We start from the raw sequence: 144,179 nt of genomic DNA, 5'->3' as shown, positions 1-144,179 counted from the left end.
GTTTAGAAACTGGGCATTGTATAATTCTGTATGATGTAATGCAGAGCTTCCCTCCATGAAGTAATGGGTGGATAGCGGTAGAACTTAAGGTCCAGAAACTGGTAGAGGGCTCCAGTACAAAGCCCAACATCATCTGGCATCTGAGTGTATTGTTGAATGTGAATTGAACATAGTAACTGGTCTGGGGCTCCAGTACAAAGGCCCATTTCGTCTGGTATGAGCAAGAGAGTGCCAGTGAATGCAAAAGCACCAGGGCGGAGAACTCCAGATACTGGAGCCGGAGCTGAGGAGCATGTTACCCTGATCTTCCCCATCCCCATCCATAACTCTTTCCTCTCCCTCTTTCCGGTGTTCCCAAACAACCTCTACCTATCCAACCATCGGACCCTAACCCTCTTTCCCCCAAGGGTTAAGGCGGCCTGCGTTACTTGCTCCCAGGTACCAAGACCCGACGGGGAGGGAGGTGTTCTAGCCGCGTTTGTGCTGCCTCTGCGGAGAAGTAAGAAGTCTGACAGAATCGCAAGCCCAAGTATTCATCAGACGCCTGGGCAGCACAACCATGGCAGACGTGGTAGCCTTACTCCAGGAACTCAAGACTGAGTTAATAGCGACTAGGCAGGATTACCAGAATCTGGCGGGACAGGTGCACACCCTTACTATCCAACAACAAGCCCAAGCCACGCCCCTGCCTAGGGCCCCACCGCCGACCCCGGTTCAGGTGCAGGTTGCTACTGAACCCCAACTGCCTCTAGCTGCGCCCGAAAGGTATCATGGGGACCCTCAAACCTTCAACCAATTCATCATGCAATGTCAACTGCATTTCCTGACCAAGCCGGCAGTGTTTTGTACAGCACAGTCCCGCACAGCCTTTGTGATTTCATATTTGAGTGGAGATGCAGCTTCTTGGGCCACACCCTTAGTTCGAAAGGACGACGCTCTGCTTTATAGTTGGGATATCTTCATAGAGGAGTTCGGCAAAATCTTTAACAGACGAGCTGCTACCCTAATTAAGGATAGGGAACTATTGACTCTAAGACAAGGGGGCAGAGATTTGGTTTCATATGTAACAGCATTTAACCGGTTGGCAATGGAAACCGACTGGCCGCAGGAAAAAAGAATGGCTCTGTTCTACCAGGGACTACGGGAGGACTTAAAGGATCTTGTGGCTCAAGTAGATCCTCAGCCAGATGAATGTTCCGCGATGATTGACCTAGCACTCAGGTTGGATCAAAGACAGAGTGAGCGACGGCAGGACAGGCGGAAATGGGACAATAAGCCGATAGTGAGGTTGGACCAGCAAAAACTAACCAGAGCAGTGGAGAAGGGAACTGAGGAACCTATGCAAATTGGCTCGGTGCGGGGACCTCTGAGCAAGGAGGAGAAGGAAAAGCGGCGCAGAGACAAGTTATGTCTGTATTGTGGAAAAGCAGGGCACTTCGTGCGGGAATGTCCCACCAAGCCCATTAAAGGAGGGCCTTCGGGAAACGAGAAAGCTCGCCCATGAGGGTGGTAGGAGCGAGCGAAGCAGAAAACACCCCATTGAATTTGGCTAATGTGCACACGACTCAGGAAGCCCACATCACAGTGATCGGGGATTTGCACTGGCAAGAGGAATGGGTGCCCGTTACTCTAATGGTGGATTCGGGCGCCACAGGTAACTTCGTGGACGTTCAATTAGCTCGGAAAATGGGTCTTCCGTTACGTGCTAAGACTCTACCAGAAGAAGTGAAGTCCGTAGACGGGTCCCCGTTAATCTCAGGGCCAGTGACTCAGCAAACAGAACCGTTGCACCTGAAAATGGGTACCACACACCAGGAAACCATTGTCTTCGATGTCATAGCGGCCCCTCAATTCGGGTTTATCCTGGGACTGACTTGGCTGCGACTTCACAATCCACAGGTAAACTGGAAGGCTGGCTCAGTTTCTTTTAATTCTGTCTTCTGTCAAGAATATTGTTCAGTATCTGTTTCACAGTTCGTCGCAGGAAGTGCACTCCCAGAACTACCTCAGGCATATCAAGATTTTCGGGATGTTTACGCAACGGTGATGAGTGGAAAACGGCATTTCGGACGAGATTTGGCCTGTACGAGTATCAGGTTATGCCGTTCGGCCTATGCAATGCCCCAGCAGCTTTCCAGCAGCTTTCCAGCATTTCCTGGATGAAGTGCTCCGCGGGTACCTGGACGTGTTCGCGGTGGTCTACATTGATGACATCTTGATTTATTCCCAGAACTTGGAGGATCACCAAAAACACGTCCGGGCAGTCCTACAGAGGCTTCGGGAACACCACCTATATGCAAAACTCGAGAAGTGTGAGTTCCATCAATCCACTGTGGAGTTTCTAGGGTTCATTCTGTCACCTCAAGGAGTCACCATGGACAAGAAAAAAGTACAATCTATCCTGGATTGGCCCTCACCGAAATCAGTAAAAGACATTCAAACAGTTCTTGGCTTTGCCAATTTTTATCGTCGCTTCATAGAAGGATTCGCCAAGAAGGTCCAGCCCATGACTAGACTGTTACGGAAGGGGGTAACCTTTTCCTGGGAAGAAGCGGCTCAGGCAGGCTTTCAGGCTCTAAAAAAGGCTTTAGTTACTGCCCCGGTGCTAATACATCCTGATCCAACCAAACCATACATTGTAGAGACGGACGCCTCCAGTTATGCGGTGGGGGCCATTCTTTCGCAACGAACTGAACATGGACAGTTACACCCAGTTGCCTACTACTCTCGAATGTTGTTACCCGCAGAACAAAACTACGCCATAGCTGACAAGGAACTGTTGGCGATTAAAACAGCATTCGACGAATGGCGACATTATCTAATGGGGGCTCGACATACTGTAACCATTTATACCGACCACCGAAACTTGCAGTTCTTGAAATCAGCAAAGGCTCTCAGTCCCAGGCAGCTCAGATGGGCCATGCAGTTCTCCGAATACGATTTTGTAGTCACTTATCGCCCCGGAACTGAGAATCGAAAAGCAGACATTCTATCAAGGTATCCGGAACCAGATCCCGATCAATCCACCACAAGAGTAGAAGAGCCTAAGCCAATGGTTGATCCCAGTCGTGTAATCGGGAGTGTAGCTGCGGATGCGGTTTTCGATACTATTAGAAAGGCGATGTCAGCACAGCAATTAGTCCAATGGGCTAGTCAAAACAAGAACCAAACTATTAAGGAAGGTTTACCTTTTTTTAAATCAGCCTTGTATTTACCCACGACACCCCTGCAACAACAAGCCATTAAATGGTGTCATGACTCAAAATTCGTAGGTCACCCCGGAAAAGCTAAAACAATTGAGTTAATAAAACGCCATTTTTGGTGGCCGTCCATACCTAAGGATGTTCATACATATGTGACCCAGTGCGAAACTTGCCTCAGAAACAAATCAGATCATCAACGACCATCAGGAACTCTACAACCCTTGCCAACGCCTCCTGCTCCTTGGCATTCCGTGTCTATGGATCTAATTGTGGATCTACCATTAAGTCGAGGGTTTAACACAATTTATGTAATAGTGGATTACCTCACCAAGATGGCTCACTTCATACCATGCACTGGTACCCCGTCAGCCAATACTCTGGCAGACTTGTTTTTGCAGCATGTCGTCCGCCAGCATGGCTTACCGCACATTGGCCCTCATTACGACCCTGGCGGAATTCGGAAAACGATGGCGGAAATGCAATACCGCCATCGAATAGCGCTCGGTGCGACTATGACCCGTCACCGCAAAGTACGAAGCCATTAGCGACACCGTAGTGAACGCCAACGCTAACTGCACCAAGCACGCGCGCGCCATGCCAAACCGTAAACACCACCATGGCGCAAGGGTACGCTAATTCCGACCCTAGCGGACATGTACCTAACGCCATCAAGCATGGCGGAATGTACCATTCCGCCATGGTGAGAAGTACGGCATCGCGAATCAACCGTAAACGGCCCCACTGAGTGCCTGTACACCGCTCCCTGCCCACAAAGTACAACTCCCCGTAGGTGCAATGAAGTCACAATGCAACCAGTGAAATGTACAAGTCACCCATGCATGCCAACGAACAAAAGAAACACAAGAGGGGCCAATGGGAGCTGCAGGGCACAGATGGCACGAATACAGAAGCCAATCCAATGGACATGACCACAGTCCCCCCCCCCCCCGAAACGCACGCAAACACAGGCACCTGTGACCAGCAATATTCTGAAAATCACATCATGCCACCAGTCCACCTGGCTGACCGGCATCTGTTACACAAAACCCAATCCCCCGCCCCTGAGCATGACAACATTCAAACAGTCATATTGGCAGCCCCCATCCCTGACCTCACTGGGCTTCGTAGGCAAACGCGCCCAGTACAGTACCACGCAACTAAACTCCGAAGCTGGAACCCAATGCAGATCTCCTCACAATACATCGCTCCCCAAATAGGAATATGCCACATCACTTGCAAAGAAGAACGCTACACGGGCCAAATCAGAATAGAAATTTAATGCACAACAAAATCACCAAGCCCATACAGCCATTAGGCCATGAACTCCAAAACACATTTCACCATTGTGGGCTGCATCCGCAAGAAATGACCAGCCACTACTTGTGTGACGCCCTGTTCCATCATGGTACACAGAGCCACATTCACGTACGAAAAGGCAACATGGAAGCGCACAGAACCGCAGGGCCGTCCCAATGGGGAGGCACTAGTCCAGCTGAAAGGCCGAAATGTTGCTCCGAGCCACCAGTACTGCGTAAGGTCATGTGGCCCATTGGCGATCGTCCCATAAGATCGTAATGCTGCTCCACTGATTAACACGAAGCAGCAGGTGTCGGGAGTAAAAGCCATCTGCAGGAGTGGCATACAGATGGCAGTGGCAAAAGGGGAGGAGATACCTGTCAACCAAAAGAAAAGAAAAAGAATAGAATGGCCATCAGAACTACATTCGAACAACTCACTTCAATGATCACACTAAATCCACAGCCATATGCATGCTAGCCCACTCCAAAGGATCATCACCACCCAAAAACCACTTGCGACTCATAACTATCTATATCGAGGTGTAAACACCATCACAAACGAGTGTACCTGTGCATGCGTCTGTCAAAACAGAATCCATCAGATGGGATTGGTAACGTGCATGGACACAAGTGTCTGAGGGCGCGTCGAGACAGGGAGGGCTCAACAAGGCCAGATGGACGATGGTCCCACTATGGCAGCCCTGCATCACATAGCGCAGGGGAGGCGGATAGATTCCAAGAAGCCCTGTACATGGCAAACTCTGTATCAAATCACCTGCCCATGCATCCATTCATCATTCCCTCATCCCGGGATTAAAACGCCTGAATATTTACTCACATAACATTAGAAATATCCATTGAGTCTGTGCGTTATGCAGCCTGCAAAATCCACAGTGCCCCAGCCCGTAATTCCAGTGTAGTGAAGTAACATGTATTTGGGAACGTCCGGCCTCATCGCCCACGTCGCTATTGCGCATCCCAAACCATTCATATCAATCATTGCATCCTCGCCATGGCCCCTGTCTCAAGGACATTGAACAATAGAACGTTATATTTGCAGTCAGACCTGTGGGCATTTCCTCGCCGCTAGCTGAAAACTGAAAGCGCCGCCCTTCGAATTCCTCATTTGCAACATCACGTCGAAGAGGCATCTGTGACCGTTTGAAATCACAAATTAATCCATCTAGTGCGGCTGTGTGTGAAAATGGCAACTGCCTTCACCCACAAATGGGACGCCCCGCCCGTCGTTGCAACTCGGTACAGTGATGCATGAGGGCCCACCGTTACTCGAGTACTACGTACCACTGACCCTTCACAAGTCTGTTCGCGACTGCACAGATAGTATGTGAAACAATGGGACCACAGCAGAATGAACATATCAACCAATGTTACACGGCCATCGGGTACAAATACATGATTGCAATAGCAAGATGCCATTCCTCGAATTGCAGCGTTGTGTGCGGGACGTGCTCGGCCAAAGGGGAGAGCAGTTTGCACAGGTGGAATGAATCACCACAGGTGGAGGCCATACAGCCTGAAAACACATAAATTGCACACCCAGTCTCCTCCCACAACCACACCCACTCCGAAATGCTACCGGCAGGACTCGCGATGTTGGCCCTGGGGGACCTGATAGCACTGCAAGTACTCCAACTCCAAGAAGAAGACGAACACCAACTACAACCGGCCGCACGGAGGAGACGCAGGAGGAGGAGGAGGGCAAGGCGGGGCCAGCAAGGGCCGCCAGCACAGCCACTACCACCACGCAGGCAGCCCGCAATCCCACGCCTCCGAGCACATCCGTTCAACCTCACTGATGAGCAGATCCACACCCTCTACCGTCTGGACCGGGACACCATAGCCGCCATTGTGGACATGACACAGGCTGACCTTGTCAGCATGATAGATAGCCCAACCGCCATCCCACCCCTACTGAAGGTGGTGTCTGTACTACACTTCCTGGCCACAGGCACCTACCAGCACACAGTCGGACAGTTGCATGGCATTTCTCAGCCACTGTTCTCACGGACACTATTGCAAGTGCTCGATGCCCTCCTGCAGCACGCAGACGACTACATCTCTCTACCACGCTCGGAGCAGGAAATTACCAACACAAAAGTGGGATTCCATGCACTTGCCGGCATACCGGGTTGCATTGGTGCCATCGACTGCACCCATGTGGAATTGGTCGTCCCACATGCCATGGAGGCCCAGTACCGCAACCGAAAACAATTTCATTCCCTGAATGTACAAATGGTGTGTGACTCCAACAGGATCATTACACATTGTTGTGCCCGATTCCGTGGATCAACCCATGATTCTATGGTCTTGAGGAACTCTACAATACCACGCTACATGGAGCGACACGCAGGGAACAGATCCTGGCTACTCGGTGAGTCTCATTACATGCATGATAATGTGGGGTATGTGATTCGGCAATGACCTGGCAGGAAGGGGGGGGGGGTGTGCGTACGTAGCAATGGCATTCCACATCATACGTTTATCGTCCACATACAGGTGATGCTGGATATCCACTGAAGAGATGGCTCCTCACACCAGTCCGGAACCCACGGGACCAGCATGAGGAGGACTACAACCATGCCCACTCACGTACCTGTGTAGTCATTGAACAGGCATTCGGCCTACTGAAGGGTCGTTTCCGCTGCCTCAGCAGGTCTGGCGGGGCACTCCTGTACCGCCATGAGAAGGTTGCAAAGATGGTGATGGCATGTGTCATGCTCCACAACATGTGCGTACGTAGAAATGTGCCCATGCCCCCTGACGCAGAACTGCAAGCACCTGATGATGGTCATGATGAGGGTGGGGATGTGGCAGCACCTCAAGGAGTCTGCGAGGCACCGGAGGGCCGTGACATTCGTCAGCATCTCATAGATGCATGCTTCTAGCACTCACGCCTGGTGGCTGATACATGGACACGGGACTCGTGGCACTGTGTGTGTCTGGGACATGCACAATATGGACTGTACGCCTATGATGGCCTAGTACACAAAGATCAATGTCCACACATCTCATTGGTTGATCGTGCACTGTTTATGGCATATGTGATATCATGTTGAACACCCTATCGACCCGCCACCCAAGTGAGCCCAACACACCCCCTCCACCCTCCTACCTCCCCCCCGAACACCAGTGTCCAAAGATGCTCATTGTCAGTGGGCAGTCGCTATTGCAAGCCCCCTCTGCGGGTGTCAGGGGCACCCCTGCCTGTGGAGCGCAGGTTCCTCCCAGATCTACGTTGGGGGCTGCCCTGGACGGAACTTGCAACGGATGATGTCTCTGCCTGCTCACGTCCTTGCATGTCCCTGAGGGTTTGCGAGAGCTCAGTGAGCACACGGCGCACTGCGGCAAGTTCGGCACATACGTCTTTGGACGTCGCATGCAGTTCCCCCCTCAGGCTCTCGGTGCTTCTCTCCATTTGTGCCCTTAGTGTCTCTGTACCTCTCTCCATTTCTGCCCTAAGTGTCTCAGTTGATGTTTCTATGTCTGCCTTAGTGCCCCCACATTCATCGGCATGGTCCTTGAGGAGCGTGGCCAGTTGCTGCTGTTGCACGATTAACTGGTCGAGGGACTGTTGCCTCTGCTGGGCCATGGCCATTTGCGGGGGTGTCACAGAGGGGCTGTGGACCTCATGTTGCCTTGCCACAGGGCTTGTGGGGGATGGCCAGTCGTCGTCTTGTGGGTGCCCCTGCGTGGCATCCTCATGTTGTACGGGATGGGACAGACAGGGGGATTGGGACAGGTCATGGATGGATCTGACTTAGACATCCCCGTCTTCTGTGTCGGAGCATGCTGCCATCAATGGGGTGTCACCTATGGTGCTGCTGCCACCAGAGGCAGTGCCTTCTGTGGCATCCGTTGGGGGGACCTGTGGTGGTGGTGGTGTTGTGGGCATGCTGGCTGCTGGGGTGCCTGTTGATGTTCCCTCCTCTGTGCTGCCACCTGATTTGTGCTGCTGCCGTGTCTTGATGCGTGCAGCTGAGGTGGAGGGTCTTTGGCCGTTGGTCTTGGCCCTCTTTGCAGGTGTGCTGGTAGGGGTGTCCTGATGCTCGTCGTTTGGATCGGACCCTGTGGTGGAGTAAAGGAGGGCGAGGGTTATTGATGGGTCTGTGGGAATTGGAATGGCATTGTATCACATGCATTGGGGTGGTACCTGAGGGTGATTTGGGTCGGGGCCTTGGAGGTGCTTTCATTTGTGTGTGGAGTGAGGGTGCAGTTGTTTGGCAGCCTGCAGTTAGGGTGTGCCTGCTGCACGTGTAGTGCGTGTTTTAGGGGTTTTTAATTAATTATGTATTTATTGTGGGTTTTAACGTGCGCTATCAGGCCGATGTGTGTGGACGTTCTCCTGGACATGTGTTTCTGTTGCACTATGTGGACACATGGTGCTTCACATGAATGGACTTTGTGGATTTGGCATTGTTTTATCTGGCCCACCTACCTGAATCTTCGGATGTCTGCACTCCTTTCTCCATCCCTCCGACTCCCTCTATGCTCTCCATTCCGATGGTGGAGGCACAGATTTCTTCCCAGGGGGTCAACTTGATGGGTGATTCAGGACCTCCCCCGGTGGCTGTGGCAATGTTGCGGTTGGCAGAGAGTATGCTGCGGACGCGTATCCGCAGGTCGTCTCATCGCTTTCGGCATTGCTGTGGGTTGCGGGGTGCGGTCCCCACCACACTTACCCGCTGTGCCACCAGAGCTCATATGGCCTTCTTGTTTGCAAGTGCCGTCCTGGTCATTTGCGTGGAGAAGACGACGGCTGCATTCTCCTGGAGGGTCTCTGTTAGCACGGTGAGTTCCTCACGGGAGAAGTGGACCTGCCGCTTGCGGTCGCACGCTTTCTTCGCTACTTTTCCCATTTTTCTTGGTTTCGCTAGGGTGGATGACGGGTTGGGGTGTGTCTCAGGGTAGTGTTTTTGGTGGTTGTGTGGTTTTAGTGGTTTTATAGGTGTACGGCAGGATGTTTCCCGTTCCGGGCCCATGTTTTTACTTCCGTTTCCGTATATTTCCGGTCACCGTACTTTCCGGTAGGCGCACACTGCGGTGTCCGCTGTGATGGGTGGCGGTATTGCACCTAGGGCGCCGTACGGCGGCGGTGTGGGCCGTTTTGGGGTCATTTCCGCCATCACGGACTTTGCACTTCCGCCATGCCGTGGTGCTCGTGCCCGATGGGTCGGAATGGGCCGCACTTTGCTCCTTCGTGCAATGGCGGAAACGCTACTTACGCTGTGGCGGTCCGGTCAGTCACTTTCCGCCAGGGTCGTAATGAGGGCCATTGTCATCTCTGATCGTGGACCACAATTTACGTCAAGGTTTTGGCAGGCTTTCTGTAGATCTGTGGGTATGGACATACGACTCTCCACCGCTTATCACCCAGAAACTGACGGACAGACGGAGAGGCTAAATCAAACTCTCGAACAATACCTCCGGTGCCTTACTCTTGGTAAGGAGGATAATTGGGCGGATGTTATTTGGTTAGCTGAAATAGCATATAATAATGCAATACATACTTCAACCAAGACGACTCCTTTCTACAGTAACTATGGGTTTCATCCCCGCTTTCAACCAGCCCTTGTAGGTCACGTACCCGAAGTACCAGCAGCAGCCGCGAAGAAGAAACATCTTGAAGAAATATGGTGCTCAGTGCAGGATAACTTGAGAGCAGCGAAAAAGGCTTATAAATACCAAGCAGATAAAGGGAGACGACCAGGTCCACAATACCAGGTAGGGGATCGGGTGTGGCTATCCACTCGTCATCTCCGGTTACAGGGATCACGAAAGTTCATGCCCCGGTTCATCGGCCCGTTTCCTGTGCAAGCTTTGGTGGGACCAGTAGCTGTACGGTTGATCTTACCGGCACACATGAAAATACATCCAGTATTCCACATAGCTCTACTCAAACCAGCCCCGGCCACTTCCAAAACCAAGAATCCTCCTCCTATTCTAGTCAATGATCAGCCCGAGTTTGAGGTCCGCAAAATCCTTAATTCCCGTTGTACCCGGCGTAAACTCTTTTACTTAGTGGATTGGAAGGGGTATGGCCCGGAGGATAGGTCCTGGGAACCCGCTGAAAACATTCATGCTCCTCGGCTCCTTCGCCTCTTTCATTTGTCCAATCCATCTAAACCTGGGCCTGCCGGAGGGAGGGGGAGTACTGTCAGGATTGAGGCTGGTGGGGGCTCTAGCAGTGTGGCAGGTACCCTAATGGGGCGTAGGATTCATCCTACATTATTCCCCAGGCGTGTCCTTCATCCCTATTTCAGGAAGCAGTTTCTGGGACGAAGGACAGCCCGGGAACTACGTTTCCCAGCAGGCCGAGCGTGGCACAGGCCTGCTGGGATGAAGTCAGCCACGCCCGCACGAATGCGCATGCGCGAGCCACGCCCGAAGTCCCACGCTTGCGATTCCGGCCAGCAGAGAGGAAGGACGTGCAGAACCTGAGTTCCTGACGGCACGCCTACGCGGGGCTCCCCGCCGCCTGTTAGCCACCCCAGGCCCCGCGTGACTAATCAGATAAGTGCCAAGCAAAGCGCGCACGTTCCGGCAGCATTCTAGAGAGACAGTTCATTAGCGGGAGTCACGCTTGAATTTCCGAACTGGAACCGCGCCCGAGGCGGTTAGGGAATGCATGGCGCTCCGTCCAATAACCCAGCATGAGACACCATTAACACGCGATTGTGTTCCTAGATGAAGCATGCTTCCTATATGTGTTTAGACTGAAAAGACACCCGAGCAGAAGTGCAATTCTGAACTATTAATCCCTAACAGCGACTCCGCTCATATGTACGCTTTCGTTCTGACTTATGTCTTGCCTCTTGCAGTGCTTGTGAGGTACAGAACGTCATAGGGGTCTAGCAGCCCGAAAAGACCAGAAGACTACACGGCAGTGCCGAAGCTAAGTGCAATTCCATTGTTACTGTAGGGCATGTTTAGAAACTGGGCATTGTATAATTCTGTATGATGTAATGCAGAGCTTCCCTCCATGAAGTAATGGGTGGATAGCGGTAGAACTTAAGGTCCAGAAACTGGTAGAGGGCTCCAGTACAAAGCCCAACATCATCTGGCATCTGAGTGTATTGTTGAATGTGAATTGAACATAGTAGCTGGTCTGGGGCTCCAGTACAAAGGCCCATTTCGTCTGGTATGAGCAAGAGAGTGCCAGTGAATGCAAAAGCACCAGGGCGGAGAACTCCAGATACTGGAGCCGTAGCTGAGGAGCATGTTACCCTGATCTTCCCCATCCCCATCCATAACTCTTTCCTCTCCTTCTTTCCGGTGTTCCCAAACAACCTCTACCTATCCAACCATCGGACCCTAACCCTCTTTCCCCCAAGGGTCAAGGCGGCCTGCGTTACTTGCTCCCAGGTACCAAGACCCAACGGGGAGGGAGGTGTTCTAGCCGCGTTTGTGCTGCCTCTGTGGAGAAGTAAGAAGTCTGACAGAACTAATTTAAATGATTTTAAGAAACGTGAATTGACTCCCCTGGGATGCTCGCTTTTCGCAAATAGAAGTAAACTTAACGTCGCTTCTATTAGGCCGTCTGCCAAACTATCTCTTCCTTTTCAAACTCTGATTTCCTTTAAAATGGCTCCGATAGGCAATAAGGACGCTGTACCTCCTTCTTATTCTGTAAATCATAGTCCTGACTTGGTTCCCTTCGGTGTACAGAGAAATGGCACTAGGCCAATGGGAGATTTTGAAACTTGTAAAAATATTGTAAATTTGACTGGGGAAAACAGGCCTCTGTATGTAGGAGGGCCTGTTTATTTTGTTTGTGGTAGTTTAGCATTTCCCTGGTTGCCCAAGGATTGGCAGGGAACCTGTTATTTAGAAATATTGTTACCCGGGGTATTTGTAGCAAGTACGTTAGAGATATCTAAGGCTCGCCCGCAGCGAGACGACAACGGAGATACCCCTGGGCAAGTATTGGGGGACATAGCTAAATCGGTTGTGCCCTTTTGGGGACAAATAGCAAATTCTGAGAACATTAGGGGATTAGCAAGGGTACTGGAGAGAACGATCAACCGGACCACGGACATACTCTACAATATGACCTTAGAGCAAAAGGCAATAAGATTGGTAGCACTTCAAAATCGGATGGCATTAGATGTCATTTTGGCAGAACGAGGTGGAGTATGCAAATTAGTAGGGTCCGCTTGTTGTGTTTTCGTACCAGACTCCTCGCCAACAATTTTTAAAGCAATTCAGAACTTACATACTCTCAGTTCTGAAGTCCATATCCCTGTAGGAGACTGGAGCCTTAGTACTTGGTTTTGGGATTCTTTGCGATCTTGGGGTTGGAAGGTGCTTTCCGTTATTATGGTTATTTTAGGGATTCTGTTATTTCTTTGGTGTTGTTTTCAATGCCTCCCAAGTATGTGTGGAATGTTAGGGGGGTGTTGTGCTCAAGCAGTGAGCGCAATAGGGCATAAAATATATACCCCAGGTACAGCATCTGAAGAATTCATGGTACAAGAGGCTTTTATGAACGACCTTATGGCTATAGACATTACAGACAATGATGCGGAATCTATGGATGATAATACATGGAGTTATTTTCAAAAGTATTAGGGATGATGTTTAGCACTTGGCATAGGCCAAAAGGAGGGTCTGTGGAAATCGAAATAATATTGTACCTCCTATCGCATTGTTTGAATGTATGTTGGCCTACGCCAAGTTGTCTAAAAACATCATGTACATAGATTCCGCGGCAAGGTCTTGACCTTAATGTTTTGTGTAAATCGCCATCTTGGATTTAGCCGCCATTTTAGGTTCTCTTGTAGTGTGGAAGTCACCCTGAACAACAAAATGGAGGCCGAATGACATTTCGAGTGAGATTCTGGCCGTTGTGACCTCCGCACACGTGAATAAATAATATGTCCGCAGGCCACTTGTTAGGGTCGCGAACTGAGACCTTGTCCTCTCCCTGACCTATGTGTAAATGAACAACTGCATCAGCGAAACTGATCAAAATGCATACATTATGGGATTGACCTGGCTACGAACCCTAGGTTTGCTTCTAAGAATGGTTAACTTGCGAGGGGGTTGGCCAGAGCTGGATAAAAAGTATAAAAAACCCGAGTATCCCAATATTCGGTCTCTCACACTAACACGGCGAACTACCGTTGATGGTTCGTCCTGTTACTCTGAGGGCCGAATAGCTATCCGTATGTCAATTGACTTTTGGTAATTGTTGTATCTTTGAATAAAGCGCTTTGTATGTCCTTTGTAACCTGTGTTGGTGTGTTTCCTTTTGGGCTTCCCAGCCTCATATCAATTTTTCTGTTTCCACACCATAAAACATCTTACTTCTGTGACTGATGTTGGAGGTTGGGTGTTTTTAATGTCATTAACTTTGGCAGGATCTGGTGACACGCCTTGTGCATTAAAAATGTACCCAAAGAAGCTTAATTCTTCTTTTCCGGATTCACATTTTTCTGCATTTAGGGTTAATCCAGAGTCTTTCAGTCTTTGTAACACTGCTGCCAGGCGCTCAAGATGTTCATTTTCATTGGATGCATATACGATTATATCGTCACTAATGTTCATCGTTCCTTCCAAGCCAGTGAGGACTTTCCTAATATCATGTTGGAATACCTCAGCAGCAAACGATATTCCAAAGTTTAACCTTTTATAACGTCGTAGCCCAAGGTGGGAGGAGAATGTCGTGATATATCTCGACTCCTTGGCCAGTTTGAGCTGGTGATATCCAGATCTAAGATCAAGTTTACTGAATATAGTCGCACCTGTTAGGTCAACAGTAAGTTCATTGATAGTTGGTGTGATATGTCGTTCTCTTCCAATGGCTGCATTGGGAAGCCGCATATCAATACATATTCATACTGCGCTGGGTTGTTTTGGTTTTTTTGCAACCACCATGGGGAACACCCACAGAGTCGGTCCTGACGTTTTCTATATGATACCTGCTGCTTCAAGTTTGTCTAGTTCCTTCCTTACAGCTTCCCTCATGTGAAATGGTACTCGGCGATGGCGTACTGCTTTCGGTTCAATAGTGGGGTCAATGTGGAGTTTAATGGATCTGCCCTTAAGACACCCAATTCCTTGAAATGCGCTGTGATATTGCTTTATCAACTTGTCAATCTTTCCACACTGGATGTTGAAAACAAAATGAATTAATTTCTGTTTTTCAGCGGTTCTACAAATTAGCAATGTTTCACAACCAGCATCAAATGGTATCAAATAACAGAACATGATGGTCTTTTCCGTTGTCTAGACCGTTTTGGCTCTACAGCGGATATGAGGTGTATACAATGCACTCATTTGCTGTTTTTTTTCCACTTGTCGTGATCTCTTCCATCAGGGGATGTATCATCCTCACTGTCTTCACTTTCACCTGAATCTGGTGATCTCTGGGAATGGTCTACAGCTCTTGCCCTTCCTTTCCTTCCTGTTTGACGAGGTGCTTCTCGGGGGCAAATTTCTTCCTGTGCCCATAAGTTTGCCATGGTGTTTGATCTCTTTCACTTTTGTTCGGCTGGTTCATACAGACAGCTGCATAATGGTTAAGACGATTACATTTTCTGCAGGTTGTACCCCACGCAGGACAGGATTCTCCTCTGTGCCACGGGCTCCACACTATTTACATGTAGAATCTCTCCCTTGTGGCCTTGGGTTTCTGGTGGAGTTTCTTCTTCGTTCTCCTTGTTCTCTTGTATTTTTATTTTTTGATATAGCAGCAATCACTTCTGTTGGTTTTGGATTGCCGCCTCAATTACTGCTACTTGGTCTTCCCGTTTGTTCACGCAGGCGTGCCATTTCTAAATTTCGAGACAGGCTTACATTCTTCTCTGACAGGATGGCCCTCATTAGTTTTTCAGAAGAAATTCCATTTATAATTTGAAGACGAATAGCAAATTCTTCATTAGGTAATTCACAACCAACTGCCATCTCACGCAGTTGTGCATGGAATTTGTCTACTGTCTCTTTTTCACGCTGTCTAGCCATGCAGAAGTGAAAACGTTCATAATCTGGATTGAGTTCAGGTTTGAACATGTTAGTTAATGCATTCTTTGCAGCATCATAGTTATCTTCAGCTCCTCGGTCTGGAGTCGCATTGACTAGACGTAGTGCTGCTGATCCTATATTGAGTAGAATGAAAATGTGTTTTTTCTTGGCTGCAGTGATTTCTCTCGCATCCAGGTGCATTTCAAATTGTTGGTACCATATTTTTATTATTTTTTTTAAAATTGTTTTAATCAATAAGATTTTTACAAAAGAAGAATAGAAGACATTTCATTTTCAGTGCGAAGATGCAGTAGCAAGTAGGATCATCAGTGATAATAAGATCGGGAGAAGTATTGAGGCCGGAACTCATCAAAGGTCATTGGGCGGACCGATCAACCTGAGGACGGTCGGCTGAGAAGTTCAGTGTTTACATAGACCAACATTTTGTAGGTGGCCAGCTGCCACGAAGGTCTATCTCCGGCCATCAATCTGGACCAACAAACGTCCTGGTCACTTAAAATGTGCTCCGAAAAGATCTTTGTCAGGTAGACTGTTCGGATCCTGGCTGTGCGAGGACATGCTAAGAGCAAATGCCTAATCGACTCTGTTACTCCCGGCGTTTTGCAGAATCGGCACTCGTTCGATGGAGAAAGCCCTCTGATTGCTAAGATTTCGTTGGTTAACAGGAGATTTATTCGCGCTCTCATTATTAAATCGCGAGCGTGTCTAGAAGGGAACTTTTTGATGTACGGTCGTTGAATCTTCTGATGTTTGGCGGCAGGTGCTGTGTCAGTTTATTCTTTAGAGCTGCCTCGCTGGTTTGGATCCAGTCGATTTCTTTCAGTTTTTTTTGGATTTTTGTTAGGTTTCTGACAAGTGTCTCTTCGTCACACTCTGTAGTAGCCAACAGAGCCTGGTTTGTTTTTGTCCAACGGTTTAGCATGTTGCTTTGGCCGTTTTCACATTCTTTCTTGATTAGATTGTAAATTGATGGATCAGACGAAATTCTGGATTTGCGATAAAGCATGAGCATGCTAGATTTCACTGTTCCCCCGAGTGATAGCAGGCTGAGTTCCTTCCTTATGACGGTCACCGAGGTGGAATTAGGGAGACCCAGTGTCCCTCTACAAAACATCGCTTCCAGTCTCGGCCACACAAAAGTGGGTAAATTCGGAAGGGCGTTGGCGCTGTAGGTCAAGGTAGGAATAACCTTTTTTTTGTAGAAATCTACAACAGTAATTAGAGAGAAGCGTCCAAATTTTCTGTTGATTGCTTTGGCTTGTGCAATCAGCTTTTTCGTTGTTCTTTTGAGGTGGACTTGCATTGCCAGTTCATTTCTTGAGCAGTCAAGTGTCACTCCAAGGTATCTAAATTCAGAGACTTTTTTTTCGACCCGCTGCTTTTCCAAGAACAGAGCGGTTTTTTCCATCTTCTTTGGTTTTGTAGACAGAATCATAAATTTTGTCTTTTTTTGGTTATCTCCAATTTGTTGTCAACCATGTATTCCGAAAGTTTCTTCAGTTGACGCTGGAGGCACACGACAGTGTGGTCCAGAAGGACCAGATCGTCTGCGTATAGGATTCTATTCACGTAGGTGTCGCCCAACTTTGGTGGGAAGCAGCGGACTTCTTCGAACGTTGTTTGCAGGCCCCCCAGGAAGGAGATAAATAGGGCCGGGGCCAAAGGGCACCCCTGTTTCACCCCTCTGGCGGTTGGAATCGCTGGGGACAGGAGGCCATTTTGGTTTAATCTTACTCGCATGGTGGTGCCGGTGTACAGTGCTTTGATCGGCTCCAGGATCGGGGTGGGGCAACCCCAGGTTTCGAGTTTCTGCCAGAGCCGCGGGCGCTCTACTTTATCGAACGCCTGGGTGAGGTCGATGAAGATTAGGTAAAGTCGCGGTCCACCCTCCAACACTCTCCCTTTGAGCGCGCTGAGCATCAGTATGTTGGCTGCTGTGCCCAGTCCTTTTTTGAAGCCTGTTTGAAGATAGTCATGGCAGCCTGCCGTTTTGGCCCAGTTGTTGAATTCTCTCAGAACGAGAGAACCAAACACTTTTCCAATACAATCCAGAAAGGCGATCGGCCTATAGTTTTTTGGATCTTCATTTGTCGCCCTTCTTGTAAAGTGGTACAACTGTGGCCGTTTTCCATGATGGAGGAATAGATTGTAGTTGAGCACATCTTTGAAAGATTTTGCTGAGAAGAGGGCCCATTCTTCCTCGAAGGACTTCAGGTCAACGTTCGAGATGCCATCCGGGCCTGGGGCTCGGGCGTTTTTAAGTCTCTTAATTTGTGTTGTGATGTCCTCGATGTCGTCCACTCTGATCCATGGTAATGATGGCTCTACCAGCTTCTCTATTTGCTCTTCTTCAGACTTCTGAAACAATGCGCTGAAGAATTTGACCCAGGTAGCTTCGCCGATGTTTGAAATAGAAGCGGTTTTTCCATTGGAGTTTGTCGAATTCAGGAGGCTCCAGAACTCTCTGCTGTTGTTGGATACTATTGTTTTCAGAATTGCTTCTGAGTCCTGTTGATATAGGGTCAAGCGATAATTTTTTAGCCAGTTTTTGTACTGTCGGCACCCCTCTACTGCATCAATTATTGCTGCCGCAGTTCCTCTCACTTTAGCTTGTCGTTTTAGCCTTCTCATCTTGCGTTTTGACACCACGATGTTGTCAAATCTGTGGTGCGAGCAGTTGTAATTGGCTCTGTTGGTGCCCTTGACTTTGTATGTGACCAGTAAAGGTAAGTAGTCGATCTGCTCACTTGTCCCCCGTTCTGCCTGTGCCTGGTATTTGTGTCCTAGTTCTTTTATGGCTTTAGCCGATATTTCACTCTTGTTCGTTGGTTGTTCGTGGAGAGCTGTGGCAACGCGTAATCTCTTTCCACCTGCGTTGTTGGCCAAACTGTTACTAGCAAGTTATGGTCACTAGCCGGCGCATTGATCACGTCAAAAGAATTTATCACTGCCAACAACGGCGTGGACACAAATATGTGGTCTATTGTGGCGTTCGCTTCTCGCCTTGCCCAAGTCGGCAGCCGTTTTGGGTCTGGAAAGGCTGCGTCCAGGTTATGGAGTTCACGAGAGTTCATCAAATTCGACCACTGGGCTCCTCTCTTCACTCCCGGGCTGTTCTTGTCCATACGGGAAGTGAGTTTGTCTGAGGACTGGCATGTGGCGTTGATGTCTCCACATATCAATAGGTTAGGGGTTAACTGGGCCGACAGTGCCTCGTTGATCGCTCTTTCCATTTGTTCCAGAAAGGATGTGTCACTGATTCCAGCTGGATTCCAATATGTATTTATAATGATCAGTGGCTCACGTAGTTGGTTGGCTGGGTGGTCTTCGCGTTCAGTCTGAACTGCTTTGGTCATCAGGATGGAAGGACTGCTAAATATCGTGGAGTCGAGTGAAAAACCACAGCCTTGACGACATGCTGTCAATATTCCAGAGGATGGGCGTCCTGTTTGTCCTTTTGTGGCCGGCGAGAGGATGATTTCGTATCCCTCGAGTGTCGGGACCTCTGTGAGCCACGTTTCCTGTAGACATAGAAAATCATAATCTCTTAGTTCAATGTCTCCTGGTCGCATTAGATGCGAGTGTCCCCTGGTGTTCCATGAGCCTAGTCGGATGCAGGATCTCTCAGCTTTCTTGACGATCGTGAAGACTGAACCGGACTCATAGTGCTTGGATTGCTATTTCCTTGGTGCACCAGTCTGTGCTTTGGATAACCACGACTCAGGACCCAGGACTAGGTTGAGTCTCGAGTTGCACCTCTGCGATGGTTGTATTTGGTCTGCCAAGATCGTTTTTGTAATTGTGAGGTCCATTTTCCTATTGTTTTGTTCTTGGCTTAAACTTGGCGGCGCTTTCTCGCCTCCCTGATCTTTGTAGGCCTTCTCCTTAGTGATAGTTTGTGACCCGTGTCTATGATTTAATTTTTCCCCTCTTGTCTCGTGCCGGTGGTTTTTTGTGTACTGACGATGTTATGACGAGGGGCTTCTCATTTCCAGAGCAGCTGAATGATCACGTTTTGGGCTTGGTCGGTTGAACCTTGTTGATTCTATGATGTCATATCCAAGTTTCAGCAATGCTTTTGTCTCGGCTATCAGGAGACGAAACACAGATTTTGAAGCCACGTAGAGGTGTGAAATGGATTTATGCTGGCTCTGGCTGGGGTCCACTATCAGCAGGTCTTTTGTGTTTATGGATCTGAGATTTGGCACAAAGCTCAGTAATTCTAGCACTGCACCTCTATTTAGTACTACCTCGTCATCATTTCCAGGGATCTGCTCCAGCTTTAGTATCCATTTCTTCCTTTCTGTGTTTTTTTCCTCCTTGCGGTATTTTTCCGTCTTAGAGGTGAAGTGCGGCGCTTTCTGTTTCCGAGATTCTGCGCTAGGTCGAAGGCTTATTTTGCTTCTGTAGTGCGGCTCCACAAAGGCAGTAGTATGACTTGAAAACTTGGACAAGTGTCGATTTTCTTTCTCGTGTGAAGGATTTGTGGACTCCTGGTTGCCCTTGCTCGCTAAACACCTTGGGCTCTTTGCTTTCCACTGCACCCCTTTATTCAATTTCTTACAGCAATCCTCAAGTGTTGAGAATTCTGAGCTAAATGGTTCATCCTCCAGGTTGGTCCCCGTACCCGTGTGTGCCTCCCTGTGGACGTCTCTTGTTGCCACAAAAGGAGCACACCCGTTTTGTACTTGGGTTAGCTCTTCGTCCAGATGTTGACTCATGTTCATCATTGAGTCATCTTCAAGGAAGTCTTCTGCAGATTTGGGCGAACTCGCCGCTGTTCCGGATTTGTGACTCCCACTAATAATGAACAGTTGTTGGGCTAGAGGCTTCTGTCTCATTTCTGCCCCCTGCTGTTTTTTTATTTTGCTTAGTGGTAGGCTTTGCTTTCATAGCCGTTGTTGATGAGGGGGATTCTTTCTCAATCAGATAACTGAGCACAGTTGAGCCTTTTGCTTTTCCGATTAACTGTTTAGGTAGTTGAGTTTGCTTCTTGTGAGTTTTAATTGGGGCTTCTTGGGCTTGACTACTCTCTTTGGAGGTTTTCCCACCCTGCCCCTGCGCCGGCTTATCGAGGCCTGTCTGAGGTCTCCTTAAGTGAGGTTCTTTCTCTTGGTCCTGACCGATGTCACTGGTTAGATCTATAGTTATGTCTGTTTGCGTAGCGGTGGATACTGTATACCTCTTTAGACTGTTGTAGTTATGTTCTGCTCCGTTGTCGGGATTGGTGTACTTGTCTCGGTAGGTAGATTGGGAGAACCTTTATCTCTGGCCATGATGTAAGCCTCTAGAAATATCAGTTTGCTGTACATCATAGCTTGTGTTGTGCTGTGGTCTTTTAGGTTGTCACTCATGGCCTCGTATAGCTTCATAAAAGGCGCCAAAGCGATTGTTGTTGATGACATAATTGCCAGAATGTCTGCTTTTTTCGAGGGAGTCTCAGCGCCTATATAATTTGATGAAGTCGACGTTCTTGTTTTTGCAGGGGTTTCTAGCACTGTGTGCTGCTTTTGGGACCCTAGCCAGGTCTCTGAGCAAGGAGAGTCCATTGACCTTCTATGATTTTCGTTCACTGCAGAGGCTCTTGCCGGTCCAGTATACCTGGGGCTGTTACTTATTGAGGGTCCTGTTATTGGATTGTTCCATGTTTCCTTGCTCCCCTGATCAATTGTGTCGCCGCCCGGATGCAATTGGACTCTCTCAGGTTGTGGAGCAGGCAGCCTCGGGCTCCTCGGGATTGAGAGACCCTCGCCCTTACATGGGCTCTTTTCACCATTGGATACTGTGGCTGTCCGTCTAACTTCTACTTGTTGGAGTGTGGGTTCACCTTTGTCTCGTTCTGCTTCCATGCCCGCATCTGTTGACTCTGATACAGGATCAGTTTCATGTGGCCCATAAGTATTTGGTGGGGCTTCCACCACTTCCCCGTCCCTATGTGCGTCTTCCACCACTGGGCTCGGGTACTCTCCATTTCTCGTCTCTTCAAAAGTCTCTTCAGGGTCAAGTACGATCGCCTCTAAAGAGGAGTCCTTTCCTAGGCCTTCCTCTTCGTTAGCTTGTGTCTCCCGGGCCCTTCCTTTCCTATGCTTGTATTCTTGCGTTGGCCCGGGGCCGCCAGGATGCCCCGTCTTTCCTGAAGTCCCTTCTGAGGGAGGACTCATATGTGCGACAAGCTGCGCCTTAGTGGGCAATCTATTCTCCGGCATTTCGCCTGCGGCCAGCAATCCTGCAGTGCTTGGAGGATTTCCGTGTCTGACAGTTCCACAGCGTTTCTACTTCTGTGTGCTGAAGACGGCTTAAAGTAGTATTTTAGACTGTGAGTTACTGGTGGTTTTCTTATAGTTTTAATCTCAGGTGTCATTTGTGGAGGTTGATCCCCCTCCGCGGCCTCTTGGTTTTTATATAGCTTCGCTCGGGGCCGTCTGCGGTTACCCGTTCCTTCCTTCATCCTTGTTTTAGAGGCCCAAGAGCATACATTCTCATTTCTTTTTCTCTTGGCTTTGTATCTAGTTGGTTTGGATCTGTGGGATCTGCTGTCCCAACGCCTCCATCATGGGAGCCAGGCAGAAGGTCAGTGTCAATCCATTGAGCAGGGGCGTGCACCATTGCCTGCACCGACAGTGCTGGTCGCCTGCTCTCTTCACAGGTCGCTCGGGTGCTCCTCAGCTGCCGGCAAGCCGACCGCGTTGAAGTCTCTCCACTCTCCCTCTCCCCCCCCCTCCCCTGTTCGGACTTCAAGCCCGAGCCCGACGCCGTCCTCGGCTGCCGTGCTCGGCCCGCCTGACAGGTCTTCCTCATGATCCCGGACCTCTGCTGGGCTGCAAACGCTTTCCTCTCCCTTGCTCGGCCTCTCCGACGGCCAGGCGTCAGCTTCCCCACTCCCGGCGAGCTCCTCCCCGGGAAACCACCGCACCACCACGGCCTCCGCGAGGTCCAGGATCGGCGACCTAGGACCCTGAGAGGTACTGTGCGGGCGGGTGGTCGGAAGGCGGGTTGGGGGCTGCGAGTTGGGGCTGCTTTGTGGAATGTCGACTGCGACGCCCCAAGCTGGCTCATGGCTGGTGCTAGCGGCTGGGGCAGTTTTGGGAGTTTTTGATTTGGGACACTGAGTGGGACACGGAGTGATTTCCTCCCCACTCGGTAGCCCTGCGCCTCGCTCCTCAGCCCCTCAATGTATACTTAGGGGGGTAGGTGTGACTTTGCTGTCTCTGTTGGGAATTCCTTTGCGCTCACCTTTTTTTGCTGTAGCAGCTTTGAGGGCGAACGGATGTCCAATGAAGGCACTCTCTGTGCCAGCTCGTGGTCTCAGACTTTTCAGCCGGCCGCAGTCCTCGCTGTCTTCCTCCTGGCTATGGCATGGTGAAGACGACGTTTCACTCCTGGCGAGCCTGGCCGCCCTGACTGCAGGACTGCACCTACTCGTCACCTACTCCGCTCCGCTCCGCTGGGAAGTGGGGTTTTGACTGTTCACTTTGTACCACTTTGCTCCACCCACTGTAGAGACTGTAAATAGACTGCTCCAGAGTAGACTGCAGGACTGCACCTACTCCGCTCCGCTCCGCTGGGAAGTGGGGTTTTGACTGTTCACTTTGCACCACTTTGCTCCACCCACTGTAGAGACTGTAGATAGACTGCTCCAGAGTAAACTGCAGGACTGCACCTACTCGTCACCTACTCCGCTCCGCTCCGCTGGGAAGTGGGGTTTTGACTGTTCACTTTGTAACCATATTTCCCACCGAATGGCAACACCTGTGGTGAATGGGTCAAAAGCTGGCAATAGTGTGGTTAATGCCGGGTCTGGGTGTTCTGAGTTGGCACTTCTTGTTGATGGGCTTGGAGCAGTCCTAACTGGACTTGTTTCATTACTGGACATGGTTGGCGCTGTGATATTTTCACAAATTGAGTCTTTATTTTGTTAAAGCCAAATAAATGAATGATAAAAGAAACTAATACTGGCCTCAAACTGCTTTGGTTATGTTTCAGCAAAAAAAAAATGAGGGTTGGTGTTTCTGGTGCTATATGAAGTTTCTTGAACCTTTACAACTGTATCTTTGCCGAATGATATATAAAGTTCTGACTGAACTCTGTGTCTGTCTCTGTGTTTTCCCCTTTGGTTGTGGCTTTATATCATTCAGCTGGTTAAAAATGGAAATCTTTTCCTTCAAATCGTGTGAAAGGAATGTTGGGAATTCAACAATAGCTCTGTAAATGCACACGTTCTTTCTATGATATTTAGTTCATGAAAGTAGAACGTTGAAAACATTCAAACCACAATGCTGCGTGAAATCTGTTTCCTTAGGCTATGTAAACAGAAAGTTGGGGCACACTAATACTTTCTGTAAATGTACGCGTTCCTTCTGTTATGCCCAGTTCATAAAAATGGAACATTGAACTCAGTAAAACAAACACGCTGCGTACGCGCGTTATATTCGTTATGCAGTCAACTGTGTGACAGAACGTTAGGGGCACGACAACGAGGCTCTGCGTTAGTACGCGTTCACGGTTAATCAAAAGCCTCTCACCTCACATCATCTGCTTCACGTTCATGACTTTGGGCTGCGATCCCATCCCTCGTCGCCAATGTGGTGTTTTCATCACACACCAACGCTCTTCTAGTCAGACTGCAATTTAGCCTTAATATTATAACGAAACGTGTCGCTGCGCAGAAACAGAGACACACGACTTTTGTGGTACTTAACCGACCCGGACTGCTGTTATTACGTCAGTTCCGGGGGGTTGTTTATTTTCCTACTTCCGTGTTTACTAGTGTCACGTGACCGGCTATTCCCTGGCACATGACACCACACCCATGAGGAAAACTAAGCAAATTAATCCCCTTGCACACGAGACACTGCCTCCCCTATTGACCAAATTACTGGCATGCCCACACTGCGTAGGGGCTAGATTAGGCATGACTGGCACCTGCACCGCCTCTTAAAATGTAAGAAAGGAAATTGCTGCTGTCATTCTCTTTTAAACGCTGTCAAAAGTAGAATAAAAACTACATAGCACAGTCTTTCAGGATCCCTATTGGGGGAAGTGTCTTGCTGCACTTTAATATCTAACTTTATTTGAAATTGTGGGAAACCGTTTTTTCTATTCACTGCAATCTCAGTGTTTGGACTGGCGCTTGCTCTAATTATGTCACCATAAATCACTATAATGGGCCTCATCTCAGGGGTAAGGCCACCTGCTCTCCAATGCACTTTGTGGTTTGTCACGCCCATCAGATTCCTATATATCAATGCAGAGGAAAGGGAAGTGTTGCGTACTGACCACAAGGCACAGTCTCTGAATTGAAAATGACAGCCACCAGGGCCAAAAACATCATTTATTTTACATTTTAATATTTATTTAATTTAGGTTCTTTCAAGTGATAGATTTGTTTCGATTCATTCATTATTCATTAAACATAAAGGGCGTTAATATGTGGGATGCAAGTCTGCAATAATGCAAATATTCAATAGATTAATGGTGCATGCAACAACAGCGGATATTGAATTCATTCTTTCAATTGATGATACAAATGTCAGTGAGGGAAAAGGAAATTCCCTAGGCGTGAAACTTTACAGGTGCTACAGTGGAACAGGCGTCTTGTCTTTAGATCTCTTTAGACGGGGTGGGTGGAGGCCACAATATTAAAAGAGCATTCTATCAAATAATTGAATTTCTTTGCCTTCAAAATTATAAGTGAAAATCTATATCAGGAACGAAAGTGATGCTGAATTTGTAATACAACAGGCCAAATAAGAAAGTACCTGCTGTTACTTAAAGAAAAGGATGAAGGACAAATCAGGCATTTACACAGCCTTCTACCATATGGAGTTAATTTCACATTATGTGCTTCAAATTACAACAACGATCCTTGTTTATTTTTAGTTTCAGCTATGAAGCCCAAAAGGAACTAGATGATTAAAACAATAGTAGACAAAAACGCCTTTCAAAACTGCTAAAGTGATTTATAGTCTGGAGCACCGTCAAGGTAAGAGAGATATTGCCACGTCACCCTGGCTGAGTCTACTGTGGACTTGGTTTTCCCAGGATATTAGAAGGGATCAAGAAAGGGAGAAAACCCTGTCACCCTTTCCTGTGTTGACTCACTGTAGTAGGTGTAGTCAGTTAAACTGAGTAAAGTTTAAAAAAAGAAAAGTAAAAGCGACTAACTCTGAGGTCAAAGAAACAGACGATATGTGTGTGGTTGAGGGCCCTTTCGTATGCTGTCTCGCAGTTTTTGGTAATGTTGAGTGATACAGTGGGGGAGTCATAGTGAGAAAGTGTGGTCTTTTGTTTGATACAGGGTAAACTCTTTTGTGTCTTTGCAGTGTATTGGAGTGGGTAACCTTTGGATGCCCTTTTCGAATAGACATCAGTCCTATTTAAGAGGAGCATTACTGCATTTAGTCTTTGAAGAAAAATACCAGGCTCAGGAAGGAGGTATTGATGATCAAGCTTAGTTGTTTGATTCTGCATTCATCTGCAATGGTGTAGCTTGCTTTTTCATATAAGTGCAATCTATGTTAATTGTTATCAATGCACATGGTGATTCTTTAAAGAAATTTGTGTTGACTATTTTCCTTTCCCTTTTTCTTCATTTATGGAGTGGTTGCTATGTTGTGGAGACCAATCATTTTTAGAATTTGTGGCTGTCTAGCCCTTGAAGAATGTCCCGGTACCTGTGTTTGGGGACTGAAACATGTTGGGCTGTTTAGATAACCGCACAGTCTGGTCTATTATAGATATGTACTGAGGCCTAAGTTTGGTTCTGAATTTTGATCATTAATGTAATGTATTTTTGTATTTACGAATTTGTGCAATATATGTCTATTTACGTAGTGAGTTTTACAATAAAAGTATTTGTTAAATGATGTATTTTGTTATATACAGGGGTAAATAAGGGATTGGGGAGGAATCATTAGCATTTGGTGCTCATAATTGGGGTTGTTGCCCTCTTTTTGCTTTACATCTATTGTATTGCTACCCAGCTAGTAAAAATGAAGGTTCTTTGGTGTATACCATGTGAAAACCTGGGTTGTTAACCTATTTCTACACGACGTGCAAATTATGCTACATTCCAATTATAATTTGCAATGGCTATAAAGCTCTGCCCTGCTTGTGTCTATACTACAAATGGACTGAGTAACAGTGCATATTAATTACTATTAATGCTACATGGTGTATAATCAACCCTACAATATAAAATCTTAAGTGACTATTTCATGTAATGTTTCAATGTAATGATCTTTGTAATGCTTGAAATTGGGGTCATCGTATGCCCTACAGACATGGCTCTGGTGTCATTCCGTTCCAAATTTAGCCCACTTTAATGGTATGCTGTCCAAATCTGCAATTCCTAAGGCCTTTGAAGCTCATTCACTAATGAAGTTGTGTATAAGTGACGATTTCATGTAACGTTTGTTTTTTTGTAATGCTTTAAATTGGGGTCATTATTTATCCTACAGACATGGGTCTGGAATCATTCCGTTCCACTGATTGCCCACTTTGATGGTATACTGTCCACACTGCAATTCCTAAGGCGTTTGAGTAAATTCACTGGAATTCATTAATTGATGAAGTTGTATAAAAGTGACGATATAATGTAATGTTTCACATGAGTTCAGTGGCATTCCATGCATCCAGCTTTGATGGTATACTGTCCAAATCTACAATTCCTAAGGCATTTCAAGTTTATTAACTGACATTAACTGATGAAGTTGTGTGATGAACTTGTATAAGTTATAAGTGACGGTACCATAACACTTTGAATTGGGGTCATTGTATGCCCTAAAGATATGGGTCTGCTGTCATCCCGTCCGACTTTTCTCCAACCTTGCTGGTATACTGTCCAACTCCGAGTTCAATGTGCAGCAGTGGCCATGGGGGGAGGGCAATGCGAGAGCCTGGGTGGATGGACGCCAAAGGCGCCAGGGCAGCGCAGCCACCTCTAGTCCATGTATAATGTGCATATTGTAATCTCCACATAGTCTATCAGTAAGGACTGTAGGGATTTTTCGAATAATAATTTGCTTTCAGGTCTAAAACCCCTATTGTTAATTTGCATTCAATCTATACTTCATTTACATTCAAGGATCTTACAGCTGGAAATGTAGGTCTTAGACACCCCCCCTACCCCCCAGAAGGTGGTGTGTTACTTTCTGAATCACAGCTCAAATAATTCTATAGGTTATTTATTTTATTTACTTATTTACTTATTTACATAGCATCAGTACCCAAAATTACACTGTGAGATGAACAAAAAGGAGGAGACAGATACAATACCTATTAAGTAATCCTAAACAGAAGATTTAGCAGAAATTGAATGTTTTTAGCAATTTTCTGAAAGGCTTGAAGTTAGATTCCTGTCTAATATTCAGCGTGAGGGAGTTTGGTATCATCAGCGTAGTTAGTAAAAAAGACTCACAACCCCTCGATAAGAGCACAGAGCAGTCAGAGATATAGGTTGAAGAGAGAAGGGGATATGCATGCTCCTTGTGACACCCCACGTAACGGTTATGCTCACCTGGTATCCACAGGAGCGCCACACAATACTGGATGGAGGTCTAAGTGCTATCCCGGACCTCTCTCTGCTTGGTTATTTGCCAGACGTTGGGTAGCGCCTACAACAGGAGAATGGAGGGTTAAGATACTGGTTCTGTGATGGGTGGACTCCCACCTCCCTCTGGCCCAAATCCCCTCCCTTGGGGTTATTGCTCACCTTAGGTTTTTGTGCGTGGAACCCTCCGTCCTACGTCTCTGTGCAGGGGCGCGTGGTCGGTGCGGGCGTTCCGTGGACCTTGTTGCTTCACTGGTCCGTGTGCCCTTATGTCGGGTCCAGACCGGCTGTGGATCCGACACTGCTTGCTGTCTTCCAGGTGAGTTATAATGTCTTTTCCGTCTTTATTCTGTCTCTTTCTTTCCCTACCTTTTCTCTGTCTTCTGGGTGTCTTGCTCCACTACGCTGTTCCCTAACAATGTCTCTTTTGTTTTCACAGGGATGGTTGCGATCTCGGAGTTTCCGCACCGATGGTGAAGACCAGGGTGAGTTATTGATGCGCGGAGCGCTGCGCTGTTTATTGGTGTTAATTGCTAACCTGTGTTCTCTTCTCTTATTTGTACAGGTTGCAGTGATGTTCCAGAGTGATGAGCGATCGAAGCGCTGCTTGCCCAGGTAAGTGCTTTGTTAATGCTGACCTTGTTCCTTCTCCCTTGCAGGTTGCGGTGAAACCTGGAGATGGACGAGGTAAGAGAAGCACAGGGTGCTGCCAGGACTCGCTGCTTGCCAAGGTAAGAATTGTTATTAATGCTGTCCTTGTTTCTTTACCTTTGCAGGTTGCAGCGAACTCCGTAATTGGGCGAGGTAAGCGAAGCGCAGGGTGGATTCAAGGCCGGTTACTTCACAGGTAAGTGTTCTTGCTTGCTAATGCTGTTCTTGTTCTTCCAGGTTATTAATGGAATCCGGATCTAAGGTTTCAGGATCGGGCCACCGGAGAAGCAGATGAGCAGGAGCTGGACACGGTAAGCCTTACGCTGCAGGAGTGCAGAATAACGCAAAGCCTGTTCTGCTGTTTGGGTGTGGTTTAAATAGCCCAGGTAAAGTAGTTCCAGGCCCAGCCACACCCAAAACACTAGGCCGCATGGCTTGGTTCTAAAGAACTGAGCTGTGTAATAGGCCTCCATGTTGGATTAAGATCCAACATTGGTATTACTTTATTCCTGATGATGAGCCTGGCGCCAAAGGTGCCAGGACTGACTCCATGTATGTTTCTGATGGAGTTTTAAGGCCCTTGGGGCCAGTGTGAAGGGCTTTAGGCCCATTGCTGCCAGGGGGATGTTATACCTGAGGGGGTCAGGGACATGGATCGTGACAGCACTCCCCACTAAGGCCCCTCTCAAGGTATTTCCTCCATCCGGCCCTGGTTTGGGTTGATGGTTTCGATGAAATCGTATTACCAGGCGTGGCGCATGGACGTGCTCGCTAGGCTCCCATGTCATGTCCTGAGGGCCTTATCCCTTCGAGTCCACTAAGTAATATAACTTGGACCTGGTGAATTTAGAATCTAGGATGTCCTTGACTTCAAATTTGGGTTCTCCGTTAACCAGTACCGGATTTGGTGGTGTTTTGACCCGAGTTCCAGGCTGAACAGGTTTTAAGAGTGACACGTGAAATACGGGATGGATCTGCATATTTGGTGGTAAAGCTAGTTTTACTGCCACAGGATTTATAATAGCCTTGATGGTATAGGGCCCTATATATCTGGGACAAAATGTTCGAGTTCCTCTTATGGGCATGTGCCGAGGCGCCAACCAGACTTCATCTCTGACTTGGTAGTCTGGGGCTTTTCTTCAGAGTTGATCAGAGAATCTTTTCTGTCTTTCTTTGGCTTGGATCAAGTGCTCTGCTGCCTTTTTGAAGGCTTGAGTGATGGTTGTATGTAAAGTCTTCACCGCGGGCATTTCCAAGGCCATGGGGGTATCTAGTCCGGAGGTACGTGGGTGCCTTCCATAGCACATCCAGCTTTCTTCCACTTGATGTAACATGCACCGTAGGTATTGCTCTAGTGTCTGATTCGTCCCCTCTGTTTGGCCATCAGTTTGGGGATGGTGACTAGTGGACAGACGAATATTGATTTGGGCAATTGCACAACTCTTCCTCCAGAAGTTAGACACAAACTGACTCCCTCGGTCAGAAATCAGGACGGAGGGGAAACCATGTAATCGTACGATTTGCTCTAAAAACACCTTTGCCAGACTGGATGAGTTTGGTAGACCATTAAGCGGAATGAAATGGGCCATTTTAGAGAATAGGTCAACAACCACTAGGGTAGTGTTGAACCCTTGACAGGGAGGCAGATCTGTGATGAAATCGAGGGAGAATGTGTGCCAAGGTGCAGGTGAAATTTCCAGGGGTTGAAGAAGGCCCGCAGGTCTTTGTTTCTGGGATTTATTCTATGCACAAATGCCACATGACAGAATAAACTGTGTAATGTCCTTTCACCAGGTCGGCCACCAATAATTTCTTTTCACCTTGGCTAGGGTCTTGGAAATTCCTGGATGTCCTATCGGGGGGTTGTGATAATCAGAAATGACTTGTTCTTGTGGTGCCTTATTCGGTAGATATAAATGCCCTCTGAAATATGGGAGTTGGTTCTTTGTTGTGTAATGTTCACCTTGAGTGGTCCAGTCTTGTAGAGCCTCGGTGTTCATTAGGAGCTGAATTTCCTTTTGGCGTTTGTCCAGAGATAAAGTTGTTGTAAGTCCTAGTAGTTTGTCACCTGGAATAATGGACATCGGATCTGGGGTTGAATATGCGTTCTCATCAATACCCATGCGGAATAGGGCGTCGGCTTTTCCGTTCTGGAATCCAGGTCAGTACGTGATTATGTAATCATATTCTGCAAAGAATAAAGCCCATCTAAGCTGACGGGATGATTGAGCCTTTGCTGTCTTGAAGTATTGTAGGTTGCGATGGTCGGTGATTACTGTGATGGTATGTCTGGCGCCTAGGAGGTAATGCCGCCAAGCCTTAAAGGCTGCCTTGATCGCTAGGAGTTCCTTGTCTGTTATTTCATAGTTAAGTTCAGGTGTAGTAAATTTTCGCGACCAAAAGGCCACGGGATGCAACTGGCCTGTTTCGGGATCCCTTTGGGAAAGAACAGCCCCATTGCCATGCTGGAGGCATCTGTTTCCACTACATATGGGAAATCTGGGCGAGGATGTTGTAGCACCGGGGCTGAGGTAAATCTTTTATTAAGTTCCTGGAAGGCATTCACCACCTCTTCTGTCCATTGGAACAGTTTGTTGTTTTTTCGTAATAAAGAAGTGATTGGGTGCACAATCTGGGAGGAACCCGGGATGAATCTGCAATAAAAGTTTGCAAAGCCGAGCATACTTTGGACACCTTTGACTGAAGACGGTGATGGCCAGCTAAGGATGGCGTCTACTTTGCGCATATCCATCCGGACGCCTCTGTGAGTGAGGACAAAACCAAGGAACTCGACTTCGGTGACATGGAAGGAGCATTTTTCAAATTTGGCGTATAGCTGGTGCTGTCAGAGTTTTGCAAGGACAGAGCGAATGTGCCCAACATGGTCCTTTTTAGAAGAGGAGTACACCAAGACGTCGTCGATGTAAACTAGGGCACATACGTCGATCAATTCCCGTAGTACATAGTTCATGAAGTACTGGAATGCAGCGGGAGCGTTGCAAAGCCCAAAGGACATCACCTGATATTCATAGAGCCCATACTTAGTACGAAAGGCGGTCTTCCATTTGTCTCCTTTCTTTACACGCACAAGATGGTATGCCCCCCTGAGGTCCAATTTGGTGTAAATTTGGGCATCCTTGACTTGGTCCAGCAGTTCTGGGATAAGGGGGGAGAGGATAACGGTTTTTAACTGTTACCTGGTTTAGTGCACGGTAGTCGATGCATGTTCTCAAGTCCCCCTCCTTCTTGGGTATGAAGAATAGGGGCGAGGCTGCCGGGGATTTGGACGGGCGGATGAAACCGTTTGCCGGGTATTGGTCCAGATATGATTTCAAGTGGAGATTTTCAGGTTCGGTGAGTGCATAAATTCGACTACACAGGATTTGTGCACCAGGTACGAGGTCGATCTGACAGTCATATGGCCTGTGAAGGGGTAAGGTATTAGCCTGTTCTTTTGGAAAACGTCTTGGAAATTGTGGTATTCGCTTGGTAGTGTACTTGTTACACCTAGTACCAACGCCTCTTTATCTTGGACAGGTGTCTCTGGGTCAGACAATGGAATTTCCACTTGGTAGCATGCATGTGCACACTCATTGGAGAAGGCTAATTTCTTGGCTCGCCAGTCGATGTTAGGATTGTGAGCCACCAACCACGGCATCCCAAGAATCCCCCGGAACTGATAAGGTCGAAGGCAATGGCGTCCCCATGTCCGTCTTGGCACAGAAGGGTCAATTCTGCTGTGCGTTGAGTTACAGGCCAGAAGCTATCTCCGTGCGTCGACAGTGGTGACCTTCTCAGTTGTCGTTTTCTGACAGAGGGGAAGCCCCATCCTTGTTGCCTGGCCTTGGTCTATCTAGTTACCAATGGCTCCGCTGTCTATGTATGCCTCTACAGCATGCATCTGAGACGGTTGTTGGTGACTGATCAAAATCACAGACAGGGCAAGGCGTGAGGTCTATGGCTCTTTTCCTTCGCTCGACAAACGGACCTCTACGCTTGCCGTGCCTGGAAGTTTTCTGACTCTTGTTCTCCTCCTCCTTTCTCTGTAGCTCCAACTGTTCTCCTAGAGGGTTTTACGGGACATTCTCAGAGGAAGTGACCTGATTTCCCGCAGTACAGGCATAATTGCTGTTGTCTCGTTTTGTCTCTTTCGGCTTTGGTTAATGGGCTCCGTACCCCCCCCCAATTTGTATGTGTTCCGAAGTCTTTTCTGATGAACGTGGACTGTTCTCCTTTGAGCGTACATACACAGTCCGATTCTCCTTTCTGGCTCGATCTGTCCTTTGATCTTGCAGCCTGTGGTCTAGCTGCACCACTAGGTTGATGAACTCTGCCCAGTCTTTTGGCGAGTTTACCACCTGAGCTAGGACGTCTTTCAATTCCCCACGTAACCCTCGATGGAATAACGTTGTTCGTTTCTCCTCAGGCCATCCAGTTTCAATGACAAGTCTGTTAAAAGTGGCGATATATGTTAACAAATCTTGGCTACCTTGGCAGAGGGAAAGAAGTTCGTTATCCAGAGCTTGGCCCTGGGTATGTCGGGCGAACAGCTTCTCCATCTCCTGTTGACACCCCCTGAAATCCTGCAAGAGTGGGTCATCCTGGCTTACTAACGGTATGGACCAATCCATGGCTCTGCCACTCAGATATGACAGAATGAAGGCAACCCGCGACTGATCGTTAGGAAAGGCTCCGGGTCTACAAAGAAAATGGAGGCGGCACTGGTTCATGAATACTGCATATTTTCTAGGGTGGCCGTAAAACGTTCCGGTGGGGCCAAAGGAACTGCCCCAGGGAGGACCACCTGCACTGGATTGACGGATGTGGCTGGAACTGATAGAAAACTTCCTGGCAACGGAGCCTGCCTAGCCTGTGTTTGGAGCAATTGTCTGGCTAATTCATCAGTGCGGTCCTTGGTGACAATCAACTCCCTCCTAATGGCGTTAGTTTCTTGCCGGGTGGAGTGCACCTCAGCCCATAGTTCTCCCAGTAACTGGGTTAGTTGGTCAGTCTCTGATGTTTCCATGACGCCCAGGTGGATGTTTTAATTGAGGATTTGCGTTTTGTTACGCTCACCTGGTATCCACGGGGGCGCCACACGATACTGGATGGAGATCTAAGCACTATCCCGCACCCCTCTCTGCTTGGTTATGTGCCAGACGTTGGGTAGTGCCTATAACAGGAGAACGGAGGGTTAAAATACTGGTTCTGTGATGGGTGGACACCCACCTCCCTCTGGTCCAAATTCCCTCCCTTGGGGTTATTCCTCACCTTAGGTTTTTGTGCGTTGAACCCTCCGCCCTCCGTCTCTGCACAGAGGCGCGTGGTTGGTGTGGGCGTTCCGTGGACCTAGTTGCTTCACTGGTCCGTGTGCCCTTATGTCGGGTCCAGACCGGCTGTGGCGCTGACTCTGCTTGCTGTCTTCCAGGTGAGGTATAATGTTTTTTACGTCTTTATTCTGTTTCTTTCTTTCCCAACGTTTTCTCTGTCTTCTCGGCGTCTTGCTCCACTACGCTGTTCAAAAACAATGTCTCTTTGGTTTTCACAGGGATGGTTGCGATCTCGGAGTTGCCGCGCCAATGGAGAAGACCACAGTGATTTATTGATGTGCGGAGCGCTGCATTGTTTATTGGTGTTAATTGCTAACCTTCGTTCTCTTCTCTTCTTTGTACAGGTTGCAGTGATGTTCCGGAGTGATGAGCGATCGAAGCGCTGTTTGCCCAGGTAAGTGCTTTGTTAATGCTGACCCTGTTCCTTCTCCCTTGCAGGTTGCAGTGAAACCCAGAGATCGGCGAGGTAAGAGAAGCACAGGGTGCTGCCAGGACTCGATGCTTGCCCAGGTAAGAATTGTTATTAATGCTGTCCTTGTTTCTTTACCTTTGCAGGTTGCAGAACACTCCGGAGATGCGCGAGGTAAGCGAAGCGCAGGATGGATTCAAGGCCGGTTACTTCACAGGTAAGTGTTCTTGCTTACTAATGCTGTTCTTGTTCTTCCATATTATTAATGGAATCAGATCTAGGGCTTCAGGATCGGGCCGCCGGAGAAGCAGATGAGCAGGAGCTGGACATGGTGAGCGTTACGCTGCAGGAATGCAGAATAATGCGAAGCGTGTTCTGCTGTTTGGGTGTGGTTTAAATAGCCCAGGTAAAGTAGTTCCAGGCCAAGGAGTTCCAGGCCAAGTAATTCCAAGCCCAGCCACACCCAAAACACTAGACTGCATGGCTTGGTTCTAAAGAACTGAGCTGTGTAATAGGTCTCCATGTTGGATTAAGGTCTTATACTGGTATTACTTTATTCCTGATAATGAGCCTGGCGCCAAAGGTGCCAGGACTGACTCCATGTTTGTTTCTGATGGTGTTTTAAGGCCCTTGGGGCCAGTGTGAAGGGCTTAAGCCCCACTGCCGCCAGGCTGTTGTTACACCTGAGGGGGTCAGGGGCATGGATCGTGACAGTAACATTTGAGCTGGTTTTGAGGAGGCATGACCCCAGCAGACTGTTGATTTCTTATCTGATAGAAAGGATTGGATCCATTTGGTTGATTTCAGAGAGCAGTTTCCTAGGTCAGCAAGAGTGTGAAGCAAGAAATTTGAACATGGCTGTCAGATCCAACAGGACTAACAGTCCTGTTTTCCCTCTATCCAGGAGTTCAAGCATGTTTGTCTGGAGGTCTAACAAGGCAATCTCTGGGCTGTGATCGAAGCTAAAATCTGATTGCCTTAAATGCAGTTTGGTAGTTGCCTCAAGGTACACCGGAAGTTGTGATGTTGCTACATTATCTAAGACCTTTAGAAGAAAGTTGGGATTTGTAATAGGTTGCAGGTTTTTTGCATCCTTTGGGTCCAATCCTACTTTCTTCAGCTGCGGCGTGATTGTGACCACCTTGATAATGTCTGGGACATGGTCATATGAGAAGGATGAGTTTACAAATCTAGTCAAAAACAGGACAAAAATAGCTTTATTATCCAAGATGATTTTACCTAAAATAATATTTTCAGGGCACGATATGGGGTGCATTTTGGCCAGAATCTCTTCCATGTCCATGTTGGTAATTGGATTTGAATTTGGCTTGACCACTATTGATCGCTCCTTTGATGTTAGTCTCTGAGACGAGGGATGTAGGAGCATCCGATGCACATGCAATATTTGTTTCCAGTTCTTCCTTGATTTTATTGTGGCCAGGGTGAGTTTATCCGCAAAGGCTTGTACATTAGTACAGTCCTGACATGTTGGAGAGATCGACAAGGAAAGTACTTTGGGTTTCTCTAAGTGTTTTAGAATTTCAAACAGTTTCTGGGAGTTATTAGCCGTATTTATTTGCTCATTGAAAAATGATTTCTTTATGTTAAGCATGGCAAGTATGTATGTGCGTTCCACTGTCTTCTAGGTGGCTCTATCGGGGGAAGTCAGATTTTCTTGGCAGCAGTGCTCTGTGTGTTTTTTATCAAATTTGTGAGGTCTACAGTGAACCACAATTTGTGGTCAGCATTTTACCTGACCAATTCTCTTTTCAGAGGGGCTCTGTTATTTAACATGGCTGCCACTGCACTATTATATGTTTCAACCAGCCTCGACAGTGAGTCTAAGCAGGTCGTGGAACACATAATGTTGTTAAAACAGCTCTGAAGATCAGAGGCTTTCACTTTTTTAAGGTTACAATTGGTGACATTTTTAGGGATGTTAATCTGTCTTCTTGGAATGCCCTGAAGCAGGATGCTAAAGTTGATTTTATTAGACCAGATGCATGGAGTAGTATTCTCAATAGTGAGATTAAGATTCCTAAATGTCGGGGCGTGGCCAGCTGCGGTGCAATGCGAACATAAGTCCCTGAAGCTCCCGGGACCGCTGCACAAATCCAGTTCAAACAGCCTGCTATCTGTGGAGTTACTGCCGCAAAATAATTTTGCTGAGAGCCACACACCTAGTGACCAAACGAACTGAAAACGAAGCCCATAGCTTTCCACGAAACTGAGTTAAACTGCCGAGAAAGTTTCATAGCGGTGTCGGCGAGCGAAAAGCAATCACGTCAATCCTTTGACCAACTCAAGAAACACCTCCAAACCAAGAACGTGAAATATGGCCTTCTCTTCCCAGCGCAGCTTAAAATATGCCACCAAGGCACTACGGTGCATTTTACAGATCCAAAGGACGCATGGAGATGGGCAGAACAGCACATTGAAGGTGACTGGGGGGTAGCGAGATTGAGAAACAACCGGAGGCCCAGACCGCCGCCCGAGCTGGTATTGCCCACCCCGCTACCAATAGAACGAGATCCGGACCCACTGCCGCCGCCGATTGAAGACTGCTGAAGACACAAAACAGGAAAAAGGTACCATCCTAATTTGACAGGAACACATTTATAACAATCTGTTGGCTCAACAAAAGACACATCACGCAGCTCTGAACCCCATGTATAGATATAAGTTTGAGCGGTCCAGGGGATAGGGAAAGTTCCCCCTGGGCCCCCCCTCCAGACACTTAGACGTTCCAGTCTATTGTGAGTTTTAGAGTGAGCAGGTTGTCAATTTGACAGCTGCTAAATGTTATTCGGGTGACAGTGTAGGGTGGGGGGTATGTTGGGTTTTTCTTTTTAGTTTTGTTATTTATGGGTCTACCGAGCAAGGTACAACTCCTCAAAGGGGAGAAAACACACGAAGACAACACAAACATGGCCCCACTGGGGATAACGTATCCCGTAAGTGAACCCCCTGCTCCCTCATGTTTGCACAGTCGACAGCAGTAGCCAGATGGCATGAGTCACTCATGGTGCATGTTATGATGTGTGACACTCCCACCCCAAGTTGTCATGGCCTCACATAGCAACACCACTAGAAAGCTCTGGTTCATGACATGGAATGTCAATGGGCTAGGTAATGGTATAAATAGACGTTTGGTCACGCAATTCCTAAACAGCCACAAGCCAGATGTAGTATTCCTAACCGAAACGCACTTATCGGGCACAGAATGCAATCTGTTTAAGCGCACAAATTATCGAACTGCAATACATGCTGCCTTTCTAGGGGTTCAAGAGGCGTGCTTATACTAATACACAAAACACTCCCGCTCCATTTATCCAGCGTCACGCAGGACACAGGTGGCAGATATGTATACATCACGGGGACGCTATGGGAACAATCCATTGCAATGCTGGCAATCTACGCAGCACCGACCCTGCTAACCCCATTGCTCACTGATATCTCACCCCTGATCACCGGGGACACATCTGACATCATGATTATGGGAAGTGACTTTAACGAGGTCATGGACATAGAAATGGACCACACACACATGCAAGGCAGAAACCCCAGCATACGCACCAAGCTAGCTACCTTTGTCAATGCCTACGGGATGTTTGGAGAGAGCTGTACCCCGATAGCAGGGAATATTCCTTCCACTCCAGAGCACATGACTCGCTTTCGAGATTAGATTACTTTTTTCTCCCTCTGGTGGACATACACAAGGCTAACAGGGCATGCCTACTCCCTAGGGGAATCTCGGATCACTCCCCCCTCTCGTTCGATCTCCTTACCTCCAGACCGACCCCCGCCCCACGGTGGCGCCTCAATAACTACTACCTGGGCTTCCCAGATCTAGTAGAACGGATCCAAACAGCCACAAAATCCTATTTTGAAACAAACACAGAAACGGTAGATGACCCAGGAGTGCTATGGGAAGAATACCAGTCAGTGTTGAGAGGAGAAATCATCTCCTGGACCACTGCCCATAAAAAGGCATACCTTGATACGCTACACAAGGCCGAGAGACAGGTTAAAATGCGTAAGAGGACCATCTTTCGCAGGATCGGCCCGAAACACAACGGGCACTCTTGCTAGCTCAGAAGCGCCTCCAAAATATAGCCCTAGTTAACGCCAGACAAGTGCACAGAGCAATGCACGCTAGGGTTTATGAAACCGGAGACAAGGCCAGCAAGATGCTCGCCTGGTTGGAGCGGAGGGACGAGGGGCACAGTCAAGTTAGACGGCTCAGCCCGGAAGACTCTGACCCTCTGCCAACATATCAGGAAATAGCGGGTGGCTTTGCCACCTTCTACGCTGACCTATACAAAACACCTGCCGAGAATACGATTCTAGCGGAAGTCACTCTCCCCACCCTGAACAACGAAGAATGGGAACTCCTCGAAAAAAGAGATCTCGGAAGAAGAAATCGTGGCGGCCATGTCGGGGCTTCAATCAGGGAAGACACCAGGCCCAAACGGCTTCCCTGTGGAGCTGTGGAAGAAGATAGGCCCAGTGGAGCTAGCCCCACATATGTTACGCATGTACCAAAGTGCCCGAGACCAGGGCTCTCTAGCTCCCGACCTCAGAGAAGCCACCATAATAGTGATTCCCAAATCAGGCAAACCCCCCGACAAATGTACCTCCTACAGACCCATCTCTCTTATAAACAGCGAAACCAAGATCCTTGCGAAGGTGCTAGCTGACCAACTACAGCAGGTCATCCCATCTCTAATTTATCCAGATCTATGCGGCTTCATGCCACAAAGATCAACCCGCATGAATATCCATAGACTACACTCGGCCCTGGAGAGAAGAGGCACCCTCCAGTGCCCCCTCGCCCTATTAGCCATTGACTTTGACAAAGCATTCGACTCAGTCTATTGGGAGACAATTTGGGAAATAGTGCACCGCATGGGCTTTGGGCCTCACTTCATGAACTGGGACAAACTCCTTTACAGACTTCCAAGGGCCACGGTGAGGGTGAACGGCTGGAATTCAGACCACTTTGTACTAGGAAGAGGAACCAGACAGGGCTGCCCCTTGTCGGCAATGATCTTCGCCCTAGCGATTGAACCCCTCGCAATACTGCTGTGTACCACGGAGACGTGGAGTGGCTTTCACTGGGCAGACGACTGGGAGGATAGAGTCTCATTGTATGCAGGCGATCTGCTGATATATTTAAAAGACCCGATTAACTCCTGTGCCGTAGTGACAACCTTGTTAGAAAGATACGGTTCCTTTAGCGGCCTACATGTTAACTGGACTGGAATAACTCCACACTATTCCCATTAGGTAAGGTGAATGAAACAATACCAACAAACTGCCCCTACCATATTGAACTGACACAATTCAGATACCAAGGTATACAAATTACAAAAGACCTTAGGGATATATACACCCACAAACACGTACCCGATCATAAGATGATTCGCTGAAGATGTCCACCACTGGGTCCCCCTACCATTAACCCTACTTGGCAGAGCAGCCCTTTTCAAAATGATGGCCCTCCCGCGCTTATTGTATATATTGCAAAATGCTCCACTACATGTACCATGGCGCGAATTCCACAAAATTGACTGTATCCTTCGAAAACTGCTATGGGGTGGAGGACACCCACGCATAGCACTTACCAAGCTGCAAAGATTGATATGGGAAGGGGGTGTAGGCCTCCCCAGACTACAAACATACTACTGGGCCAGCCAAATGGCGATTGTGAATACAACACTACCACATATCAGAGTGATAAACACAAGCGACTCCACCAAACCTCCCCTGGAACACTTCTATCGAGAGCTGGGCCGAGCAACGCCTCCAAGCATGCTAGCACACATACCAAGAGTTTGGGCAGAAACACACAAATATATGGGCTGGGGGAACAAACTAACACCCATACAACCGCTGTGGAATAACAGGAACCTCCCAGAAGTAAGCAAACTCCCCAGATGGCCCAATTGGACACTGCATGGCATAGCAAAAATTGGAGATGTGATACGAGAGGGAGAAGTGATTCCATTCGACACCTGGGTGTCCCGCTTCTCTCTCCCCCCACAGAACAATACCACTATACACAGTTAAACCACATGCTGCTAACCCACCTACCTGCCATGTGCGATATGCCTGAATACACACCGATGGAACGTAATGTAGTTTCCGAACGAATTAAACATAAGGTCACCTCTGTCATGTATAACGCCATCACCTCTTTCGCCACAACTGAACTGGCAAGTCTAAAGGCCAAATGGGAGCGGGAGGTGGGGGTAATCCAGGCGGAGGAGTGGATAACCGCTCTAATGCACTCCCGGGAGATAGCGATCTCATCTAGATTTAGACTCATACAGCTTAAAATCCTCCACCGAATCTACTACCCAAGAGTGACACTCTTCCGCTGGGGCAGGATATCGGACTCAAATTGTCTGAGCTGCAAACATGAAGAAGGTACCTTCTTCCATATTGTATGGGAGTGCGAGCATATTCAACGCTACTGGCAAGCAAAAAGTTCTATGCAAAACAGTCCCCAGGGAACCAGAGCTTTTGCTGCTGGGGATAGAGGACAATATTGTAACTGACAAGATACGAAAAACTATTCATGTCAACTGCCACAGCAGTAACGAAGAGGAAAAAACACAATTATGGGGCTCGGAGGTGGCACCAACCCTCGAACAATGGGCCACGGATGTAGACATTTGTATTGCAATGGAGTACAGAGTTTACGCTGCGAGAGGCTGCCCTGAAAAAGCAAAGAAAATCTGGCAGAAATGGGAGGACTATCAATAACGTGTCCCTCTCCTACCAGACGACCCGAGTCTGTGAATACATGTCAACTGTGCATAGACTATTGTGCCGATACACATAGATGTTTGCTCTTGTTTTATAATGACCCTTTCTTTTTCTTTTCCCTTTCGTTGTGGTTAGTTGTGAATGTTGTGCTTGGAGAGCTTTTTATATGACTCTCCCAGTTGTTGTAATGTTTATTTAACCTTGTATGAAAATTCAATAAAATGTTTGATAAAAAAAAAAAAGGATTCCTAAATGTGATCCAATCTAGTATGTTACCTTTATCTGTGGAGGAGTCATTGTTATGAACCACTGTCTTGCAGGTGGCTCTATCCGGGGCAGTCGGATTTTCTTGCCAGCAGTGGTGAAACTGATATCCGATATCTTCTAGGAACTTTTCCAGGCCACGGCTTCCTTGTGTTTGATGTTATTATGCCACCGGTTTAAGTCTCCTAAGAATAGGGTGGCATAGTTAGGACTATTCGTAGCTTAGAAGATGTGTCCAATATCTTAATTAAAGTTAGCCATGTCCATGGGGGATGATATATTAGGATGAGGTTCAGGCAGCTGCAGTGTGTGATAGTGAGTTTTAGGAGCAGGATCTCAGATTTCTAAGATTGGCTCCACTGGTTGGGGACTTGAAAGAACTGACATTTTTTGTTAAATATAATGGTGACTCCCCTTTCCCCTCGTGACCCAGGTCACAATTTTTGCAGGAGATAACGTAACTTTCAGGGGTGGCCATGTCCATCATGGAGCCACTGGCCTCTATGATCCATGTTTCTGTCAGGCAGAAAATATCCAAGTCGGTGTGTAATATGTAATCATGAATATCACTTGCATGATTACTAAGCAATCTAGTATTGAGGAGTGCAATTTTAATGTTAGAAGACTCCTACATGTCTGCAGGCTGCGTGTCAGAACCTTGGGTGGACTCGCAGATGGACATTCCATCTGTTTCATTGAATGAGTTAGGGTAGGGTGTGCTGGTGGTGTAGTTGTCATGTGAGGGCAAGTAATAGAGTGCTTTTGCCTCTATTATATTGTCAGGTGCACCATTTATAGCATCTGAGTCCCTGTGCGTATCAGGTTCTAGTGGGGTGCTTTCTAGGGGAGTTGTTTGGACAGTTTCTCCTGATATGATTACTGGGGTTTTCTCTGCCCAGAACCAAGTTGCATTTCTAGGATAGGAACACCCATGTCCTTGCTAATTCAATTGAGATGCAAACTATTTCTGCTTCATTTTCATTAGTTCATACGTCAGACATCATTGAAATCAAAACATGGGTCGCATATCCAGACTGTAACTGGTTAGAAATCAATGAATTATGTTCATTAGCATTAAATAGACTACCCCAATTCTAAAATGAACTGTGATTTCCTGTATGTCAATTTCCCGCAGTTTGCACTTGCTGTTTCTGATAGCCTGCCAAGTTCTGATTATAATGTCTCTTTTCAATGCAGTTGTACCTACGTCTGATTGGTCTGAATGGTTCTCTTTTATGTGCCAGGCAGGCGGGTTTGACTGTCTCGATAACAGCAAGCAGTTACATTTTCAAGGCCTCTCCTTGAAGACTTTGTTCATAGTCCAAAGGAGCCGGCTACACATGTGAAATAGTCACACTTGCCTGCCGACCTCTGGATTTTCTTTTAGAGCCCTTGAATACTTCTCTCATCCCGAGAGCTTTACAGTAGGTGGAAGGCGCCCTTTCCACATCACTTCTCTCCGCTCAAGACTCGTTCAATTGATGACCTTTTTGTTATTTCTTAGCTCAGTATGTCTGTCCTGGCTTCCTCTCTCTTTTTTCTTTTTTTCTCTTCTTAATCAGTGAACAGCACTGATTATATTGAATTAGCATTTTACTATTTATATCCACCAATCACTTCTCTGCTTTTAGATATCGTCACCTCGTCTGTTTACTTGCTCCATTCAAGAGAATGAGCCTTAGCAACCCAAGATATGAACTTCCTTTCTTTCATTAATGTTTCATCTTTTGCCCATCCTCGCTCTGCACAAAGAAATTCTTATACTTTGCAACATCATTAACCTCCACTCGAAGACTGCCCGTTGTAAAACACTTTTTCTTATTTGCCTGAAACCTAACCCTTACCATAGCTAAGATCGCCATGCGCTGGTTCCAGTATCTAAACACCTTGCTTTTTACTGCATTTCTAAAAATAAGCATCTTTTGAAGCAATTACCCCGAACCCCCTTCAAGCATAGCTCATTACGTATTAGTGAGTTAGTAATTAAGTTAGCTGCGCAGATGCATTACTGAAACCATACATTTAACATATTATCCTCACAGGACTTCAGAGTTATGCAAAATAATGTAAATAACTAGTTCTGATGTCATTGCATTATTCACATGAGGTCTTTGCCATGTAAGTGATTTCAATCCAGCACTCCAACTAAATCAATGCCTAGTATGGGATGTCCAATGGAAACCCTTATTTATATATTTTTATGTCAAAAGATCTTTTAATTCTGGATGATGTACCCTTATATAACGCCCCTCTCTTTGAATCCCCCCGGTCTCACTAAACCAAGTAGAAGGTTTGTTTTGCAAATTAAAAGATTTATTTGAAGAATTGAACAATATATAGATTACACTTTTATGAATGTGAATAATATCTGAATATCACACTTATGAATATGAACAATGATCAGAAATGGGTAATATTACAATACCAACAATCTCTTTAATCAATTAGGAGTAGGAATAGAAAGAATAATGTAGCAGAGAATACTTTGTATGGGTTCAAGAAATTGCAATGATAGGAAGGAATGCAACACAGAAATAAAAATTGATATGAATTAAACCAAAGACAATGTAATCACTCTTTCCCCGTGATTACTCATCCCCCGAATATGCAATATGAAGAGATGGAATAAGGGCACACAGGTATCAGGAATAACAATCAACAATTTCAGTTTCAATCCCAATTCCCCCAGCAAGCTTAGAGAGAACAGGTATGAATTTCAAACAGGATAATTGCTTTTCAATGTAATATGAAGTGATGGGAAAAATGCTAAAAATGATTTTAATTCGCTAAATTGAATTCAGAACTAGTGAGAGTGGCTTTGGATTGGTTCAGGTCAACACAAGCAATGATGGTAGAATGATTAGCAGATGGCAAACGAAATTCAGAAGTTGAAATCAAGAAATAGCTATTTTATATGGAGTGAAATTGAGTCAAATGCAAATTCGCAGTAACTTTTCCGCACGCGAGAAATGCAATTATGGAAAAACTATAAAGAATTGGAATGTCAACAGTTCAAGAGTTAGAGAGGTTTTAGTGAAGGTAGATTTTTCGCAAAAAGGTCAAGATTTCAAATTGAAAGATGCGCTGTTGAAGATTTAGAACAAAGATTTCTTAACACTAGGGAGTCTATGGAGCCACAAACTACACGGACAGCACAGCCACCTATCCAGAGGCGCCTCCGGATGGTTTCTATCTGCCTGAGACGATTGCGTTTCTCCAGAAATTATTTATTAGCGCCAAGATGCCTATCACTACAATTATCACAGGATTATGTGGAGGAGAGAAAGATTTAGGATAGACAAAAGAGATTCAATAATGCAGTTATGGATATATTGGAACGAGTTGGATGGGATTACTTAATACTAAGAGATGATTATGGACAGTTCTATGCTAAATACTTACAACTATGGCTTTGGAATGGAATGGGCCCGTCAAAGATCTGGTCAAGGGTTTGGCTGGGATTCGCTCGCCACCGGACAGGTCTCAGGCGCTAGGTTCTGCTCTCAGCAAGGCACTCTGGTCTGCACAGCCTCTTGGACTGGATCTGATGGGTCGGTTCTGGGTACAGCTCTGCTCTATGGGTCCGGCTCTTGGTTCTAGCACGGGGTTCTTAGCTAGCAGCAGCAAAACAGCTCAGCCAGGCTGTTGGATTTTGTGGTGCCCCTTGGAAGTTTAGGGGTTAATATCAGGTTGCTAGATTTTAAAGGCCTGCTGAAAAGCGTTCAGCTTTTTGGGTTGGGCCTTTCTGCTTCAGAATTCTGGAGTCTGGTTCTTCCTGCAGGGTGCTTCGCCAGTAGATCAGTGATGAGTGAATATGTGTGTCTGTGGGTTCTCAACAGTCCCTATTTATCCCTTTTCCAAAGTGGGTGGGGACGCTGATTGTCTATGCCCAAACCTCTAAGGATCTGGTAGGTCAGAGAATTCCCTGTCCCCTGATTTGAGAAAGGAACAGTGTGTCATGATGTGTCAGAGTGATGCTGTCACAGGTTTCCCCCTTCTCACCTGTCTGTATTGTTTGTTTGTGATCTTCGAAGATGTCTTCTTCCGCACTGTTCGAGTTTTGTACAACCCTGTGCGTGGATCCTCGGGTTCCAGCGTGCGGTTCGTGACCCGACTCCAGGAAGCGTTCAGATGTCCGGGAAAGAGTCCAGGAAATGGCGAGGAGCGCACTCAGATATACAAATGCGCTGGCAATCCAGGAAATGCAAGGTGAGGAAAAAGGGGAAGGATGAAAGAAGAGGAGATTCAGGGGACCGGGAACCAGGAATCAGAAGGAATCGCTGTACGAACTCTGACCGCACACGGACTACTGCAAGCGGTAGTGTTGAGACGCGCAGGGCCGCGGGGTCGTGTCTGATTTGTAGAACGTAGAGTGTACGACGCGAGACTGGCAAACAGCATTCCGCATTCAGCGGCCATGTTGAGAGTACTGCTGAGTTCAGTCCCCTATGGGTCAGGGACCACGAAGTCCAGAAGGGACGCGTACGGTGGTTCATGACAGCATGCCTCCTCCGAAACCCAGTTCCTCCGGGTTTGCCTGGGTGTATAAGGTGGTACCTTCGGAGCAGTCTGGGGCATTTATGTTTGAGACTGATTCCCAGGTGCGTTCACTGGGAGGGTAGCCTTTCCACTTGACCAGATACTGTAGCTGTCCACGTCTGTACCTGGAGTCACATATTCTGGAAACCTCATTTTCTAACTGATCATTGACAATCACAGGGGTAGATCTTGGAGCAGTTCGGGAGGACTGGACGTATGGTTTCAACAGAGAAGTGTGAAAAACTGGGTGGATCCTCTTCCAAGATTCTGGTAGTCTGAGTCGGAAGGCCACGGGGTTAATGATTTCCTTTATGGAGAAAGGACCATAGTACCGGGGAGCCAATTTATTTGGTCGTAAGTGTCGAGGCAGATGTTTCGAGGATAGCCAGACCTCATCACCTATTGGGTATGAAGGCCCTGGTCTTCTTTTGGAGTCAGCATAGTGCTTGGTGTTTGTTCGGGCCTTTTCGAGATGTTCTCTTGCTTCTTTGTGTACGTTGATGAGGGTTTCAATCCAGGAGTCAACTGTAGGAACAGGGGTAGGATGTGGGAGAATGGATGGTAGAACCAAAGGGTGGAATCCTTGGCTACAGAAAAAGGGGCTGGTTTTGACAGCCGAGTAATCCGAATTGTTGTAGGCAAATTCAGCCACAGGTATTAAGAGTGACCAATCGTCCTGGACCTTGGTAGCCAAACAGCGAAGATATTGTTCCAGAGTTTGGTTCACGCGTTCAGAAGCTCCATTGGTTTGTGGATGATAACCTTAGGATAGGGCACGTTGGATTCCTAGTATGCAATATAATTGTTTCCAGAACTGAGATATGTACTGGGGTCCTCTGTCAGATATGATCTTGGAAGGTAGTCCGTGAAGTCTGAATATGTGTTCCAGGAAGATTCCGGCAAGTTCAGAGGAGGACAGTAGTTTATATAAGGGTGTAAAATGAGCCATGTGAGTGAATAAATCAATGGTAACCATGATAGTTGTGTATCCCCTGGAAGGTGGTAGTTTCACAATATAATCCGTAGCGATGAATTCCCAAGGTCTAGCTGGCAGCACTGGTTGGAGCAGGAAACCTGCCGGTTTCTTGTTGTCATGCTTGCTTTAAGTGCAGACTGCACAGGTTTGGATGTAATGCTGGACATCATCCTTCATCTTTGGCCACCAAAACTGTCTTTGTATTAGACGGAGGGTGTTGGTGATGCCACGGTGTCCTGATTGAAGGGTATCATGACATAGGCTTGTGATCTTTTGTCGTAGTCTCTGAATGGGGATAACCAGGCAATTGTCCTTGAATAAATATCCGCCCTTCGTCTTGAGGTTCCGTCGATTCGTTCCGTTAAACTCCTTCCAGATTTCAGAGGACTGAGTTTGAATCCGAATGTCTTCTAGGAGACTGATTGCTTGGACAACAAATACTGTGCGCAGAAACATCTTTGGGAAGGATCGGTCTTCAAGAATTTCGTAGTCAGGACATCGGGATAAGGCGTCAGCTATTATATTGTGTGTTCCAGGGACATGATGGATTTGAAACTGGTACTGGGCAAAGAAGAAGGCCCAACGGGCTTGACGACTGTTCCTACATTCCAGGGATTGCAGGACTTGAAGATTCCGATGGTCCGTGCGGACCTGAACAGGATGTTTCGCTCCCAGGAGTAGATGACGCCAGTCTGTGAAGGCTTGACGGATGGCTAGTAGTTCCTTTTCCAAGACAGAATAGTGGGTTTCGCTAGGGGTCAAAGGGCGAGAAAGGTAGGCGATGGGGTGTTCTAGCTTGTCGTCAAATTCCTGTTTCAGGACTGCCCCGATGGCGTAGTTAGAGGCATCAGTTTCCACTAGGAAGGGTCGATCAATGTCAGGTTGGGCCAAGATGGGGGCTTGTGTAAACTTCGACTTTAACCGTTGAAACGCCTTGCCTTGGACTGCTGTCCAGTGAAAGGGTGTATCCTCCTTCAACAATGTAATGATCGGATGTACAATCTCTGAAAAAGAAGGTATGAATTTCCGGTAGTAGTTAGCAAGCCCCAGGAAGGATTGAATTTCTTTCACAGTAGTTGGAACAGACCAGGATAGAATAGAGTCAACTTTCGAGCGGTCCATTCCAATTCCCTCTGGGCTGAGGACGAACCCGAGATAGTGAATAGTAGACACACGGAAAAGGCATTTCTCGGGTTTAGCCAGGAGCTTATGTTGACGAAGAGGAACAGCATATCGGAGAACACCCGGTCCATGAAATGTTGGAAGACCACTGGGGCATTGGCAAGTCCGAAGGCATAAACAAGTATTCAAAATGACCAAAGGGTGTTCTAAATGCTGTTTTCCATTCGTCACCTTCCTTTATACGGATCAGATGGTAGACACCTCTGAGATCTAATTTCGTGAACACTACAGCTCCTCTTACCGCTTCCAGGATATCCGAGATTAGGGGCAATGGGTAGCGGTCCTTGAGGGTGCATTGATTAAGACCACGATAATCTAGGCAAGGCCTAAGCTCCTTGGTATCTTTCTTGGGGACAAAAAACAACAAAGCTCCCGCCGGGGATTTGGATAGTCGTATAGTACCATTTTCCAAGTTGGTATCCAGGCTCTTTTCTCAGGTTCTGATAGAGTGAACATCCTTCCAAAAGGAATCACTGCTGAGGGTTCAGTATGAATAGCGCAGTCTTCTGGTCTGTGAGGGGGAAGGGCTTGAACTATGGCGGTCGAAAACACAGTGTAATCCTGATAGGCCCTGGGAACCTGGATGATATTCAAGACAGTGAATGGACCTTGCTGGTTAGTCTGCATATCGTCAGAGTATCTTGACGAGGAATCTAGGGATAAACAGTGGGACATACAATGTTCTGAACCAAGAAACAAGGATCCTGCTGCCCAGTTGATGTAGGGGTTGTGCTTCTGTAACCAAGGCATACCCAGTACCATTGGGTAATGGGCAGATCTTATGATGTCGAATTTGATCCTCTCTTGATGGTGGTTTATAGAGAGCAGGATCTCTTTGGTTTGAAGGGTAATGGGTACTGAAGAGAGAGGTCTTCCATCGATAGCCTCTACAGGTTGCATGATGTCTCGTGTTTCATATGGAATGTTATGGGTAGTGACCCAATCATGATCTATGAATATCCCCATGGCCCCACAATCCACTAATGCCAGAATGGGATAAGATTCTTTCTTGGAAGGCGATAGATAGGCCTGTAGAATCACAAGATTGTTTTTGTTCAGGAGAGTTCAAGGATGGAATAGATGTGGAGCAAACATCTCTCTCCCGAAGCTGTGCTCCATCTAGGATCGGGATCTGACGTTTCCCGAACGCCGTGGAGGGGCAATAGGGCACTCTCTCACTAGATGTTTATCAGAGGCACAATACATGCACAGACCAGTGTGAATCTGTCGCATCCTTTCTTGCGGAGTTATGGGTCCATGGAAGGCTCCTAGTTGTATGGGTTCTGGGTCCATGGTCGGGGAAGAAGCAGGCTCAGGTTTAGAGGAAGGTTCTGTAGATGCCTTTTGGTAGGGTATTTTAGTCTTCTTCTTTTCCGCCTTTCTTTCCTGGATACGGAAGTCAATTTGTAAGGAAAGATCCATGAGAGCCTGGAAGGAACTTGGGCGAGCTACCCTGTCTAGCTCGTCTTTTATCTCTTCATTCAAACCTCTTCGAAAGAGGGTGAAAAAGGCCTCAGAGGAGCAGTCTGCTTACATGGCAAGTTGCTTAAAGCGTGTCACATAGGTAAGCATATCCTGAGATCCTTGTTGGAAGTCCAATAAGCGTTCTTGGGCACTGTAAACCTGTTCTGGACGATCGAACATGGTCTTTAACGCCTGCACAAAACCATCATAGTCACCCAGGAGGGCATCACCCAAATTAACTAAGGGAGTTGCCCAAGTTAATGCGTTCCCGGAGAGATGAGAAATCATAAAGCCCACCTTTGCCCTGGGGGTGGAGAAGTAGTAGGGCTTAAAGGTGAAGTGCACTAAACATGAATCGAGGAAGTCACGAAGGGTCTTTGAAGAGCCATTATATTTATCCACCACTCTGTCCAACAACACACTTTCCTTGATTGCGGAGTCACGTGACAGGACCAGTTGTTTCAATGCCGCATTTTCGGCTTTAAGATTTTGAACTTCTGTTGTTAACTCCTTCATGCCGCGCATGAGGTGTTGAACTGCAGCCTCCATTTCCGTAACTGTATCAGTTTGTTGGTGTCTCAATCTGTCACAGGTTTTCCCCCTTCTCACCTGTCTGTATTGTTTGTTTGTGATCTTCGAAGATGTCTTCTTCCGCACTGTTCGGGTTTTGTACAACCCTGTGCATGGATCCTTGGGTTCCAGCGTGCGGTCCGTGTCCCGACTCCAGGAAGCATTCAGATGTCCGGGAAAGAGTCCAGGAAACGGCGAGGAGTGCACTCGGAGATACGAATGCGCTGGCAATCCAGGAAATGCAAGGTAAAGAAAAAGGGGAAGGATGAAAGAAGAGGAGATTCAGGGGACCAGGAACCAGGAATCAGAAGGAATCGCTGTACGAACTCTGGCCGCACACATCGGACTAGTGCAAGTGGTAGCGTTGAGACGTGCAGGGCCGCGGGGGCGTGTCTGATTTGTAGAACGTAGAGCGTACGACGCGGAGACTGGCAAACAGCGTTCCGCGTTCAGCGGCCATGTTGGGAGTACTGCTGAGTTCAGTCCCCTATGGGTCAGGGACCACGAAGTCCAGAAGGCACACGTACAGTGGTTCATGACAGATGCTGCCATTTACAATCTAGGGAAGAACCTCTCCTTTGCTTTTACCCAGAAAATCTATTTTTCCCAAAAACATATTTTCAATATGCACAACTTGTTAATACATAATTACATGACAGATTGACTAAGTTACGTTTCTGTCCAAATCTATTATTCCATTTTTTATACACACATGCACATACCGTCTGGCCATATTCCTGTAATTTTTCATGTTCCTAGCATAATCACAACAGCTAAAATATTAAAAATGTCGTGGTTCAGTCTCTGAATGTCACACAGATTCCAGATTAGTTTTAAACTGTGAGTGTATTTGTCATTTTAATAATCGCTAAGTTTCATATTTTTGTCAGTTCGGCCCAATATTTTATAAGTCTTTCCCCAAAACATACAGTTACTTTAGTTTCCAATCCACATTTCCAGTCTGGCCTGCCTCCAAGCTTGGCTGAGTCAGAGAGTCACCCGAGCTGCTTCCTGCCAGGGCAATTGATGTCAGTCACACCCGAATTAGCAACTTCATTCAGCTCAAGGGAGTCCTTTGTCTACACTCAGAGCAACCTGCCAGAGTGCCTCTCCCAGTTCCTTTCACACCAGCCTGCCAGTTTCTAAGCAGAGAGCAGGGGGAAGATTCCTTTGTGTGGGAGAAGGTGTGGAATGTCTTTGAAGCTCAGTGTGGCTAACTTTAACATTTAAACACAATGGCCCTCATTACGACCCTGGCGGAAAGTAACTGACCTGACCGCCATAGCGTAAATAGCGTTTCCGCCATTGCACGACGGAGTAAAGTGCGGCTAATTCTGACCCATCGTGCACGAGCACTACGCCATGGCGGAAGTGCAAAGTCCGCGATGGCGGAAATGTCCCCAAAACGCCCCTCACCGCCGTCGTACGGCGCCCTAGGTGCAATTCCGCCACCCATCATAGCAGTCACCGTAATGAGCGGTAATCGCAAAATACGGTGACCGTAAATATACGGAAACGGAAGCAAAAACATGGGGCCGGAACGGGAAACAGCACGCCGTACACCTATAAAAGCAGAATCCCAACACAACCATTAAAAATCCTACCCTGAGACACATCCCAACCCGTTAGCCACCCTAGTGAAAACAATCAAAATGGGAAAAGTCGCGAAAAAAGCATGCGACCGCAAGCGGCAGGTCCACTTCTCCCATGAGGAACTCACCGTGCTCACAGAGACCCTCCAGGAGAATGCTGCCGTCGTCTTCTCGACGCAAATGACCAGGACGGCACTTGCGAACAAGAAGGCCACATGGGCCCTGGTGGCACAGCGGGTAAGTGCGGTGGGGACCGCACCCCGCAACCCACAGCAATGCAGAAAGCGATGGGACGACTTGCGGATACGCGTACGGAGCATACTATCAGCCAACCGTAACATTGCCACAGCTACCGGGGGAGGATCGGAATCACCCATCAAGTTGACCCCCTGGGAAGAAATCTGTGCCTCCACCATTGGAATGGAGAGTATAGAGGGAGTCGGAGGGATGGAGAAAGGAGTGCAGACATCCGAAGAATCAGGTAGGTGGGCCAAATAAAACAATGCTAAATCCACAATGTCCAATCATGTGAAGTACCATGTGTCCACATAGTGCAACAGAAACACATGTCCAGGAGAACGTCCACATACATTGGCCTGATAGCGCACTTTAAAAGTCACATTAAATACATAAATAATTAAAAATCCTAAAAACACCCTCTACACGTGCAGCATGCACACCCTAACTGCAGGCTGCAAAACAACTGCATCCTCAATCCACACAAAAATGAAACCACCTCCAAGGCCCTGACCCAAATCACCCTCAGGTACCACCCCAATGCATGTGATACATTGCCATTCCAATTTCCACAGACCCATAAATAACGCTCGCCCTCCTTTACTCCAACACAGGGTCCGATTCAAACGACGAGCTTCAGAACACCCCTACCAGCACACCTGCAAAGAGGGCCAAGACCAACAGCCAAAGACCCTCCACCTCAGCTGCACGGATCAAGACACGGCAGCAGCACAAATCAAGTGGCAGCACACAGGAGGGGACTTCAACAGGCACCCCAGCAGCCAGCATGCCCACAACAGCAGCACCACAGGTCCCCCCAATGGATGCCACAGAAGGCACTGCTTCTGGTGGCAGCAGCACCATAGGTGACACTGCATTAATGGCAGCATGCTCCGACACAGAAAACGGTGCTGTCGATGTAGGATCCATCCATGACCTGTCTCAATCCCCCTGTTTGTTTCATCCCGTACACCATGAGGATACCACGCAGGGGCACCCACAAGACGACGACTGGCCATCCCCCACAAGCCCTGTGGCAAGGCAACATGAGGTGATCAGCCCCTCTGTGACACCACTGCAAATGGGCATGGCCCAGCAGAGGCAACAGTCCCTCGACCAGGTGATCGTGCAACAGCAGCAACTGGCCACGCTCCTCAAGGAGCATGCTGATGAATGTGGGGGTACTAAGGCAGCCATAGAAACATCTACTGAGACACTTAGGGCAGAAATGGAGAGAAGTACAGAGACACTAAGGGCACAAATGGAGAGAAGTACAGAGACACTAAGGGCACAAATGGAGAGAAGCACCGAGAGCCTGAGGGTACAAATGGAGAGAAGCACCGAGAGCCTGAGGGGGGAACTGCATGCGACGTCCAAAGACGTATGTGCTGAACTTGCCGCTGTGCGCCGTGTGCTCACTGAGCTATCACAAACCCTTAGGGACATGCATGGACGTGAGCAGGCAGAGACATCATCCGTTGCAAGTTCCGTCCAGGGCAGCCCCCAACGTAGATCTGGGAGGAACCTGCGCTCCACAGGCAGGGGTGCCCCTGATACCCGGAGAGGGGGCTTGCAATAGCGTCTGCCCACTGACATTGAGCATCTTTGGACACTGGTGTTCGGGGGGGAGGTAGGAGGGTGGAGGGGGTGTGTTGGGCTTTCTTGGGTGGCGGGTCGATGGGGTGTGTAACATAATTTCACATATGCTATAAACATTTCACAATCATCCAATGAGATGTGTGGACATCGATCTTTGTGTACGAGGCCTTTATAGGCGTACAGTCCATATTGTGCATGTTCCAGACACACACAGTGCCACAAGTCCCGTGTCCATGTATCAGCCACCAGGCGTGAGTGCTAGAAGCATGAATCTATGATATTCTGACGAATTTCATGGGCCTCCTGTGCCTCGCGGACTCCTTGAGGTGCTGCCACATCCCCACCCTCATCATGACCATCTTCAAGTGCTTGCAGTTCTGCGTCAGGGGGCATGGGCACATTTCTACGTACGCACATGTTGTGTAGCATGACACATGCCATGACCATCTTTGCAACCTTCTCATGGCGGTACAGGAGTGCCCCGCCAGACCTGCTGAGGCAGCGGAAACGAGCCTTCAGTAGGCCGAATGCCTGTTCGATGACTACACGGGTACGTGAGTGGGCATGGTTGTAGTCCTCCTCATGCTGGTTCTGTGGGTTCCGGAGTGGTGTAAGGAGCCATCTCTTCAGTGGATACCCGGCATCACCTGTATGTGGACAATAAAGGATGTTTGTGGAATGACATTGCTACGTACGCATCCCCCCCCCCCTTCCTGCCAGGTCGTTGCCGCATCACATACCCCACATTATCATTCATGAAATGAGACTCACCGAGTAGCCAGGATCTGTTCCCTGCGTGTCGCTCCATGTAGCGTGGTATTGTAGAGTTCCTCAAGACCATAGAATCATGGGTTGATCCAGGAAATCGGGCACAACAATGTGTAATGATCCTGTTGGAGTCACACACCATTTGTACATTAAGAGAATGATATTGTTTTCGGTTGCGGTACTGGACCTCCATGGCATGTGGGACAACCAATTCCACATGGGTGCAGTCGATGGCACCAATGCAACCCGGTATGCCGGCAAGTGCATGGAATCCCACTTTTGTGTTTGTAATCTCATGCTCCGAGCGTGGTAAAGAGATGTAGTCATCTGCGTGCTTCAGGAGGGCATCGAGCACTTGCAATAGTGTCCGTGACAACAGTGGCTGTGAAATGCCATGCAACTGTCCGACTGTGTGCTGGTAGGTGCCTGTGGCCAGGAAGTGGAGTACAGACACCACCTTCAGTAGGGGTGGGATGGCGGTTGGGCTATCAATCATGCTGACAAGGTCAGCGTGTGTCATGTCCACAATGGCGGTTATGGTGTCCCGGTCCAAACGGTAGAGGGTGTGGATCTGCTCATCAGTGAGGTTGAACGGATGAGCTCGGAGGCGTGGGATTGCGGGCTGCCTGCGTGGTGTTAGTGGCTGTGCTGGTGGGCCTTGCTGGCCCTGCCTTGCCCTCCTCCTCCTCCTGCGTCTCCTCTGTGCGGCCGGTTGTTGTAGTAGTTGGTGTTCGTCTTCTTCTTGAAGTTGGAGTACTTGCAGTGCTATCAGGTCCCCCAGGGCCAACATCGCTAGTCCTGCCGGTAGCATTTTGGAGTGGGTGTGGTTGTGGGAGGGGGTTGGGTGTGCAATTTATGTGTTTTCAGGCTGTATTGCCTCCACCTGTGGTGATTCATTCCACCTGTGCAAGCACGTCCCGCACACAACGCTGCAATTTGACGCATGGCATCTTGCTATTACAATCATGTATTTAATCCCGATGGCAGTGAAATATTGCTTCATATGTTCATTCTGCTATGGTCCCATTGTTTCACATACTATCTTTGCAGTCGCGAACAAACTTGTGAAGGGTCAGTGGAATGTAGTACTCGATTAACGGTGGACCCTCATGCAGCATTGTACCGAGGTTCACCGACGGGCGGGGCGTCCCATTTGTGAGTGAAGCCAGTTGCCATTTTCACACACTGCCGCACTACATGGATGAATTTGTGATTTCAAGCGGTCACAGATGCCTTTTCGACGTGATGTTGCAAATGAGGAATTCGAAGGACAGCGCTTTCGGTTTTCAGCTAGCGGCGAGGAGACGCCCACAGGTCTGACTGCAAATATAACGTTCTATTGTTTAATGTCCTTCGGACAGGGGCCATGGCGAGAATGCAATGATTGATATGAATAGTATGGGATGCGCAATAGCGTAGTGGACGATAAGGCAGGACGTTCCCAAATACATGTTACTTCACAACACTGGAATTCCGGGCTGGAGCACAGTGGATTTTGCATACTGCATTACGCACAGACTCAATGGAAATTTCACATGTTATGTGAGTAAATAATCAGGCGTTTTCATACCGGGATGAGGGAATGATGTATGGATGCATGGACAGATGATTTAATTGAGAGTTTGCCATGTACATGGCTTTTTGGAATCTATCCACTTCCCCTGCGCTATGTGATGCAGAGCTGCCATAGTGGGACCATCGTCTATCTGCCCTTGTTGAACCCTCCCTGTCTCGACGCGCCTTCAAACACTTGTGTCTATGCACGTTACTAATCCCATCTAATGGATTCGGTTTTAACAGACGCATGCACACGAAGACTCGTTTGTAATAGTGTTTTCACCTCGATTTATTTAGTTATGATTCGCAAGTGATTTTTGGGTGGGAATAATCCTTTTGAGTGGCCTAGCATGCATATGGCTGTAGATTTAGTGTGATCATTGAAGTGAGTAATTCAAATGAGGTTCTGATGCCCATACTATTCTTTTTCATTTCATTTGGGTGACAGGTATCTCCTCCCCTTTTGCCGCTGCCATCTGTATGCCACTCCTGCAGATGGCTTTTACTCCCGACACCTGCTGCTTCGAGTTAATCAGTGGAGCACCATTACGATCTTATGGGACGATCGCCAATGGGCCACATGCCCTTACGCAGTACTAGTGGCTAGGAGCAACATATCGACCTTTCAGCTGGACTAGTGCCTACCTAATGGGACGGCCCTGCGGTTCTAGGCGCTTCCATGTTGCCTTTTTGAACGTGAATGTAGCCCCTGTGTACCATGAAGGAACAGGGCGTCACACATGAAGAAGCTGGTCATTTATTGCGGATGCAGCCCGCAATAATGAAATATATTTTGGAGTTCATGACCTAATAGCTGTATGGGCTTGGTGATTTTGTTGTGCATTCAATTTTTATTCTGATATTGACCGTGTAGCGTTATTCTTTGCAGGTAATGTAGCATATTCCTATTTGTGGAGCGATGTATTGTGAGAAGATCTGCATTGGGTTCCGGCTTCTGAGTATAGTTGCGTGGTACTGTACTGGCCGCGTTTGCCTAAGAAGCCCAGTGAGGTCAGGGATGGGGCTGCCATTATGACTGTTTTGATGTTGTCATGCTCAGGGGCGGGGGATTAGCTTTTGTGTAACAGATGCCGGTCAGCCAGGTGGATTGGTGGAATGATGTGATTATCAGAATATGGCTGGTCACAGGTGCCTGTGTTTGCGTGCGTTTCTTGGAGGGTGACTGAGGTCATGTCCATTGGAATAGCTTCTGTATTCGTGCCATCTGTGCCCTGCAGCTCCCATTGGCCCCTCTTGAGATGAGCCTGGCTGCTCAGTCACTCTGCCAACTTGTGTGGTACATGCTTATGCTGATGGTTGGTTTGTTTACTGGCAAGAGTACAGGGCTGGTGCAGTCTCCCTCAGGATACTGCTTTGAATGTTGCCTTACACTGGTGTCAAGCGATGGGGGCCTGTTGTTGTTTTGTCTCATATTTCAGTTCATATTGCTGTACTTGAACCTTCACATGCCTGTGCTGCATCAGTACGGCAATGGTGACATGCCAAATATGGATGGCCACTCACAAGGCACTTGGAGCCCCTACATTCATTTGTTCGTTGGCATGCATGGGTGACTTGTACATTTCACTGGTTGCATTGTGTGACTTCATTGCACCTACGAGGAGTTGTGCAATGTGGGCAGGGAGTGTTGTACAGGCACTCAGTAGGGCCATTTACGGTTGGTTCGCGATGCCGTAATTCTCACCATGGCGGAATGGTACTTTCCGCCATGCTTGATGGCGTTAGGTAAATGTCCGCTAGGGTCAGAATTCGCGTACCGTTGCGCCATGGTGCTAATTACGGTTTTGCATGGCGCGCGTGCGCGTACTTGGTGCAGTTAGCGTTGGCATTCACTACGGTGTCGCTAATGGCATCGTACTTTACGGTGACGGGTCATAATCGCACCGAGCGCTATTCGATGGCGGTATTGCATTTCCGCCATCGTTTTTCGATTTCCGCCAGGGTCGTAATGAGGGCCAATGTCTGAAATTGTCTTGTCTTAAAATATAACTTCCATTTTTAACAAATACATCAACCAATTTCTTAATTCAAGCCTTTTTAAAATATAGTTTTGAATTGTCTCCACCTCTTAGGCTTCTGATAGCAAGTCTTTCTTTGGCATACTTTGAGTTCAATGTCCAACTTTACACATGGCAGGTTTTAGAAATCGCCAGCTTCTGACAGAGGTGAGTAACGGTATTGCTCCCATTTTTGACATATTTCTCCAAGCAAACAATCTTCAATGTGGATTTTCTTCTGATAAGTGCACTTCTGTGGACATTGTATTTATGTGGATTCTTGAAGTATAATGATGTTTAACACCCAACCAGGAGGTTGGATCTTTTGGGTGGTTTGTGAGCCAGGATTATGCAAATTTGACAACCAGGAAAAATCGATTTTCACACAGCTCTGTTTCTTTTGCAATCAGCCTTGCTTTGTAGGCAGCCAAATGGTCTCCTGTGTTAACACTGAGATAGGCAAAAGCGGATGGCGGCCTATTTTTCAGATTTTTACTGCGCACTTTTCGGTGATTTTTAGCGAGCAGCATGCTTTCCGGCAGCCATTCTGACGTTCCTGATGCAAGCAATGCACAGGAATGTTGCAGGGCCTGGACTAGTGGGTTGAAACATCCCACAGCCAGCATCTGCTGACGAGGACAGTCACGGAGGGCAGGAGCCCCCCGGCTGCACCAACCCGGACAACAGCGCCAGGGATCTAGACGCTGCATGCCCGATGAGAATAATATCCTGTCTGCAGCATCTAAGCTACACTACGCGCCAACACTTGCAGACCATACGCCTTTCTGCCCCAGTATCGCACCTCTGTGTGCTCCATCTACTTTGATTAGCCTAGCCATTTCACACGAGGAACTCTCATAAGATGGCGTCACACTCGTTCTGCATCTGTTGATGCTCGTTGCTGAGTAACCCGCGATCAGCAGGTTGGCTGACTGTGGGCTCAGCTCGTATTTCCCTGTGCACCCGGCACCGGAAGGCAACAGCCAGATCCACATCAAAGGATCTTATCTAAGGATCGCAACCTGGCTGCGACCCTGTCTTTGCCTGTCTAGGCCAGTCTAGCTGTTCCTTGCTCTTCAGCTAACTGCAAGTACCTGCTCATTCTGAAGTGTTCCTATACCTCCCTGCTTCCACACTTGAGTTTAACTTCCTACCATCAATGCTAAACACGCACCCCAGCCCTAATCCTTCTGCCTACCGTAATGCGCACTGCACATTGAATTGCATCGACAAGAGCACACCTCGACTTACCTTTACACAAGGCACTTCACGTCCCGCAAAACTAAATCCCTCCGATTTCCACCGTACAATACAGCACATACACCCAACGGCAGCATGACTGCTATGCGCAACACTGCTCCCTGCATTCTACGCCCGTCTACCAGCCACTGCCATACTAGCCCACGGCACCCATAACCGTGTTCTATGTATCTCACATGAGCCTACAGCTTCTGCGTGAATGTGTACCATTAGCAAGCTATCCCATTTCCATGATCATCGCCTTTAACTAACCTATCATACTGTTTCTCTACTGCCCTCTGTAATACAGCACAGCTATATTACACCGCCTGTTAAATGTTGAAAAAAGCAGGGGCAAGGCGCGCACTCCAATTCCTGGCCTACCTGATAAACGGCATGCTGAGGCATAGTATGACATTATTTCCTATTTTTGCTGTACTCTGAACTTGCCTAAAATTGTTTCTACTGAACTTGGGACTAGCCTAAAATAGTTTCCACTGAACTTGGGACTAGCCTAAAATTGTTTCCACTGAACTTGGGACTAGCCTAAAATTGTTTGCGCTGTACTCTGAACTAGCCTAAAATTGTTTCCACTGAACTTGGGACTAGCCTAAAATTGTTTCCACTGAACTTGGGACTAGCCTAAAATTGTTTCCACTGAACTTGTGACTAGCCTAAAATTGTTTGCGCTGTACTCTGAACTAGCCTAAAATTGTTTCCACTGAACTTGTGACTAGCCTAAAATTGTTTGCGCTGTACTCTGAACTAGCCAAAAATGTGTATTTGCTTTGCATAAAAACTAAAGGCACCCATACTGCCCTAATGTATCACCCCATGAACCACAAACCAGTTGGCCTACATCCCCACCATCACTCACTCGGCACAGTCACCATACACCTATACACTCTATCACTCACGTGCCACATATGGGCCATCACCAGCATGCTCCCACTTCCTTACACACACCTCCCCCCTACATTCTCTACCACGAAACAACACTTCCACCTCAACGACATTCTGACTATGCTTCTTCCCAGCTATAATAGAGGGACTAACCCCCTCCTATCTCAGGCGCTCCAGGCTGAGAGCACGCACTTGTCCAAGTGTTCGCCCATGCCTTCCGACTCCCACCTTCAACAGGAACCACCGGCTCAGCTCACGTACACACACATACACATCCTCCTCCTTAAACCTCCGAACACCAACCTACCACCAACCCGTACTCACCTACCCTACCTACACCTGCCCTACCACTCACCGCCCCCACAGCCCCAAACCCACCATCTTGCTAAACCTAAACCTACAACTACCCCTCCTACCCACCCCACCACCCATCATCCATCCAACATGCCACCCACTAGGCACCCTCCTGCCCTCAAATGTGCTCTCATAAATGCACGCTCGCTCCCTGCCCACGCTCTTGAGATTAACAACCTCATCACCTCCCTTGACTTGGACCCACTAGCCATCACAGAAACATGGCTCCACGAAGCTTCAGGACCTGTCATCTCCCTAGCCCTCCCCAGAGGCTACACCATCATGAGACAGGATCGCAAGTCTACTAAAGGAGGAGGCGTACCCCTTATCTCCAAGGAGTCACTGCCCATTAGACTCTGTAGCCAACAATGCGAAAATAACACTGACCACCTCTATGCCAAACTCACATTAACCCCCACATACACCATAAACGTCCTGATCACCTACAGACCACCTGGAACAGCCCCAGACTTTCAAAAACACCTCCTCCATATCCTAGGTAACAATTTAAAAATATCAACTAAAACCATTCTACTCTGAGACCTTAACTTAGGTCTGCATGACCCTAAGGACAAAGCAGCCGCATCACTTGCCATAGAGCTAGCAGACTTAGGGCTCAACCACAAGGTTACAGAGCCAACACACAGCAAAGGACGGTCCATAGACTGGATTGCAGATCACAACTGCCAATCCGCTATCACTAACATACAATTCTCTATCCCCTCCAGACCCCCCCAAAGTGCTCTCACACGCCCCTGCAGCTAAAGTTAGAAGCTCAAATAAACTTACCAAAGAAAATCTCCTCCCTCTCCTAACCATTCCTGAACTTAAACCCCCCCATTTGCTAACAACCCCTCTCTAATGGCCATCATCTACTCAAACATCCTCACTAAGGCCATCAACACCATCGCACCCATAGAGGATAAGAAGGAAAAAAAATCTATGAACACCAACTCTTGGTTCACGGAAGAGCTATCCACTCTTCGTGCTAACAAACGCCTAGCCCTAGCAAAATGGCAAACCTCCCCTAACCACACCACCCTGTCAGAATATAAAGTCTGTGCTGTAACATACAAAAAAGCTATATTCAGAGCCAAATCTGAAGCCCTCAACCTTAAAATCTCCACATCCAACTCCAAATCCAAGGAAATGTTCTCAATCTTCAAAGATCTCATCTCTCATACTACCTGTCCAGCCATAATCAAGAAAGACGAGGCATGGTGCTCTAGCATTCAATCAGCCCGTCTTAATAAAATCAAACGCCTCCAAGAAAAAATTCAAACTCAGCGCAAATCACTACCAAATCAGGATAACACACCAACCACCAAAGCCTCCACTAAGAATCCTGATACCCTTCCATTCTCCTTCAGAAAAGTCTCAGAATCAGAAGTAGCAGATCTCCTCCAACACATCAAACCCTCCACTTGTAAAGGAGATATCTGCCCCCCAGCCATCATTAAACAATGCACCGGGCCCCTGACCCCGATCATCACAGCATTCATTAATGCATCTTTCTCCACTGGCATGGTCTCACAAAGCCTGAAAGAAGCATGGGTCCGTCCCCTCATAAAGAAGCCCTCCCTAGATCCTGCCTGCTCCAACAACTATAGACCAATCACCACTGTCCCCTTCCTCCTCAAAATCCTTGACAAAGCTGCACACTCCCACATCCAACAATACCTTGAGTCCAACACCATTCTAGGCAAACGACAATCAGACTTCTGCAAAGGCCATGGCACAGAAACTGCACTCTTAGACTTAAAAAACCAAATCACCAAAATAATGGACACGGGCAAACCAGCCCTTTTGCTTGTCCTAGATCTCTCCACTCCGTTTGATTTTGTTGATCACAACATCCTGACATCCCACCTCTCCAACGCAGCACACTTCTCTAAAGAAGCCACCTCTTGGATAACATCCTTTTTACAGGATAGAGCCATGAAAGTCTATTCTGATCAAGCAAATGCACCACCCACTACCATCCACTGTGGAGTGCCCCAGGGGTCTTGTACTGCACCTACCCTCTACAATCTTTTCACAAAGCCTCTCTTCGACAAACTTGACTCGCTGGGCATAGCTTACACGAACTATGCCGACGACACACAAGTACTTCTACATCTCACTGGCTCCTACGACCAGGACGCAGCTGCCCTCCTGCAAATGTACAGAACTATCCAAACATGGATGGCAATCAATGGTCTTTGCCTAAATGGGGACTAAAACGGAGATAATTCTCCTAGACCCGAAAGAAGTATTACACAAACTTGACAAACTATGAAAACTTCACCATTGATAACTCCATCATACCTGTAGCCTCGGCCATAAAAACCCTAGGAGTATATCTGGACGCGTCCCTCTCAATGGATCGTCAAGTTAACGCTATTGCCTCTACCCACACTACCAAACTTATAAATGCCATAAACCATTCCTTAACTCCCAAAACTGCCTCTCCATTGCCTGGGTGTTACGCTCACCTGGTCTCTGCGGAGGCATTGGGGTACGGTTGCAGCCCTCCCGCGGGTGAGGTCGCTTGGGTCCGTTTGCCCTCTGCGCTTATGTGGTGACTGATGGTATTAGGTGATGCTGCTCGGGACTGCTCCTGCATGGAGAATGGGGGCCGTGAGTATGCCAGCTTGTGCGCCTGATCCCCTTGGAGACCCCTTCTCCCAAACCGTGGTAGCCGTGGGATGCACTGTCCCTGGAAAGCTCACCTGTTGATTAGTTTTGTCGAGCACTCCATCCTGCTGCTTCTGGCAGGGGCACTTGTATGATATGGATCGAGTTCCTTCACTGGTCCCTTGCACGTTTGTTTGTTTATTTATTTGTTGTGCGCACCAAACCCTGAGGTAGCAGGGCGCCTGAGAGCAAGTAGGTTTACAGCTTAGTTACGGAGGTTACATTTACAGAAGTTACACATTCATAGAACATGGCACCACAAGGTGAGACAATACCAAGTATAGTCATATGGCCAAACAGACATGAAAAAACTAGATTTACAAGTAGCAGGTCTAGCAGGTCAGACATTATCTTTAGCCTAGGCGAGGCACGAGTGGTGGGTAGAAGGGGCAGAGCAGGTTACATAGTATTCTCAGTTAGCCATTTTATAGTGTTCAGTCTGAATTTGTTGAACGCCTGGTCAGATCTAAGTGCATAGGGTAGGGAGTTCCATAATTGAGCTGCCTTAACTGGGAAGCTGGCTCCTCCAATGGTGGTAAGTTTGAATTTGGGCACTATAAGGCCATTGGGACTAGCTGTTCTGGTAGGTCTAGTAGAGTTTTTTCTGTAGAATCGTTCTGTGAGGTAGCGGGGGGCTTTATTATTTAAGCATTTGTGGATGAGGGATACAGCTTTGAAGTTGATTTTTTCTTGGGTAGATAGGCATTTATATTTTCATCTTATTTCGGAGATGTGAGCTCTTCTAGGAATGCTTAGAGCTTCTCTAAATGCATTATTTTGGAGGACTTGTATTGTGTTGATTATTTGTTTGGTAGACCCTATGTAGAGGGAATTACAATAATCTAACTTTGATAAAATGAGGGCTCTGGCTAGGATAAGACAACTGTCAGCTGATAAGAATGGTTTCCCGGCTCGTATCAATTTACATGTATAAACCGTGGATGAGGCCAATGAATTCACTGGTTTGGTAAGGGAGAGGGTCGAATCAAGGTAAAAACCTAATGTTTTTACTTCTTTGGCGACCTTAATGGTGTTCCCATCGATGATAAATTCTGAGTAGTTATGGTTAAGTTTAGAGATGCGAGCAGCCATGCCCATGATGATGAGCTCTGTTTTATCATCGTTTAAACATAGGCCGTGGTTGGCCATCCATGCCTGCACAATGCTATAGATTCTGTTCACCAAAGCCAGATCTTCACCGTAATCCCCAGTAAGTGGTAGGAGAATCTGGGTGTCGTCTGCGTAATTAATGTAGGTGACGCCCAGATTGTCAAGATCGTCAAAGAGTGGCTTTGTGAAGAAGTTGTAAAGTGTTGGCGAGACACAGGATCTCTGGGGCACTCTGCAGGTGATGGGTATTGGGTCAGCAGCCGCTGAGGAGAACACCCTCATAGTCCTATCACTGAGGAATGACTGTATCCAGGCTATGGCCTCTCCTGAGAAGTGGGCCGCAGAGTCTAAGTGGTTGCACAGGACTCTATGGTCCACCAGGTCAAAGGCAGCTGAGAGGTCTAGCAGGAGGAGGAGGGCTAGTTTGCCCTCCTCTCTGAGTGAATCGATTCGGGCCTTTAAGTCGATCAGGGCAGTCTCAGTGCCGTGTTGAGGTCGGAAACCAGATTGGCGGACGCCAAGGAGCTGGTTCACCTCAAGGAAGCACTGAATTTGGGTATAGGCTACCTTATCTAGTATTTTTAGTAAGAAAGGCACCGTGGTAATAGGCCTATAGTTTGTGGGAATGTTGGGGTCCAGTGTTTGTTTTTTCAGAAGAGGGTGTACCCAAGATTCCTTTAGGTTACATGGAATGGTGCCCGTAGTAAAGGAGGCATTGATAAGTTTTGTGATGAAGGGAGCTACATCTCTAGCAGCGTCCTTGATCAGTTGTACTGGGCATTGATCGTCTTTGCAGTTGGAGGGTTTCAGGCTCAGAATAGTTTTCTCTACCTCGATCACTGAGACCTTGGAGAAATTGAATTGGGAAATTTCTTTAGGTATAGTTATGCTAGTTTTGTTCAAGGAAGTCGGGTTGTGGGCTAGTAGTGAGGCTTTCTTTAGAGCAATTTTGGTTTGGAGTTTGGACACTTTGTTGGTTAATGCCAACTGTATGTTTGTGCACCAGAGTTTGTCTTTGATGGAGTCATCTTGTGCTACAATGGGGGTTTCCAGTTCTTTTAGGATGGAGAATAGCTCCTTCATGCTGGAATTGGCTTGGGTGATCCTGTTATTATAGGTTTCTTGTTTGGCCAGTATGATGTCCTTTTTGTATTGCGTTGAAGTGTTTATTAGGTTAGTTTTATTTTCTGCAGTGGGATGTAGGTTCCATGCTGTTTTGCATTTTCTTTTCTGAAGTTTTTTAGGTGGGGTGTAAACCAAGAGTTCGGGTGCTTTTTAGGTTTACTATTCCTAAGTTTGAGCGGGGCAATGCTATCGAGAGCTAGGGTCATAGCATTATTGAATTCCTCCACTAGAAGGCCTGGATCAGCATGGTCAGGTAGATGGTTAAGTTTGGGAATGATATGTGGCAGAATTTTATCCGCCGTGATATTTTTCTTGTTTCTGGTTAATGTGGCTGTGGCGAGGGCAGTTGGACCTATAGGTCTGTTGGTATTCATTGTAAAGGAAATTCGGTGGTGGTCTGTCCAGATTTGGGGGGCAATAGTAGTGATGGATAGGTTGCAATTGTGGCATGCAATCCAGTCCAGAGTTCTCTCTTTGGTGTGGGTGGATGCATTCACCTTCTGCGAGAAGCCTAGTTCTGTTAGGGTGTTGGCTACGGCAGTGGCCTGAAGATCATTGATATCATTGTACCCTAGGTTAAAATCTCCTAACACAAGAGTTTGTGAGGAATTTTTTAATTTCTCGGAGATAATAGTGGTAATATCGTCATTATAGGTGCTGATAGGGCCGGGTGGTCTGTAGAGGAGGTGAATATTTAATGTTTGAGAGTTGGCAGTAGGTAGTTTGATCGAGACGGACTCACAGGAATTAAGGTTAGGTGTTGAGATAATTCTCATGGAGAGATTAGTTTTGGCGATAATCGCTATTCCTCCGCCTTGAGCGTTTGGTCTGTCAGCTCTAAGGATGGTGTAGTTGTCGGGGACTGCTAAGGTTAGTGCGGGGCAAGCGGCTTCGTGGAGCCATGATTCACTAATGGCGCGGATGTCGAGATCATTTTTTAGGATTGCGTCTGCTATGTCTATAGCATGAGCGACTAATGATCTGGCATTGATTAAGGCAGCTTTTAGGTCAGGATCCGGCTGTACCGTGGGAGGCGGGTTGGTGGTGGGCTTATTTCTTTTAGTGGTTTCTAGAGGTGGGAGTAGTTTAGATTGAAGGTGACCCAGATTAATGTTGTATTTATTGATAGGTTCAAATATTTTGGGTAGGCGAGCTCTAAGTCTGTAGTTTCTCTGAGCTATATTACAATGTGAATTGGAGATAGGTTGTGTATGGGCAACTAAGCCCTCTAGTGGAAGGGTTGTTGGCATGGTGATGTATACAATGGTGCTGAGTATAGCTATCAGAATGGTGAGTAATGCTCGAGGGGCTAGGTTTGGTTGGTAAGAATACATAATGTAGTTCAGGTCAATCTGGGGCTTGTTTCCCACCACGAGCAGATATTAGCCAGCATTCAGCTAGGTATTAGGCAAAGTGGGCTAGGTTAGGGAGAGTAGACTGAGTGCCGCAGTCGAGTACTGGATACTGGGCGGAGTGGACTAATATGCACAATGATCAAGTATTGGGCTAGTGGCAGAGGACAGTGACCATAAAGTAGTATAGACCAGAGTAGGTTGGATGCTGCACTAGATTACTATTATTTACGGTATGACGCCTAGATTTGTGATTAACACTAGGGTTTGAGACACAACTGTTGAGATGCACTGGTGTCAGAGACGCAGCGGTTGAAATGCATGGGTAATATCGCACCTAGATTCAGAGTTAGCATTAGGGTTAGAGACACATCAGTTCCAATGCAGGTAATATCACACCTAGATTCAGAGTTGGCACTAGGGTCAAAGACACATCAGTTCCAATGCATAGGTAATATCACACCTAGATTCAAAGGTAGCACTAGGTCAAATATGCAACATTGACAAGCATAGGTAATATCACACCTAGATTCAGAGTTAGCACTAGGGTCAGAGACACATCAGTTCCAATGCATAGGGAATATCACACTAGATTCAAAGGTAGCACTAGTTCAAATATGCAACATTGACAAGCATAGGTAATATCACACCTAGATTCAGAGTTAGCACTAGGGTCAGAGACACATCAAAGGTAGCACTAGGTCAAATATGCAACATTGACAAGCATAGGTAATATCACACCAAGATTCAGACTTAGCACTAGGGTCTGAGACACATCAGTTCCAATGCATAGGTAATATCACACCTAGATTCAAAGGTAGCACTAGGTCAAAGATGCAACATTGAAAAGCATAGGTAATATCACACCTAGCTTCAGAGTTAGCACTAGGGTCAAAGACACATCAGTTCCAATGCATAGATAATATTGCACCTAGATACAGAGTTAGCACTAAATCAGAGACACAGAGGCCCAATGGACTGCAGTGACTAATATACACAAGGCACAGTAGGCATAGATTAGCATAGGCAGTAACTAAAATGTACACAGGCATAGTAGAAAATGTTCAGCATAAGCTTGCAGGTTACCCAAGACATTAGCTAGGCACGGTGCGGCTCCCAAGTAAACTTAGTCATAGGTCACTTGTGAGAAGGCTAATTTCTGCACAAGGTGTGGAGGGTTTTAGTGAGGCAGGGCAGTCATTATAGCAAGGTTAACCTCGTGCAATAGGGCTGCAAGGTAGAGGGAAGTGGTTAAACAGCACAACTACTGAAGTACAACAGGGGTTGCATAGGGGCCTTTGTTAGAGAATGCCAAATAAGTTTCAAGTGTGCAGTTTTCTGGATTCCAGCTAGAGGTGCAGGAAAGAAGCCCTACGGCTTACTGTGGTTGTGTGGGTCCGTCCTTGCAGATGGCAGGGTTCCTTGCAGGATATCTTCGGGAGGGAGGGACAAGGGATTAGGCCGCGCCGCGCCTCCCATGCGCCGAACAGGGCGCAAAACAGGGCCTTTGTATGGCCTTCGGATGCGCCGGCGTATCCGCCTGCCGGCGGATGTACGATTTAGAAATTGCAGCGGTTAGCGAGGCTCAGCCTCGTTGTGGCGCCGTAATGCACCCGGCATGCCCAGGTCAGGCACAGTGAAAAGACAAGGTCAGGCAAGCCCTGCACCTTGTGCATTCGTAGCTCGTAGGCAGCGGTGATGGCTGAGATGTGGCTTCTGCGGAGGGGGAGAGGGCTCCTGCTGTGGTAGTCCAGTCCTGCTGCGACTAACCCACTATACTTCAGGTAAGTGTTCTTGTTTGCCTTTGTTTTTCCTCGTCTGTTTTTGTTGTATTGTAAAGTTCGTTGTCTTGTATTGCTGTCCGTTCCACTTTTGATGTTTGCTTTTTTGCTTTGTTCCCTTGCAGGTGATGTTGCCGGCGCGGCAGAAGCTGCGGAGCTCGAGGCGGCAGCCGGAGGGAATGAGGAACAAAGCTGCAGTGGTATAGTAACTGGTCAATTATTAACTAGGGGATGCGCAGAGTTCAAAAGCGGCGCGGCCCTAGGACGGATGTTCTAACCTTGTCTTTCTTCTTCTTCACAGGGTCCGAGTTCGTGGATGCGGAGTGCGGTGCTGCGGCATCGGGATCAAGATCACTGGATGTCAGGAGATGAGTCTGCAGATGAAGCACCGGTTTCCTGGAGGTGAGTATGCAGGAGAACGTCTGGTTTCAAAAGTAAGTAAACTGGTCCAAGCGGCAGTGAGCATCACGTTGCACACAAGTGCACAGTAACGCGATGCACCGGCCTTAAGGATGGAGCAGCTTATATAGCTGAGCTTCTGAAGCCACGCCCACCAGGTTCAGACTGTCTGCCACACCCAATGAGTCAGCACATGAAGACCAGGCCTAGGGAGCCACACCCGATGAGTCAGCACATGAGGATGTTCCCTGGGATAAAGGCTTTCAGCTCCTGGAACGTTCTTGTAAAATAAAAGCACTCCTGCACTGAAATAAAGTAAAAGCACTACTGCACTGAAATGAAGAGTTCCTGCTCACAACTCTATATGAGCCTGGCGCCTGTGTTTATGGGTCCCAAAGGGACATAAGTGAGTCAAGTGACCCATTGCCCCCATCACTGGATGGTGTGGTTTTTGTGTTCTGGGGCCTGTGGCCATGACACCGGGCCACAGTAGGAGCTAGATTACACTACTGTAATGCTCTCCTCGCAGGTACCTCCAACCGAAACCTGCACAGGCTCCAAGTTGTACAAAACAACGCACTATGTGCAGCCCTCAGCATCCCCAAAAGGGAACACATCGCTCAAGCCAGTCAAGCCGCCCACTGGCTCCATGTCAAAGAAAGGATCAACTTCAAAATACTCACTCTGACACATAACTGCATCAATCACACTGCCCCATCCTATCTAACTGACTCCACCCACACGTTCCAAGAGAAGTCATCATGCCAATCAACTCCGCCGTTCCACCCATCAAAAGAGCAAATGCGGGTGGCATCAGTTTCCCACACATTGGCTCCAAACTGTGGAATGCCCTCCCTAACACACTCAGAGCTGAACCCTCCCTATACACTTTTCGCAAAACTCTAAAACTACCCTATTCAACTAGCCATCTTCTTCTCCACAACACCTGCCTAACACCCACTGATTATAATAACACTGTGACCTTGTAACCAAGTTTTTTTCTGCCATGCCTACTCTGTATACTCCAAGATCATGTAACTAAGTCTTGTTATGTACTCCCTGTAAACTTTGTGTGCTATGCTCATCCTTGTAACCTGCATGTGCCTCTGTAACAAGCACCACGATGCCTAAGGGCTGCTGTGTGCTCTACAAATGCTAATAATAAATAAATGAGGCAATTTCTCTGCTCTCTCCAGCCAAAGTCAATTTTTCTCCCTCAAAGATAATCTCCATTTCCCACCTGAGATGATAAATCATTCTGCATCCAATGCTCATCCCTGTCCAACACTCAAGGTTCATCCTGTCTCACAATTGGCCCATCCCCGCCTCTCACTCGAAGCCCATTGCACGTTTTGAGGCCACTTAGGTGTTTAGTATGTGCCCTAATTTAAGATTAATTTATTTGACATATTATGTAGATTTCAAAATTTTACACAAAAGACCAATTACAGTACGAACACATGTTCCATATTATATGGACCTCTAAATTCTGTTATAAAAATACAGAGATCTAATGATTTTCATGATGGAGCAAATTACTATTGAGATTAACGTTGCGGCGAGGATGGGGGTCTGTAATTTCTATTCTATTTGAATGGTCAGTAGGCAGTGGTCAGAACGAAGGCCACATGAACAAAACCGCACATAGGTTCACTTATTTTATTCTAGAGGCAGCCAAGAAGAGTTCTTCTCAAAGAAAGGAGGACTGTAGCAAGTGTTTGATCTTTCACTACAAATCACTTTGGGTATGTAAGAGTAATGGGAACACACACTATACACGGGATCCCTGGTCACAGTGAATTTTAAACATTATAATTTAAAGTTTATTCGGATACAAACATACAAATTAAATTTCGTACTTCAATAAATGTGTCCTTCTATTCTACGCTTTTCTTAAACATTCCAAGCACCCCTATGCCAAGGCAGTTAATCCAGTCGATAACAGGAAAATCAAGGCAGGTCGGCTTCCCTCAGCAACCGGAGTAAAGTCTTATTTCTAATGTCACAATAAAAAGGGCAAAATAACATGAAGTGCAGCAGGTCTTCTGTTCCTGCGCCACAACCTGGGCAGACCATGTATTGCTCAAATCCTGGCCAATTCTTTGTGATGTCTGTGAGCCACAAAAAGATTAAAGCGGGCTCGGGTCAGTGCCCAACGGTCTGCATTTGTATTGCTATGCAGCAAATATGGTCGTATTACATCTAACTGTGTAATTAATAAATGTATTCTGTTTGAAGTCACTAGGAGCCCGGATGTTTCCCGGTTGTTCACAATTAATGTACGGAACATCCTCTTATGTTTATTAGAATCAGCAGCAGGGCAGTGCAAACTCGGGGCATTCAGCAGAGGTATACACTTTGAAATGGAATTCAGCCATGGGATCCTGCGCCAAAAGGACCCTGACTGTAGACCGTTAATTATACTGTGAGTGAGAGTGGCTCTTGGATTTGACCATATAGATACCCAATGTAATAGAGGTGCCATATGCCGATCATCCCAAATATGACTTATGCCCAGTTCTGTATGTACTGCGAAGTTTGGGGCAGAGCCCACCAGCCCAACAGTTTCTTCAAGAATTTATTTTCGTTTACCTAGATACTCGTTATTGTTTCATTGCCCCACAGAGCTGCACCATAACTAGTTGCAGCTTTAGTTTGTGCTTTATAGACTTCAAGAATGAGGTTCATTGGCTGCCCTTAACACATATTCACAAATCGAGAGATACCTCCCAATGATCGTCTCATTTTAGTGCTCTGCTTCTGAATGTGAGACTGCCCCTGCCAGTCCTCAGTGAAACAAATACCCAAATGATCAAATTTGGATACTCGAGGGATAATAGCACCATTACCTAACATTTTGCGCATTTTAATGTTCTTGCGCACCCCTCGGAAGCAGGCCATTACTGCCGATTTGTTGGTATTAACGGTTAACTCCAAATCTGACATAAAAGAAGTGTAAACATCTATTAATTTCTGTAATGCTTCCAGGGTGCGTGCCATTAATACTGTGTCGTCTGTGTATGCCAATATGGGGAGGGGTTTGGTGTCCACCCATGGGTAATCAGCCTTTGAATCCACCAAGGCCCTGTATAGCCCATTGATATACAAAGCAAACAGTACTGGGGCTACAGCACATGCCTGATGTACGCCTGAAGCTACCTCAAAATAATTCGTACACTGCCCCTGTTCCCCAAATCATACACAGACACTAGTGTCCTCATGCATGATTCGCAGTATTTTTATTAACTCACCCGGGCAGCCCATGGACCCAAGTACCTGCCAAATTGAGGCCCTATCCACTCTATCAAAGGCTCTGCTTGGGTCTATGAAGGTTAGATAGATCGGTTCGCCCTTTACAAAAATAGAGAACGCCCCAACCAAATAGAGTTTAAGAGCTCGGTCTCGGGTGCCCAGTCCAGGCCGGGAGCTGTATTGGGTTACCAAGAGGAATTAGTTATGGTGTATCTATTCCTCAAGACGTTGCAAGATTACACGTCCAAAGATCTTGAAGGAGATGTCTAGACGGGAGAGGGGCCTGTATGCTAGCAGGTTTTCAGAGTCACCATTTTTAGATATGAGGTAAATAATTGCAGATTTCCACAAGTGTGGAAATACTCCAGTTTGTAAAAAGGTATTGAAACATATTGTCAAGAGTGGAAACCATAGGACCAATCCCCCCTAAGTCTGCAGGCACTGCTTCTGGGCCAGGTGTGAGTTTTTGCGATTGTTGTTTAACTGCTGTTTCCACCTCCTTCAAGGTTAATCGTATGCTGGAGGTCCGGTCACCACCCTCATACCTAGCTGCCTTCCCCTTAAACAAGGATGGAAAATGATCTGACCAGAGTCGTTATTGCCAACTGCCAAAACTAGTTGTTCCCATGCTACTTCCTCCAATGCATTTTTCCCAGTCTCCACTGACCTTTTATATTTAGCCGTAGCCTTAATAAAATCGCTCCTTCTGCTATTCTTATTACATAATGTTCCCATCAAATTGTTTTATGCGGTCCTACATGTCTCATCAAACCAGCTAGTAGGTTTGAGTTTGCTTGTTTTAAAGTCACAATGAAAGAAGTCTGTCAGGGAACTCCATTGATTTTCTGAATTGCATATGGTTTTAAGAGGCTTGGCGTCATGCCCAAGAATGTGCATGATGAGATCTAACTTTGTGCGGACCACCGCGTGTTGGGCAACCGTCGTGTCAGATTTCACCCATTTTAACCTACGCTTACATTGATTTCGCAGAGGTCCAATAGGGGATGGACTACAGTAGGGAGGAAGAATGGTCCTGTCCCAAGACCAGCCTTAAAGGGCAGTGGCCACTGAGTATTTCCTCAATGACTACAAAATCCACAATCAGGTGCCAGTGTTGAGCGTGGATACAAAAATGATCAATTATCGATGTGCCCTGGGCACTTGCAAAAGTAATCTTATCCGTGACATCCAAGTTTATGAGACCATTTATGGCACTCGTTCCCCATTCCATGAGCCACATATTTAGCTGTAGCCCCCTGGGACATATCCGATCATCTGACATTTGTGCACGTACAATACCATAAGCAATTTCTTTACCATCATCTGCCAGATCGATAGGTGTCCCATTGCCCAATTTTGCATTAGAATCGCCTCCCAAAATAATTATAGTATGTTCTGCCACCAGATTCACAATTGTAGATTCAAACAGGTCTTTTAGAGCCCCCAATGGCTTAGTTTCTGTGGGATGTGGGCTATTATAGAATTTTACCACCAATAATTTGTAGCCCCGCTCATGTGTCACCACTAGGTAGTGGAGAGTGTGGGCTAAGGGGAGAAAAGTGCTTGTGTTACTGGTGAGTCCCATCATTTACCATGTGGTGTTGAGTGCTGTGGTCAGATAGTCCAGCATGACCGGGGCAGCTGCTGTGACTATTACACAATCCCCCTCTCCTCTTTTGGGAGTGTTACCTAGCCAAGAAGCAGGTGCAAGTGTTTGTAAAAACAGGGAAGAGAAGGTTCTTCAGTGGGTTCCTCTCTTTAAATTTCTTAGTATTACTGGACCCTCAGAGTTAATTTAAAAGGGGGTCCTTATCAGGAGCAAGCTGACTCTGTGCAGTATATGTTGGGCACTAGATCAGGTTATTCTTAAGCCGACCGGTTTCTGTGGTGCAAGGTAGCTAGGCCACATTCCTCAGGGCTATACAGAGGGCATCAGATTATGTGCCTTCTTAGTTGCAATGGCAGCATTGTCTGCACTAATTTGAATCCTCTACCCTTTCCATGTAGGTGGTGGTTCTGTGCACAGGGGGGTGAGGCGACCTGGAACCTCCACCCCCCGTGGGTTTTCTCTGCTTGACAGAGAAAACCCATTAAAGACTCTAGTTTTGTTCATCTGAAGAGCAGCAGACACGTGTTCAGCCCACAGCGGCCCAACATGTGTCTTTTAGCACGACACAGTGCATCAACATGAGCTTGAAAGCCAAGCCAGAGACATGTGCCTGTCTCAATCTACCTCAATAAAGAAGCTGTGTGTTCACTAAGTGTGACTATTGTATTGGGCAACCCACAGTTGGCAATCCCTAAACAGTCCTTTGTACTTTATATAGACCTATCCAAGAAGCCCTTCTGGCCATCAAGATTCCCCTTGGCTTGATATTCATACCAGGTAAGCGAGTGTTGATGCATTGGGAGGTTTTATTTATTAGGGAGACTGTGGTTTCTACCACCTTTTCTGCTAAACACGGGACACCCGTGATGACTCCCACCAGTGGTGCAGCTTCGGGCGGAAGATCCATTACAATTATACTGGGGAGTAATATAATACCATTACTGTGTACGTTTGTTTCATGGAGTAGGGCTGTGGATGCTTTGGGACCTTTGGGGATGTGTGCGACGGTCTTTTTGTATTTACAATGCACAGTAGCTTAATTACTGAAAGCATGCATTCCTCCAATTATGCTGACAGGTAAGCGGGTGCAGGCAGAAGAGGAAGAAAGGCCAGGGCAGAGAAGTAAAAATATATGGCAGTCATGGGAGCAATGGCAGACATGGGAGCAATGTAGGCTAGCCATAGAGGAACAGGGATGGACACCTTGGATTCCCACCCACGTTCCAGGCAATCTGATCACCAATTCCCTCTTCCCCAAGGTGCTAATTAGACATTTGTGTGGACATTTTTGTACCACTTTATTAACAGACACCTGTAATTAAGCTTTATGTTTCAACCAAATTCTCAAATCATATTGGAAAGTTTATTTTAGAGCATGTTTACCAGGTATGGGATGGTATTACTTAATTTTGGCCAGTAGTTGTGTTTCTTGCATTCCCCATAGCTTTTGCAGGTGTAAGCCTTGAAGTCAGCTAAGCTACCTAACGAGGAGACACTGATGCTTTAGAGAGCCTTTGGACTACTTCTATTCATAATGTGTACCCAGTACGAAACGTCCCTGCTTTCCCATTGGCTAAAAAGCATGCATTACCTAATATTAATTCCCACAGTTTTCCCCATCTACCTGTTATATTGGTCGGTTCCACTTACTTGTGTTGATGTTGTTCTCCACACCAACTGCCATCCGCTTCCTCTGCTCTCTTACACCATACTCCTTTCTGGTCCATTGTCCGCTCGCTGAACCATCACCCAGCATCCCTTCTTCGCTCCACACTGCCAGGCAACTCTGTCTCTCTGCAATGCTCGCTATTTCTTCTGGCGCTTTCAGGGTCACATGCTCGGTTGTCCCTTGTTTGCTTTGCTGCATGCCGTGCACCATGTCATTCCCACATCACCCTGCACTTTCTGAATGAGTACCTCTGAATGCCACGCTGGTTGTCCTGAGGTATTGATAGGTAGAAGCCCCTTGAAGGGGGGATTGTCCGACCAGTAATGGAAAAGGGGCGCTATATAAGGCACATTATTTTTACTGAGGACTGTAACTTGGGCCTGGGGCCATAACTGGCAGATAAGGTTAACTCTTTGGAGCGTATTGCTGAAACGGCTATGATTAGGTGTTGTCGAATCTCAGATACAGCTCATAGAATTCTTATACACAGTCGCCAATGAAGTCATTGAGTGTTAAAGAAGCTGCTAATTAGTATATTAAGAAACAACATCAAAAGGCCATTTTTGACAGGGTCACATTGTTAAACGGGAAACCATATTGTGCTTCCTTCTGATATATATTGGCCTAAGCCTAGTCGATCTGCGAAGAAAACCGCGTTGCAAAGTTCCGATTTTAGATCGACTTCACCACCATTTTGGGATCGTCCACCATTTTGATTTCTGTTCATATGTAATTCTGTGTTCTAAAATGGTGGACTGTGTTTCCAACTTGTAACCCAGCCTTCTCAACCCTTGCACCTAGTTAATGTTTAGACTGTCCGCAGGCCGAATGTTTAAACTGGGTAAAGAGACCTTGTCCCATACATGACTTGTGGTTTTAGGATTGTCTGCACCAATAAGCCTCATCCGCGAACATACATCGAAGACACTACTAAGCAAATGTCGAGCGTGAACACTGGCTGAACTGCATTGTGAAGGGATATGTGCTAAGGCTTACTGCTAAATCCTGGAATACACTTTTGCCATTGTAACTTGTTTGAATGTAAACCAAATGCAATCCGTGTGCATATTGTTGTATAAGCCATAAGTGAACTCGGCACAAACTCTAGACCACTGATTATTAACCTGCAGAGGGGCTGGACATTATTACTGAAATTGTATAAATGTACGAATATCCAGAAGTCCAGTACCTCTCACTCCCCACACTGAAGGGCTGGTATTCGTTGTGATGTACTGAGGGCCAGATAGCTATCTGATATTGTCCTTTGTAAACTGTGCAGTATTAAAGATCTGTGAATCTTTATAAACCCGTGTTTGGTGTATTTCCTTTTGTGGTACTCAGCCTCGATATTTCCTCTTGCTTTTACAGATGGCGCCCGAATAGGGACCCTCAAGATTGATTCCATCTCGTTGAAGGTTGACGCGGCTATCGGACCGGGATCGGACGATGAAAAAAGGGGGCCCCTTTCTTGGATGAGAAGCGATACCTCAACAGTACTGCACAATCCGATCCCTGGACAGTGAGCCCACGGTCTGAGACGGCATCTGGACAAGGGTCCATATATCAACGTGGGCAGTTTTGCCAAAATCACCAACCACGTGGGTCCTTTGTAGTCCTTTGAAATCCGATCGGACCTCCTTTGTCCTTTGATCAGGTGAGTCATGACCGGATTCTTAAGTATCCTGATAATTTGTTTTGGCGTATTGTACTCGCGAGCACAATTATTGACCAGGTAACACCAGGAATCTGATATGCCTGAGAAATTGGCTGCCTGCTTCAGGGCATTATTCCACAAGGACAGACGATCTTTGGAATTTGGCCGACCAGCGCCACAGGAGGGGTCTCCGGCATGTACTATGTACTGTAAGCACGGCATTGGTAGTATAGTGTTTAATGATATTTGGCACAGACAAACTAGACATACTTCCGAACTTCAGTGGCCAACCAATGGCAGTTTTGAAATTCCTCGTATAGAATATTTAGAGTCTATATTATTAAAGAAAAAGGCTAGACCTGCAGCATTTGATGTTTTACAGAATTGGAAAAAAGAAGCTATGCAGCAACTTAAAAGTAAAGAGAAACATGCGCGCCGTCATATGTCCAACGGCGAAAAAGTGTTGTTGTATGATCAAAATAAACAGTCTGCGTCATTCCGCTTGGTATTCAGAAAGTCTATCCGTCTAAAGACTTTCATGTGTCTGATGAGTTGATTGACAAACTTCTAAATGAACGAAGCATGGTGCCACTGCGCCACCTCCGTATGTACCTATTCCTGCTGTTTTGCCTCTTCCTGCTGTCGTTCCTCCTCCCGTAGTAATTCCTGCTCCTCCTATCGTTCCTCCTAATGTTCCTCTTGCTCCAGCTGTTGTTCCTCCTCTTATCGTTGCTCCTCCACCTGCTCCTCCACCCTTGCCTACTGTTACGGGTTTGGTATATTTGCCTTCTGCACCAGTGTAAGCACCTTTGTTACCAATTGTACAAGATTTGTCTACTCTTCCTCTTTCGAGTGGTTCTGTTCCGCTTGTAGTTGACAAGGGAGCAGAATCAAAGATTGTAACTCATAATACTGTGTCTAAAGAGAGAAAGCGTGATTTGACTGCATGGCTAGACAATGCATGGAGAAGGGTGAACAATCAGATGTTTTTGCCACACTCTCTAATCTAGAAATTTTTCCTGAGAAAAATGTTTTCATCAAAGGGTTGGGAATTCATTTATGTGTAATGTGGAACAGATTAGATGATATAGATCTCCCACAAGGGTTGAGGGATCTGAATGTTTTAGCATATTCAAGAGATACTGCGGAGAAAGTATATGAGCACGTCGAGAGGGTTTTTGAGTATAGAAGGGAGTTAGAAAGGTTAAGGAATGAAGAAATTGATGGCGAAAGTTTGAGCGCCATTTTTGTACAGAAGCGGTTCCTTCCTCTTTGTAAGTCGGTAAATGAGGAAACACGAATTTGCACAAAGGATGCGATTAGATGGATTTCAGACATGTCGATATCTCCCGTAGAAGTATATGACACGTATAGTCAGTATATGGCAGAAATGCAGAGGAAAGTGATAACGGTAATGGTAGAATACCTGCAGGATGAATGCATAAAAAGAAAGATTTGTTGTCCCGCAGAATTATTGAATATCTATAAGAGAGCTTTTTTGTCTGACACTTCTTCAGCTGCCCTAGCGCTTGATTTAGCTCTGTTGCTCAGTAAGCGTTCGGAGTTTCCTATCTCTCAGTTGCCTATGAGAGAGGTTCCGCCGACATTTGTCCCAAAAGTTGAGGTTCCAGCTGATGCCGGAACAGGCACAGCTGCCTATGACATTCCTGCACATTATGTGTCACGGTTTGTTCACGTCCCGTTCTCAAGACAGGAAGTGAACACCATTAAGCAATCCAATCCCGATATTAGAAAGAATCCGGCAGGGTTCTATAAAGAGATAGAATATGTCTTGCAGTCATCAGTATTTACTCTGAGCGATATAGATTTGTTATTTCCCGTGCTCCTACCTATTGATTTGTGAAAACAGATTAAGACTGTAGACGATGTACCAGGCTTAGGGGACAGACACATGGGTTAATATAGTTAGACAAGATAGAGAAAGGCCAGCTGGCGAGAGACCGTCACAGGTAATACTGACTTTGCCTGATAGAATAGTCACAAAATTAAAGACTATAATTCCGGAGAGAAGGATTATTTGGGACAAATGTACTGCTTGTGTCCAAGGGAAGTCTGAGGGTGCTACCGAATTCTTTAATCGGTTCGAACAAGTGTTTTCAGATTTCAGTGGACAAGATTTTAGCACAGTCTGGAAAACAACTATTTGTAGATAAATTTGTGCGTGGATTGTTGCCTGACATCCAATCGCAAATGATGTCTTCTGAGAGCGCTTGGCAAGCTAAGTCGCAGTCTGAAGTGTTGCATATGGCTCAGTACTATCAGAACCGAGTCAATAACGAAAAAGAGTATCGAAAAAAGAAAGGGAGACTTGAAAACTAAAGTTCTATTACAACAAATTGTTAGAGGCCCTAGAGGGGGTACTTCACAATTTAGGGGACAGTATGCTCCACAGGGAAATGTACCGTTGGGTCCTGTAAACGTGAACCAATGTGCTTATTACAGATAAGAGGGTCATTGGCGAGCACAGTGCCCAATCCTCCAGCAGAGGTCGAATAACGCATTTGGTAACATGAGTAGACGATCCAGAGGCCGCCCTGGGGCAGAGGGTCCTGGTAGAAGTCAGTTTTCTGAAAATGTGCAACCTTTTTCACAGGATAATCAGTCACCGAGTGTGGATAATAGAAATATTTTTGATCATCCTTCTGCTGCATATCTCTCTGAAGACCTTTGTTTTGATGACATTTTGTTTCGCTAGGATTGCCCGAAGCAGGGTTTGGAACCGACGCCTATTCCCGTTAATCAGAAAGGTCCCTACGTTGAAATGATAGTGGGAAATAGGGATCTATTCTTGATAGATACAGGAGCACAGAAGTGTTCCATTGACCATTCACGGGTTCCAAACATTCCACTGTCAGGGCAAACCAATGTTTCTGTAGGGTTTTCTGGTACGCCAGTAGTCTGTCCGGTTTCTTCGCCGGTACCGATTACATTGGGTCCATTCACGGACCACTGTCCATTTCTTTTGACTACGAACTGTGGAGAGAATTTCAGTAATTCATTGTTCTTCGGATGGAGTGCGTTTGACGATTTCACCACAGCAACACTCTGTCTCTCAGTTCTTGACTAGACCTTTGCCGCCGGAATTTAGTGATGTTCCGGAGTGTTTATGGGCAATTGATGACAATGATTTCGGTGTTCTACAGATTGAGACTGTTAAGATCATTTTGAAACATGGTGTAAAGTTGCCACGTATTCCTCAGTATAAGATTTCGGTTGATGGTGAGCAAGCTTAGAAATGCATAGTCTCCGATTGTGTACATCGTGGGGTAATTGAGGAAATTGCAGGTAGTTTGTGCAATAGTCCAATTTTGCCTGTGTACAAGAAAGGCGATAATCCAATCCTTTTTCATTTCATCATTGCTTTACGTGCCATCAATAAGATTGTGGAGCAACAATTTCCTATTGTGCCTGATTTGACGACAATACTAACCATGATTCCGGCTTCTCCTACTCACTTTAGTGTTGTAGACCTTAAGAATACTTTCTGTAGCATTCCTATACACAAGGATAGCAGATACCTGTTCACGTTCACCTTAGGGGGACGCTTGTTCACATTCACCTGTGCTCCACAGGGGTACACGGAAAGTCTGAGCATCTATAGTAGGGCTTTGAAAGAACAGCTTGATACACTCGAGTTGCATACCACTTGTAAATTACTTCAATACGTAGATGATCTACTTTTAACTGCTGACTTAGAGAGTGCCTGTAAGGAGGGCACCGTGTTGTTGCTTATTCACCTAGCAAAACATGGACACAAAGCTTCACTCAAAAAGTTTCAGTATTGTCGACAGGAGGTCGCCTCTTTAGGCTATCTCCTGTGAAAGGAGGGAAGAAGGTTGACGCCTGAATGGATAAAAATAATTTCTAGCATGTCCGTCCCAAATACACAGAAGGAAGTCAGAGCCTTGATAGGAATGGCTTCTTACTGTAGGCAGTGGATCCCGAACTTCTCGTTAAAGATTAAACCAATGTTGGCTTTAACAAAGAAGGGCATTTCTTTGTCATTGCTGTGGAACTTGGAACACCAGCAAGCATTTGATCTGCTCAAGACTGCACTGTGTACAGCACCGGTTTTGGGCACACCAAATTATGAAAAGGCCTTTGTGATGGATGTGCTTTGGATGTATTAACGCAGGAACATGGATGGAAGAATAGGCCGTGCGGCTACTTTTCTTCCGCCCTTGATCCTGTTGCATGAGCTTTGCCAAGATGTTTGAGAGCTGTCGCTGCTGCTGCTGCGTCTGTAAAACAGAGCGAGGGTATGGTCCTGGGCCATGCTTTAACCCTGATGGTACCTCACTCTGTAGATGTTCTATTAAACATAACACAAACGCAACACCTCACCTCTGCACGATTAACGAGATACAAATTGATCTTGTTTGCACTGCACATTAAAATTCAGAGGTGTTGCGTCCTGAATCCGGCTGAACTTTTACCTTTCCCGCAAGATACTGCTTGCAGTGACGAAGCGTCAAATGACTGCTTCTACACCACAGAGCAAGAAACTAAAGGCAGAATCGACCTGAAAGATACTCCTTTGAATAACCCACAAGGGGAGCTGTTTTGTGATGGCTCCTGTTTCAAACTTCCGGATGGTACATCCACGGCTGCTTATGCAATCACTACACTATGCGCGATTGTGGAAACCAAGAGAATCACGCATAACTCCGCGCAGGCCGCAGAGATTATTGCATTGACTCGAGCTTGTGAACTTTCCAAAGGGCTTAGAGTAAATATATATACTGATAGCCAGTATGCTTTTGGGGTGGTTCACAACTTATATAGACTTTGGGCTGAACGAGGTTTCTTGACCTCGCATGGAACTAAGATCCAATATGGCTCCTTGATAGTACGGTTACTCTCAGCGCTTGCACTCCCCATTCAGTTAGCGATCATGAAATGCGCAGCACATCAGAAGGTTATAGATAATGTGGGAAAAGGGAACGCTTTCACTGACCAGATAGCCAAACAGACTGCCACTGATCTCTATTCAGAAATGTATACTTCAAGGAAAGCCACAAATGTTTGTACAATGGTTGACGGTATCGAATCTGTAAAGAGTATTCAAGCTGATGCCACATTAGAAGAATCTAAACAATGGGCTGAGGGTTTGGCAAGATTGGATGATGACGGGTGTTGGGTGGACAAGTTAGAAGGAAAATGGTTGTTGCCAGATGCGTACATTACAATGATGGTCGCAATGGCTCACGGGCCCACCCACATCTGTGCAAGGAAAGTTTACAAAATGTTACAAAATGTCTGGGTGAATGTTAAAATCTCCAAAACAGCTGAACGTTTTGTTCAGAGTTGTATGATCTGTCTACAGCATAATATGCGAAAGGGCATATCGACACCAAGGGGTAGTTTTGGTCCTCCTTCTGTCCCCTTTGAGGTCATCCACTTTGATTTCATTGAAATGGAGCGTTGCAATAATTACAAGTATGTCTTGGTTGTTATCTGCGCCTTTAGTACTGGGTTGAAGCCTTTCCTGTTAAAGATGCTACAGAAATGACAACGGTGAAAACCATGCTTAAGGAATATTTTCCTAGGTTTGGTTTGCCAAGGGTCATCTGGTCGGACAATGGTCCACATTTTATTGCTGCTGTAATTTTGCAGATATGCGCAGGATTACAGATCGATAAATGGTTCCATTCGGCTAGACATGCTCAAAGTGCTGGTTTGGTAGAGAGACACAACGGAATCATAAAAAACAAACTCGCTAAAACGTGTGCCGGCACCAATCTGAAATGGCCGGATGCCTTACCAATCGTATTATTATCAATGAGAACAACCCCACAGACTAAGACTGAGCTCTCCCCTTTTGAGGTGTTTATGGGTAGGCCAGCTAACATTTGGAACCTGCCTAAGCCAAAATCTTTGCGGGACATTGAACATGTACTTCTTTCAGATTACTGTGACCGGTTAACTAAAAATCTGTATTTGATTTATCAACAGGTGCGAGAAGCCCTCCCAGTCAAGTATGAGGGCCCAGGTCACAGCACACGGCCTGGTAGCTGGGTGCTGATCAAATCATTCGAAAGAGCATCCTGTCTCGCACGGCGTTGGAGGGGCCCTCATCAGGTCCTACTGACCACACAGACAGTTGTAAGAGTGAGTGGACGAAAGCACTGGATCCACGTCGCATGTCAAGAGGATTCCCTTCCCCTTGCCACGCGAATCAGAAGATACAGAAATTCCTACCTGCACTGCTCCCAGTGATCACGCAGCATTGAGCAGCATCGAGAGTGCTTCGGAGACTCTCCCTGAGCCCGTGGGGCCTGGGGAAACAGCCGCTTCATCTCCACACTCTCCCACAGATCCTTTTTCACCATTGTTAGGTTCTGTCACGAATCCACCACTTCCATCAGGAAGCAACAACACGTTGTTCCCAGATCACACAGTACCAGGAGTCACAAGGTACGATCTGCGTCCACGGAGCTAGACTTACTGCACGGTTCGGCTGTGCCACCAGGAAAAGAAATCATCATAGGGCTTGTCTTTTGGCCCTGTTCTTTTGCACGTAAGGAATTCTGGTGGCTAAGGTTAGGGAAGGACTAAGAAAATGCACGATCAGGAGATCGCCAGCAAATAAACTCTGGAGTATTTCATTTGAAGAAACAATGCCTGCAATCGCTCTCACTCGTACGGAACAAATAAGTGACTGTGTGCCCGATCGCAACAATGGACAATCAAATGCATGGTCTCTAAAAACGTATTGTTGTCTTGTGATTATGTTAACCGGCTTCACAATAGTAATTGCCTTAGGATTTTGGTATTTGGAAGAAGTACGACCGCTTGAAATTCTTTTGCCTACAGAAAATGTACCTAATGCTTCTACAACTTTCGTGCATCTGCACACACCATCACCAAGAGACTCTCAACACAGACAGAGTTACCACAATAACACTTTATTACTCATAATGAATGCCACACATGCCATTTTTAATAGATCTAATTGTTGGGTCTGCTTGCATTTACCGCTACATGGAGATAAGGGGTTGGGCTGGTATATTCATCCTTTACCTTTGACTACTGCATGCTATGCTTCTTTAAGGGCACTATTCTTTGGCCGATGGAACGATAGCATCTCAGGGAACTTCGATGGAACGAATTTGAATGATTTTGAGAAACGAGTTCTAACGCCCCTGGGATGCTCACTTTTTGCAAATAGGAGCAAGCTTAATGTTGCTTCTATTAGGCCTTCTGATAGACTGTCTCGTCCTTTTCAATCTTTGATCTCTTTCAAGATGGCTCCTATAGGCAATAGGGATGCCACGCCACCTTCTTATACGATTAACTACAGCCCCAATTCAGTTTCTTTCTGCATACAGAGGAATGGTACTCAATCAATGGGTGATTTCAAGGGTTGCACCAATGTTGCAAACTTGACTAGTGAAGACAGACCTTTGTATGTAGGTGAACCTGTCTATTTTGTTTGCGGTAATGAAGCTTTCCCATGGTTACCCAGGGATTGGCAGGGAACCTGTTATTTAGGAATTCTGTTGCCCGGGGTATTCACAGCAAACAATATAGAAATCTCTAAGGCTCGTCCAAGGAGGGACGAGAATGGCGATACTTCAGCACAAGTTCTGGGCGATGTAGCAAAATCCTTTGTACCATTTTGGGGGCAAATATTAAACTCTGAAGATGTCAGAAGACTAGCGAGAGTACTGGAGAGGACCATCAACCGGACCACTGACATACTCTTATAACATGACTTTAGAACAGAAAGCAATAAGGTTAGTGGCACTTCAGAACCGGATGGCATTAGATGTCATCCTGGCTGAGTGTGGTGGAGTATGTAAATTAGTGGGGTCCGCTTGTTGCGTTTTCGTGCCAGATTCCCCCAACCATCTTTAAAGCCATACAAAATCTGCACGTCCTTAGTTCGGAAGTGCATGTTCCAGAGGGAAACTGGGATTTTAGGGCTTGGTTCTGGGACTTCTTGCGATCTTGGGGATGGAAGCTACTTTCAGTCTTGTTGATCGTCTTGGGTATTCTGTTGTTTTCCTGTTGCTGTATACAGTGTCTTCCTGGCATATGTTCGGTGTTAGGAGGATGTTGTGCAGAGACAATGGGAACATTAGGAAACAAGGTACGCGCCCCGGAGAGAATGACAAATGAATATGTGTTGAAAGAAATCTCGGTTTTAGACCTTATGGCGATTAATATCTCTGATGATTGTGATTCAGGGTGTATGGACATTGAGACATGGAGTTACTTGTAAAGTGACTAAAAGAAGTTTAGCGCTTGGCTTAGGCCAAAAGGAGGATTTTTTAAATGGGAAATCATATCGTGCCTCCTTCTGACATATATTGGCCTAAGCCTAGTCACTCTGCGAAGAAAACCGTGTTGCAAAGTTCCGATTTTAGATCGACTTCACCGCCATTTTGGGATTGTCTGCCATTTTGATTTCTGTGCATATGTAATTCTGTGTTCTAAAATGGTAGACTGTGTTTCCAACTTGTAACCGAGCCGTCCCGACCCTTGCACCTAGTTAATGTTTAGACTATCCACAGGCCGAATGTTTAGACTGGGTAAAGAGACCTTGTCCCATACATGACTTGTGGTTTTAGGATTGTCTGCACCAATAAGCCTCATCCGCGAACATACATCGAAGACAATACTAAGCAAATGTCGAGCGTGGTCACTGGCTGAACTGCATTGTGAAGGGATATGTGCTAAGGCTTACTGCTAAATCCTGGAATACACTTTTGCCATTGTAACTTGTTTGAATGTAAACCAAATGTAATCCATGTGCATATTGTTGTATAAACCATAAGTTAACTCGGCACAAACTCTAGACCACTGATTATTAACCTGCAGAAGGGCTGGACATTATTACTGAAATTGTATAAATGTACGAATGTCCAGAAGTCCAGTACCTCTCACTCCTCACGCTGCAGGGCAGGTATTTGTTGTGATGTACTGAGGGCCAGATAGCTATCTGATATTGTTCTTTGTAAACTGTGCAGTATTAAAGATCTGTGAATCTTTATAAGCCCGTGTTTGGTGTATTTCCTTTTGTGGTACTCAGCCTCAATATTTCCTAAAGATCACACTTATAGTCACCTCCAGTAGGGAAGCCTTTAGCAAGATGCTAGTTTTGATGCTGCATTCACTGGACACCTTGCATGATATCACGAGACGTGCTGTGAGCATCCTCCAATGCAGCCACTGGGGACTACATTAGAGAGCTGGCCTGCCTTTCATGCTACACATCTTGGTATATTTTTCTAATTATATGGCAACCCTCAAAGAACCCATTTGTGAAAACGAAAAGAAGGCTGTTGCTCCTGTTGGACAAGGTAGACAGTTTACCAGTAATAGTTCTTAACACAAACGTCTGTTCTTAGTGTTTTTCATCTGCATTAAACCCATGTGAACACAAAAGCACAATGAGGGAATGAAATGGGAGACAATCTTGCTTGGGAAGCAATTTGGCATGCTTCCTCAGAGCTACAAAAACAAACAGCAAAGAATTTACAAAAAGCTATTTTGTCAATAGGTTAATTAAGTCGAAATATCCATCTGTTAGAGGACACCACCTCTCAGAGCAGAAAGAAACCTCCCAAGGACTGTCTAAACACTGTATTTCAATAACTGAGTGTGCTAATGCCTCACCATGTATATTCATTGGTTCCAGACAATGGCCAGAGTTACAATTCTATCGTACACTGAATGCTGCGTCACACAAAATACAAACTTGTCATTGAAAGGCTGGCATCTCGTGACTGTTCAAGAACCACAGACGGCGGCCTGGGACTGGATGCACTCCACGTTACAGTTGATGCGTTTGCTTGTTCCTTTACTTGCTTTTAAAGATCTGTTGCTGCACTGTACCACTGGGGCTTCATTACAATTTGCACATATCTACAGTGTTACACTGAAAAGTCCCAAGCAAGATGAGATATGCGGTGATTACTGGCCATCTTTGAGAGATAAGTTTTTGCCTGACGACGTCAAGATGCAAGTGGCACACTTCAAAGCTTTGCTTGGAGCAAGTAAAGCTAAAACGTAGGCGCTGAATCATGTAAGTGGGCAAACCCCCACGTGAAAACTCGCATTAAAGGCCAATATGGTGCACATGATGCTGGTTGCCAGACATGCTGCTTTAGAGGAACATACATTGTTTTATAACACGACTCCAAATTGCCGACATTTGAAACAATTAAATTACTCATAGTCGTGATGACGGAGAGTCATGGCATTATTAAAAGAAATGAAGGCAACTATTATGCGTCACTCTTGCCTTGCTACTTATATTTACACTTATCACAGGAGCAAGTAGTACATGGCTCAGCACAAATACCAATGCTTGTTTGTTTTATTAATTTATAATGCACACCAGATCCGAGGGTAACAGGACACAGCAGTACAGGATATGCAAAGCTTAGCTTACCAAGTTACACGTTACACAGTAATAATATAAACAGGCCGATGCAGTGATACAGTAAATTACATACAGGATATTATACAGTAATTGCTGGTAGTGTACCATAGGAATTGTAGTACGGGCAATGAGAAACAGAACAATTTGCTGTATACAGGCTGTATCTGTAGTACAGGCGAGTGGGTGGCAAGGAGGCATTGGCTAGCTGATTGATTGCTTCAGATGGTTGATGTAATTGGATCTGAATTTAAGGTAAGATTTCTCAGTTCATATAGTGTGGGGCAGTGAGTTCCATACTTGGGCCGCCCGGACGGGGAAGCTGGAGCCTCCGGCCTTGGTCAATTTGAATCTTGGAATGAGAAGTGGGTTGGCATTGGAGATTCGTGAGGGTCTGGAAGATCTTCTTTCTACAAATCTATCAGAGAGATAGGAAGGAGCCGCATTGTTCAGGGCTTTTATGTGTAAGGGAGGCAACTTTCAGTAAGATTTTGTCTTGGGTCGACAGCCAGTTGTTATTATGCCTTATCTTAGAAATATGTGATCGTTTAGACATACCAAGAGCTGCTGTCAGGGCATTATTTTGTAGGATTTGTATTCTATTTGGGATGTTATTTGTTAGCCCCAATATATAGGGCATTACAATAATCAAGTCTAGATAAAATGAGAGCTCTAGCTAGAATCATACAGTTATCATCTCAGATGAAGCGTTTACCAGCTCTGATGAGCTTGCATGTGTAAGCCGTGGCTGAGGCCAGAGAGTTCACCTGTTTGTTGAAGTAGAGGGTGGCATCTAGATAGAAGCCTAGAGTCTTCACTTCCTTGGCTACCTTGATAGTTTTTCCTTCGATCTTGAAGGCAAGGTATTCCTGGCCTAGTTTTTTTAGATTGGAATGTGTGCCCAGAATGATTAATTCTGTTTTATCATCATTCAGGCATAGACCATGAGTTGCCATCCATGCCTGGATGATGCGATACACCCTATTTACCAAGGCCAAATCCTCCTTGTAATCCCCAGAAAGTGGGAGGAGGATCTGGGTATCATCTGCATAGTTAGTGTAGATGACACCAAGAAGGTCCAGATCATCAAAAAGGGGCTTAGTAAATATGTGGTATATTGTCGGAGACACACAAGAGCCCGGGGGAACGTCGCACAAGATGGGGATTGGGTCCGCTGCATCTGAAAGGGAGAACACCCTTTTGGTCCTTTCGCTAAGGAAAGATTCAACCGATGTTATGGCTTCTTCGGAGAAGTGTGCAGCAGAGTTTAGGTGGTTGCAGAGGACTTTGTGATCTACAAGGTCTAATGCGGCCGAGAGATCCAAGAGTTAGAGGAGTGCTGTTTGGCCTTTATCTCTTAACTCATCGGTTTGAGCTTTCAAATCGATGAGAGCGGTCTTGGTCCCATTTTGTGGACGGAAGTCAGACTTTGTTGTTCCTAGGAGCTTATGGTGTTCTAGGAATTTTTGGATTTGGGTGTATGCTATCTTGTCCAAGATTTTTAACAAGAAGGGGACTGTCGTAATGGGGCGGTAGTTAGCAGGGAAGAAGGGGTCTAGAGATTGTTTTTTTAGTAAAGGCAGTACCCATGATTGTTTCAGGTTGGATATTACAATGCCATGAGGTAAATGAGGTAAGATATGAAGGGGGAAAGTTCTCTAGCGGCATCTTTCATAAGTTGTGCCAGGCGCAGTTCGCCTTGACAAATGGAAGGCTTAAGAGGGAGGATGACTTTCTCCACCTCCAGGGTAGATGTTTTGGTGAATCTGAATTGGATAGTTGCGTTTTGTTCCAGCGAGGGTGGGTAGGTGTTAGGTATTGGCGGTTGATTGTCATGATCTCTGCTTCCAAAAGATCAGGACTTGCCCGACTCCCTTGGAAGCAGACCCATAACCCCGGTTCCGAGTGCCAGCCAGTCCCAATTGGGACCTTTTGGACCCTGTCCTGGCGCCAGTGGCACCAGGCTCATAAAGATGCACAGTCCCAGCGCTGGAAGCGCCGGGCTCATAATGCTTTGGTGGACTTACCTGCAGCAGACCATGCTGCTTACTTACCTGCCAGTTGAACCCCTGATCCTCTTCTGTTTGGGACTACTTTTCCTGTTGGGTGGGGCAGGAGCCACTCCCTAGGTTCAGAACACTGGAACTCTTCTGGAAAGCAGGAACTCTTTTCTTACCAAGGCGTGGCTGTGGAAGGAGACACCTAAGCACTACAGGAGGCTATTTAAACCACACCGATGGATGAATCTTGCTTTGTGTTATTCTGCATTCTCTGCAGCAGAACGCTCATCGTGTCTTCTGCTTCTGATCCTGGGCCTAAGGGAACAAAGGCTTACCATCCTGGAATCCAGTCTTCAGCAGCACCTGTAAAGACAAAGAAAGAACAGGTTAGCACTACGGTCTTCAGTGGCAGCGCATCTCTTACCTGGTCCATCGGCTGTCACCAACGCCTCGCGCTGCATTCCGGCATCTGAAAGACAAAGGCTTACCTACTCTTCGCATGCTCCGGAGGTCTTCACACTGCATTCCGGCATCTGAAAGACAAAAGCTTACCAGCTCTTCGCACGCGCCGTAGGCCTTCGGCGCTGCATCCCGCATCTGAAAGACAAAAGAAGGTGCGTTTAAAGACATTGGGCAACTTTATTACTCACGTGCCATTACTCCTTCCCACGCCGAATCCAGTGGGTATTCCAGCACCCTTCAGCTTCTCTAAAGCTCCGAACTTGTACCTGCAAGATAAAAGGGACAGTTAGTGCGCATCGTGAAGCAGGCTACAAGCGCTTACTTACGTGCTTCCAGGCGCTTCTATTCCTCACGCGGGTTCGATCCTCAACTCTCATCAGCCCGCCATCCGCCATCGCCGGAACCCTGCAAAACAAGAGATATCATTACAAAAGACTTTTAAGACATTTGAAGTGCCCAGAACTTACCGTTCGTGCAGTTAACGACGGACAGCAGTCCTCTGAGGTCAAGAGGCCTGCACCCTTATCCAGTGAAGAAACTGGTTACGGCACCCTGCCCCGAGGCAGATGGAGAGCTCGGCGTTCACTTACCTAAGGTGAGGGCGTTAATCTTTGGGGTTCTACAGGAGAAGAGAAAGGGAAGAGGAGAGAGGCACCCAATAACCCCAGTTCATTAATCCCATATTTTCTATCTGCAGACATCTTACTCTTCGAGTCAGACATACAGTGCACAGAGGTCCAGCCCAAAGAGGCAACCGTGTGTTACACATCACCTTTGAAGATACGGCATTCACCCAGTCAAGACCGGCGCCTCTGCGGGAATCAGGTGAGCGTTACAGAACACAAAGCCTACCGCAAAACTCCCACCCAGGCGCTATGGAAACCTCGGATACCGACCAGCTAGCCCAGTTACTTGGGGAACTAAGAGCAGAAGTGCATGCAGCCCGTCAGGAAACGAATGCTCTAAGAAGGGAACTGATTATTTCCAAGGAGCGAACAGACGATCTCGCTAGACAATTGCTACAGTCACAAGCCGGACAAACTCCGTTACCCGCATCAGGGGCAAATCTTCCTTCAACATCCTCTACGAACCCAGTGCAGATCAACCTACCTGGGAATGTACCTCTGGCTCCGCCCGAACGATTTTCTGGTGACCCAAAGAGGTTTGCAGTATTTATTAATCAGTGCCGGTTGCACTTCTTATGCCGGCCAGCAGCCTTTCCAACTGATCAAGCTAAGGTAGCTTTCGTGCTTTCGTACCTTAGTGGCAATGCGGCAGACTGGTCGATCCCTCTAGTTAATCAAGATGATCCGGTTCTCCATGATTTTCAAGCTTTTCAGCTCAGTATGGAAAAACTGTTTGCAAGACATTCACAGGGGCAGGCCTTGGACAATGAGCTCCTTTCATTGCGACAGGGTAATCAAGACCTTTTGGCTTATATTGCGTCTTTCAACAGACTGATAGTGGAAACTCGATGGCCTGAGGACAAAAGGATTACGCTGTTTTATAGAGGTCTACGTGGAGAGCTCAAAGATGTGTTAGCCCAAGTAGTGAATCCCCCGCAAGACTGTTCGGACTATATTGACTTAGTCGTTCAAATTGACCACAGACTGCAGAACAGGAAGGCCGATCATTCCAAGTTTGATGCTCGAGTATTTTCCAAACCACCAACTCCTACCAAAGGAGTAGACTCCGGGGAACCCATGCAAATAGGGGGCCTGAAAGGACCACTAACACAAAAGGAGCGGGAAAGGAGAAAACAGCTGCAATTATGCCTCTATTGCGGAAACTCGGGGCACTTTCTTCGAGACTGTCCGGTGAAACCAGCCAAGAAGGCAGTAGGAGCTGCAGTTACCAGGGTTACAAACTCTGAGCAGGGAAACGACCTCGCCCGACAAGAATAGAGGTCCTCTTGCCGAGCGTTAAAACCAGTTCAGTGACCTCGCATTTCGTGATACCTATGGTCCTCATTAGCCCTGAACATCCGGATCGATTACATGCGATTGAAGCTTACGTCGACAGCGGTGCCATCGGCAATTATGTGGATCATTAAATGGTTTTGAGGATGAATCTGACTCTTTGTCCAAAGGCTTTAAAGGACGTCATTACTACGGTGGATGGTACGGAGATAGCCTCCGGACCAGTAACGCATACCACCCAAGAAGTGACGCTAGTAAGTCAAGATGGACACCATGAGAAGATCGTGTTCGATGTGATCAAGGCCCCTCAGTTCCAGATTATTCTAGGAATTCCTTGGTTAGAGAAGCACAATCCTCAGATCGATTGGTGAGCAAGAACGGTTCAGTTTCCAGAATGTGTCTCTACTTGTCACCCTCGACCTGGTGTTGCACTGGCAGCAATTTCCTCGGAGGCTCCCCAGTTACCTCCTGAATACCTAGAATTCCAAGATGTTTTCCGGAAGGATCAGGCTAACTCTCTACCTCCTCATAGGTCTTATGACTGCCAGATAGACCTGATACCTGGATCTACTCCTCCTTGTAGTAGAATTTATGCCCTCACCGAGCCTGAGAATCTTCACCTCCGACAATACCTGGATCAATACCTAGCGAATGGGTTTATTCGTCCTTCCAAGTCCCCTGCTTCCTCAGCTTTGTTCTTCGTTCCAAAAAAAGAAGGGGACCTTAGAACTTGTATAGATTATCGCGCCCTGAACCAGATCACCGTTAAGAATAGATATCCGTTACCTTTGATCCCTGAACTCCTGGACCAAGTCAGAAAAGCATGCATATATACAAAGCTGGATCTTAGAGGAGCCTACCACTTGGTACGAGTAAAAGAGGGCGATGAATGGAAGACGGCCTTCCGCACCAAGTATGGGCTATTTGAATATCAGGTCATGCCCTTCGGACTTTGCAATGCCCCGGCCGCCTTTCAATATTTTATGAACGATGTCCTCAGAGAGCTCATAGATGTGTGTGTTGTTGTTTACATTGACGACATCCTCGTTTATTCTTCATCGGAAACTGAACATCGGAAACACGTGAAAATGGTCCTCGAGAGATTGCGTCAACACAAACTTTTCGCTAAGTTGGAAAAATGTGTTTTCAACGTGACTGAAGTTGAATTCTTGGGATTCATATTATCACCTAGCGGAGTGCGTATGGATTCAAAGAAGGTCGATGCAATTCTCAAATGGCCATCGCCATCCTCCGTAAAAGGTGTTCAAAGCATGTTAGGCTTCGCTAACTTTTACCGCAGGTTTATCCCCGAATTCTCTCGAATAGTCCAGCCCATCACCGCCTTGTTAAAGAAAAACAAACGTTTTGAATGGTCTACCGAGGCGGAACAAGCTTTCCAGAATTTGAAGACTAGATTTGTCTCTGCACCGATCTTAAAACATCCTCGCCCAGAACTCCCCTACATCGTTGAAACTGATGCTTCGAGCCTTGCCATGGGGGCAGTTCTATCACAAAAGGACCCAGTAACCAATCAGTTGCATCCCGTGGCATTTTGGTCCCGCAAATTCTCGCCTCCTGAAATCAATTACACTATTACTGATAAGGAACTTCTAGCTATCAAGTCCGCCTTTAAGGCTTGGCGGCATTATCTTCTGGGGGCCCGACACACCGTTACTGTGATTACAGATCACCGAAACCTGCAATATTTGAAAACCGCAAAAGCTCAATCCTCTAGGCAACTCCGTTGGGCACTATTCTTTGCCGAGTTTGACTTCATAATTACCTATCGACCTGGTACAAAAAACGGTAAAGCTGATGCCCTTTCTCGGATGGGAGTGGAAGAACATTTGATCAATCCTAAACCTGTACCTATCATTCCCGAACAAAGAATTCTAGGTGTAATCGCCACACAATCCATAGAGGAAGTTAAGGATAAAGCCAGGCTACTGGTAACTCCAGCAGACATACAGAATTGGCATCTGCAGGGAAAGGACTTTACGGTGAAGGACAACCTATTATATTTCCAAGAACGGTTATACCTGCCCAGCACAGATTTACAGAAAAAGGTAATCTCTTGTTATCACGATTCTTTAATGGAAGGACATCCCGGTATGACCAAGACCTCGGAAAAGATCAAGCGCTACTTCTGGTGGCCGTCTTGGAAAAAAGATATCAGAGACTTTATAATGTCCTGTGGAGTATGCGCCCAAAACAAGAGTCAAAAGGAAAAACCAGCCGGCCTCTTACGCCCTATTGACATCCCGCCTCGCCCTTGGCATACGCTTTCTATGGACTTCATCACCGATCTACCTCCATGCTCCGGATACAATACGATCCTAGTAATCGTGGACCTATTCTCCAAGATGGCGCATTTCATTCCACTCAAAGGCTTACCAACAGCAGCAACTCTGGCCCGAGAATTTCTCGAAAACATCGTCCGACTGCACGGTTTTCCTTCAGTTCTAATTTCGGATCGAGGTAGTCAATTTATTTCTCATTTTTGGCGAAGTTGCTGTCGGTCGGCTCAAATTGATGTGAGACTTTCGACCAGCCACCACCCTCAAACCGACGGACAAACCGAGAGGACCAATCAAACTCTGGAACAGTATTTGCGCTGCATGCTACAACAAACTGAAAAAACTTGGAAAGATATCCTTTGGATAGCCGAATATGCCTACAATAACTCTGTCCACTCGGGAACTGGGAAGACCCTGTTTTTTCTTTTATACGGTAGTCACCCTCGAACCTCGGAGTTGGATCCACTCCAAGATCTTGGAACACCAGCATTCTACAATCACCCAAGCCTTTAAGGAAGCCGTTTCTCACCTTCAAAGGGCTAAAGAACAATACAAGAAAGGAGCAGACCAACATCGGAAGGAAGCCCCCCAATATCAAGTAGGAGATCAAGTCTGGTTATCCACCAAATATCTACCTCTAAAAGGACCACACACATTCAACCCAAGATACCTTGGTCCCTATTCCATCACTACCATAGTAAATCCAGTAGCGGTCAAGTTGGACTTGCCCCCTCACATGAAGATACATCCGGTCTTCCACGTCTCTCTATTAAAACCCGTGCAACCTCAAACCCGACTAACTACATCTCCAAAACCTATTCTAGTTGATGGAGTCAAAAGCATCCTGGATTCCAAGATCTCCAAATCTAAACTATTTTACCTGATTGACTGGAAAGGCTACGGTCCCCAAGAAAGATCCTGGGAACCTGCAGAATATGTCCACGCGCCTCGTCTAATCAAAAGATTTCATCGAACATTTCCTAACAAGCCCAAACCCCCGGAGAAGCCCGGTTTGGGAGGGGCCTTGAGGGGGGGTGCTGTCATGATCTCTGCTTCCAAAAGATCAGGACTTGCCCGACTCCCTTGGAAGCAGACCCATAACCCCGGTTCCGAGTGCCAGCCAGTCCCAATTGGGACCTTTTGAACCCTGTCCTGGCGCCAGTGGCACCAGGCTCATAAAGATGCCCAGTCCCAGCGCTGGAAGCGCCGGGCTCATAATGCTTGGGTGGACTTACCTGCAGCAGACCATGCTGCTTACTTACCTGCCAGTTGAACCCCTGATCCTCTTCTGTTTGGGACTACTTTTCCTGTTGGGTGGGGCAGGAGCCACTCCCTAGGTTCAGAACACTGGAACTCTTCTGGAAAGCAGGAACTCTTTTCTTACCTAGGCGTGGCTGTGGAAGGAGACACCTAAGCACTACAGGAGGCTATTTAAACCACACCCGATGGATGAATCTTGCTTTGTGTTATTCTGCATTCTCTGCAGCAGAACGCTCATCGTGTCTTCTGCTTCTGATCCTGGGCCTAAGGGAACAAAGGCTTACCATCCTGGAATCCAGTCTTCAGCAGCACCTGTAAAGACAAAGAAAGAACAGGTTAGCACTACGGTCTTCAGTGGCAGCGCATCTCTTACCTGGTCCATCGGCTGTCACCAACGCCTCGCGCTGCATTCCGGCATCTGAAAGACAAAGGCTTACCTACTCTTCGCATGCTCCGGAGGTCTTCGCACTGCATTCCGGCATCTGAAAGACAAAAGCTTACCAGCTCTTCGCACGCGCCGGAGGCCTTCGGCGCTGCATCCCGCATCTGAAAGACAAAAGAAGGTGCGTTTAAAGACATTGGGGAACTTTATTACTCACGTGCCATTACTCCTTCCCACGCCGAATCCAGTGGGTATTCCAGCACCCTTCAGCTTCTCTAAAGCTCCGAACTTGTACCTGCAAGATAAAAGGGACAGTTAGTGCGCATCGTGAAGCAGGCTACAAGCGCTTACTTACGTGCTTACAGGCGCTTCTATTCCTCACGCGGGTTCGATCCTCAACTCTCATCAGCCCGCCATCCGCCATCGCCGGAACCCTGCAAAACAAGAGATATCATTACAAAAGACTTTTAAGACATTTGAAGTGCCCAGAACTTACCGTTCGTGCAGTTAACGACGGACAGCAGTCCTCTGAGGTCAAGAGGCCTGCACCCTTATCCAGTGAAGAAACTGGTTACGGCACCCTACCCCGAGGCAGATGGAGAGCTCGGCGTTCACTTACCTAAGGTGAGGGCGTTAACCTTTGGGGTTCTACAGGAGAAGAGAAAGGGAAGAGGAGAGAGGCACCCAATAACCCCAGTTCATTAATCCCATATTTTCTATCTGCAGACATTTTACTCTTCGAGTCAGACATACAGTGCACAGAGGTCCAGCCCAAAGAGGCAACCGTGTGTTACACATCACCTTTGAAGATACGCATTCACCCAGTCAAGACCGGCGCCTCTGCGGGAATCGCGGGAATCAGGTGAGCGTTACATGATTAGGTGCAGCTTTCTTAGCCGCTATTTTCTTTTGAAGCATGGTAACTTTGTTGGTCAGTGCTTGTTGTATCTCCGTGCACCAGGCTTTGTCTTTTGTGCAAATATCTGGGATGGGAGTAGGCTACTCTAGTTCCTTTAAGATTTGAAACCGCTCCCTCATACTTGAGTTGGCCGCGGATATACACTTGTTATATGAGTTGCGTTTGGCCAGGATAATTTCCTTCTTGTAATGTGAAGACATTTCTATGAGTTTGTTTTTATGGTCTTCTGAAGGGGTAATTCTCCAAGAGGATTCGCAACTTCTTTTAAGTTGATGGAGATCTTTCAGTTCAGGGGTGAACCATTTATTAAGGTGGGCTTTAGGTTTGCTAGGTCTAAGTTTAAGAGGAGCTATGCTGTCAAGTGTGGTTTGTATGATTTTGTTATACTCTTCAACGAGTATCTCTGGGTTTAGATGTTCATCTAGTTGGTTTAGGGTGGGTAGAATAATAGGAATTACTTTGTCTTTAGTGATACTCTTATTGTTCCTGGTGGGACATGCAGGGGCCAGGTTGGCTGCAGGAGGGAGTGGCCTAGTAGTGGATAAATCATAGGTAATCAAGTAGTGGTCTGTCCATAATTGTGCGGAGATGGAGGAAATGGAGGCGGAGCAGTTATGGTCTGCTAACCAATTGAGGGTTCTCCCTCTTTTATGGGTGGGTGCCATCATTTTTTGATTTAGTCCCAGTTCAGTGAAGGTATTAGCCACATTGGAAGCATGTTTGGCTCATGGGTCATTATAGCCTAGATTAAAGTCTCCCAGAATGAGTAGTTGCGTGGAAGTTTTGAGGTTGGTAGATGATAGACAGTTAATATCTTCTTCAAATGTACCCACCGGGCAGGGGGGCCTATAGATGAGGTAGATGGTCAGAGTTAGAGTCTGGCGTGACAGTAGTTCTCATGTTTAGGCTGATTTTGGCAATGATAGCAATGCTGCCACCTCACATGTTATTTCTATCTTGTCTCAGAATGGTGTACCTGTCTGGGATTGCTAGAGAGAATAGGGGTCCTGCCGCCTCATGCAGCCATGTCTCTGTGACGGCAACAAAGTCCAACTTATTAGACAATATGATTTCGCAAATATCAGTGCCATGTGCCATTGGGGATCTGGCATTTATTAGTCCGCCTTTGAGCAGAAGGGCTGCAGTGGTGATTTTGGTTTTGATATGGGGGGGTTAGAGATGTCTTGGTTTTGCTATTAGCAGTGCTATCTTGTTGAGTAGTGGTTCTTTTGTTGGTGCCAGGGAGGGATCTAGTCAAAGGCTCATGTAGTCTCGTGAGTCTTGCTCTAAGTCTGGAGTTTCTGATGGGTGGGCTGCAAGGTCTGCTTGGGAGTTCACTAGTAGATCCAATCCTAGGTCCACTGGTGAGGTTAGCTTGCTCCATAGTGGTGCAGAAGGAGGTGCCTCTGCAGGATAGGTTGAGTTAACGATTCTTGGTAGTGTGGTGGAGGCCAATATCGGTTGTTAGGCAGATTAAGAATAGTGGGTAGGTGATAGACCAAAGGCAAAGTGTTATGATGCTCATGGTGTATTAGTAAGTGGAAATATATTCTAGTACTTGGGCAGCACTAACGCCTGGGTGCAGAGGAGGAGAACCCTAAGTGGGTAGTCTAAGTACAACAGACTGGCTCACTTAAGGTTGGGAGAGACATAGTAAGTCACATAAACGTGGGTGGTTAAGCATATAGGCATACACTCATCTGCACATGTGGGTTGAATCCAGCTATAAAATGGCCGGGTACATATGGGCTGAGTGCGACAATCAAAGGCAAGGCACATATAGGCTAGATGCAACAATCAATGGCATAGGCACACATAGGCTAAATGCGACAATCAGTGGTAAGGGACATATGGGCTAACTGCGACAATCCATGGTAAGGCACATATGGGCTAAATGCGACAATCAGTGGTAAAGCACGGTTAGGCAGAATCCAGTGCAGTTGCCTTAGGGAGCACTACACCAGATTAGGACTACAGGTGAGAGCAATAAATCCCCTTTGGTATCAGTCTGTACCACAAAGATTTAGTTGGTAGCTGTGGCTGAGCAGTCAGACTTATCTCAAGAGGGAGATGAGCAGTATTCAGGGTTTACACAATAGGTAGTACAGTACTATGGAGCAAGGAAACACTGGCCAAAGCTTTGTATTAAAAAGAGAATATATATTTATTTTATACACTTCTAAGTCAACATATAATCACAGTTGGTAAAGTTAAGATTCAGTCAAGGAAAAGTAAATACAACTCCCTATTCAATTGTAGACAAGTTTGCGGTAGAGTGAAAACTGAGCAAAACGGCACACTGAAAACCAACTACAAATGGCACTCTAGCAATTCAACAAAAAGGAGGGAAAGCACAAGTTAAGCTGAAATATCTTCAGACACCCCCTAGCAACACTTCCCTGAAGTTTTGTGAACAAGCCAAAAGATAAGTGAATGTAAACTGAGCAAAATGGCACTCCACAAGTTAAAACAGTAGGAAGGAAGAGGGGTTTAGAAGATTTAGGTGCATCAACACATTTCTCATTGAAAACCAATCTAGTGAGAGCAGATCTAACAAATTAGCCAGAGTCAATAGGCCTGAGCCAGAGTCAGTGGTACAGGACCAAGAGCTTAGGAGCAAAAATGTTCTTGTAGCTGCAGTCAAGTCTTTAGTAGAAAAATATTGAAGAGGTAGATGTGAGGCGAAAAACAATGTTAAGAGAGAGGGCGGCCGACCCCACAAGTAGTTAAAGGATTTAAAACACCTTTAGGGCTACCACGGAAAAAGGGCGGCCTGGCAGAACAATGTACCTTAAACGTGAAGAAGTGGCTCCTGCGGTGGCAGTTGTTCCTGGTAGTTCCTGCAGGTCGAGGGATCCAACAGAGGAAGATGGGCTCTCGTTATGGAGGAAAGTTCGAGTCTCTGCACTACCCAGAGATGAAACCAGCCGTGGTGCTGCCAAACGAAGTTTAAAAGGTACGCTCCTTTTAATCGCGGTCCGGGTCGATAGCTGCCTGGTTATCAGGTCTCCAAGTGCTGGGCACTGTTGATTTGACCAAGGCAGGTCTGAGGAAGTGATAGGTGCACTGGTTGGCCCCACCAGCTCAAGGGAAGGAGGCTCTTTCACTGAAGATCTCCTCTCGTCGTGTGGAAGAAAAGTGGTCAGACGATCCGGCAGGGCTTCACCGGTGGTGTAGATGCTGAAGATGTCTCTGGCTACTCTCCCCTTCGGTTCCGTAGTTCCAGTGTCGACGTCTTGCTCTTCCAGTCCTCAGGACCCTGCTTTTATGCAGGAAGAGACCCATTCATACAGCCTAGCTGTCACTCACACAGTGGAGTGGTCTTCTTGGCGGGAGACCCTCCAGCCTATCAGGTTAGAGTGTGACCTGAGTTGCTGTGGCAACTCTGTCCAGGGGTTCTACTCCCCCTCCCAAACAACAGACCCACCCCAGACTCCGAGGCGTCGAAAGGAGGGCTTCTTGGCAGAAGGCCGCCAAAAGAGCGAACAAAGGATCCCCGACCTGGGTTAGGAGTTTAGAGTAAGACACGAGAAAGAAATTATATCAAAGTTCTGGCAAATAAAACCTACCAGAGTAAAGTTAATAATAAAATAAACCGGCGATATGTTAGAGGCTATCAGTAAACATATTAGCCTCGAACAATGGGAAAATCCCATAGGGAAATATTTGCGGTCGAATATAAAAGGTAGTTACCACTGCCACCAGCCAGAAACTTTGTAGAGGGGGACTTTAAGGTACCCTCTCGATAATGAACATAGAGGAAAAACTATTAACCCCTTCCAGTACTTCCATTTTAAGATGGGGTGTACTGGTTTAGTTCATAGAGATTGACTAGTAAAGTCAATGGGGACTTTACATGCCCTGGGAGACAGTAGTCGACCCCAGGGTATGTAAAGTCAATGGGGACTTTACATGCCCTGGGAGACAGTAGTCGACCCCAGGGTATGGAGTCTATGTTTGGGGGTCGCTACGACACCCCTGTGTCACTGCACAGAGGGTGCTGTGTAACACATGTGCATAAAGATGGTTCCTATGGGTGAGAGAAAAGATCCCATAGGCATTAAACACAAAAATAGCCTAGAGCACACATAGCAAAGATGCCTAAGAGTGGGGAAAAAAAAGAGTCTAACTCTTAGCAGGTAAAAAGAAATAAACCCTTCAAATCCAGCAAAGCTACTGGGGAACTCTATAGGTAAGGGAAATTAGCCATAAGTTAGAATTCTCCCTAACAAGCACATATGGGCTAGATGCAACAATCAATGGCAAAGGCACACATAGGCTACGTGCGACAATCAGTGGTAAAGCACAATATGGCTAAATGCGATAATCAGTGGTAAGGCACATATGGGCTAGATACGAATCAATGGTAAGGCACACGTGGCTAGGTAAATAATGGCAATATGTCAGGATAGTTACAGTTGGCTATGATTCACATGGAGCATAAACAGTTGGTTTAGTAAGCAGAGATACATATGTAATTTAATTCGACATAAGTAGCAGTGCATATGTGAATGAGAACAAGAAGGGCATCGGTATGTCAATCCATAGAGCTTGTATTATAATAGATGCGCATATGGCTAGGGTCCCGTAAACAATGGTGCTGGAGAGCTTTGACATTGAGTAGGGGCGTCCATATCTATGCAGTACTGTTGTTGGCGGCAGAGGCTATGGCCTAAACATGGGGGGTACTAACCAGTATGCAGGTCTGAGTCATAACATTGCAATACATTGCATCATAGCAGTAGTCACTCGGGTTTTTATAGCTGTCCGGAAACAGTATGCATATTAGTGTAAGATATGGAGGCATACAGAGTGCGGTACGAGTTACCAGAGCAATAGGTTCGGTAGCACTATTTACCAGCGCTATTTGACAGTGTGCAGGGGGTATGTAGTGCGCATAGTCTGTATGGCTGCTGGAGTAGAGGGGTGAGGGGCGGTCCTTACCGGGTAGAGGCGTGTGGGGGCCCAGAGCCCATCCAGCTCCAGACAGGCTCAAGCCAGCACTCCCACAAAGGATTGGATCAAAAGAAGGGGCTAGCAGCCAATGCGGGACGGCGCTGTGGCTGGAGGTGTGTTTTACCACAAGGAGGGCCGAAGAGAAATGATAGCGGCCATTTTAAAGTGGCATTTGCCTCGTGACATTTACTGCAATCCAAAGCAGTATGGGCAGCAGGATAATTGTAGCAAATGTTTTGAGAGATGGAGGGGCCATCCAAAGAAGCAGGTTATGTTGCAAAATGGAACAAGGTAAATTAGGAGTCGATTTACCAGAGTTGTGCAGCGTAGATCCTAGTGCTGCAAATGCACGCAGGGTATACTGGCGTCAGACCAAATATGGCTCACTTTCCCTTCCACCAATCCTGTGCAATGTCCACCTATAACACCCTGCCCCAGCCAATAAATGTCCTCCTATCTTCTGTGCAGGCCTGCAAACTAAATGTTATATATATCACAGCACGCAGGCTTCTATTGTGCATGTTCAAAGCTGTCTAACCACAACCATCAAGGCATGCACAATAGGTTTGCAATAATACCATGACCATGTAATATTCACAATGGAACATACACTTCCTAGATACGACTGTGCCTGTTGGAAGGAAGAACCACCGAGAAACAACTTTATACATGCAACTGTAGAGGAGGAGCCAAGTGCCTCTACAGGAAGTCCCGCCCGCCTGCTACCTTAGTGCTGGAAACCAGAGGTTGTGCCAAGTTTGATACCAGTGACTGTGACAATTCCGAGGAGGGTCTTTGAAAGAAAGTATCTATTAAGAAGACCTTACATGACGTACCCCGAAGAAATGATGATCAGATGGAAGCATCTTCCGAAGGAATATGAGAATAAGAAAGGAAAAGGCTGATGACATCACAAGAGGTAAAAGTGACACACTGAGAAGGATGATCAAAGGAGAAGATATATAGACTATAAATATATCTCAATGACAAAACTTTGTTAAGGGGATGTTATGGTTAAGTTGCGCTACTAAAAACCTATCAAATTCAGTGAAAAAACATTGTTAAAGGGACGTTATGTTTACAAGTAAAACCGAAAAACCCCTGAAATTCGCCAGTTATGGTAAGATAAGCAACCATAACGCGCGCCACCACCGTGCAATGCTAAGAATAACACCCATGACATCAAAGATGACATCACAAATATGATTGATGACATCACATGTGCATTTCATTTTCAGAGGCAGTCCCTACAAGGGGTTGTGAATGTAATGTTGGCAAAAAAGTGTCAGGGGTCATCTGGAGATGTGTGATGAACTACATACTTGATTATGCAATGTATTGCTCCAAAGAACATTCCATTGCAGTGTTGTTTCTAGAACAGGAACCTACTCATACAGAAACATAGGCATTGGCTGCAGCATACACCATAGAGATGTAATATTTCTAATTTTCCCATGTTGGATAGTAAAACGGTGAATGCTTCTGTATTACACCTTTGTATACTGTGAAACATATACTAAGTAGGTAATAATGCATCACTTACTACATGCTTGTACTACTACACACAAAACATTAAGAGACCACAATGTATACAAATATGGGTCTTATACCGGGAGAGTAAAGTAAGTAAGCAAGAGGCAGTATCATGAGCCACTGTGTATAACCAACATGATTATCTTTACGCATAGAAATGATTGCTGTGTTTCAGGCCTGCTTTCTCCCCTATGTATAAGATGCGATTGAATTTTAAGGAAAGTACTGAAAGAACATGTGAGAATAGCAACGTCTACAAATGTAATACCTTTTGAATTTTAAGTTTTTGACTGTCAGAGAATAAACTCACCTGGCCTAGATATGTCAGTGAACAAAAAAAGAAGTGGCTAGACATGCGATGTCATCCGTGATGTCATATTTGTGATGTCATGGGTGTTATTCTTAGCAGTGCACGGTGGTGGCGTGAGTTATGGTTGCTTAGCTTACCATAACTGGCGAATTTCAGGGGTTTTTCGGTTTTACTTGTAACCATAATGTCCCTTTAACAAAGTTTTTTTCATTGAATTTCACAGGTTTTCATTAGTGCTTCATTAGGATTCGTCCAGGGGGAGCGAAGTTATAAGCCGCCCAATAAGTGCTCTTCCTATGGGATTAGCAATTTAACCATAACTACACGGCCACTACTGTGGCCGTGTAATATATATATGTAGATATATATATATATATAAACTGATGGCGGAATAAAGAATCAAGTAGCTTTTATGTCCAGACTGAAGATTGCACGAGAGGAAAGCACTACAGAAAACACAAGTCGTTTTATAATTGCACAGATGCTGCAATGCAAGTAGACAACGTATTCTTAAAGCTGGCTGTTGTGACTGAGTAGAATGTGGAATGTAGCCGGAATGAGGGGCAGTTAGAGTTGGAGATTAAATGAAGAGAGAACTACTCTGTGTCTTGGAGTGGTTATTAATGTAATAATTAATATGTGTGTGTAAAGTGGAACACGACATTTGGCGACGAGGAGACAGATGACCCACAATACCTGCTAAAGAAAATACAGAGATATTGGCAGCCTGCAGGGGAGGCTGGGGAAGACACAGCCTGTGGAGGTGGCTGACGCGACGAGGTTGAGAAAACAGAAGCGGACAAACAAGCGACCTGAGAAGGGGGTCGTGATTCAGGCACAAGATATAGGAAAAATAAAGTGTAAGGTGGAAGCGAGAACAACACATAAAGCCTGCTGAGAAAGGAAAGCAGCAATCGCAAAGACGGCAAGACGCACAGCGCAGCCGCCTTATATAAACATTCGAAATCCCGAAGAGTAGAAGATTAGAAGGACGCTGAATATTCTTGATTAATACAGTTTACGGTGAGATGTGTTTATTCAACCCTGGACATAAGCAACAAGCTGCTGTGCAGGAAAGCATAAAAAAAGATTTGAGGCTGCGATACTTACAAAGCCGCGAGTTCCAGGATTCCAGACACCGCGTAGCCTTAGGAATTTAGAGTACAGGACCTAGAAGCGTAATAAAAAGTGTGGACATATTTGTTTTGAGCAAAAGAAGCCACGAAGGTTGCCATAACAACACTACAAATGCAAGTGAAACAATTTCTAATGCTGCTTCACAAACGTTATGAAATAAACAAAATCGGAAATGAAATATATGACATTTTGTGATACGAATATAACAAACACAGATCAATCAGCCAATCGCTACGAACACAGAAATCTTTGAATGCACGTTAACATTAAACCAGGAAACAACAATGCAGTGCAACGGTACACAGAACTAACAGAAACTACAGCACATCAATACTCCCTTAACGCAGCGTTTCTCTGGTTAACACTTTGGCCAATAAACCGTGCCAGCACAATAAAAGTAACCAAGCAAAACAAATAACGATTTACTTAGTGAACAAATACCACAAGCATAAAGGCCACGCACAAAGAGGAATCAAACCACACATTCACTACAACTGGTGTGTTCATTTCCAAGGTAAAGCCTGGGAGTAAATATTGAAAATGTACATACCACGTTGAAAACAGGGAACTGTGCACAAGACAAGGAAAGAAGGAAATTAATGGGCAAACATGTTCTGACAATGCAAGTGGAGATATAACATCACTGACTCAAAACATGATTGGGATGGTGCCCACAAACTCAGTCAATTACCTGCGCCGTCCAAATCCATTCAGTATTGAGGCACAAGATGACCAAGGGCAGCGCTTGCTAGAGTGGATGGATGAGTTTGAAGGATTATTTAGGGCAGTGTGAAACCAGGATGCCTCAAATAAAATGGACATATTTATAAATTTGGTAGGGAAAGAGGTGAAAAATGTTACTACAGCCATTCCAACTCAAGAAAGAACAAGGTATCAGCTATAGATCTCTGCCATTAGCGAACGATTGGTGGTTTCTCCCAATCGGGATTATGAACGTTACACGTTTAACCAGTGCACACAGGGGCCACATGAGACAATTGCACAGTTTGTGCTACGATTACAAGGAAATGCAATGTACTGTGAATTCGCAACGTTAGTGATGAGGCGATTAGGCCTGGAATTGGCAAGAATGTATGAAAGAATTGAGAAACAAGCGGCCAATATGGGAAACCGGAAAGAGCTGGATACAATAGCTGACATCAGGCCTAACATACAAGGACAGTCCCAATACTCAAGCCTGCTACCCCGCCAAGGCGCATGGAATGGTAACGGCAGAAGTCGACCAGGAAGACAGTGTTATAGATGTGGATTTGAATTTCCACACAAAGGTCGATGTCCGGCCATTGGTCGAATGTGTATGTGATGTGGTCAAGGAAACCACTTGTGGATCATGTGCAGAGAGTGGGCCACATTATTACCAACTTACAGATTCAACGCACAGTTAATACCAAATGAAAGATATAGCATATTGAGATTTCCTAATGCGAGGTCATGCTGGGAAAGAGAGAACATACAGCCTAATCCTGATAACTATGCAAAATTATGTCAGACAAACGAACATAAGACTCTGAGACATGGTGGCAAGTCGCAATTGTACCGAAGAGGATCAGGGACAGAGTAGGGGATTGTCTGTGGAAGATGTGTATGAAAGTTCTCCAGTTGGAGAAAAAAACACCCGAATGTGGGGCTGTCACTCAGGCAATTTCTCAAGGGGGACTCAATATTTAGGTGGAAGGAAGCCTGTCAGAGAGCATTTAATACAATCAAGAGTGAATTTACTAATGATCTGTTTGCAGAAAGGAGTAAGGCTGATCTCACAGTCCAAGCGGCTGTTTAGCTCAATGATACTAATGGGTGGGCATGCAATGGCCACAGAACATTTTGGGAATAGGGAGGTGGACAAGGGGGATTCACAAAGACTGGTAAGAGTGGACAGTAGGGATTTGCAAAGACTAGTAAGAGCGCAAAGTGATTTGGCCACAACAGATCAAGGGGTACTGCTTAGAAGAAGTTGGCTAGGGACTCTGGGAAAGGCTCCATTCCACATGAGGCTACTGGGCACGCTCCCATTGAACTGGTGATCAAATATCAGCTCAGGACCAGCATTCCACAGCATGAAGATTATACCCATGTAAAAGGTGTTGAAGTTGGTGAATGGAAAAATGAGACAAGAAAGAAAGACAAAGATTGGACAACTCACAAGAGGAGAGCTGAAGAACATCAGATGCCAGTAGATGAGCCTGTACTAGTGAGACAGAAGCAGCGAAGGAAGATGGGCTCCAGTCACGAGCCAGAGCCCCTAATAGTGACATCTGTCAACGGGCCTATGGTTACTGCCCTGAGGAATGATGGTGAACTAACTAGGGATGCTTCGTTCTTTCATGAAATGTTCCAGGAGGATTCAGATGGAGGAGAAACACTTGAGGAAAGGCGGAATGAAGAACCAGTCGGTCTCATGTCACTTAAAGATTGTGGACATTCCCCACCTTGTTTGCCTGGTGAAGACGTTTGAGGGGCCACTGGTCAGCCTCAAAGAACTATTCACAAACCCTCACATCTTATTGAGCAGATGTAGAGGTGATCCTGCTGGACAGATGGAGGGGGTGAACTTATATGATAAGCAAGGGGGAGGTGTTGTGACCGAGTAGAATGTGCAATGTAGCCGGAGAAGAACTAGAGGGAGGAATGGAATTGAATGTGGAGGAGAGAATGAGGGGCAGTTACAGTTGGAGATTAAATGAAAAGAGAACTACTTGGTGTCTTGGAGTGGTTATTAATGTAATAATTAAAATGTGTGTGTAAAGTGGAACACAACATATGTAGTATGTAGACTGTAGGCGGTGCCGCCAATATGTATATAAAGTTTTGGCTATTCGATGACATAATTTGGTAAGCAAGAAGCCATGAAAGAAGACAGATTAAGGCTATGTGTGTCACAGCAAAGAAAAGGTTCAAATTCGAAGCAAGACCGAAGAGGTTACCTGCCTTGGTGTCAATGACTGCAAGCAGCCAAAAACTGGTTATCACTGGGTAGGGATGGGGACCCTGCCTGGGCTTCCTGGGACTGCCGTTGGACTTGTGGGCGTCAACAGTTCTTTTACGCCGAGGTAGGTGCACCCACACTTGTGAGGTACTGTTTCCGTCGGGAAACCTGTGGGAACATGGGAAGGTAGGTGTTGGCAGCGTGTTTCAGTGGTTTCCAGGTGGGAAATGTCTGAAAATTGTGCTTTCCCTAAATTCTGAACTTTGTTGGGGCTTGTGGGTAATACATTCTAGGACGATTCACGCAAGTCAGATCTCTGTGGATTCCCACGGGTCTTCTTTTCTGAAACGCATGGAGTTCCCTGTTTTCCTTGGTGGCTTCAACACACCAAGCCCAAATCTGTTGGTTGTCCACAAGAGCAAATTCCTGCAAAATCTGCTCTCCTGAAACACTTGAGGTTACCAGTTTCCCTTTGCGCCCAGGTAGGTGCACCCACACGTGAGGTAACATTTTTGTTCGGACACCTCTGGGAAGACAGGAAGGTAGGACATGTGTTGCTGGCGGCGTGTTTCTGTGGTTTCCAGGTGACAAATATCTGAAAAAAGATTTCTTTTCTAAATTTCGGACTTTGCCAGGGCTTGTGGGTACTACATTCTAGGGAGATTTGCCCAAGTCAGACCTCTGTGGATTCCCACAGGAGTCTTCTTTTCAGAAATTCATGGGGTTCCCAGTTTTCCTTGGTGGCTGCAACACACCAAGCCCAAATCTGTTGGTTATCCACAAAGCCAAATCCAGTCTTCCCCAGGGCATTTCATTTACCAGTGGTTTGGCCTTCTCCCTTTGCGCCCAAGTAGGTGCACCCCCACATGTGAGATACTGTTTTTGTCGACACCTGTGGAAATGTGGGGAGGTAACACATTTGTTTTCTCTTGGTTTTCATAACGTTGTCATACATTTGCTACTGCACTTTGTTAAACAACCCTTTCATTTCCCAGATATAACCTACATTTAGTTGCTACTTTAGACACTGTATGCTTTAGTAACCTGCACAATTCACCCAACCTTCAAAAGGTCTGTCTGTGCACTTTCAAAAAATGTATGCTTGTCGTATGCTTTTGTATCCGAAATGCATTGGCACCAAAGTATTATGGGCAATTTGAGATGAGAACTCATTGTGTGATGTATAAAAATTAAACTTCCATTGGCGGCAAACGATATAGGAATGTGAATTAAACAATTCCTGCCAAAAGAATTTATTGGAACTCTATTACCTCCATATCATAAATCAGTGACTGAATATTAGCAACCAAATTGGGGCAAACTGAGATGCGCCTTTCTTAACTTAGTGGATACACTTTGTTTCTTGGAAGTTTTTTTGATCATTTTGGTCCTAGTGCTACAGGACCTCTTTTGAGATTGGCAGCTCCAGGCGAAAATAAACCATACAAACTACTAATTATCATATCTATGATTTCTAAAGGACAAACTGTGAACTACAACATGTAGTGCCCTTCTTATCCTCTTTTGCTTGTCATTCCTTAGCACATTGGTTTACCTTATTTACACATGCTAGATACGTCTGTTTAGGCCACAAGCATAAACATCCTGTGTGCCAATCACTCAGTTTTTGGCTTATGGTACTGCTTGTTTTCTGAAACATTATGAAAAATGTGTGCTTTCCTAACTAGACGAGTCGGGGAATGTAGCGGGGTATTGCTTTTCTCAATATTCATAGAAGCCATTACCTTTCATGTCCAACCATGTCCAGCACATACCTTTTTTCTGTCATTTTCCCCCCAAACTATGGGAATTTTACATACATAGTTGTTGCCTGACCTGTGCAAATCACCCCTTCCTAAACTTGGAATTGTGTCTACTTTTCAGAAAGGAACGCCTTTGTCTTCCCATTCAGCTTTCCTACCCTCCTCTTCCATTCATGTCCTATTGGAAAAAAGGGTAAAATCCCCTACCTCTCACAAAACTGATGGTAACCTTATAAAAATGTTTTTTTGGTTTCTACTCAACCTGTTCTTGAAATCCAGCAAATCATTTGTTCCTAGCTCTTACAAGGAAAAACCCACAGGCTTCTTTTTACATCATTTTATTGGCATTTTTCTGAAAAAACACAATATTTTCTCCCTTTTGGTTATTTTCTCTCACCGCCATACAGGATTCCTTTGTGTTGTTATGACCGCCTACATGTGGGAAGAAAAGGGGCCCAATTTGGCTAAGATATCACATGTAACAAAAATGTTACAAGGGATTGAATGGCAACATACCAAAATCACCAAAAAAGGGCTTGGGACAGGGAGGGAAAACCATTGGCAGTGAAGAGGTTAATAACCCTAGGCTCTGTGTACTACTCCTGGCTTTGTTTTTATTTGTGTGTAAGCCTTCCCTCTGTTGCTTCCTTATTTTGCTGGGTGTTGTGCACTACCTTCATTACATCTTTTCTTCCAGACTGATTATGTCCTGCTCTTTGTCTTTCGCATGTACTTGGTTCCTTCCTTTTACTGTGGAGGCACGCTTGTGTCCATAGGTCTCCTGCTTCCCCACTTTTATCCACGAGAAACTCCTGTCTGTGGTCGGTCTTGTGTACCTACCTCATCACAACTAGTATTGTTACAGAAAGCGGACGGAATTGTACAGAGCTTGTATTTTTGACTGCAGAGGCTGGGATTTAACCCGTGAATTTACATTTTTGATATGCTGACAAGCCACGTTCAATATTTACAACCAATACCATTGGCCCTGATTTGAGAAAGACGGCGCAGACCGTTGAAACACGTGTTATCACAAAGGGCACTCGTTCTAAATAATACAAATTCACAATCACTATATTCCAATTGAGTGGAGTCTCTTTTTTTCATTTAACTTAAATTGGCGCAGGAAGGAATAAGTGCAACTACCTTCTTCATTTTTAGTATTGTTACAGATCTGGTTGTGTTTTCTTCCCCCTACAACTCGGTTTGGTGGTATTCAAGTGTTTCCTAACTTTGAAGGAATTCTTTATTGTCCCATCCGGTGGCTGAGAACAGGGGTCTATGGGACTCTCTGAAGTGCCTATATTTGTATGCTGCAGGATCATTAACCACACTGACATGTTTGCACCTACAGGGCATTGAAATGATATGCAGAAACAAGTTATGGTAATTTACAACTAACCTGGTCAAGGTACTGTGGTTCGTTGACTGAACTATGTTAACTGAGGGGGCGAGCAGTTAGGGACTGTATGTGACCGGCCTCTAGCCTGCGTGCCTTCCCAGAGGGTGGAAGGAGTGGGATCCTGCAGGCCAGACACCATCACATAGGTGAGTTATTTAACTGCTAAGGGTGTTGTGAAGAATGTAGCAACATTGTCACTGATTCTCTGGAGGGATGCTTCTCTTATGTGGCCACGGAAATGCAGAAGCTACCTGACTCGGACACTGAGTATGGCTATCTGCGGGAGGACCACATAGGGGAGGACAAACTCCAGAGAGGCAGGAAAACACAGATAAAGAATTCCCAAGTTTTCTTGATCAACAACCTTATTTACCTTCCCCCCTTTCTTGTAGTACTGAGACAAGGAAGAGGGACGGAACAAGGAGGGTGACAAGAAGTGGCAAGCAAACACAGTGTTCTAGTCTTTGTAAAGTGTTAACTAATGCTGGGAAGTTTAAAACACACACAGCTGAAAAGAATACAAGCGGGAGCCAGAGACTTCAGCGGAAACGCAGCTTGTGAGGATGCTGGTTGGAACGCCGGAGCTGAGCACACTGTATAAGGCAGCACAGAGGCTGACAAGAACAGCGTACAGAGAGACTGTGCCAAGAGAAGCTCACCGCTAGAGGCAGCAGAAGCCTCCAGAAGCAAAGGAAGATAAAGCGGGAGCCAAAGGGCTAACTGGACGAACCCCCAGTGAGCGAACTGAAGGAGAAGACGATGGAAGGACACGAGTAACACGTTAAGCCCTGAGAAAGCGAGTGGGTTACCAGAGCACTTGAGAGCTAGTGTCATATATCATTAACAGCGCGAGAAAACCCAATTTAAGTAATTGGAGGAACTGATACAAATACGGACAGTGTTAAGGGTAGGTGACCCAATATTTGAAAAGAGGAGTTGACACCAATAAGAACTCTGCTGAGAAAGGGTCGGTGGCCCAATACTGGAAAAGCATTATTTCTTTAATGAAAGAAAGCGTGAGTGGAGAACGGAAAAGCTGTGGCAGGATAGTGAAGTAGGAAAACAGTGAATCTGGGACCCGCACCCAAGAAACCGAATTTTGATACCCTAGCAGGAGAGTAAACCAGGAGTAAGAAGAGAAGTAAACCTGAAACCGTGGAACAGTGCAAACAAATATAAAATGGGAAGACCCGTACCCCTTTTACGGATCAGTGATAAACTCGCAATACCCTGGCAGAAGAGTCCCCCAGGGGTAAAAAGAGGAACAGTCAAAAGAAAAGGGATGAACCATACCGCTTATAGTTATTTGAGACAGAGTGGGACAAACTGAATATTTAAAAGAACTGTGTATTTAAAGGAGACGCAAGGAAGTGTGTTCCTTCTTGAGCTGTGACAAAGTGACATTCAAACTAGCAGAAGAAATTTAGGGGAAGGAAAGACCCCTTTGCTAGTCGAACTTTATTCCTTTGTTTTTGACACCATAAAACCTTATGTTTTGAACTCTGAAAGAAAGCTACAAGTACCTAGCTTATTGAAATCCCCTTTTTACACCTTACATTGAATTTAGTGTGTAAGGGTCAGTCTAGGGTTTTGGACACAAGATGGAGGATGCTCTTTTGTTTAACATTCTGACACACACGTGCCTTAGTTTCATTGAGGCAAGGAAACTCCTGTTAGGATTAGGGATAGATAGGATTGCTCCCAACCCCCTCATTATTTTTTGACCAATAAAAGTTCATAAATCAACACTTAACCTGCCACTGTGTCTGAGCCTTACTCTTGATCCCTTACAGTGTCCAAAACCCCACTATTGTTAGGAGCTTTCTAAACCACACTATTAATCTTCCAAAACCTAGCCACCTGGGTTGTAAAAAAAAACAAACTCACAATCAGGAGTACCATTAAAAACCATGTTGTGCACCATGCAAACATTTAGTGTATCAAAAAGTCTGACGAACCACAGGCAGAATTCAAATTCCTTGTACTTACCGGCCATTCAGAGCAGGGAAGCAAAGCAACCGCAACCAATGCAGTTGGGTGAGAGTGCTGCAAGAAGCAGCACATCCATAGTTGGAAGCTGCAGCACAGCGTGGACAGCAAACAGTGCAGGAGAGATTTCAAGATTGCTCCTTCACTTAGCATCAAATGCCGCAGAAACATCAGGATAGAGAAATCAAACGAATAACCATTGTGCAGAGGTTTCATTTCATCCATTCACAGATCAGCTAGGAGAAACAATCATCCCAATCCCGAGCTAAGAGAAAAACAAACTAATGACCCCAATCTATCACCAGGTTTGAACAGAGGAAATCCCCTTGAACCCTATAAAAGAAACCTTGTTAAGTTCAGTCACGGAAGCTGTTGTCACTTTATGCTGGAGCAGGGAGACCACCACTTGGTATAGGGTGGTAATGGTTTAAGGACTTGCATCTATCCGAAACCCTGATACAAGGGTTCAAAGTCTGCCAGAGGTCTTGGAAAGACCTCAGAGTGCACAGATACTAGGTTTTGGTGAGACCTGTCCAGGGAAATGTTATGTTATGTTATTTGAAATACAAACAATAGGGGTACCCCTGAGGCTATTGTGGGTACAGGGGTAGAAGGTACTAATTAAAGAAAAAATCCACATAAAGAACAATATTCGACTGCGCATGCGCGAGCCGCGCATGAAGACCTAATCGCGTCGGCTCCCGGTGGCCGCGATTAAATATCCTTCATTTATTCCGCTCCGGGAATTCGCCCGACCTCCTGAAGCAGCACAACACTGGCGGACCCATCCAGGCACTGCCTGCTACAACCCCGAGCAGAATCGGACCGGGGGGCGTGAGAAACGTCCCTGAGTCCGCCGACGCGAGACTCGCCACCATTGCTGGGCGGTTAACAGCGGCTCCTTCGCCCCTCCCCCCATGAGCTGCGGCGGCCACTGAGGCCCTCGGGGAGCGGACGAGCCGGGGGGGGGGGCCGAGGACGCCGGCCCGAGACATCGCTCCGGCTCCTCCTGACTGCCGCCCGGGGCTCCTCCACCCTGCTGAGCCCCCTGCTTGAGACGGCCGTCCGAGTGCCCGAACCGCGGGCACGGCCGACGCTCGGCGCTGAAGCCGCGACGATCCTGGACACCAGCACTGCACGGACAGCAAGGGATATCTACGCTGTGCTACCAGACCCGGCGGCGTAAACAGAGGCGAGCAGAACGCCTTTCTGCCCCCACCCGCCTCTCCCTCAATTTGCGGGACTGTCACGCCTGGGGTTGAGCCGCGACACGGGAACCGGTAACGCGGTGTTGCGCTCCCCCACCAGCATTAACGAGGTAAGGGCGACGCATTAAGGAGACGCCTCACCCCCCACCCAAAAGTGAATTCGGAGGTCCACCTGTGGGGGGCACGGAGCTGAGGGGACTGGGGACGCTCTCCTCCCCCATCACCATTAGCACCCAGAACTGGGGCCAACGTCCGCAGCACCCTCCACAAACGATCGTGGGTCCAGGGAACTGGCAATAACCTAACAACTGTGGGCAGTGACCCGGGGAGGGACGGAGGCCTCCCGTTGTAAAGGCCACGACTTCACGAGCACAAGGAGCGGGGCAGATACCCCACTGGGGCAGACCGGTGTGAGACCGCGCATTGGGACAAACCCCCGAAATTCACCGGACCAACCCCGACCAGGGACCCTTGGAACCGCCAACGACAAAGGGATCTGCCCCTCAATCGACATAATTAGCGGCCGCCAGGGGCAGCACAAAGTGGCGCGCACGGCGCAGAGCCGCGGCTATCGCCTTCCACACGTCATTCAAGAACTGAACATAATACGGGCTCCGGGGGGGCGGATATGCGGATGCCATCTCTGTGGGCCCGCGACCCTCCAATAGACACAACGGACCAACCATAGCAGGGGTCTGCTTCCAGCGGCCAAGCAATCCCGCCGGCACACCTGAACAGGGACACAATAGGGAAGGATCGTCGCTCGACAAACCCACCCCAACTCAGACTTTACAACGACCCCCTGGGGGGCACCAATACGTCCCATCCGGACTTGCCGCCTCACACGAATACCCGACTCCGCCATGGGCAAAGATAAGGCTAGGAGGCAGACCCTACAAAGCAAAATGGACCTCTATACTGTGGAAGCCCCCCCCCGCCTGGAAATGCAATCCCCAGCGGAAGCGGATGGTGGGGAAGCAGCTCAGGACCCCCAACTCTCCCTGAGAGACTTAATGAAGGCAATTGGGGACTCGAGAACATCGCTGGAACTCAAAATTGGCGGAGTCTGCACGGAAGTATCTCTCCTACGTCAGGATCTGCGCAATTTATCGTCCAGAGTAGGAGAAGCGGAGCAAAGAGTGTCGGACACAGAAGATAATGTCCGCCAGTTGGAACAACAACTCGCCATAATTGCCCAGAAGGTTAACCAACTAGAATACCGAGCTGAAGACAGTGAGGGCAGGGCACGGCGCAATAACCTCAGGATTCTTGGGATCCCGGAGAAAGAGGAGGGCCCCAGTGTCGAACTTTTCCTAGAAGACTGGCTGACCCACATCTTTGCCCCCAAGAAACTGTCGAAATTCTTTTCTATCGAAAGAGCACATAGGGTACCCACTGGGCGACCAACCCCAGGAGCCCCCCCCGAACTATAATTGCACGCCTCCTGAACTACCGAGACCGAGACGCCATCCTCCAGATGGCACGGGCCTCCGGCCCAATCACATACAACGGCTATAAAGTAGGGTTCTGCCCGGACTACACTAAGGAGGTTCAGCGGGCCCGCCAGTCGTTTGACTCGGTTAAGAAAAAGCTCCACTCTCTATCCATCAAGTTCGCCCTCTTCTTCCCGGCGTTGCTCAAGGTCCACCACGAGGGAACGACACACCTATTCCACAGCCCCAAAGAAGCATGGGACTGGCTCGAAACACAGATCCTTAATGGGCCGACGCCTCGACGCTCGCCCTCTGGGCCGCCCGCTCGCAAACCCGGGCCCGGGCAGGACTCGCCGCCTCCTACTCCGATGGGCCCCGAAACAGAAACACCAAGACCCCCCCTCAGGAATACCACTGAGAACGGATGAGGCCTGGGCATCACAGTACTGAGGTCACCAAGGGACACCATGGAAACTACACCACCGCGGCCACCACCACCTTGACACCGCAGTTCCAAACACAGTCAGGGTGTCCCCACTGGAGCCACCACCCTAAGTCGGGTCATTCCGACGAAGTTTACGTTCAACAAGTTATAAGTTCGATGTTAGGGCGACAGGTGCTCCCAGTTGGAAGGGAAGTGCAGGGTGGGGGGAGTTTTGGGGATTTGAAGAAGCAAAGTCACGGGAAAAGAAAGCTGGAAAACGATGAAAGCAGGCAAGTCAGACAAACACTACGGTGGGCCAGGTTCAGAGACGCAGGCACCTGCCAGTCTTCAGACACTCCGATGCGAGGCGGCCGCTGGGGGTCCCCCCCGCCCCGAGAAGGAAACAACTTATGCCCCCGTGGGGAAAATGCAACGGCCACTAATCCTCTCAGACACCCCAACAAATAGTCTCACGCTGACAGGATGAACTCCAACAAAGTGAAGATACTGTCCTGGAACGTCAATGGCCTCGGCTCCAGCATAAAGCGAAGACTGGTACTCCAGTACCTAAACCGACACTCGCCAGACATTGCCCTCTTAAATGAAACACATCTGACAGGCACCAACACCATCTTTTTCAAAAGATCCAACTACTCGAAGGTCTACCATGCCGGATTCACGAAAGGGGCGAGGGGCACAATGATACTCGTCCACAAGAGAGTTCCTCTCCATGTTAGGAAGATCAGGACGGACCCCCGGGGCCGCTATGTGCTGTTGCTGGCGGACATCTGGGGTGAGAGATGGGGCCTGGCAGCGCTCTATGCCCCCCCCACACTGACGAAGGAACTGCTCGCTGAATTACAGAACTTACTCCTGGAGGAGGAGGCGGATGTGTGGGTGCTCGGAGGGGACTTTAACGAGGTAATGGACATCACAATCGACAGAACCTATAGGAGAGCTGGATCACGTCCCACCTCTACGCCGCTCACCACGTTTGCAGAAACCTCAGGAATGGTGGACACCTGGCGCACACTCCATGGCGACGAGGCAGGGTTCTCCTTCTATTCTGGGGTCCACAAATCATTCTCCAGGATCGACTACGCCTTCATCCCTCGCAATATAACCCACAGGCTCCTCGATGCTGTATTCCTCGCAAGAGGGATCTCGGACCACTCCCCGCTTCTCTTGACCCTCAAGAACTCTTCCTGCCGCTCAGACCGTAACTGGCGCCTAAATACGTACCATCTCCGTCTCCCCGAGATTGCAGAAGAGCTAGAGAAGACGACAGCGGAATACTTCGAACACAATGTAGGCTCGGTGGACTGCCCGATCACAATCTGGGAGGCATACAAAACTGTCCTACGAGGGGAGGCTATCTCCAAGGTCTCCGCCTACCAACAACGCCGAGTCCAGAAGGTCAGGGATGCAGAGACACGCGTCCTGGAGTGTGAGCGACAAACCCTCATACAGAACACCCAAGAAGCAAAGGAGGCGATGCTCACGGCGCAGGCCGCCCTCAGTAACCTGTCCCTAGACAATGCACGAAATGCTCACCAGTTAGTCCGAAGCCAAATATATGAAAGGGGCGACAAAGCTAACAAGACACTGGCCTGGTTGGAGAGACGCGTGCAGAGCAGGGGACACGTTAGGGCAATCAGATCTCCGGATGGGACACTACTGACGGAAGATTCAGATATCGTCGAGGCATTCGCCACCTACTACAAAAATCTTTACACCCCGCCCACGGGGAACCCATTGGTCGAACCCTCCCGATACCTCGACCACATCGAAATCCCGACACTCCTGCAGCACCAATCAGACCTCCTGAATGCGGATATTACTGACACTGAGGTGCAGGAGGCACTGGCACAACTCCAGCCCGGGAAAACTCCGGGCCCCAATGGGTTCCCAACAGAAACGTGGAAGTGCCTTGGTAGCATGCTCCCCACCCACATGCACCGCATGTTTCTACGCAGCAGGGAACTAGGAGCACTCCCCCCAGACCTCAGGAAGGCATGCATAGTGGTCATACACAAGCCGGGGAAACCCCCGGAGGAATGTGCCTCCTATCGCCCGATATCCCTGATTAATGGCGAAGCGAAGGTCCTCGCCAAAACACTCGCCAACAGACTACTGCAAGTGATTGAGACCCTAATCCATCCGGACCAATGCGGTTTTATGCCCAATAAGTCGACTCGAATGAACTTGCGCAGGGTCCAATTGGCGCTATCCAGGGCAAAGGAGATACCAGCTCCACTCGCCCTCCTGGCGGTGGACTTCGAAAAGGCGTTTGACTCAGTGGGGTGGGATGCCTTGTGGGAGATCATGGCCAGGATGAACTTGGGGCAGACGTTTATATCGTGGGTAAAACTGTTATATGCATCCCCGGAGGCCACGGTAAGGGTGAACGGCATGTCCTCCAAACCTTTCCCCCTGGGTCGAGGCACGCGGCAGGGGTGCCCGCTGTCTCCACTCCTCTTCCTCCTGGCCATCGAGCCACTTGCGATTGAGCTTAGAGCTAACACCAACTGGAATGGTTTCGTCTGGCCGGGAGGGGGGGAAGACCGCCTTTCGCTCTATGCGGACGACCTGCTCATATACCTTAGTAACCCAGGTGTCTCGTGCCCGGTGGTCTCCCGCATACTCGGGGAATATCAGTCCTTTGCAGGCCTAAAGGTTAATGAGGCCAAAACCATCTTCTTCCCGATTCAGGGGGGTGAGCCTGCGATCCCGGAGACCTGCCCATATCGCGTCTCTATCAGGGAATTCAAATACCTGGGTATACGGCTTGACCCGACGCTCGATGGGTTCCCCCGACTTAATATACAACCAGTAATAGAGCGGTTCATCAGAGACATCCCCCACTGGCAATCTCTCCCCCTGTCCCTAATGGGCCGGGCCGCACTATTCAAAATGATGACCCTTCCCAGACTGTTGTATGTACTCCAGAACGCCCCGTTTCCCATCCCCCGGGAAACCTTCGCACTCATCGACAAGAATCTGCGCACATTGCTTTGGGGAGGGAAACAATCCAGGATTGCCCTTGACACGCTCCAAAGATCGGTGTGGGAGGGAGGCATCGGGTTACCTTGCATACGCACCTATTACTTGGCCACACAAATAGGAGTAGTGAATGACTGGATACATGCAGACCCCACACAGCCACACAACCGTATAGAGCTGGAGACCATGTCCCCACTAACACCGCTCCAAATCCTCTACGCCACCCGCGACCAACTCCCGGCGCTGCCCAAAATGTCCCATCATATCCGGAGGGCTTGGCGGGCCGCTCACAAGCTAATTGGCTGGGAAGGCCAACCAACACTGTCGCAACCCATATGGCACAACGCGCTCCTCCCAGAACTGGTAAAAATGGGCCCCTTCGGTCACTGGCTGACCAAAGGAATACACACATTAGCACAAATTATACAAGAGGGCCGCCTCTTGAGCTTTGAGACCATGCGCGAACGATTCAACCTGGCTCCCATGGATCGGTTTCGGCATGCGCAATTGTCCCATGCAATCCGCGCCCAATTCCCCGACACGACGGTCCTACCCCCTTGCTCCCCCATCGAGACCAATATTCTCCCGCAGTACATCTCTTCTAAGGTCACTTCCAGCCTCTATCAGGCCCTTAGCTCATTCGGGACTCCACAACTCGACGGACTAAAGGCAAAGTGGGAAAGGGACCTGGGCCCCCTGGAACCGGAAGACTGGGTAGAAGCATTAATGTCCCCCAGAGAAATTGGGATAGAATCCAAGCTTAGGCTCATACAGTTGAGGATCCTACACCGTTCATATCACTCGCGCACTGCAATGGCCAGATGGGGTGGAATAGAAGACGAGACATGTGTCCGATGCAAAACTGAACCCGCCACCTTCTACCATATGATATGGGACTGTCAGGTGATACAGGCCTTCTGGGTGGAATGTGTTAATACAATCTCAGCCGCTCTGGGGACACCAATTCCCAGGGACCCCAAGATGGTACTATTGGGCATTGGAGGTGAAGTAGACCTGTCCAAACATGAAAAAATGTTCTTGGCAACGGCGCTGGGGGCGAGCAAAAGGCTTATAGCGGCCAATTGGGGGTCGGACGAACCATTGAGCCTGAATCGATGGAGTAACGAGCTGGACCGTGGTGCTACCTTAGAGCGCCGAATTTACAATGCAAGGGGCTGCCCCCGTAAATTCGAGAAAATATGGGGCAAATGGCTAGATGCTCAATAAGTTCTGTGGGTGGGGGTGCACCGGTAGTGATGCTTGCCTTGTTCGCCTGCCTGGTCCTATTGTTGTCTTGTTGTCTTCTGGTCCTCGGCCCTACGGGCCCCGTTGATATGGACGACTGCCTTCAACTTGTATACTGCTGTGATTGCCTTCCACATGTATACTGCTGACTCATGTCTTATTCTTATATGTCTCTTATGTTTTGTTGTTTAAATTCAATAAACAGAGTTATTAAAAAAAAAAAAGAACAATATTCATTTCATTGTCATTTGTTTACAAAAATTGATGTACTTGAGGAGAAGGGCTTGGATCTGTGCTCAAAAAGTCACAAAGAGAACAACAAAGTGAGAGTACACTCCGATGGAGATTTAATGTTAATATGCTTGAAGTAAAGAAAAAGAAACACCTAAAAACAACCAAAATCATATAGCATAGTTCAAAATCATGCAACTTAGTTTGTTGAAGGTATATACATACAAAAGATACATATATATTTACAAGACTAAATTCTTAGGACTGGCAAATCTCAGGTGAAAGAAAACAATTGAATTAAAGTAATCATGGCAATCATCTATCAAGATTAACTGATTTGCAAAAGTGGAATAATTCCTACTGTGAAAACAAAGTATCAAGGTATTGTTGCGTATTGATCCTAATGGGCTGTAGTCATTTATTCTAGACTGTAGACCTGTTTAGTTTTTGAACAAGTCTCTAAATTTGTTAACTGCTTATTAAATGTTATGTTATTCGGCATTTATTTAGCACTCTATATATCATTGGTATGACCTCAAAGCGCTGGTAGGTTGAACGCCCTCGGGGACCGCAGTCAAGGTCAGTAGAGCGAGTAGAGAGAGTTAGTGTTGTAGGGTGCGTGGGTGTACCAGTTGTGTGTGCAGCTAGTGTAATGGCCTGATGATAGCTGCATCCTAGCATTAGGTGTGGTGGTGGCGATATCAGGTGAATGTGTGCAGTCTGGATGGGTGGACACCCAGACTGGGTTCTGGCTGTGTTAGGCCTGTAGCACGCTTATGTGAGCAGCTAGGCCGGTTTGTCACTGCACGGTGAGTGATGCACAGGGTCTTGTTTGTTTTATTAGAGGGATGAGGTGTTCGTGGGGTAGTGTTCGTATGTGAGCAGCTAGGCCGAATTTATCGAGGGGTATAGCTATACTCTAATTGAGTGGTGGTGTAGAGAAGAGAGTAAGCGTGGTGATATGATACGATGGTTCATGCATGAAGAGTCTAAGCATAATACACTTCAAGCAAGTGTTGTGATACGGACAGTGGGGAGATGCCAGGAACGGTATATGAGGAATTGGGAGGGCTGGGTACATAAGCATGCAGGGGCAAGGTTACTGAGGCATTATGGGGCAAAAGGGCTGGGTATACAGTGCCATAAGGGGACTTTAGAGGCCTGGGCAGGCAGTCAGTACGTGGGGCAGGAGAGGGGTATGGGTTCACAGAGATATGAAAGGAGGTGGTACATCGACGGCCCGGTGGCTGGAGTGGTAGGGCACAAGAGGGACTTCGCAGGGACTAGCGGGCTGGGAATACAGTCACAGGGTCCAGAGGATTCCAGGGCGGGCCTGTGAGGCAGGCGTAAACAGCAACAATGTGGGAGCTGTGGGGTAGGAGAGCTCAGGGACATCGCAGGACTAGAGGACTGGGTTTATAGGGTCAGGACATGGTGCCAGAGGGATACACAGTGATTGGAAGGATGGTTTTGCAGCAACAGGACCAGAGGGGCCAAGAAGGCAGGGTACAAGCGACACAGGAGCTCTGTGGGGGATCCTGCGACATCACCGGAACTTGAGGCGGTGGGATACTTCAGGGGGAAATATAGCGATGTCACGGGAGTAGGAGGGCTCGGGAACACAGCAACACACTGGGCCATCAGCAGCGGAGGGCTGTGCTTACAGCAACAGGACGGGGAGTCAGAAAGGTACATAGCGACATCTTGGGAACATAAAGGCATAGTGATACTGTGAGAATCAGGACAGGAGCCGGGATTGATGCAAGTGAGAACTTTATTCAGGTACTTTAATGTTCAGGAACTTAAACAAATTAAAGTAAGGACCCCGGCTTCGGCACAGTTACTTCACTGTGCATTCAAAGTCTGGGGTGTGAACTCCTTGTGAGGCTTCTCCTATTCACTCGGGTACAGATAGGCCCACCAGTCACTTCCACACTCCTCTCCTTCTCCCTGCAATGAGCAACAGCGTCATTAGGCCAGTCCCTTTTATATCCAGTCATAGGCTTGAAAGAGGGCCAATCAGAGACCAGACCCTTACCCCTCCCTATGATTGGTTGAGACTCTGGGTGCCCTTCCTCTAGAAATAGAGCTGCCTTCCTGTTTCCTTTACCCTGCTAGTTGGAGCAAGACCTCCCACCAAACCCCCAGTCCTCTGATGGCTGCCGTTGTACCCATGTGCAACACGGCGTGGGAGCCTCCTGTAGGCTCTGCCCACCATGTATGGCGCCTTGCCTTCCCTACGTGCTACCCGCCGTGCAGAATGACTGGGGCCTGTTGGAGTATCAGGTAAGGAGGAGTGGGGTCTGTGTCCTCTGGGGTTGGATGGTGGGGTACCCATATCCCCTCCGACGTTGGGCGGCCAGTCCGTGCTTGGTGCGTGGGTTTCCGAGGTTGGCCGCCAACCAACGTCGAAGGAGAATGCGCCGGCTCGCCGCCCGACGGTACTCTGGCCCATTCCGCCCTGCCGCAGCGTCTGCGACTTGGACCACCCAGAGAGTGGCTGGTGCTGCAGCAGTGCAGGCGGTCCAGGTGACGGTGGCCGAACGGGAGTCCCTGGCACACGCCCGCGCTGCTACGGTTCCTCCCCAAACCCCACTCCCCTCCAGGTTGCGGTGGAGAGGCGGCACCGGGTCTGCATGGCACCTCCCTACCACTTCCACAGCTTCCTGCAGCAACCCTGACGCTGCACCCCCGTCCCGCAGCAACCCTGATGCTGGACCTCCGCCACCCCCATCCCCACACATACATAGGCACAGTGGGGCACACAGTGGATTCATGGGGACTAGAGGGGTGGGCGACACATATATAGGGGTATTGCGGGAGTTGGAGGGCAGGGGTACAGAGCAAGAAACTGATACAGAGGGGCAGCCAGAGGGCTGGGCGTTAGTGATAGGACGGAGAGGCTAGAGGGATATATAACAACATGGGGAAGAGGGCAGGGAACAAAGCAATACGGGCGCAGTGGACATACAGTGACATCACAGGGACTAGAGGGGAAGGCAATACAGACGGATGCATAGCACATCACGGCAGCAGGGGGTAGGAGTATACAGCGATACACAGGGTACAAAGCGACATTGCGGGGCTAGGTGTGTTGTTGAAGTGACTCGAGGGCATGGAGGGGTTGGGTGTGTAGCAATAGCATGGGTTTGGTAACAATGAATATGGGTTAGTAAGTGTCAAGAGGACACAGGGGCAGTACGGGGACAATGGGCTGGGTATATCGAACATCCCGGGACTAGAGGGTTGAGCAGACAGCGATATCCCGGGAAAGAGAGAGGTACATAGCGAGAGCACTTTATGACAGCACAAGGGTACATAGTGATTCACCTGAGCGAGGTTGGGGTGTGCAGTGACAACACAGGGGCTTCGGGGTCGGGACAGTGAGACAGGGCGACTAAGGGGCACATAGTGATACGTGATGGGCTGGGGCGGATAGGGCATGTAGCAGCTGTATTGGGCCAGGGGTACGCAGTGATCACACGGGGATCCCGGGCGATATCACTGGGATCCTGGGCGGGGGCACAGAGCGATGGGACTTGTCAAATGGGCTGGTGTACACAGCTTTGGAGGAGTGATGATCTAAGGATATCCATTATTCTGTTTTCAGGGATAGTGTTGTCTATGGCAGAGTCGATGATCGTGTTCATTGCTGGCATGGTTGGGTCCCATTATATTTAGTCTCTCGGTGTCTTGGGAATTTAATCGTCTCTTAGGATGAGGTCGTTATTATGGGAAGAGCAACATTTTCAGTACTTTGTGGAATGTCATATAGTCTTGAGTGTGTTGAATTTGTGGGGGAAACGAGTTCCACAGAGTTGGGGCAAAGACTGAGAAAGCGGAACCTGCAATCCTGGCAGAGTTAGTGGTAGGGATCACTAAAAGGAGGGCAGTGCTTATCTTAGGGTGCGTGGGGGGAGGTAAGGTTTTAGCTTTTCTTGCAGGTATAATGTGCCGGTCTTGTGCACTGCACGGTGAGTGATGCACAGGGTCTTGAAAGTGGTTCTTCGTCTTACTGGGAGCCAGTGGGGGCTTCGGAGAGCAGGAGAAGTGTGGTCTCTTGGACCCAGGGCAAGGAGCAGCTTAGCAGCAGCGTTTTGAGGTCTTTGGAGTTTATTAAGGTGGTATGCCGGGACTCCTAGGTATAGGGAGTTGGCATAGTCCAGTCTCGACATTATGATCGACACAACTGCAGTAAGTCTGTTCGGAAAGGAGAGGTAGGGGAAGATGCGTTTGAGAAGTTTGAGATGGTAGTGGCAGCATTTAGACACATTGTTGATCTGCCGGGAGAGGATTAAGCCAGAGTCCATAGTGCAGCCTAGGTTTTTTACTGTGTCGGAGGGGGTGGGGGGTGGCACAGGGAAGGGGAGCCAAGGGAGAGGATGAGGTAGAAGTGCAGTCTTTCCACACAATAATTTCGGTTTTTGTGGGGTTTAGGAGGAGGCGGTTTATTGTCATCCATCAGCCGATATCTAGGAGACGAGCTTCAAGGTCGGGCTGTGGGTTGGTGTCCGAGTTGTGGATTTTAAGGAAGATTTAGGTATCATCAGTGTAGTTGTAGCACTAGATGTTGTGAGGGCGGAAGATTCCAGGAAGGGTGGACATATATAGGTTGAATAGGAGGGCAGATAGACATGCCCCTTACAGTACTCCAGTATCAACCAAGCGAGCAGCTGAGACATAAGGAGAGAGGACGGTTTTTTGTTTCCTATTGCTGAGGAAAGAGGCAATCCACTTCAGGGTGGTGCCACGGATTCCAAGGGAGTGGAGACAGTCAAGGAGGATTGAGTGGTTAATCGTGTCAAAGGCTGCAGAGAGGTCGAGGAGAATTAGTGCAGCACATCCTTCAGAGTCTGCAGTGATCTTAAAGTCATCCCAGATTGAAGTCCGCGTGGTTTCAGTTCCATGTTGTGGTCTGAAGCCTGTTTGTGCGTGCTCGAGGAGGTTGTTGGATTCAACAAAGGTGTTTAGCTGGGAGTATGCTGTTCGATCGATGAGTTTTGCATGGAATCTGGTGTTCGAGATGGGTCTGTAGTTTTTGGAGTCAAGGGATGGTTTTTTAAGAAGAGGCTTGACATGCACACATTTTAAGGCATTGGGGAAGATGCCAGAGCTGAGAGAATCACTCAGTATGGTTCTTGCGTGTTCTCCTGCGCAGGTGGACGAGAATATTTCTTTTAGGACAGAGGCGGGACAGGATTCAAGGGGGGAGCCAGATGGTTTTCTAGCAGATGATAGGTCAAGAAATGCGTCTTTGGAGATGGGTCTGAACGAGTTGAAGGTGGGTGGATCGGGAGTTGAAGTGGAGGAGGTGGCAATTGTAGGGTTGCTCAATCGTTGAGAGGGGAGTAGGGACAGTTTGTTGTTAAGGGCCGTCGTCCTGTCAAGAGCGTTGGTGTAGAAGTGTAGCCGTTAGGAAAGATTTAATTTTATATGTAATTTTCCCTCCAGTTGTACACCCCCAAACTTTTTGCTGCTCTTTAAACACCTTAGTTTGACTTTGCCAGAAGAGCAGAGCCTTCTGCTGCACTCCTCTGGACTGTCACTCACTTTTTATGGGGAAACTGACATGCCCTTAAAACAGTCAGTGCTGGGAGACTTTGGTTCCCTTAGTCCTTTTCCAATGTTGCAACTTTTCTGCAACATGTAACAAGTGCACAATGTACCTTACAGTACAGTGTACTTGGGTCTCACAGTAATTTCCAAAGACCCTAGATACTCTCGTATGACTTTTTGGGAGATGTGTCATGGACAGGGCTGGTGGCAGCTTATCTTTTCATATAATTTTAACCGTTTCCTGCCATTTAAACAGCATTAACCACGTTTGGCACAAATAGGTGCCTGGCTCCAAAATGGCCATGCCACAAGGTTCTTTGTCCTGTCCTTTGGCCATCTTGCCCCTTTGCCTTCCCCAGGATGAGCCGACCCGGGTCAGTCCTTATTTGATCATGCAGTTTCCCGCAAAACGCCAAGCTTTTGGGGGCTTCTGCATGCCTTGTGTGTGTGTCTCCAGGATGTGGGCTGGGGTGTTTGTCGCGAGTACACATCCTGGGTGCCAGAGAGTCTGGAGTGTGGTGAATGCCTGGGACCACCATGGTCCATGATTGGTCCACGTATGGAGTGTGTGTTTGTGCAGTTCTCCGATTGGGTCCTCTCCGTTTTGGCGCGAAGGGAACTTTGGATAAGAGGAGGCTGAAAACACCCATAACATGACGATCACTGGAGTTCTCACTGAATGAAGGATAGGATCCAAGTATCCTGAAACTAAGAACCAAAGTTGAGGAACCTCTGGTGAACTGCTGGAAGGTGTGGCACCCTGAGCCCGCTGTCGTCCTGTGGGACCCATCTGCATCTGGTCGTTCTAGAAGGTCTGCGAAGACACTTCGACCCATTAGAATAGTGGGACCAACTATTCTTGGCACCTTCAACAAAACCTGCAAGTAAACCTTCTCAGAAGTGTCCCTGGGCCAACTAGTGGGCTGACCAGCTTACGCAAGACCTTTGCTCTGTCTCTGCTGCCGTTTCAAGGAGGCAATCGAAACTTGACATACTGCTAGCTCTGTGTCCCCGGCACCCTCACACTGAATTTCGAACACTTGGTTTTCCCAGGTCTGAAGTGAGATGAGTGCGCCAGGACCAGAGTAAACACGGTTACTGTGTTGCCCAGCCGTGGGAACAATCTTTTCAGGTGCGCTGCATTGGTGATCCATGTAAAGGCCAATCCCCGTTTTAGCATGTGCAATACAAATAATTAGACACACCCCAATGGGGAATGAGACTAAGAACAGGCTGCGAGAGGTAGTCTTTATAAAGAGTTGGCATCCAGAGAACTCTGCTGCCGAGAGCGTTCTGGCAAATAATACACTTACAATTGATTATAAGGGCAGAAAGCATCATAAGTGATGTCATACATGAATGTTGCAAAGTTCATTGTGGTTGGCCACAAGCTCGTGCTGTATAGGTGCATATGGGTGCTGCTCCTCCATGGTTGGCTGCTGGGTTGGTGGGAGGGTGAGCATCACAAGGTCCATCTGTCTGTGTCGAAGCGGGGGTGAGGGTCAGGTCGCTGTGAGGCAGGATGGCCGCTAACTAAGCTAACATAATACACTACCATAAAACATGCACTAAATAATAGTAATTACAACTCCTTTGAGCAAATCATCATAAACCAATAAATTGTATTTGTGTAATCGCTCCCTTACTTATTGGGACTTATATGGGTTACCAGGTTAAGGGTCTTGACCAGTATGATAACATCAATTGCGGGGTGGGTGTGGAATTATCAAAGAGGCTGGGGGGAAAGTTGACATTTGTTAGTTGTAGGAGGCAATATACTGTGACAGAGGTCTGATTTTAGCTAAGGGCATGCTGGGGTGGGCTTCATGGCAGGGTCACATATCTGGTACATCAAGAGAATACCTTTCAGGGACACAGGGTTACACTGGCAGTAATTTTCCAACAGCGAGAGTGAGGGGGCACGGGCAGGTTCATGGAGATGGATGAGCTACAAGGCTTGGCTCAGGCCGGTTCACACACGGGACAGTTATCTCAGAGGAAGAGCGAGATGTTACATTTGTTTTTGTTGCAATTGCCTCCTGCTCGAGCGTGAGAATGGAGCTGCAAACACCGCCGTCCATCGCTGTGAGAAGGTCTGGGACGTACCGGTTCTGCATTGTCATTGGGCGTAAGGCGCGAAGTTCCACCTTGATCACATTGAATCTCTCTTCAGTGTCATTGGCCAGTTGGATCTACTCCCAGTGGACGATCTGTGACCATTTGGCGTTTGTTCGCGCCTGGAGTCCTGGCGTTAGGAGGGAAGCAAAGAATGTCTATGCAGAATTGAAAAGTTTGTATTTTGTAGGGATCTCAGCGAGGAGAGCGGATGATTCATTTGAAATGTAGTTTGATGACAGCTTTTTGTGGGAGACTCTGTCCTTTAGGTCACCTTCCGACAACAGATCGTACGAAGGAGGTTCTGTTATTGCTAGTTGGGGCGCAGCCGATGCGTCAGCCAATTTTCCTGCTGCCGATATGCCAGCCGTACCTTTCCCTCCTTGGATATGACTTTCTGGGATTACCATCAGAGCTGAATGCAGGGTGGCCAGGGTGCAAGTACCTCTCCATGATGCCGGTAGATGCAGATAGGCTTGTTTGCCACAGACCCAATACATGTCCATTAACGCAGCTGTACCTTTTTTTCATATCTGGAATAATTATTGTTTTGTTGCATTGTTTGTTGGCACCCATTTGTACCTTTCCTTTCCGTGAAAACAAAGCTCATGTGGCATTTCTTTTTGGGTCTTGATAGGTTTTTCTAGAGCAGTAACCCAGGTGAGTTTTGCAATGTGCTGGGACTAGACAGGAGCACACGTTTCTTTGACCCAATGAAAGTTTTCTTCAGTTAGTCCCCTAAGTGCTTCAGCTTTGCACTCGATCGTTTCGTCATGCCACTTGTTTTCTGTGAATCTTGTTGCTTTTATGACGAAGAATGGTTCTTTAATGCATTTCACTCCTTGGCGCCTGCTTGTGCATGTTTTCTCGTTCCGCAGCAGTTATATTGTAACCATGTGTGCCTGGAAGGTGCTCCGAATTCTACATAATACAAGATGAATTAAACACTGGGTGTCTGACAAGGGCACTTCATGAGGTACAAGTATTTTGGGCGTGCCTGACGCATGCGGTATGAGAGAGCAGACGTAGCAGCTCTCGTTCATGGCTTGTTTTGCTGTAGCACTCATTTATTTGATTAGTTGGGATGGCGGGGGTCTTCAATTTCATCTAAACCCAGGCCATGGTAGATGTCATACCTTTTCCCTCCAACCCCCCTTTTCCGTCTCCTCCTCCCCCCTTTCTGGTTATTCATTGTTTTTACTTTTCGATAATTTATGGGAAAGACTCCCGCCCATGCTGTGTCATTGAGGTCATTCACTGTGCACCCAGCCTGTAGTTCTGGGGTCTCTTGGGTAGCAGCAACATAAAAGTGCATTATAGTTCCTTGCGAGGTAGGTTATGTGGTTGTCCGTACATCGATATTTATTAGGTTAGATTCATTCTCCCAAAAGTAATCACCATCATACTGGTTGGTGTCATTGTCATTACCTGGGCTTATAGCAGCAAGTGGAAGGAGGGGGGCTGTTGCTGTGCGATTAATGTGCAACATAGTGAGGTTTGTATTAACAAAATAATCATTAACAGAATAATTATGTTTCCACATTGTTTTCACACCTGCCCATATAAGTATTAATCCTTCTCGTATTAGCTGTGCCCTGCTCCCCCCTCTTTTTCATGTCCTACACAATGAAAAACACAGTATAGTACCATGCCATAAAAAATAGCATAACCGAAAACAATATTGCAGAATATTTCACACCGCACTCTAAATTATAATATTTATTAGCTCTATTAACTACCCTATCACTAACTAAAATTGTGCCGTTATCTGTGAGTGCACTCCTTTCGGCTATTGTGTTACCTGGAGAGGCGATATGAAATGGTCAAGTGACAGGCATACATTTCATTATTCATTTAATTAGCTTTGTCATTTTGTTATTAATATCTACTTGTTGCTAAATAATACTTTCTATGGTGTGCACACCTTAATGCTATTTTTCTATATTTCTGGTACATTCAATTGCTATTATATTTGTTTGTAATTGACATCATTTTCTTTCAAAAATGAGCATCATTTCTATATATAGGCTGTAGATGATATATCATGAAATTGATAAAGAGAAAAGAGAGAGAGAAAGAGAATCAGTTATAACTACTTTCTTACTTAATGATTTTCAATTCTTCCTTTTCGTCATTTGTACTGTTTTCATAGTTACTTTCCTACCCACTAGCAACTTCATTGCTGTTAGTTTGCTCGTATTGAGGGATTGCACTATCACATGCTCTTCTCACATTTGACAGATGCACCCAATATTTCAATCCTTTAACCTTTACAGCGGTAGGTGTGCAGTAAATTACTTCATACGGGCCATGAAATCTTGGAGAGTTTCACCTCCGAACAAAACTTCGCACATACACATTTTCTCCTGGCATTAACTGACCCTTTGGACTGTCTTGGGCTGGGATTGCAGTGTCTGTCGCAGCATTTTCAGTAAAAGGGTGGTGCAACTTGTCGAGCAATGCTACGCATTGCGCGTGTTACCTCGGTAAGGTATTCCTTGAATTCTTCCCCCAGCACTGTGGCAGCTCTGTGCGCATCTGAAGCTTTTCTTACTGGGGAGAGTGGCGTATGAATGTGCCTGCCCGTCACTATTTTGTGCGGACTCAAATGGTGGTCTTTACTTGGCTGCGTTCTGAGTTGGAACAGTGCTAGGGACAAGCAATACACCCAATTCTTTTTAAGCATGTTGCACAACTTTGATAACTTACTTTTGAGCAGGCCTTATATTTTTTCCACTATTCCGTTAGCCATTGGGTGATAAATTGAACACGATTTGTGCCTGACCCCCAGCAATGACGTTACTTCCTTCAAGAGGTCATTCACAAAGTGTGTGCCATTATCTGATCTTATAACATCACATATTCCCCACCTTGAGAACACCTCCCGCACCAAGAACTTTGCGGCACACTTCGCTTCTGGGTGGGGGCATGGTCCAGCTTCTACCCACCTTGAAAAAAGGGCACACTATCACAATTAGGTATCTTGCTCCATTACATCTTTCTCCCATATCCGCATAGTCAATATGGAGCTCTCTAACGGGCCCACAGGACGCGGTAATGTTCCTCATAGTGTTTTCAATGTCATTTCTGAACTGTATGTCTGACAGGTAGTACATTCTATAGTAAATTTTGACGTATGTTCCTGTAGGTTCGGAACAAACCAATGTTCATGTATGTCTGCTGCGATATGTTGCTTAGTTACATGTGTCGGAAAGTGTAGCTGTTGGAACGCTACTTCCAGCAACTCCACTGGCATCACTGTGGAATCAGAAAAAATACAATATTACGGCTCTTACACCAAGCAAAGGAAAATACACTGACACGGGCTTATAAAGATTCCCAGAATCTTTATTACAAAACTGAACAGTATTCAACAAAGTACACAAATAGCTATTTGGCCGTCAATACATCACAGAGACCACCAGCAGGGTTCAATGTGAGCAGTGAGCAGAATTTGCTAGCTGGACACCGATGTATTTATACAATTTGTAAAAATTATGTCCAGCCTCTTACAAGTTAATAATACAACAGGCTAGGGTCGCGCCAGGTTCACTTTCCTAATTTACATATCTCGTGCATGCGGTTTACTTTTGAATACATTTACTAACACACTCCATTTTTCTTTAATTTAACGTTACACTCTTTACATATGGTTTTAATACAGATTAAACAAATGTTTCGCATATCGTATTTGGATATCATTACTGTTCTTGTATGCTTGTAGTTTAACATTGCTGATTCAAGTAATCCCCTGCTCCCGAGGTCAACAAAGGACAAGGTCTACATGACCCTAACATGTAGCCTGAAGGCAGGTTGGACATTAACTCTCCTACAGAGGTTGAAGAGGTTAAGGCAAGAACAAGAGCACACGAGACAGCCATTTTAGATTACAGGGTGACTTTGTACAAAACCCCAAAATGGCAGTTCTAACCTAAAATGGAGGCTTGATTCACTTGAGGTCACGACCTTGTAATACGGATTTCCTCGCAAAGCGACTGGGCATAGGCCAACATATACAATGAGGAAGAAACAATATTATATCAGTTCTAACAAACCCTCCTTTTGGCCTATGCCAAGTGCTAAACTACCTTCAATTGCTTTACGATTAACTCCAAATTTCAATGTCTATACATCCCAAATCATTGTCGGACATATCTATTGCCATTAGATCTGACACCAGTGTTTCTTTTAACACATACTCTTTGGAAACCTTCTCTGGGGCGTATATTTTATGCCCTAGTACACTTGTTGCTTGCGCGCAACATCCGCCTAATACTGAGCATATACCAGGTAGACACTGTATACAATAGCAAAGAAACAAAAAACTTCCCAAGATAATCAGCAGGGCCGAGAACAACTTCCATCCCCATGACCGTAGGAGGTCCCAAAACCATGCACTAAGTTCCCAGTTTCCCTCAGGAACATGTACTTCTGAACTAAGAACATGTAGATTTTGGATAGCCCTAAAGATCGTCGGAGAGGAGTCTGGTATGTAAACGCAGCAAGCGGACCCCACTAATTTACATACTCTCCACGCTCGGCCAGAATTACATCTAATGCCATCCGGTTCTGATGAGCCACTAATCTTATCGTTCTCTGCTCTAACGTCATATTATAGAGTATGTCAGTGGTCCGGTTGATGGTTCAGTCCAATACTCTCGCTAGTCCCCTGATATCTTCTGAATTCGTAATTTGCCCAAAAAATGGCACAAAGGATTTCATGATATCTCCTAGAGTTTGCACTGGAGTATCCCCTTTCACACCTCGTCGTGGACGAGTCTTTGAAATTTCTGCAGTACTGGCAATAAATAACCCAGGTAATAGAATCCCTAAATAGAAGGTTCCTTGCCAATCCCTGGGCAACCATGGAAATGCCACATTACCGCAAACAAAATAGACAGGTTCGCCTACATACAGAGGTCTGTTTTCACTAGTCAAATTCGCAACGTTGGCGCACTTTCTAAAATTACCCATTGACCGTGTTCCATTCCTCTGTATGCAGAAGGATACTGAATCGGGGCTATGGTTAACAGAATAAGATGGAGCCGTGGCATCCTTATTGCCTATAGGAGCCATTTTGAAAGAGATTAAAGACTGAAAGGGACGAGACAATCTATCAGAGGGCCTAACAGAAGCAACGTTTGGCTTACTTCTATTTGCAAAAAGCGAGCATCCCAGGGGCATCAAAACATTCTTCTCAAAGTTATTTAAATTTGTACCATCAAAGTTCCCTGAGATGCTGTCATTCCATCGACCAGAAAATAGTGCTCTAAGAGAGGCGTAACAGGCAGTTGTCAAAGGTAAGGGATAAATATACCACCCTAGCCCCTTATCCCCATGTTGCGGTAGATTTGAACAGATCCAACAATTGGTCTTATTAAAAATTGCATGAGTGGCATTCATTATTAACAAAAGAGTATTATTCTGATAGTTCCGTCTATGCAAAGAATCTCTAGGCGACAAAGTATGCAATTGCACGGAAGGAGTGGGAATAACAGATACATTTTCAATAGGTAAAAAGTCCTCTAACGGATATGCTTCCTCCAGATACCATAACCCAAACCCAACAGTTACTAAAATCCAGTAATTATCACAAAAAGGCAACAATATACTTTGGGGGTCCCCTTACATGCTTGATCATTGTCTATGCTAGTCAAATGTTTATTTAGAAGTTCGGTACGAGCGGTAGCGGGTGCAGGCATTGTCGTCTTCAACCGAAAAAACACCAATTGTTCGTTTGCTGGCGACTCCAGTCGTGCGTCTTCTTAATGCCTTTCCCACAACCCTTAGCCAACAGAATCTTCCGGTACAGTCGGGCGAAAAGGCAAGCCCTCAAATGATTTTCTCAATCGCACAGTTGGACCATGCTGTACCTTTACTTCCTTGGGCGCAAATACTATTTTGCAGTTTCTGGTGAGGACAAAGTATCGTCACTTACTCCTGGAAGTGGCGAATGGACGGAAATGGGATCAGAAAAGGATTGATCCGGAAGTTCCACTGTTGGGGAGTGCGGAGACAAGATGGCCGTTTTGTCCGGCCTTGCGGATTCTGAAGCGGTCTCCGATTCTCCCTTGTTGGTTGTTACTGTTTCAGGCACACTACAGCAGTGGGAAGGGATTCTGTATCTTCTGTATCGTATGGCACGGGCCGTGGGATCCGTTTGGTGTGCATTGCATGCATCCAGTTCTTAAGACCTGTTACCCGCACAGCAGTCTGGGTGACTAGCAGGACTTGGTAGGGACCCCTCCACCGATTTGCAAGGCAAGACGACCTCTCAAAAACCTTTGTGAGGATCCAGTCCCCCGGTCGTAGACTGTGACCAGGACCCTTGTAGCGCACAGGTAATGCCTCTCGCACCTGGTGATAAATCGAAAGCAGATTTTTAGTCAACTGGTTACAGTAATCTGAAAGAAGCACATTTTCTATGTCCCGCAATGAGCGACTTTTTGGCATACCCCAAATATTAGCAGGTCTCCCCATTACCACCTCAAAGGGAGAGAGCCCAGTCTTAGTTTGAGGGGTTGTTCTCATCGATAGCAACACGATCGGTAAGGCATCCGGCCATTTTAGCTTGGTGCCAGCACACGTTTTAGCGAGTTTGTTCTTTATAATGCGGCTGTGCCTTTCCACTAATCCTGCACTTTGGGCATGTCTAGCTGAATGGAACCGTTTGTCAATCTGTAATCCTTTGCAAATTTGTAGGATTACAGTAGCAATAAAGTTTGGCCCATTATCTGACCAGATGACTCTCGGCAGCCCGAACCTAGGAAAAAACTCTTTCAACAGAGTTTTTGCCGTGGTTATGGCCGTTGCATCTCTAACCGGGAAGGCCTCGACCCATTTACTAAAGGCACAAATGACAACCAACACATTTCAGATTGTTACAACGTTCCATTTCAATAAAATCAAAATGAATAACCTCAAACGGAACAGAAGGTGGAGCGAAACTTCCTCTAGGAGTGGAGGTACCTTTTCCTACATTGTGCTGCAAGCAGACCATGCAGCTTTGGACAAAACGCTCTGCGGTTTTGAAAATTTTACCATTGGCCCATACACTGTGTAGCATTTTTGTTAATTTATGCGCACAAACATGTGTCGGACCATGAGCCATAATAACCATCATTGTAATGTAGGCGTCAGGAAGTAACCATTTTCCTTCAATATTGTCTACCCAACACCCATTGTCATCCAATTTCCCTGCACCCTCGATCCATCTCTTAGTTTCCTCTATGGTAGCATCTGCTTGAATATCTTTTACAGCATCGATACTTTCACCCAAAGTGCACACGTTTACAATTTAATTTACAGCGTACATTTCTGAACTGAAATCAGTGGCAGTTTGTTTAGCTATCTGATCGGCGAAAGCATTCCCTTTTCCTACATCATCTGTAACCTTTTGATGTGCTGAACATTTTATGATAGCTAACTGAACAGGGAGTGCGAGTACTGAAAGTAATCGCACTATAAGAGTGACGTGCAGGATTTACGTTCCGTGCGAGGTCAAGAAACCTCGTTCTTTCCAAAGTCTACTGAAATTGTGGGCCACCCCAAAAGCATATTGACTATCAGTATATATATTCACTGTAAGCCCTTCAGAAAGTTCACAAGCTCGAGTTAACGCTATAATTTCTGCAGCCTGCGCAGAGTTATACATAATTCTTTTAGTTTCCACAACCGTGCTTAAAGTAGTAACAGCATAAGCAGCCGTGGATGTACCGTCTAGAAGTTTAAAACAAGAGCCATCACAAAATAGCTCTCCTTGTGGGCTATTGAAAGGCGTGTCTTTCAGATCGATTCTGCCTTTAGTCTCCTGTTCTGTCATATAAAGGCAATCGTGTGACGTATCGCCAGCATCAGCAGTATCTTGCGAGACAGGTAAAAGTTCAGCTGGATTTAATACACAACACCTCTGAATTTGAATGTGGGGGCAAACAAGATGAGTTCATATCTTGTCAATCGTGCAGAAGTGAGGTGCTGCGTTTGAGTTCTATTCAATAAAATATCTACCGAGTGAGGTACCATTAAGGTTAACGCATGACCCAAGACCATTCCCTCACTCTGTTTTACAGACACAGCAACAGCGCGCAAACATCTTGGCAAAGCGCATGCTACAGGATCAAGGGCGGAGGAATAGTAACCGCACGGCCTATTCTTCCCTCCATGCTCCTGCGTTAATACAGCCAAAGCACATCCATCACGTTCATGCACAAACAATACAAAGAGCTTGTCATAATTCGGAGTTCCTAAAACCGGCGCTGAACACAGCGTGGATTTGAGCAAATCAAATGCTGTCTGGTGTTCCAAAGTCCATGGCAATGGCAAAGAAATGCCCTTCTTTGTCAAAGCCAGCATTGGTTTAATCGTTAACGAAAAGTTAGGGATCCACAATCTACAATAAGAAGCCATACCTATCAGGGCTCTAACTTCATTTTGCGTATTTGGGACAGACATGCCAGAAATAGTCTTTATTCGTTCAGGTGTCAACCGTCTTCCCTCCTTTGACAGGAGGTAGCCTAAATAGGCGACCTCCTGACAACAATATTGGAATTTTTTTAAGTGAAGCTTTGTGGCCATGTTTCGCTAGATGACAAAGCAACAACACGGTGCCTTCTTTACAGGCGCTCTCAGAATCAGCAGCCAAGAGGAGGTCATCTACATACTGTAGTAATGTGCAAGTAGTAGGCAACTCGAGAGTATCAAGCTGCTCTTTCAATGCCCTACTATAAATACTTGGACTCTCAGTGCACCCTTGTGGTGCACGAGTGAATGTAAACGAGCGTCCACTTAGTGTAAACGCAAACAAATACCTGCTATCCTCGTGTATAGGAATACTGAAAAACGCGTTTTTAAGATCAACAACGCTAAAATGAGTGGCAGAAGCCGGAATCATGGTTAGTATTGTTGTAACATCAGCTACAATAGGAAATTGAGGAGCCACAATTTTGTTAATAGCACGTAAATCAATTATAAAACAAAAGGGAATCGCATTCTCACCTTTTTTGTATACTGGCAAAATGGGGCTGTTACATATGCTACCCTTAATCTCCTCAATTACTCCATGATGTACAAAATCAGAAACTATACATTTCAAAGCCTGTTCACCTTCAACTGAGATCTTATATTGCGGGATGCGAGGCAATTTTACTCCATGTTTCAAAATAATTTTAGCAGGTTAAATTTGAAGAATGCCCACATCATTATCATCAATTGCCCATAAGCATTCTGGGACATTACTGAATTCTGGCGGTAAAGGTCGAGTCAAAAACTGAGGGGCGAGCGATGGCTGAGGTGAAATTGTTAACCGAGGTAAGTAGAAATGGACATTGTTCCGTGAAGGGACCCAGTGTCATCGGTAAAGAGACCGGACAAACTACAAGTGTGCCTGAAAACCCTATGGAAACGTTGGACTGCCCTGACAGGGGAATATTTGGAACCCGTGAATGATCAATGGAACATTTCTGTGCTCCTGTATCTACTAAAAATAGATTGTTCCTATTTCCCACCGCCATCTCAACGTAGGGGCTTTTCTGATGAACGGGAATAGGCGTAGGTTCCAAATCCTGCTTCGGGCAATCCTAGCGAAACAGAATATTCTCAAAGGGAAGCTCTTCAGAGAGGTACGCGGCAGAAGGGTGATCAAAAATGTTTCTATTATCCACATTCGAAACTTGCTTATCTTGTGAAGGAGGTTGCTGTGATTCTGGTACAAACTGACCTCTAAAAGGGCCCCCTGCACCTGGGCGACCTCTGGATCGTCTACCCATGTTCCCAAATGACCTTTGCTGCAAGGTCGGACATTGTGCGCGCCAGTGGCCTTCCTGCCGGCAATAGGCACACTGGTTAATGGTTACCGGAGCCAACGGTGCACTTCCCTGTGGAATGTACTGACCTCTAAATTGATTACCCCGTCTAGGGCTTCTAACAATCTGCTATAATAAAACTTTTGTTTTCAGGTCACCCTTATTTTTTCTCAAGTTTTTCCTTTTCAGTATTTACATGATTTTCATAGTACTGAGCCATATGCAGTACTTCTGATTGAGACTTCGCCTGCCATGTGCTTTCAGAAGACAATCTGTAACTGGATGTCAGGCAGCAATCCACGTACAAATTTGTCGACAAAGAGCCCTTTCCCTGACTCTCTGCCTAAGTCTTGTCCACTGAAATCTGAGAATACCTGCTCGAACCGATTGAAGAAATCGGTAGCACCCTCAGACTTTCCTTGGACACAGGCCGTAAGCTTGTCCCAAATGATTCTTTTTTCAGGAACCATGGTTTTCAATTTTACAATGATTCTATCCGGCAAGGTTAATATCACTTGAGGCAGTCGTTCGCCAACTGGTCTTTCTCTATCTAGCCTAACCATGTTATCCCATGTATCTCCCAACCCAGGTATGTCATCTATAGTCCTAATCTGTTTCCACAAATCAACTGGCAGGAGTACGGGAAATAATAGGTCAATATCACTTAAGGTGAATACCGACGACTGCAAGACAGACTATTTCTTTATAGAATCCGGTCGGATTCTTTCTTATATCGGGAATAGATTGCTTTATGGTGTTCACTTCCTGTCTTGAAAACGGGACGTGAACAAACTGTGAAACGTAATGTGCAGGAATTTCACCGGTGACTATACCTCGTGCAGCATCAGCCGCAATCTCAACTTTCGGGACAAATGTCAGAGGGACCTCTCTCATAGGCAACTGAGAAGTAGGCAGCTCCGAATGCTTACTAAGCAACAGAGGCAAATCAAGCGCTAAGGCAGTCGAAGAAGTATCAATCGAAAAGGCTCTCTTATAAACACTCAACAATTCTGCGGGACAACAAATCTTTCTTCTTACACACTCATTCTGCAGGTATTCTACCATAACCTGTATCACTTTCTTTTGCATTTCTAACGTATACTGACTATACGTGTCATATACTTTATCTGGAGTTATCAACATATCCGAAATCCATCTTATCGCGTCCTTCTTACAAATTCGTGCTTCCTCACCTTTTAATGTGATTAATTTAATTAGTGTGGAAAAACATCAGCTTGTTCACCCTTCTCCATACAATGTTTAGCCCAAGCAATCAATTCACTCTTCTTGTTTGGGGACACAGTATTACGAGTCACAACCCTTGGTCTCGCTCCCTGGTCTACTATAAGCGATGCAGAATCACTTGGAAGAAGAAGAGTAGGCGCATTCTGAATGTCAACAGGTGGAGGCAAGGGGGCAGGCAAAGGAGCGACGGCTGGAAGAACAGGAAGAACAGCAGGGAGGACCGGAGGAACTATCGGAGGGGGAACAACAACGGGAAGGGGTAAAGCGCCAGGAGGAGGGACGTACAGAGGCGGCGCGGAGGCATCGGGCCTTCGTTCATGCAAACGTTTATTAATAAATTCATCTGACGTATGAAAATCTTTTGAAGGGTAGATTTTCTGAATGCCTAATTGAAACGCCCTGTCCGTGTTCCTAACTGACTCCAATTGTTTATTTTGATCATATAACCGTGCCTTTTCGACACTTGTCATATGTCTATGCATATGTTTCTCTCTACTCTTTTGTTGCTGCAAAGCTTCTGTTTTCCAACTGTGCAATGTGTCAAATGCTACAGGTCTAGCCTTTTTCTTTACTAATACAGACTCTAAATATTCTATACAAGGGATTTCAAAACTACCATTGGTTGGCCACCGAAGATTAGAATTATGTCTGGTCTGTCTGTGCCAAATGTCATTAAATGCTATGCTACCAAAGCCTTTCTTACAGTACATAGTACATGCCGGCGACCCCTCCTGTGGTGCGGGACGGCTATCTTCTAAAGATTGTCTGTCACTACGGAATAATGCCCTAAGGCAGGCAGACAATTTCCCAGGCATATCAAAGTTCTGGTGTTAACTGGTTAAATAATTGTGCTTGTGAGTACAATGCTCCAAATTCAAATTGTCAGGGTTAGATTAAGAATCGGGACACGATTCACCTGACCAAAGGACTGGGAGGCCTGATCGGGTTACTAAGGACAATGCTAAGGACCCACGTGTCTGGTGATTTTCGACAACTTTACCCACCTCGAATGTATGGACCCTCGTCAAGACGTCGCCTCGGGCTACAGCTCACCGTTCAGGGATCGGATCGTGCAGTTTTGTCGAGGAATTCGCTTCTCGTCTAGAGTGGCTGTTTTTGTTGGCACCGTCCGATCCCGGTTCGATAGCCGAGCCAACCTTCAACGAGACGAAGTCAATCTTGAGGGTCCCAATTCGGGCACCATCTGTGGAATCAGAAAAAATACAATATTACGGCTGTTACACCAAGCAAAGGAAAATACACCGACACAGGCTTATAAAGATTCCCAGAATCTTTATTACAAAACTGAACAGTATTCAACAAAGTACATAAATAGCTATTTGGCCGTCAATACATCACAGAGACCACCAGCAGGGTTCAATGTGAGCAGTGAGCAGAATTTGCTAGCTGGACACCGACGTATTTATACAATTTGTAAAAATGATGTCCAGCCTCTTACAAGTTAATAATACATTGGGCTAGGGTCGCGCCAGGTTCACTTTCCTAATTTACATATCTCGTGCATGCGGTTTACTTTTGAATACATTTACTAACACACTCCATTATTCTTTAATTTAACGTTACACTCTTTACATATGGTTTTAATACAGATCAAACAAATGTTTCGCATATCGTATTTGGATAGCATTACTGTTCTTGTATTCTTGTAGTTTAACATTGCTGATTCAAGTAATCCCCTGCTCCCGAGGTCAACATAGGACAAGGTCTACATGACCCTAACATGTAGCCTGAAGGCAGGTTGGACATTAACTCTCCTACAGAGGTTGAAGAGGTTAAGGCAAGAACAAGAGCACACGAGACGGCCATTTTAGATTACAGGGTGACTTTGTACAAAACCCCAAAATGGCGGTTCTAACCTAAAATGGAGGCTTGATTCACTTGAGGTCACAACCTTGTAATACGGATTTCCTCGCAAAGCGACTGGGCATAGGCCAACATATACGATGAGGACAAAATAATATATCAAATAATTAAATCTGTTGATGACTGCTTGCACCCTCTCTTGGCCCACAATTCTTTTTCTTCTACCGGTGTGCGCCTTTGAAGCTCTATTATTTGGGATAATGGGGTATGGTTGTATCCCTCTTCTAATGTGGCTGTACTCTGCGTTTTGATAATACATTCAATTGCTGGTGGGACATTGAAATACGCAGCGTCTTTCGCTGCTGCGTCTTCTGCCGCGTTTCCCAATGAGATTGCGTCCATGCTGTTGTTATGGGCTTGGCATTTCACCACTGCTACTACTGATGGTTCTGCTAGGGCATCGATCAGTTCATTTAGTAATGCAGCATGTTGTACTGGCGACCTATCTGCCCTGCGGAACCCTCTCCTTCGCCATCGTGACAGCCCTGAGTATACTGTTGTTGTGGCTTACGCCGAATCTTAATATATTGTTACTGCACATCCTTTAGCAGTGCGCAACGCCTCAATTAGTGCGGTCAATTCTGCTGCTTGTGCAGAGTAATGAGAGGGGAGGTGCTTTTGTACAATGATCTCATATCCTTCTTCCATTCTTACAACCGCCACTCCCACATGCTTTTCTCCTGTTTCACTATGTATTGATGCTGATCCATCTATAAAGTATATCTCTCCTTCCTGTAATGCATTTTCACTCGCTTTGGGAATATCATCCTCTTCTTCCTCATATGTAGCACAATCATGTTCCTGCATGTCTCCTTCAGTGTATGGTTCAGTAATGAATGTGGTGCGGGGTTTACCGTCTTACACCTGACCACATGGACATTTGTACTGGATATTATTATTTCATAGGCTGTCACCCTTTGTGTCATAAATGTTGATTTTGATCTTTCTAGGATAGCAAAGAGCGAGTGCTCTGCATATAGGGTCATTGAGCATCCCATCACGATGGTGGCACTTTTTTCGATTGCGAAGGCCGCTGCAGCGAGAGCTTGTTTGCATGCAAAGTGCCCTTGCATCACTGAATCCAATGTTCCGGTGTAATAGGCCACTGGTTTGTGACCTAACAATGTCTTCTGTGTCAGTACTGCAGTCATTAGAGTACCATTGCAGTGTGAAAATAAGTAGAATTCCCTGTCATAATCTGGATTCATGAGAACTGCTGCGTGTGCAATGAGATCTTGCAATTTGAAATACTGTGTCATCATCTCATTTGTCCATTTTATTGGGACATTCTTTTGTGCTTCCTTCGGCGCTTGTAGCAGTGGGTATGTGTATGCCACGTAATCATGTATCCATGCGCTGCAGTAATTACAGATGCAGAGAAGCCTCTGCATATCTTTTACTGTTTTTGGTATTATTATATGGCGTATGGCGGCCACCCTGTTGGGCAATGTCCTCTTGCTATCTTTTGAAACTAGCTGTCATAGGTAGAGCACCTCAGCCAGCCAGGCATTATTGCAGTTTGCGTTTGTCTACTTTGTACCCTTTTGTGGCCAACAAATTTAACAATGTTATGGAATCGGCCCTGCACGTTCTTTACTCTTGCTGCAGACAAGTAAATCGTCTACGTATTGTATTATTGTGCTTTCTACATCAATGTTTTCTGAGATCTTCATACAAAATCCTATTAAAAATGCTCGGGCTTTCACAATATCCCTGCGGTAGTCTAGTCTGCAATGTTCATATCTGCTTCCCCCTAGCGTGAACGCTGTGAGGTACTGAGAGCTTGGGTCAATTGGAATTGAGAAGAAAGCATTCTTCAGATCCACTACTGTGAAACATGTCGCATCTTTAGGTATGCTACACAATATTGATGCTGGATTAGGAACTAATGGGAATTCTTTCTGGATGACGTCATTAAGTGGGCGTAAGTCCTGGATCATCTTCCAAGCCCCGCCCTTTGCTTTTTTAATTGGAAAAATCGCTGTGTTACATGCCGAATTAGATGGCACTATTATCCCTTGTTGCAACAGGGCGTTTATTGTTTCTTGTATTCCTTCCTCTGCCTCCCTGGAAAGTGGGTACTGTTTTACTGTGGGCAATATGGCTCCTGGTTTTAATTTTATTTTGATTGGTGTAACTTTGTGTAATAGCCGTACATCATGGGGGCCTGTGAGAGGCATTCAAGCCCTCACCCTACAGGACCCCCACACCACTCCCCACACTGTGCCCTGGGGTTAGGCATTCAAGCCCGCACCCTCCAGGACCCCCACACCATTCCCCACACTGTGCCCTGGGGCTAGGCCCTCAAGCCCCCACCCTCCAGAACCCCCACACCATTCCCCACACAGTGCCCTGGGGCTAGGCCCTCAAGCTACACCCTCCAGGACGCCCAAACTATTCCCCACACTGTGCCCTGGGGTTAGGCCCTCAAGCCTCCACCCTCCAGGACCCCCACATCGTTCCCCACACTGTGCCCTGGGGCTAGGCCCTCAAGCCTCCACCCTCAAGGACCCCCTCACCATGGTAATGGAGCGCTGAACGCTCGCCAAGTATGACGTTACCCTGGACTGTGCGTGCATTCCAGAGTGGGCGGCTGGAACGCAAGGAAGTATTTTGTCGCGTTGAGTGTACGCAGCGTGAGAAAAGTGCTTCTGTTATGCCTGATCTTGCCGGAAGAGATGCGCATTGTTGTGAAAACAGCAACGGAGAGAAGTTTTCTTCTTCTTCTTCTCTCGGAAACATTGATGTAGAAAGCACAATAATACAATACGTAGACGATTTACTTGTCTGCAGCAAGAGTAAAGAACGTGCAGGGCCGATTCCATAACATATCTGGAGTTATCAACATATCCGAAATCCATCTTATCGCGTCCTTCTTACAAAAGACATTGTTAGGTCACAAACCAGTGGCCTATTACACCGGAACATTGGATTCAGTGATGCAAGGGCACTTTGCATGCAAACAAGCTCTCGCTGCAGCGGCCTTCGCAATCGAAAAAAGTGCCACCATCGTGATGGGATGCTCAATGACCCTATATGCAGAGCACTCGCTCTTTGCTATCCTAGAAAGATCAAAATCAACATTTATGACACAAAGGGTGACAGCCTATGAAATAATAATATCCAGTACAAATGTCCATGTGGTCAGGTGTAAGACGGTAAACCCCGCACCACATTCATTACTGAACCATACACTGAAGGAGACATGCAGGAACATGATTGTGCTACATATGAGGAAGAAGA

Source organism: Ambystoma mexicanum, chromosome 4p, assembly GCF_040938575.1.
Source record: "Ambystoma mexicanum isolate Mex_15411 chromosome 4p, UKY_AmexF1_1, whole genome shotgun sequence".
Taxonomy (NCBI): domain Eukaryota; kingdom Metazoa; phylum Chordata; class Amphibia; order Caudata; family Ambystomatidae; genus Ambystoma; species Ambystoma mexicanum.
Note: the sequence above shows the minus strand (reverse complement) of the source record.